Source organism: Podarcis liolepis, assembly GCF_965112155.1.
Source record: "Podarcis liolepis genome assembly, chromosome: 10".
Lineage (NCBI taxonomy): Eukaryota > Metazoa > Chordata > Lepidosauria > Squamata > Lacertidae > Podarcis > Podarcis liolepis.
The window spans coordinates 52564534-52708712 of NC_139562.1; the positions used below are offsets into that span (position 1 = coordinate 52564534).

General features: G+C 43.1%; 4 protein-coding genes and 2 long non-coding RNA genes across 17 annotated transcripts; 2 read left to right on the top strand and 4 right to left on the bottom strand.

The window, feature by feature from the left end:
* Positions 1-4286: 4286 nt before the first annotated feature.
* On the top strand, positions 4287-26181 carry LOC310687871 (uncharacterized protein). The gene is made up of 11 exons (XM_083463731.1): positions 4287-4573; positions 6515-6604; positions 7235-7342; positions 9988-10072; positions 12285-12346; positions 14481-14663; positions 16040-16122; positions 17944-18020; positions 21968-22105; positions 23428-23460; positions 25955-26181. Exons 1-11 carry the CDS (start codon positions 4337-4339, stop codon positions 26017-26019), a joined length of 1161 nt encoding a protein of 386 aa, XP_083319857.1. The 5' UTR covers positions 4287-4336; the 3' UTR covers positions 26020-26181.
* An 18165-nt stretch (positions 26182-44346) lies between these two features.
* On the bottom strand, positions 44347-57994 carry TMEM168 (transmembrane protein 168). Of its 2 annotated transcripts, XM_083463501.1 has the most exons (6): positions 56630-57151; positions 55913-56029; positions 53480-54746; positions 52606-52748; positions 50553-50827; positions 44347-47932 (listed from the first exon to the last, which is right to left on the bottom strand). In XM_083463501.1, the coding sequence occupies exons 3-6, from the start codon at positions 54614-54616 to the stop codon at positions 47385-47387; spliced, it is 2103 nt and encodes a 700-aa protein (XP_083319627.1). In that variant the 5' UTR covers positions 54617-54746; positions 55913-56029; positions 56630-57151; the 3' UTR covers positions 44347-47384. The 2 variants fall into 2 exon arrangements, with proteins under 2 accessions (XP_083319627.1, XP_083319628.1); XM_083463502.1 differs by lacking the exon at positions 55913-56029 and having other exon boundaries at positions 56630-57994.
* A 1208-nt stretch (positions 57995-59202) lies between these two features.
* On the top strand, positions 59203-63464 carry LOC310687952. Its single transcript, XR_014516673.1, has 2 exons — positions 59203-59329; positions 63292-63464. It is a non-coding gene; the product is annotated as an uncharacterized lncRNA (long non-coding RNA).
* On the bottom strand, positions 59383-74179 carry SAMTOR (S-adenosylmethionine sensor upstream of mTORC1). The gene is made up of 5 exons (XM_083463726.1): positions 73797-74179; positions 65231-65372; positions 64184-64345; positions 63284-63398; positions 59383-61621 (listed from the first exon to the last, which is right to left on the bottom strand). The coding sequence occupies exons 1-5, from the start codon at positions 73954-73956 to the stop codon at positions 60992-60994; spliced, it is 1209 nt and encodes a 402-aa protein (XP_083319852.1). The 5' UTR covers positions 73957-74179; the 3' UTR covers positions 59383-60991.
* LOC310687969 lies at positions 67976-73577 on the bottom strand. The gene is made up of 2 exons (XR_014516694.1): positions 68690-73577; positions 67976-68278 (listed from the first exon to the last, which is right to left on the bottom strand). It is a non-coding gene; the product is annotated as an uncharacterized lncRNA (long non-coding RNA).
* A 61669-nt stretch (positions 74180-135848) lies between the features above and the next one.
* Positions 135849-140998, bottom strand: GPR85 (G protein-coupled receptor 85). 11 transcript variants are annotated; one of them, XM_083462509.1, is made up of 3 exons: positions 140485-140916; positions 140001-140148; positions 136013-138874 (listed from the first exon to the last, which is right to left on the bottom strand). In XM_083462509.1, the coding sequence occupies exon 3, from the start codon at positions 138688-138690 to the stop codon at positions 137578-137580; it is 1113 nt and encodes a 370-aa protein (XP_083318635.1). In that variant the 5' UTR covers positions 138691-138874; positions 140001-140148; positions 140485-140916; the 3' UTR covers positions 136013-137577. The 11 variants fall into 11 exon arrangements, 10 of the variants coding, with proteins under 10 accessions (XP_083318635.1, XP_083318634.1, XP_083318636.1 ...); XM_083462508.1 differs by having other exon boundaries at positions 140417-140916; XM_083462510.1 differs by lacking the exon at positions 140485-140916 and adding an exon at positions 139033-139163 and having other exon boundaries at positions 140001-140192.
* Positions 140999-144179: the final 3181 nt, after the last annotated feature.

A 144179-nucleotide genomic window follows, 5' to 3' on the forward strand; every position in this document is an offset into this window, starting at 1 on the left:
TTCATTTGCTTTCCCTCACCCCAGGAAACTCTGAGCACTGATATTTTGATTTGGGCCTTTGTTCCAAGTATACTCAGAAAAATATGCCGAACATACCATCCCACCAATCAGGCAGATTGAGGCAGCCGCCTCGGGTGGCAAAATTCCAAGGGGTGGCGCCACAAGGGCGCTCAGCCCACCTCTGCCACCACCAGAGAAGTGAAAAGCGGTGGTGGCTTCTGGTAAGATATCATGAAATATCACAGTTCTCATGAGAGCTCGCCACCGCTTCTCCATACTTATCTGGCGCCGCCATGGATGCCACCCACCCCCTTATACTGCCACCACCAAAGAAGTAAGGAAAAGCTGTTGTGGCTTCTGGCAAGACCTTGCAGACCTTTTGCGGGAGCCTGGAAGCCACACACCTGTGACCCCGTAAGCAAGACTTCACTGAGGGGGTGGCAAGAGATGGAGGCGGGGAAGAGAAAGTACCTTGTTTTGCCTCTAGTGACAAAATGGGACAGGCCATCCATTTTAAAGTGCCTAACATTGTACAGGAAGTGTTTTGCTGTCAACTTGGTGTTTGAAGGTTGTGAATGTCCTGTATCTAGTTTCTGTTAAAAGCAAAACCACTATGCAAAGTTTTTTTTTCCTGGTGGCAAACCTGTAATGTGAGGCAATATTGCTGAATATATTGTATTGTGCACTTTAAGGGAAGAAGGACCCCTGGTGGTCATGAGTTATTTAAAAGCAAGGACACAAACATTTAGGGCGTTTTCACATGTGATTTTTTTTTAAATTTAATTGAGATGCATAGTTTATAAATGTTAACATTGGGTGGAATCCAAGGAGCGACTTCAGGCATATAAAGAAGCTTGGCAATGCCCAATGGAACTGTATTTTTTTCCTATTTTGCTTGTGTAAAAAAAAAATTGAACAGCAGGCTGCTTTGCCATATAAGCAGCAGCTTTGGACTATATCCTGTTTCAAAACCAAATTGTTATGTTGTGTTTGTTGCTGGTTGCTTTTCAGGAAGAAGACCAGGTGCCCCTTAAGTGTCTGAAACTACTGTATTTTTTGCCCTATAGGACGCACCGGCCCATAGGATGCACCTAGTTTTTTGGGGGGGAAATAAAGGGGGGAATTACCCCCCCCCAGGTGCGGGGCTGGGGCGGGGGATGCCCGAGCTTCCTCTGACCCCAGCCCCCAGAACAGGCTGCTATCCGCAAGCCTAGGGAGCCCGGCGGGAAGTCCCGCCGGTCTCCCCAGGCTTGCGGATATCTGTCCCCCGAGCCTATGGGGCTGGCAGCCTCCAAACCAGGTCGGGGAACAGCGGGAAGGCGCGCTGCATGGAATCTATGAAAAAAATAAACAGAAAATAAATGCCTCCCAGTGCCATATATTTTGAAGGGTAAAAGTAGCAATTTATGCACATGTATGCCCAGTAGGGGGACGCGGGTGGCGCTGTGGGTAAAACCGCAGCGCCTAGGACTTGCCGATCGTATGGTCGGCGGTTCGAATCCCCGCGGCGGGGTGAGCTCCCGTCGTTCGGTCCCAGCTCCTGCCCACCTAGCAGTTCGAAAGCACTCTTAAGTGCAAGTAGATAAATAGGGACCGCTTTATAGCGGGAAGGTAAACGGCGTTTCCGTGTGCTGCGCTGGTGCTGGCTCGCCAGCTGCAGCTTCGTCACGCTGGCCACATGACCCGGAAGTGTCTTCGGACGGCGCCGGCTCATGGCCTCTAGAGCGAGATGAGCACGCAACCCCAGAGTCGGACACGACTGGCCCGTACGGGCAGGGGTACCTTTACCTTTACGCCCAGTAGACATTGTTTGCATTCTGCACTTGATTACCAAAGTAGCATGAAAAGGTGCTCTTTAACTCTCTCCTAATGCTCTGATATTAACCTGAGCTCAACACAAATGCTTCTACTTTTAGTGTTGACTTTACAAGCTATTCAAGTTAATGGCTTTCCTTGCAGTCACTCACTGTATGGAAGTGGCTCTTCCTATTCTCATACTGGAAAATTTGCATGAGCAGAGTCACATGAGGACATTTACCAGCTGGTCTCCAGAAAACTGAATGGGTGCCTGAACTGTCAAGGTTTGGGGGAGGGACCTATGTGCAACAAATTAAAAACGAAAGCAAAGAAACACAAACAGGACTCTTTGCAGTTTGGAAAGTGATGGAAAAATCCATTGAAACAGATGAGAATTGAGAAGATGTGTAAACTCCTTGTAAGTAAACCAGGATGAATGCTCATTGTCATACCACCTGGTAAACCAGGCATAGGCAAACTCTGGCCCTCCAGATGTTTGGGACTACAGTTCCCATCATCCCTGACCACTGGTCCTGTTAGCTAGGGATGATGGGAATTGTAGTCCCAAACATCTGGAGGGGTCAGAGTTTGCCTATGCCTGTGGTAAACAAATGAGAACTAACGTTCAGACTACTGCTATGTACACATTAGCACCTTAAAATGCAGATCTCATCCTTTTGATGTGTTTCAAGTCACACCTGCATGTTTTGTACACATCAGAGAAGGGATGGGATTTGGTTTTAACCGTGCAACCCCCTCCGCCTGAACCTCCTATTCCTGAAGCTGTCTTCTGCATATAATGCACAACACCTGTTTCAAATGTATGAACCTCAACTTGACTGTGAAGTGAATGTGACTTAAGTTATTTATTTAGAGGCTGATTATTGGGGAAACTTATCTAGCAGCAGTATTTCTCCAGAAATCACAGGCTAGCTGTGGCTTGTGGCTAATATTGTGCATGCACAGCTTCAAAACCCAGTGGCGAAAGCGCAATGGCTGCAGAGTGATATGTAAACAGTCAACCGCTGCATAAATCAGAATGAATGCTGAACAAACAGGTCTGCAGAAAACCCAGTTTGCACGGAATTCCAGTGGAGAGCATACAGTTCACCCACTAGGTGGCAGAAATCTGCCATCAGCAGAGAAATGGGGCGGGGGGGGGATCACTTTTATTACAAAGGGCAGTCTGAATAAATATAGTTGGAATAACAACTTAGTATGTATCGATTAAAATCAGTTACTTTATTGGAAGAGAGAACGTCAGAGTGAATTATTCCTAAGCCTGCCTTGCGATGCAAAGGCAAAAACATCACTTAAAAGGTTTCTCATTGTTTCAGAAAAGGATAATTTGAATTAAATGAATTCCCCCGGCCTCTTCATTGGTAACTCTGCAGTTGCGGTCCTCGAGAGACAACATGGAATTATCATCCACCGAGGAGCAGCGTGGCCTTGGGCGCATTTACTCAGAAATAAGGCACACAAAAGTTGTAAGACACGCAGTCAGACAGGCGGCAGAAATTAAAAGAATATTAATGCGTTACATCTGCGCGTTTCCCCCTCCCATAGAGGCGTAGCTGCGCCCAAGTCGCCTGCCCCAACGGCGGCAACAGGGACGTCAGAAGCAGGCTGAAACATTCTCGGAGTCGAGTGGATTTCATGCTCTTTATTCAGCTCATAGTAGTGAGTAATGGAAGTTCCCCCATTAAGTCTGCTTTATATACATTATTTACACAATGGGCCCCACGTGATTGGCTAATTCTGGGATTCTCCTGTAGGCCAATCAGGTTGTGGATTCACTTCCACCTGGAGCTGGATTGGGTGGCTCCTGTGGACCAATCAGACTGCTGCATTCTGGGTCCTATTGTTCTAGGACCAATCAGACTGCTGCATTCTGAATCCTATTGTTCTAGGACCAATCAGACTGCTGCATTCTGGACCCTATTGTTCTAGGACCAATCAGACTGCTGCATTCTGAATCCTATTGTTCTAGGACAAAACAGACTGCTGCATTCTGAATCCTATTGTTCTAGGACCAATCATACTGCTGCATTCTGGACCCTATTGTTCTAGGACCAATCATACTGCTGCATTCTGAATCCTATTGTTCTAAGACCAATCAGACTGCTGCCTTTTGGATCCTATTCAACTCAGTACATAACACAGGCAGTTGCAAGACATTCCCCCACGTGCAAAACACGTCCATCTGCGTTGCAGCAAAGGCAAAAGTATTCCCATTGTTTTAATTTTTTTAAAAATTGCATTGCCTGCTAAGCGGGCCAAACTCTCCCTACTGAATGCAGACGTCTGGTGGAGACGCCATGAGGATTTTTACAGGGTTCTTTCAATTCCTGACGGTGCAAAACGAAGACACCCCCCCCATCAAACATGAACCCCAGAAAGTGGGCTGGGGTGTCGTGTGTTACTCCGGCCCCTTTCCCGCCCGTTTCCATGGCTGCGGCTCCGAAGCGCGTGGGGGGGAGGCTGCCATGGCGACCGCGCCGCGCCGGGCTCGCCTGTTTCGCGCGCCTCGCCCACCGCAATGGAGCAAGGGCGCCTCTCTCGGCAAAGCCGGCGGCAAAGCGGGAGCCCGGCGCCTCCCTCGGCCGGCACGAAGCCCGCCGCCTTCGCCAAGAGCGCCGGGGCGGAGGACGTGGCCGAGGCCGACCTCGAAGCCGCCGTCTCCAAGCTCGTCTGCAGAGTGGGGCGCGTCCAGACGGAGGCGCGCACGTATCTGCACTCGGCCATAGGCTGCGAGCGGGCCAAGCGCTGGCGGGAGGTAACGGGCGCCTCTGCCTCCTCCCTGCTCGCTAGGGCGGCTGCCCGGGGGGCGCGAGAGCGCGCGTGCCTCTCAAAGCTGCACGTAATGGCGCGCATCTCAAAGCTGCGCGTGGTGAATCCTTCGGGCTCCACCGCTCGAATGTGGCTGTGGAAACCTTCGGGGGGATTTATGTTCTGGATATAATCATCTGGCTTGACCCCCTCGAAGAAGTTTCACCCTAGTTTCCATGCTGGATGGGCTGCACGTTCGTTTGTGTGTGACGTAGGGTTCCAACGTCATTTCTCCATTTTAAAGAGGGACGTCCTAATCTTTATCATTTATTGAATTTATATACTGCCCTATACCCGGAGGTCTCAGGGCGGCTTGCAGAATAAAATCAAAATATAAAACCACAAAATACATAACCAAAGTAAAAACAACACGAAGACCCCCTCCCCCCCCCAAAAAAATAAACCCGACACCCCACATTTTAAAAGGGCATAAGTAAGAATACATCTTTCCACACTGGTTAACTGATGCCTATTTTGAACTTTTTAGTACGTTTTTACTGCATGTTTCTACCTTTTTCTGTTGTGAACCGCTTTTAATCTATTAAAGGTAAAGGTACCCCTGCCCATACAGGCCAGTCATGTCCAACTCTAGGGTTGTGTGCTCATCTCACTTAAGAGGCTGGGGGCCAGCGCTGTCCGAAGACACTTCCAGGTCACGTGGCCAGCGTGACGAAGCTGCTCTGGCGAGCCAGCACCAGCGCAGCATACGGAAACGCCGTTTACCTTCCCGCTATAAAGCGGTATCTATTTATCTACTTGCACTTAGGGGTGCTTTCGAACTGCTAGGTGGGCAGGAGCTGGGACCGAACGACGGGAGCTCACCTCGCCGCGGGGATTCGAACCGCCGACCATACGATCGGCAAGTCCTAGGCACTGAGGTTTTACCCACAGCGCCACCCACGTCCCATTTAATCTATTATTATTATTATTATTATTATTATTATTATTATTATTATTATTATTATTATTATTACCTCACACACCTGACTGGGTTGCCTGGCCACTCCGGGCAGCTTCCAACATATATTTAAAAAAAAAACACACCATAATAAAATGTTAAACATTAAAAAAAAAAAATCCCTGTAGATGGCAGTCTTCAGATGGCTCTGCGGTCGCACAACTCCTAAATCTGATGAAAACGGACAACAACAACCCTATGAGGTTGGTTAGGCTGAGAGATTGTGACTGGCCCAAGGTCACCACCAGTGAGCTTCATGGCTGAGCAGGGATTTGAACCCTGGTCTCCCAGGTCCTAGTTCAACACCAACCACCACACCATTCTGAGACACTAAACTTTTGCATTCCTTTTAGAATTACAGTCATTTGTTTTCTTCCTTTGACACAATGGTGTGGCCAGTGGCGAAGCTGCATGCTCAGCTACCAGGGGCAGAGAGCAGGCGGGGGTGCGGCTGTCACCCCCCGGGAGCATGGCATGCATCCGGGGGGGGCACGCCGCCCACGGGGGCATGGCACACCCATGGGCGTGGTGTGAGTTCTGGGGGCGTGGCGCCCAGCGCCCGGGGGGGGGAGTGCACAGCGCGTGTCTGGTGGGGCCGCTGTGATGGCTCTCTCCGCACCCCCGTTCCTCCGCCAATGCTTGAGAGAGCTTGAGAGAAATCAGATTTTCCTTTCCTTTTCTAATAGTACTCTTTTTAAATGAGTGCTTTATACATGAGTCATATTGGATACAAATACACACTGTTGTGTGTATACGTATGCATACATATACACAAATATACACACAATTATATTTCATCCGTATGAATCTTGCAACAACAAAAAGGAGCAACTGCTCTGACCTGCTTTTTGTTTTTGAAACAGAAATTTTGTCACTTGGACGTTTTCACCCCAGCTTGAGGTCCTTATGCTATTTTTATTTTGTTTTCAGGCAATTGAATACTATAGAAAGCTGCTATCTTCCTTGAACAAAATGAAGTTTCCTGCAGAATATGTTCCTGGTCATAGCTGTATACGGCTGGTAATTTCAGTTTAGCATTTAAAAGAAAATAGGACCAAAGCACACACTGTTAAGCACACACTTGTGGGTTTGGCTGTAAAGCATGGCTTGGTTTTTGATTGACTGATATTTTTATAATTAGTATGGTACCAAAGCTTCCTATGGCTGTTCTGGCGGTTGTTTTGTCTTTACGGTATCCAGGCAGCCCCCAGCTTACATGTGTTCAATATGTGAGCGACCGTGTATATGTGCATTGCGATGAACCTGGAAGTGACCCAGAAACGTCATAAGGATGTCACTGAAACATCACTAAAAGTATGGAACGGGGTGAAGCAGAACGGTGTTTGCAGGCTTTTTCAATGGGTTTCAATTATACGTGATTTCACCAACATGAAACGTTCACCACCTTGAAATGTAACCCCCGTGTAAATGGGTGTGTGTGCCTGTAATCTATTTAAATTGTCTTTTAAACATTGGGGGAATAGTCATTCTTGATTATTAGTCCCAATAGTCCTGGTTGCATTCTTATTTCATAGCACAAAATCTTCTTATAGTGGGTATTACTCGTTATTTTGAACTTCTGGGGCTGTTCTAATCATACCAGTACTAAAATATTACAAATAATGTGCTATCCTGGTTCTTTTATTTTAGGTGTTTGAAACATATTATCATCTAGGTGTTGCTCTCCAAAAATTAGATTTGCACCGTGATGCTGTGGAAGCGTTTACTAATGCAATAGAAGCTGCAAATGTCCCCAAGGTATGGAACTTCCATAACATTTGTATTATGTGTACAATTTGTACAGCGGTTCTGTATTGTAGGGAGAGAAACATATTGTTTTCATTTAATTGTTACCTTTTGAGAAGTTTAAAGGAATCAAAGGAATGCATTTTTAGATGTATTGTTCACATACTTAATTTTTAAATAGCATACTATTCACCCCATGATTAAGAGGAATTAGGTTAACAAGCTACTGTTGTGGTAACATTTAACAATTACTGTCCATCACATGAGAACTAACACCTAAATGAGTATTTTGGCATTGGCGACTCTTAGCAAGAACTAATTTCTCAAAATATTTGGATATTTTATGCCGTAGTTATTCCCAAACTCCCCCCCCCACTGACAAATCAAAAATTGCTCAGAGTCTTGGCAAATTGCTTAATTTTATCTGCTTGTTGTACCAATTGTAATGTGCTATGCTAGAAACTATATGAATTGTAATTGTATCTTTATTGCTTCTTTTATTTAGTATATATTTTATCATATTTCAATTTGAATTCCATAGAATACAAATTGTAGTGCAACAAAACACAATATAACACCATTGTGTGAGCACATTTTTATTTTGAAAGCATGGTACAGAGAAAAAAAGTTTGAGAACCACTGCTGTAGAGTCACTTAAGTAGTGTTGATAATGTTATTTAGTATGTTGATTAGACATTATGTAGGCATTGGGGCTTTAGTTTTTTTGGGTTTTTTAAAGTAAATGTCTAGCTGTCCTAGAAAGAAAGTTATGCAGCAAAATGTGCAGATACCCTTCTAAGCAATTTCTGTGAAATGAGCCATTCTGGCTACTCCCACCTGTCAGTGTTTCTAGCCAATGAGTGATGTGAGAGCTGTGATTGATAAGTGAACACCAGGCAATAGAAATCCTTATTGTTTTCTCCTCCCCTTTAGTGCCCTTCTCCTTCTTCTGTCTTATTTTCCAGGCCATGATAGTTTGCCTTCCCTGTCCCTCTAGCAACCAAAATGCATCTTAATCTGAGATCAGGTGGTCCATAGAAGTTATCTTCTGCAGATATTACACAGAAAGTGTGGGTGGATGTCTAGAAATCCTCTTCCTTCAAAAAGGAAAATGTGCAAACTTTGCAAAGAGCTTAGGCATGTTTCCTGCTGTGCCAAAGACCAGGCTTTCATTAAGAATTCATTTCATAATTAACTCACAGTACAATGGTATATACATGCCCACTTAGAAGTAAGTCTCTTTGTGTTTAATGGGGCTTCGCTCCCAACTAATCGGATGCATGATAGCAGCCTAGGCTTTGGTTTAGAGATGGCATTGTGGGAATTTTTTTTATTGTGACTTTAACAGCTGTATGGTGGAAACTCAACAAGGTAATCTTTTTCTAGAGATGCAGTGATAGGGGAAGCTTCCTCACAAATGGCAGCTATTCCCCCACAAGATCCTTTTTTTAAAAAAATGTGCTACATTGGCCACTCTCCAGTTCTCAGGTACAAAGGGAAGTAATCAGAATGAATTACAGATTTTGTTAGAAGATCAGCAGTTTCACATGTGAGTTCTTTAAGAACTCTTGGATGGATAACAGCGGAACGTGATCATTTGTTTATATTGAATTTGTCAGTGATACCTAAAACTTCATTTTTTCACCACTATTTGCTTCAGTTCTTCAGACTTGCTCAGGGATCTTCTGTACGTCTTCTTTAGTCAAGACAAAGGCAAATAATTAATTCAGCTTCTCTGCAATCTCATTTTCCTCCTTTAGCACCCCTTTAACTCTCTTATTGTCCAAAGGCTGTACAGTGGTACTGCTGGTTACAAACTTAATTCGCTCCGGAGATCCGTTCTTAACCTGAAACCGTTCTTAACCTGAGGTACCACTTTAGCTAATGGGGCCTGCCGTGCGATTTCTGTTCTCATCCTGAGATAAAGTTCTTAACCCAAGGTACTACTTTCGGGTTAGCGGAGGTTGTAACCCAAAGTGTTTGTAACCTGAGGTGTTTGTAACCCGAGGTACCACTGTAGTCCTGTTCATACTTATCTGGAGGTAAGTCCCATTGCATTAAGCGGAACACCCAGGTAACTACTGTTGAACTTAATATACTCTCAGACATGCTTCTGCATCTAGCATTGCACTTTTAGTTATGGAAAAATGAGAGTGTGTATTGTTTTGCCTTCAAATTTTATTTCTGTGATCTATTTATACTTCAGATTAAACATAAGTTATTATAAGTGTTGTTGGTGCCTTTGTAGTTCCCATACAATCTCATTAAATTCTGTCTCCGTTCCTTTTTCTCTGCAAGGGAATAAATTGATTTATATGAGCATGCTGCTAATGTTATAGTTCCTTGTCTAGCCCCTTGGGTTCTAATGTTTTTTAAACTCAGTACAATTATGGGAAACACTGCACTGGAATGATGACATAAATCATCCCCATAGGAGTCTGAACAGTCTGGGGAGTAATCTCATAGAACCCTGCTGAGGTAAATAAGACCAGTAATTTGAAATAAATAAAAGAGCAATGGAGCTAATGTGAATGGCTCAAGAATTCCATTAGATTCACAATGGCAGTGTTTATGTGGCATAGCTGTGTAGATCACATTGCAGGGCTGTATTAAATATAATAATATTGCAGCTCACAAGAGTATCCTCTTTTCTCCAGAGTGTCTGTCATGTTGGCTGTGTTTCTGGATCTTACTACCAGACACCTGCGTTTGCGAGGAGAGCTTATGCATATGTAAAATGCGGTAAGACATATTGCTTCTGTAGCCAAGCCCAATAAACATACTTGTGTAGGAAAAGTAATAAGTCAAATTGAAATATATTCTACCCGCCTTGGCATCACTATGGAACAGCGTGATAAGATCTGAGCTTAGATTCTACAGTGTTATGAGTCTGTCTTACGTGCCAAAGGCAGATGTTCTTCTAAATTCAGTGAAAATCAACAGGTAGTGTGCGGATTCGGATCACACCAACTGTGACCCTACCTCCCCTAGGCTGTATACATTCATCTGAAGGTCTTCACAGAGTTGCATACATGTTCTGTATCTTGCTATGTTGCATCCTGTGTTCTGTTGTGAATCGTCAGTGTTCCTAGTGTCTCTGGGATTTGACATCTGTGCACTGAATCCTGGGCAGATACTTTGGGTTTTGTTTCTGAAATCAATCAATCAATCTGAAATCAATCAATTCAAATCAATCCTCTTTTTTTCAATTGCCAACTTACCTCAACCGGCTGATATTTTTGTAATGTAAGTTCAGAATCATTAAGGAGGTGGGATCCCTCTCTCTCTAAAAAAACCCTCTACCTGGCTATTTCAACCACTTATTTCAGAGTTGAAGCTTGCTTTGCAATTAGTCCGAAACCAATCCAGCTCTGTTAAGATGCCATATTTTACAGATCTTGGATTCCCTTGAAAATGAGGCTTCACTTTCACCCTTTTGCCAAACTTAAGTTAAACTGTGCCCAGTTCAACCTAGTCATAGAGAAAAACATTCTTGCCTGTTTAAGTTAAAGCAAATGCCTGTAGGCCAGTGTGGTGTAGCGGTTAAGAGCAGTGGACTCGTAATCTGGTGAACCAGGTTCGATTCCCCGTTCCTCCACATGCAGCTGCTGGGTGACCTTGTTGCTAGTCACACTTCTCTGAAGTCCCTCAGCCCCACTCACCTCACAGAGTGTTTGTTGTGGGGGAGGAAGGGAAAGGAGAATGTTAGCCGCTTTGAGACTCCTTCGGGTAGTGATAAAGCGGGATATCAAATCCAAAACTAAGACATGTTTGTATTTATTTAGGAAAATAAGTTGAAAATCTTTCCTTCAGCACCACCTGTTGACTAGATTACTGTGCACGGAAATCCAATTATGTGCCCATTTAGGCATGTAATTGATAGTTTACCTGAGCAGCAATAAAGCAAGATGGCAGGTTTCCTGCATTTTTTGCTTGCTTCAAACAACCCAATGAAAGAACCAAAACATCTAGCAGCGTTGATAGAATTTGCATTGGAATGGTTTACATGGAGACAGACAACAGAGGCAGATTTACACATGTGCATTCTTAAATGGATCAAGTAACTGCATTATCAACATTTTGATAGATTTATGCAGGTACATTTACAAGTAAGTGGGAAGCCTTTGTTGTGCTTTGCAAAAGATGCTGAATTATGGCTCAGAAAAGTGGTATACAAATATAATAATAATAATAATAATAATAATAATAATAATAATAATAATAATAATAATAAATTCTAAATAATAATGAAGTCATTCTCTTTGCAGGAGGAAGATAGGTAGGTGAGACAAAGGTTTTGTTGGGCTTGTTCCAGCTTGTTTACATAGCACTAAACCATTGATTTTAGCATTACAGTACATGCCAACCAGGTGGATGGGAACTCAACATTTTCTGGCCCTACAGGTAGCCTTGTCTTGGGTTTAATAACAAAATGTAGTTTGCAATGATAGAGATTGGTTGCTTGCTAACGTTATCAGTTGGCCTTCATGCTGAGTTACATTAGTAAGGCTGTGGCCTGTTTCACATGCCACATTAAACAGTAGTTAAAAACAAACCATAATTTAATGCAAATGTACAGGATTCTTGTGCATGCTGCCGAAAAGTTCGCACTCTGCTCCTCGTTCATGGTTTGTTTCTTTCCAAACAAACTACTAGTGGTAACTCAGGTTGATTCTTGGCTTATTGCTTATGGTTTGTTTGGAAAGAAACAAACCTTGAACCAGGTTCAGATGTGGCAGCTTAGCAGGAGCAGAGGAAGAAGGAAGGAAGAGCTTTTCACCAGCATGCCCAAGTACATAGTGCATTCATACTAAACTATAGCTTGTTCTTAATTATAATTAAATGTGATGTGCAAACCAGGCCTGTATGTGCACTAATGAAAAGCAGCAAGCCTGATATAATATTTTGTGGTGGTTGCTAGTCATAGAAGAAACTCTCTCTGCTCTGTTCCTAGGCAAAATCAAAAAAGCAATATGTGATGCTACAAGAGCTGTGGATTTAGACCCCATGAATCCTGTAAGTAGTAATGCTGTGGTTCATGTAACTATAGGATTCACTGTATGTACACTTTATACTCTTGTAGAATTTTAAGATTTTTGGTCGGGGAAATTGTGCCATATTTTTAAGAGGTAAGCCCAAATAAATACACGAATTTCTTTGCAGACTCATGAAGAGTTGAAGCAAGCATCCATGTCCAAGGGCTCAGTTGCACAAAGCCATTTCACGATTTGATAAAAATTAGACTGCTGCACCATAAAACTGAGTATATAAACACAAGCTGAATCTAGTAGAACTTGCTGTTACTTGAGCACAAACATATAGTTGCACTCTCCCTGTTTATCTTGAGTGATGAAAAATTCCAGGGCTCAGCACGTAGCTGAATTTGGTTTCCTTTGGAAGAAGGACACTGGATGCTTACAGTGTTTTGTAATGTTTTAGTTTATTTAAAGATATACAGGTTGGGTATAGGAGGAGGTACATCTTTAACATTCCGATCAGCCAACCAAATCTACCACCCTTCATCTGATCTCGAGAGAAGCAGATCTGAATCTCCTGATGCTGTTAGCTTATAAAGGAATTACAAACTCCTCTTTCTCTGTGTATGTTTCTCTGTCTGTCTTAGTCAAATCTGAAGCTTCTTTTGTTTCTTTTCACACTGAGGCCTACAATACATCATTCTTGACTGTTAACACTCCTTTATTACCTTCAGGATTCTGGCGCGGAGTTGCCTTAATCCACATGGATTGCCCTGTTCTCAGAAATCTAACAGCAAGATGCATAACAATGTAAAACCATATGCAGTGCTTACACTGGATTAATAATACTTCCTAAATCTGTGGTTCCCAAACTCCTCGCCCCCCTGCAGACCACTTGGAAATTCCTGAGGCTCTTGGTGAACCTCTTAATAATTTTTTGGGTGTTCTACTTATCAAAGCACATACATAATTCATATTTTAATAACCGCTTGCCTTTTTAGTGCAATGGATGAATAATCCCCCCATGCTGGCATCGCCATAGACCTGAGGCCAAGCTGCTGAGAAGCGCCCTTTCAACTGGTGATTTTTTAAAGGAAAAAGTAGCAGTCTGTACCAGCACCATATTACAGAAATCAATAAAGACTGGGGAGTCTTTGCCCTGTGTGATGATTTGCCCCTTGTCAAAGCACTCTCTATTGCTATTATTGCAATTGGTCCATGCCAGGATGAAGTCTTGATATTCTTGGTAGTTATGCAGCCTTAACGTGGATCATCTGGAGCTCACAGACCACAGTTTGAGAAAGGTTTGAAATGCAATGCTGTGGCTTCAGTCATAATCTCACCACAGTTTGCATCCACACTGGCTCTCATTTAGTTTCTGGGTACATTCCAAAGTGCTAGTTTTAACCTCTAACACTCTTCAGTTGGCTGCGTCTTAGCTATCAAAAATATTGGACCTGCTCATCACCTTAAATCAGTGGCAGAGGCTCTTCTCTGTTTCCTCCACTATTTGGAGGTGAGGAATGTAGAGAAGCATAGAGGACCATTTCTGCGGCCATGGGATGCCTGGAGAACATCTTCTCTAGGTATGTCTTCCTACTGTGACGGGTGCTGGTAGAAGGAAGGCTGCTGTTCTCTTGTGCCTTTCATTGAAGTGTTCCTTTAAAGTAGACCAGTTCAGCTGTTTTCTCTGTTTATTTCTTATCTTAATCATTGTGTGATTTGTGTTTGTAGAACTTATATATAAATAATTGTTTTATTGTAAGCTGTTTCGAACTGTACAGTTTGGAGTAATGCTGCCCTTGTAGCCTGTCTGTGATCTACGCAGTTCTCTTAGCCATTTCATCTTTGTGGGAGGCCTGTGAAGTAAGTTAGGAGCTGAAAAGTAGTGACTTCTGGTGAGGGGCAGTAGTAATATGCTGAAGATCCCAGGTTGAATCCCAGGTAGAGTTGGGCATTCCCCCTGAAAACCTAGATACTCAATACTGAGCTAGACAGACCAATGATCTGACTGATTATAAGACAGCTTCCTGTGTTGACTTTCCTAAGGTGAGCTCCATCCCTGAGTGGGGATTTGAACCTGGTAGTTTAAGCTTCCTGTGGATTTAAGCTGTGATTTAGGCAAAACACCTTTTTTCCAGTTTTTGCTGACTGCTACACTTTTTATTTCCTAGGATGTGTACTGTATCAGAGCTCTTGCATGGAGCTCAGCAAAAGAAAAAATGAGAGCCCTTACTGATTTGAACTTTAGTTTCAAACTGAATTCATCTCATATTTGCACTATGATCTTAAGGGGAGCTATTTTAAACTCCCTTGGGAAACTGCCTCCTCCGAAGAAAAATAAAGATCATGAAAAGGTAAATGGCATTCTCCTGGAACTTATGGTTTTCATTGGTTTGCCTCATAATTGCCTCCGAAGGGGCTACCAGATTTTATCCAATTCTGAAAAAAGGTCTAGCGCAAAAAAACAAACCACTGGACCTATTAGTATGTAATTTGACAGACTTTAGCTACTTGCTAGGGTCTATTCAGCTATAGATCTCACTCATTACTGTCAGTAAGCTGGGGAAATTATAGTCCTATTAAAATAATAATTATAATAATGATAATAGTGAATTGGAGGGCCACAAAGCTTTGTTTTTCTGAATTGGGATTTGTTTTGTGACCCTGAGCCAAATTGGAGACTCAAAAATTGGTTTCTACTATCTCAGGCTGTTTTTTTCAGAATGTTGAGTGGGAGTCGGAACCAAATCTCGTGCTCGGCGCACACCTCTTGTTTCCATCCCTATCAATTTCATATTCTTCACCACACAGCTCCTCATTGATGGTGAAGAAACAAGCACTGTTTGTGATTATGTATGATTACTGTGACATGGCAGACTAGTAAGGCTATAGCCAGCAGTAGCAATTTAATACATTCAGGTTATCATGTGATAACTGTATTTACTGTGGATAGAATGTTATGTAGCCTGGTTCTGTTTCCTTGTCAGATATTGAAAATCTTTTCTCTCTGTGTGTAATATTAATAAGACAATGGCTGTGAAATCTATGCATTATTACTGGAACCCACTCATGTTTCTTCTCAGGATTTCAGTGGTTCACACGATTGTTAAAGAAGCCATCTCTTGACTTCTACAGATATTATTACATTTCTAGTATTTCTGTTCTGATTAACTCTGAAATTCTTAAGGAAGTGTGACATCACCCACCCACTTGCATGATTTTTAATTAAGTCCAATGTTATCCTCTGACATAGGAAAGTCGAATGCAGACTTTTCCCCACGATGACATGATTTGAACAGCATTTTTATATTCTTTACAAAAGCATTATCCTCTATATCTAGCGCTACAATAGATACACCCCCACTTTTAAATGACTCTATATGTCTACAGTATATGTTACATCCTTGAAGGAAAGCCTCCATTGTGTTTGCCCAACTGCCCAACTGTAGAATGGCTAGTAGCGCTGGCACTGCAATACTAAAAAGGACCAAATCATCTGCTATAGGCACAGCCTAAAATAGTCTTTCCACTTATTTTCATCCCTAACAATGAAAACGAAAACCAAGATCCTTTGCTCCAGTATCAAATTCTGAGTTATCCAGATTCCAAATAAATAAGTCAATTTAGAAATCCTTCAACCCTTATATTCAAATGTCTAGTAGTACTGATTTTTCTGAACACACCGGTACCTGTCTCTGAAGATTATTTAATTGTTTTTGTTTCCCAATAGGCATCTGATATTTCCTGGGAAAGCAGGAATTTCTTTGACGTGGAAGATTTTTATAGTCCAAAAATTCCTTCATTCTATGATAAGTGAGTAGGAATGCAAGCAGCTGCTGCATGCAGTATAAAATTGCATGATAGCAAATGCAAACCATTGGAGGGGGCGCTGTGCTTTTGAAAAGGGCTTGAAGTAGCGAAGTAATCTCTTTGCACTTATTCCATTTCAGTTTGTATCTTCCACTGTAGTTGCAGCAGCACTGTACTTCACTGAGAAGCTGGATTTCTCCTTCAGGGCAATTAAAAACAACAACAACCAGGAAAAGCCATTTGGGGAAGGGGTGACTTGAAGTGTTGCTGGGATATATTTAACCATTCTGCATTCCAAATCCCTTTGCTGGCAACATTCATCCCCACTGACATGGGATTTTCAAATAACTTGGGAGATAATTTGGAGTGAGGAAATAACAACGGGTTCCCAATTGCCCTCTCCTGAAGTGGCTTTTCTTGCTATACACAAAGGATGATTGGTGTGTGTTTGTGTATTAAGAGCAGTTCCAGGATTTCACAACATACTCATGTGAAGTTTATTAAGTGTGTGCATCCACAGTGATATAGGGTCAGAATGAATCAACTGCAGAATCATTCCTTCACTACCAGAAATGCACAGAATGAATGTACTTTTAAATAACATATACAGTTGATTAAAGGTAAAGGTAAAGGGACAGTTAAGTCCAGTCACAAACAGCTCTGGGGTTGCGGTGCACATCTTGCTTTACTGGCTGAGGGAGCCGACGTTTGTCCGCAGACAGATTTTCCAGGTCACGTGGCCAGCATGACTAAACCGCTTCTGGCGAAACCAGAGCAGCGCACGGAAATGCCGTTTACCTTCCCACCAGAGTGGTACCTATTTATCTACTTGCACTTTGACGTGCTTTTGAACTGCTAGGTGGGCAGGAGCTAGGACCAAACAACGGGAGCTCACTCCGTCACGGGGATTCAAACCGTGACCTTCCGATCGACAAGCCCTAGGCTCAGTGGTTTAGACCACAGTGCCACCTGTGTTCTTAGGGAATAAATAATACACAGACACATCATCATCATCATCATTTATTAACATGTAATTTGGATTTTTAAAATTCCTGCTATAATATTCTTTTTTCTTTTTTAAAAAAGCATGTTTGAAAATTAAATCTGACCTTTTATATATAACCTTCATAAAAATGAATGAATAGCCGTCTTTTGAAATGCTGTTTTCAAGAAAGAATTGTGGGGCACATCACCACAGGTGTTATCCTCCAATCTATCTTATTGACATTTGAATCCTATTTGATGCCCGGAAATTAACTGATCGCTGCAATTTGCTCAGTTAGTACTCCAGTTATCAAACAATGTGGTTACCTTAAGCAATTAGCGTGCACTTCATTTTAGGAAATATTTAAATAAGTAACTAGATCTTTAAATAATTTGATTAATGATTTCAGATTCCTTTCTTGATGATTTAAATCAATCCATCCTAGACATACCTTGATTTTTTTTTAAAAAAAAATCTGCATCTGGGCAGAAAGGCTTCTAAAATTATATATTAGCAGAGCTATCTTAGACATGTCTATTCAGAAGTAAGTCTGAAGGAGCTCAATGGGACTTTACTCCCAGGTAAATCAGGCACAGGATTACAGCATGAGGGAAGTATACTCATGCATGAAACCTCAGAGAGCTTCATTCAGCCATTGTAGACTGTATTAATCCCGGCCAGCCAATGGCCTGTCTCAGTATAAAGCAGTTTCCTTTGTTCTTACGTTTTGTGATGTTGAATAAACCATGAAATGAAGGTAATAGTGCATAAATATATTACAATGCATAAATGTTAATAAAACCAAGTTCCTTATCTTCTGATGATTTTTTTATTTATAGATACCTCTGGTCTCTAAATGTTTTTCATACCGTGACTGAAATAGACCTGTTTGATGGAGCTAGATTCCTCTCCAACTGTAAGAGCCAGTAAATGTACTTGAAATGATTATGCTACAAATGCCTGCTTTGCCTTGCCTTTCAGTTAGTTGGATTCCTCGAAAATGTCCTTTGGTTACAGAGACCTACATGAGCACCTCCCTCAGTGGGGTGACCCTCAGCTATGTCTTCCTGGCAGCAGTGTCACTGCTACTTTACTAAGAGGGAGGGGGCAAGGCCATGGCTGCATGGCTGCTCTGGTGGAGACGCCAGAATAGCTCCACTGGTGCGTCAAGGATCCCCAACCTCACCTGCCACCTTTCCCCTCCCCTTCCGTGTATGTAGCAGTGATGCTTCTGCCGGGAGGCTGTTGCTGCCTGTAGGCTTAGATATATTAGGAAAGTCATTTAACAACCCACAGACGCAGATCCATTGACGTTAATGGACACAGCTCATTTAGGTTCATTAATTTCCATGGACTTAGTTGCATACGAGCCCATTTCACTATATCAGGCATAGGCAAACTCCGGCCCTCCAGATGTTTGGGACTACAATTCCCATCATCCCTAGCTAACAGGACCAGTGGTCAGGGATGATGGGAGTTGTAGTCCCAAACCTCTGGAGGGCTGGAGTTTGCCTATGCCTGCACTATATTGTCCAGCAGAAAAAACAGCCTCTTCTTCAGCTGCCACCAATTTTCCTGCATGATGGAATGCTCTCTGAAGTGCTGGTGCAAGATGCCTGAAGCAGAACCCCAATGTCACCCTGCTAGGGCCAATAATAGGTTAAAAGCCTTGCAGCACCATTCAGGCTCCCAGTTCCTGCCTTCAGCTATTCTGGTGCTGCCTGAAAGCTGCTCTGTCCTGCTGCGTGGCAGGAATCTGGTTGTCTAGAATCGTTGCAAGTAGATTGTTCAGGATACTTAATTTTGTTTGTTTGTTTACCCCATACATCAGAACTCTAGAGTAACTTAAACATTTTAAAGTTTTGGTTCTTCCCCCACCCCCCAAAAAAGCAGATGGTGACAGGCTGCTAATTTGTAAAGTGTCTTCACCCTTAGATCAGTCGGTAGAGCATGAGACTCTTAATCTCCAGGTTGTGGGTTCGAGCTCTACGCTGGGTGAAAGATTTCTGCATTGCAGGGAATTGGACTAGGACGGTGATCATTGTCACCCCTTACACTCTTCAATTCTATGATTCTATGTGACCATAAATCCAGCAGCAGCAGCAGCACCAACAACAACAACAACTGTAGAGTAAGATACATTAACTAAACAGTACTTTATGGGAATTTCATAGTTAACTTATTCCTTGAGCAGAGATGAGTGGAGAATCCATTCGGTGCTTATTAGCATGGCTGGAGAGCCTGTGCAAGCCACACAGTCTGCTTTGCATTGTTCTAAGGAATGCTTCTTTCCTCTCCAGTTGTCATCCTGCAGAAAATTCCAAGTAAAAAGGCACTTTCCCCCATGCTCCCCCTCCCCAGAACACTTCCTGCCCTTGGGCTATACACCTACAGAATCCTCTCACATCTGGCTTTCACCTGCAAAGAGTTGTGGGTCTATTTTTGTATTTCTCTGTGTGGTATTTAAGAAGCCTGTCAAATACCTGTCTCCTTTGCCTACCAAGCTTTCAGAAAATCTTGCGCAAAGGTCCCGTTCAAGAAAATGCACTCAAGGGCCAAGCTGCTCAGTTAAGAGTCTTGCATAGTGTGTCTGTTATTCAACACAGTGTTTCATGGCACTGATTCTCGAACAGTGGAGGTGGGCCTCAGTGCCACAACCTGTCCTGTCTCTCATCATTTGCTTGCCCTGTCATCTGGGCCCTGCCGTAGCCTTTCGATTGTGCTGTCAGCAGAAGGTCCTTGCATTCTGAGCAGGAGTGGGTGGGAGACAGATGTTTGGTGGGTGTTTGGAGGGAGGGAAGGAAGGAAGGAAGGTCTCCCTCCTCTGAGGAGAAAGGGCCAAAAGAGATGTTGAAGGGAATTGGAAAGCAAAATGAAGGGTTAAAATTTTATTATTATTAATAAATAAACTGGAAGTAGAAAAGAAGGGGGTGAGAGGGAAAAGAGGTTGCAGGAAAAGTGAATGTAGAATGACCAGGAAACAGGGATGAAAGAAACTGGGAGTTTGGAGGGGAGAAAAAGGTACAAGCCAGTGTGGCGTAATAGTTAGAGTGTTGGACTAGGACTTGGGAGAGCAGGGTTCAAATCCCCACGCAGCTGTGAAGCTCACTGGGTGACTTTGGGCCAGTCGACATTTTTTCACCTCACAGGGATGTTGTGAGGATGAAATGGGGAGGAGGAGAACCATGAACACCACCTTGAGCTCCTTGGATGATAAAGTTGGCATATAAATGTGATAGATAGATAGATAGATAGATAGATAGATAGATAGATAGATAAAAATGTGATAAATATAAACAAATAAATACAAGCTGATTGTGAAAATAGGATTGGAGAAGAAATTACAGGAGATGAGTAAAAATACTTTGAGAGTCATGCTTGGGTTGGAAGGAAAATATTTAAAAGCATATCTAGAGTCTCTAGATCAGTAAATTTTAGCTTCCGGAAAGCTGAGCAATGCAAGTCCCCGCCACAAGGAAAACACCGTGGCAAAGAATGCAGTGATAGCAACAGAACATGATGTCTGCTGCCTTTATCTGCCACCATTTTGTGGAAGCCTCTGCCACTGCAACACTGTTCTGTGGCCAGTGAGCCTCAGTAATTTTCAACCCATCTCAAGCAGATCCTAGGGGAAGAAATTTTTTAAGCAGGTTTTATGGGAAAGATGAACCGTTATGCCAGTTTTTCCATTTTGTTGTTGCTGAGTGCTCCCCATGTTTTACTGGAAAGACTAAAGGCTGTTTTCGGTGCTGTGCAAGCAGCATTCCACTTGAGCAACAGGACTTCTTCTTCTCTTCTCCCTTCATGCCCCTGAAATTGCTCTCGAGGGTCCTCTAGCCCAGCGTTTCCCAACCGCTGTTCCGCGGCACAGTAGTGTGCCGTGGAACTTTGCCTTGTGTTCCGCGTGGAGGCGGCCAAGTCGGGCGGTGAGAGGCGGGGCGGCGGCAGCGAGCACATGCAGGGCTGCGAGCGAGCGAGCTCCCACCATCGCCGCTCGCTACCGGGCCTGCGCATCCGCTCGCTAGTGAGCGGGGAATCCCATCCGCCCCCACGTGAGGGGGAATCCCATCCCAGCCCCCGCGAGAGCAGGGGAATCCCATCCGGCCACGCCTCCTGGCCAGCCAATCGGCTGGCTGGAGGGGGCGTGGCTTACCCTTTTTAGGGCCGGAGCAGAGGGGGCTCGCCCTCTCTTCTCCGGCTAGCCCCATCGCCGCTCGCTATTGCCCGGCAACCGCGCCGCCACCCCTGGCTCCCCGCGGCGGGTGATCGTGCAGGCTTCGACGGGCGAGCTGCTCCGCTGCCTGGGGGACTTCGTGTGCCGCCGCTGCTACCACATCCCATCGCCGCTCAGCCTGCGCGTGCGCGATCGCTGCGCGCTGACGTCATGGGGCGGGGCTTTAATGGTGGTGTGCCGCGAGATTTTTTTTTTGTAAACAGGTGTGCCGTTGCCCAAAAAAGTTTGGGAAACACTGCTCTAGCCTTCATCAGCAGATTTGGAGGGTGTGGGACTGCAGGCGGAAGAAGGGAGAAGTTCCACTCCTTAGAAGAAATCTGTTGGACAAGTGGAACAGAAATGTTGCATACAACACACGACTTTGCTACGTGTGCCTTAAATTGGGTTTTATTACGTAGAAAAATATGCCTCCTCAAGTCAGCAGAATTCTTAAAGCGACTGCTATTCTAGCAGTGAAAGCTGTACATATGATACTTGTTTACTTACATTCTGATTTCTGTTCTGCCTTAGCTAAATATTTCGTGGCTTTTTTTGTTTTAGAGTTCGTTTTAATCCTTTAATTCAGAAAAAACTTTTTCTTATGAATATATATATATTGCATAACATAATTTCTCATGTTTTTGAATTAGCCATTAGCAAAAACAAAGAACAAAACTTGGGGAGACCATTTAAATGTGGCTCTCTGACAACGTATTCCGACAACATTTCCTTATTAAGGCGAAAGATGTACTCACGGCAAAGCATGGCATCAGTCACAGGAATTAATGGTAATAATTAAATAGATACTTAAAAGATACTTAAACATAAAAAATAATAGGATGCTTTCTTGCTTCAAGCTTGGAAATGTAGTTATGATTGTTAAGGTGCTTGCATTTGCACAGACTGAATCTTGCACACACAAACATATGCATGTACCTAGGGATGTCTGAGTATTTTGATGAAAACAGGAGTAGAAATTGCTGGTGTTTGCTTATCAATCCAGTGAATATAATTGCTATTCACTGTTATTGCTTTGAGTCCAGGATTGATACGTAATTGATTAGGTTTCTCTCTCCCCCCCCCCACATTTGCATCAAAATGAATGGGGTGGAATAAGGCAATGGCCACATAATTCACATTATTGATCTTGTAAACGGTGTAAATTATATAATTTTATCACAGCAGGCAGCAAGACAGTGTTTTGGGTGGAGGATAAACTGGGGCAGAACAGAATAGCTCAGCTGGTTTAAAGCAGCCTTCCTCAACCTCGCCCCTCCAGATGTTTTTGGCCTACAACTCTCATGATCCCTAGCTAGCAGGACCAGTGGTCAAGGATGATGGGAATTGTAGTCTCAAAACATCTGGAGGGCCGAGGTTGAGGAAGCCTGGTTTAGAGCGTGGCGCTCATAACGCCAAGGCTGCAGGTTCGATCCCCGTAAGGGCAGCTGCACACTCCCTTCCAACTCATATGATTCTGTGCTCAAGAAACAGTGTTGCATATTCCCCCTTCCACCCTTATAAACAGCCCTTCTGCTATGTGAGGGTGATTCAAGGAAGCTGAAGAATAGGAATAAAGTCCTTAAAACAATATAGGTAAAGGTGCCCCCTGAACATAAGGTCCACTCACAGATGACTCTGGGGTTGCGGCGCTCATTTCGCTTTACAGGCCGAGGGAGCCGGCGTACAGCTTCTAGGTCATGTGGCCAGCATGACTAAGCTGCTTCTGGTGAACCAGAGCAGTGCACAGAAACGCCATTTACCTTCCCGCACACAGCGGTACCTATTTATCTACTTGCACTTTGACGTGCTTTCAAACTGCTAGCTTGGCAGGAGCAGGGACCGAGCAACGGGAGCTCACCCCGTCGCAGGGATTCGAACCGCCGACCTTCTGATTGGCAAGCCCTAGGCTCCGTATATTAAAACCTGTGAAAAGAGAAGTCCACAGTAATTTCCTTAAATAGTCACAAAATCAACCAAATACTACACTGCAGATTTATATATAATTTATAGTATATTTGCTGTTAGGTGTGTGCAGTTGCTTTTTAAATACATCCTAACATTTGCTTTTCTATATTATTATTATGCTTGAATACTGGATTGGTGCTCTCAGGGAAGAATCGCTCCAGTTTATCATCAGCATCTGGTAATCATTTTATTTTTTTCATATTGTTAGAATTTGTACCAGAATTGTTTTTATATAAACACTTTCGAAATATTAAAGTGCTCATCAAGCCCTGGAAGCTTCAACAGAAGATTCAGAAAGAAAACCTGAAAACATGATCAACTTTGTATATTATAATACAGGCAATGTAATCCATCTTATCCCCTGGCAGGAATCTATGTTCCAAGCAGCTGGAGCCACATATATTTAAAGCCATATTGGCTTGTGAGTTGTGTGGTTTCCCCTGCTGCCATACTCTACCTTTCTCTTAGATCAGTCTGTAGTAATATAATCAACCTGCCACAAAATAAATCAACCGGCTTCTGCAGACTGGTGGTATAAAATATTACAGGATTTCAGGCAGGAAGCTGATTAGAAATGAAGCTGTGTAAAAGCCCACAGCCTTTGCAGGTGCAAACAGTATTTAAAGCAGAATCACATGTGACTTCCCCGATAGCAGCATAAGCACAAATCATCAGGAATGCACAATAAAAATGATGTCTGCAGAGTCCCGAAGACTACACTGGATTTATACAATGCCTTTTCAGGGGGAAAATACTTCTTGTTATATTTACTATTGCTCTCCTAATAAATTTTATCATTTGTGCCCCCCCCCCTTTTTTAAACTGTGCCTGACTACTGAATTGGTGTTCTTATTGAAGAAAGACTCACATTTGCCAGCTACACAGGAATCTGGCAATTAGTTTTCCTTACCATGATCATTGCTTTCCATCTCAAAAAGGTTGCATTTGAAGGTGTTAAAACGTTCAACAGAAGCTGCAGAAAGGAAACCTGAGAATATGATGCACTTTGTACATTGCGGGGAACGCAGTGCAACCTCAGCACATGGCAGGAATCCTTTCGCCAAGCAACTGAACCATCTCTTCCCACCCCCCAATGCGGCATGCCTGCCATTAGCCAGAATACTACCTGTGAGATGCAGGGCCATAGGGCCAGCAATTCGTGGAAACTTGAAACCCCCTGCTGTCTTCTGAACTTCTCTAGGCCTTGGCCATTTCAATGAATAAGGCAGCTTGGTTTTCTGTGGTTTACTGGGCCTGGATGTTTCCTCAGAAGGAATACCTAGAGACAGGTAACTCTCAAGTCCACCACCATACAGAGGCTGCAGTTGCACCCTGCACTGGTAGCGCAGAAAAATAAATCCTACAAATCTAGATAAACTCCACCTTCACCTAGCGATAAGGAATGACACAAGGCTGTTTGCTGAGCACCTTTGGGTCAAGATTAGATGCACTCTTGGCCCCAGAATCCTAATCTGCCTGGGAGTATTTCTCATAGTGCACAAGTATGACTTCCTAGAAGCATGAACAGTAGAGGGGCTACGGAGTGTCTTGCCTAGATTATTATGCCCAGGCTCACTGCCTCCCCAGCAATGGTATAGGAGCCCTTTCTCTGCATGGAGCAGCTTTCTTGGGCCAGTAACCTTCACCAGTAACCTTCCATAGGATAGTCAGGAGGTCCACCCTCCACCTTCATGTGACATTCAAAGATCATTACGTTTGCTTCTTAAGAATCCTGCAATGGCTCGTGCAATTAGTACAATAAAGCTTTTTCCTCCCACCATGTTCTAGAGATATTGCTCTTTTCAATGCCCTTGTTCTCTATTCTGCAACCCTATTGACTGACAACTTAAAGTTGGACTTACCATGATTTAGGTATGGGGGAGAAATTCAATTCAGTTTGCATTTAAAGGTGAACCTGCATAGTTTGCACTTTCCCAAGCAATATGCAAACTGAAACATTTCCTAAAAAATTTGCACCTTTCTGAATTTTGTAGTGCCAAATAATGTGTATCCCCCTACCTGTTTAAGTCTTATGCGTTCAGTTTATCCGTATGTTTTATCTTATGCTGGTTTGTGACAGAAATAAAATTTGATACTGTGTATGAAAATGCATATGCTAGGGTCAAGTTTGCATTGAAACACACCTATAGGTGCAAATAACCTACAAAAACACATTATAGTAAGGAAATGTGTTTTAGAAAAAGCTTGTGTATTAGGTAAAATTGCATACAAAAGTTTGTATAAAGAGAAATTCACACTAAAGCACTGATGAATTTTCATGAGGATTTGTAAAAACAACAACAACCCAAAATTGTTGTGGAGAACTGAACTTAAGATTGAAAAATCAGAAACAGATAAACTTGACAGATTCACCATGGCTACTGTGAAGTACTCTTCTAGTAAGCAAGGAGTGAATCAGACTAGCTCACACACACAATAGGGGAACAACCAGATCATTGAGAGTGGTTTGCATGTTTCCGCTGCACAATTTACCATGGCAGTTTCTTAGTTAAGGACGCTGCTGTAGTCTAACTTTCCCTAAACAATGGCTTTTTGTTTGTAAGAAATATTATATGAATTAGGCTGGAGTCCATTTGAAAATTGGTGATGGTTACACTAATGCAAAAATATAGATGAGAGAATACAGTAACCCTCCCCTCCCTGTTCCTTAGGCAGTGAAAATTTAAAGAAAACTGTGGCAAAAAGATCAAGTTCATTTACAGGCTGGAATGCATGAAGAAATCAGCTTTCAGCAGGATCCTGGTGGCATGGTACATGGCAAGGTATCAAGTGATGTTTTGACACTGGAGCTTAAAATATGCTATATTTTAAAACTGGCATTCTTTAAAATGTATTCCGTTCCTTAGTAAAGGGCTTTATTAATATATGCATATCTTGAGTGTGTTTGTATTGTACCTCCTTGGTGACGCTCTCAGGATCCTCAGTTGTTTGTGGGTGGCATGCCAAAACCTACACCGGCCCCAAATCTATTTGCATTGTGCATTTACACAAGTCATAAAGATAAAACACAGCTTGATATTATAACTGGAGAGGGCCCATAAGATTTTTCAAAATAAACGTGAGTGACTTTAACTTGCCCATTGACCACATTATGCAGTGCTAGAACATTACTCATTTATATCAATTCAGAACACTGTGCATAAAATTGTTTCTGAAGAGGAAGGGAAATACCTGTGCTCTTAGTGTTACCACGCACACCTCACTTTTTGTCCCCTTGACGTGCCCAAAAGGCATCTAACAAAAGTTTCAAAACAATATTCTGCCTAAATAGCATAACATGAAAGCAAGTGGAGCAAAGTTTTCTCAGGCTTGGAAACTTTCTGGGCTGGGTTATTATGCCTATGAGCATAATAACTGTTCCTCGGTCTTTCTGTTTATTACCAAGAATAGTAGTGTAGTTCTAGTCTTGAATACACCTCTGGGATTTTGCTAATGTGAGTATGCCTTGCTCTGCTTTAGCCAAGGTGATTGAATCATGCCATAAATTTCGCATGAACATCTAGGTTTTTTTCTACATTCCTTGGTATTCCTAGTTAAAGTACAAACATGTACATAAAATCAAAAAGAGCAAATCCAATAAAACTTTTACTTCTATTACTGAAAGGATTTATTTGTTTATTTATTTGCCAGCTGGTGTGTAGCACGCTTAGGATTTTGTGCAGTGCTCTTTCACAGTGCAATGACAACTTCATATTGAAGTCAGAAATTCACAGAGGCATAAACACAGCTGCTGATACCCATAAAACAACTTGTTTACAGGGGGAGGCATAATCAGTACTATCAAGTGTTTTGTCAATTACATTAAAAACAGAAACAGAAAACAATATGTATTTGACAGGAGATCATTTTAAGACATTATATTTGCATAATGCACACCTTTTTACGTTGTGCGAAGCAACGAGACACAGAAAGAATGGTATCCATTATTCATGAACTGAAATAAAGCATCGCATGGAAACGCAGGGCTGAGACTCTTCTGATATTTGCAGGCTTGTTTCTTTCTTGCTTGGGAAATTAGTGGCAATTATTGTTGTTTTGCTGTTTAACTACATCTTGTTCCTTGAATGGATGACATCCCTTTCATACGGTCTTCTAGTTAGCGCAGATCAGCACCAATGCTTTTGACATCTCACGATGACATCTCAGGGAAGACATGCTCCTGGCAGATCCGCTCAGCCAACGAGCTACTTTAAGCAATAGCCGTTTGGATTGGCGACAATCCGTGAGGCTTCCAAAGCAATAACAGGCCTGCTTAGTAGAAGAGCTTCTGATTTGCCTGCAGAAGGTCCTAGGTTCAATCCTTGGCGTCTTCAGGTAGGACCGGGAGAGAGCCCTGCCTGTCCGTGTGGACAGTACAAAACTGTTCATGAACCAGTGGTCTGACTCAGTCTAAGGCAGCTCACCATGTTCATGTTTTCTCTCTAACTATTGTGCCCCACTATGACCTGTTCAGACATGAACAAGGCTGCAGTCATACAGACATTTGGTTTGGGAGTAACCCTCAACAATAGGACTTACTTATATGTGAACGTACATAAGATTGGGCTGTAAAAGGTAATTTGAACGTGAATGGGGATAATTTAGTAGTTAATGCCCCTGTAAACTGCTCAGGTGGCCCAGTGCAAGTGCAGCAGTGCTTTTTCAGGCATTGGGCATGCCTGTGTGTATTACAAAGCTTCCCTGACTGTGAAAGGGATTAAATCCGTCCACTAGTGTCCTCTTTGCGAAACGTGCCCCTAAAACATGCCCCTATATCTAGAGAGACCTGTGCTGTGCAGTTTGCATGACACTTAATGATTTCTAAGCTGTCACTCAGACAATATAGGGTTCATTCCTGAATATTTGGACACGCACCAATATTTATATACACTTAAAGGTAAAGGTAAAGGGACCCCTGACCATTAGGTCCAGTCGTGACCAACTCTGGGGTTGTGGCGCTCATCTCGCTTTATTGGCCGAAGGAGCCAGTGTACAGCCTCTGGGTCATGTGGCCAGCATGACTAAGCCGCTTCTGGCAAACCAGAGTATACACACAGAAAGGCCGTTTACCTTCCCACCGGAGCGGTACCTATTTATTTACTTGCACTTTGATGTGTTTTCGAACTGCTACGTTGGCAGGAGCAGGGACCGAGCAACGGGAGCTCACCCCGTCGCGGGGATTCGAACCACCGACCTTCTGATCGGCAAGTCCTAGGCTCTGTGGTTTAACCCCCAGCGCCACCCGCCTCCCTTATATACACTTACACAGGAACAAATATGAGACCAAGCTTAGGATCCTCCTAGTAAAAGGAAAATATACCAGTAATGCAGAACAAAGAATATAGGACCCTGTCAGCACTACACATTTAGCACACTTATTGTGCAAGCCAGAAGGACTAGGAATGAAAAGTTAACTACTCTGGGGCTGTGAGTTCACTCAAAAAATAGAGATGTGGTCAGGACTGCCAACTTGGCCCTGCGACTGTGGGTGGCTGGGGCCATGGGTGCCACGCAGCGTGCATGGCCCTGGCACTGAAATTTGTGGGTGCTCAGGCACCCAGGGCCCCAGGGAGTTAGCACCTATGGGTGGGGTTTGATGATCATATGTTTCAGATTCATAGGACTCTGCACATTAATTAATGAATGCTTTTACCCTTCCCAGATCCTAATTGTTATTTAAAATAATTGTTGCCCATCTTTAGCCCAAATACTGCTGTCTGGCTCATAATTTATGTGGGTCTGGGTGCAACTTCCATTTGTACATGCTCATTTTGAGCTAGAACATTAATAAACAGTATTTTCAAGTTTAATTTATAATTGATCCCTTAATCTGCCCCTTCCTTCTGCAGTTGCTTTTGAGTATCAGCTCAGAGTTTACTGAAAACATTTTTGAAACATTTTATCAAAGAAAAAGAAAGTGATGTGCAAGATAAGTAGCTTTCAGCTTTACTGCTAATATATGCCAGTGTGTGCCTTTGTGATTCAGTTTGTTTCCTGGTGCTGAACCCTTATGTAGTCATGCTCCAATCTTAATACAGCAAGTTCATCTTGATCAGTGATCTGAAGGACTCATAAGCAAAAGGCAAAGTTAATAATGACCGAGATTTCATTATTTTCTTTTCCCTACCGCACTCAGGAAACTAAATTATCTTTTAGGAGGCAGAACAGATGTATCATAATGTGAATTTTAGAAAACATTTTGGAAGATTAATTCACTAAAATGGGGGGGAAACATGTTTCAAGAAGTCAGGTGTGAAGCAAAGCAGAAGTATGAATACTTGGATTTATTAAAAGGATTGAAATGTGAATTTTATCTGCCCTTATACGTTTCAGCTGAGAATCTGAAATGCTACTATATGGTGTGTACTGTATGTTCCTTGCCATCTGCTGGCAGAAATGTACTGCTTCATGTCCTTAAAATACAGTGTTCCTTTGTCTTTTTATGTGGCACTGACAAATACTACTTCCATAAGGAGGTTAGAGTCAAAGCCAAGCCACCCATGCGTATTTTAAGAATATTAATACATTGTAACACATTTTGTTTTGTAGCTGTCACTGAGCTGATGTGTAAAGGTAATATTTCCAGTGCTGCTTAAATACATGAATCCCCTTTCCATGCACTGATAAGGGCTAATTCAGGTGTAAAAGGTAAAGGGACCCCTGACCATTAGGTCCAGTCGTGGCCGACTCTGGGGTTGCAGCACTCATCTCGCTTTATTGGCCGAGGGAGCTGGCGTACAGCTTCCAGGTCATGTGGCCAGCATGACTAAGCCACTTCTGGCGAAAACAGAGCAGCGCACAGAAACGCCATTTACCTTCCCTCCGGAGCGGTACCTACTTATCTACTTGCAGTTTGATGTGCTTTCGAATTGCTAGGTTGGCAGGAGCTGGGACCGAGCAACGGGAGCTCACCCCGTCATGGGGATTCAAACCGCCGACCTTTTGATCAGCAAGCCCTAGGCTCTGTGGTTTAACCCACAGTGCCACCCATGTCCCTAATTCAGGTGTACCTGAAGCTATTTACTGGGGCTAATTTATATAATAGAAAGGTTGGGCTAGTGGTCTTACAATCTCAGGCTCCATCTGCACTATACGTTTGAAGCAGTGGCAAGGCACCTTAAACAGTGTTGCTTCCCCCAAAGAATCTTGGGAGAATGGCTACTTCTTGATGTGGTCTCCGCTGTTAATCATAATGTCAGGGGTTTAGGAGCAGAGGCACGGGCAAGGGAGGAAACAGAGAGCGAAGGGGAGGAGGCAGAAGAAAAGATGAGTGATGACGACGACCCGAGATCTCCTAGTCTTTCCAGTGAATCAGAGGATTCACAGAAAGGAGCACCAGTGGCCAGGGCAAGGGGGGAGTCTAGGGGGGCACCCCAGGAAGATAGAGCCAGAGGGGACTCAGGGGGGAGCAGCTGGAAATCGGGACCAGCGTCACCGCCAGGAAGCAGGGAAGAGGAAGGGAGCCAGGGGGGAAGCGCTGGCAGCTCACCACAGGAGGGAGGGCATGAGTCAGGAGTGGCCACACCTCCATCGGGGAGCGAAGAAACGGTTAAGAGGAAAGTGGAAGGTTGGGCGCGCGCGCCAAGTTCAAATGCAGAGGAAGGCGGCGCAGTAAGCAGCCCCGAAAGGGAACCAGGTCCTAAAGCCCGGCGCAAGGAGGCAGGAGGGTCCGGGTCAGCGTCAGAAGAATCCCGGAAGGAAGAAGCCCCGGGGGGTAGAGGGACCCAGAGGAGGACAGTCAGGCGGAAAAGGTGGAGCAAGGCTAGGATATTAAGTTGGTGCACACGGGGCGGAGACTCAGACGGAGCTTCGCCGATCTAGCTACTAGACGTAGAGTTGCGCGCAGCAGCGTGAGAATGGAAACTGTAATTCAATAAAGACTTTTACTTAATGATCGCTGGCTAGCGTGATCCTCTGTGAGCTAGGATCTTCAAGCAGCTCTGACAGTAAGCTCCGTCTCACGATTGTGGGCATCTACAGCCTCGAGGAGGGGAGAGAAACAGGTGCCTACTAGCGAGCTCACGAACGGCAGACGACATGACGGCTGAGCAGCAGATAGAGGAACTCAGAAAAGCAGTGGCACAACTGAATGCCGAGGCTCTCGCATCCAGGAAGAGAGAGGAGGAGGCAGCTGCCGCCTGCAGGGATCTCCAGGTCAGGTTAGACGTGCTGACAAAGCAGACACCCCGGCAGGAGGGAATTGGGTTGGCGAGACGGACAGGCGGGCTGGTCTCTCACTTCGATGGGAACCTGCAACAGTATCCCAACTTTAGAGCCGACGTACTGTGCGCACTGCAACTGCTGCATAAAGACTTTAGAGATGAGCAGGAGAGAGTGGGATTCATCATGTCCCATTTGCATGGGGATGCTAAAGCATGGCTACGCAATTTATGGAGAGATAAGGATCCGGCGCTCCAGAATGCAGATGCCTTTATTAAAGCGATGGATGGGTGTTTTTTATCAAGTATTGACGTGGATCTTGCACGGAAGGAGGTGCATGGGCTGAGACAAGGGAGGGCCAGCGTCAGGCAGTATCATGCCCGCTTTTTCGCCTTGGTCAGTGCCCTGGAATGGGACAGAGATTCGGCTCCTGTAAGAGACCTCTTTTGGGAGGGGCTGCACAACTCGATTAAAGATGAGATCGCGAGGGGGGAGAGACCCCGAACCACCCAGGAGGTCGTTCAGAGGGCACTGGCAGTGGGGGTGAGGCTGGAAGAACGTCCGTGGAGCAGGGACGAAGGGCGTGGAGGGCGCGAACCAGCCAGGGGCCCCTCCTTCCTTCCCAGAGAAGCAGCGCGGGCGCAATCCACGCCTCCGCCAGGAGGAGGAGCCGAACCTATGGAGGTTGGAGGTGCAAGGGCTCAGTCAGCAACCAGAGCCCTAGCACCGGCAGCAGTGAAAGCGAAGCCTCCTAGAGGGAACAGGAAGTGTTACGTCTGTGAGGAGCCAGGGCATATGGCAAAAGAGTGTCCCCAGAGGCTCCACAAGCTTACTGCAGCCTCGGCAATGGTGACTGCAGCAACGCAGCAAGGGGGACCACAGCAGGGAAACGACGCAGTCTGGCTGGAGGAAGAGGCCCTGGGGCCCAGCCAGACGTGTTAGTGACGCAGTCCCCAGAGGTTTTACAGCCCGTGAACCCCCTCCCGCCCAAACCAGTGGTGAGGCTCACCGCATCTCTCCAGCTGCCCAATGGAATCACCACTGACGTGCCCATCACAGTTGACTCGGGCAGCAACGCGGACTTTATAGGGCAGGACTTTGTCGACAAGCACACTATACAGTTGCTGCCGGCCACACTGCCCCTGCAGGTTGTCACGGTGGATGGCAGGGAGTTGCTAGGGGGGCAAGTGGTGAAGCAGACGCCGCCCATGGCGATGCGACTTGGAAATCACAAAGAAATCATCAGCTTCAATGTCACTCAACTATCGGATACGCCCATTGTATTGGGAATGAGTTGGCTAGACAAGCACAGCCCAACGCTGGCTTGGTACCAGAGGCAGCTGATCTTCGGCTCTTCCTTTTGTGCTGAACACTGCATCGTGCCCCGGCAGGAAGGAGAGGAAGAGGAGTCACAGCTGCTGCTAGGCACGCTGCAAGCGATTCCCCACAAGTACGCAGAATTTTTGGAAGTTTTCTGCGAGAAGGAGGCAGACAGGCTACCCCCTCACAGACCATATGACTGCAAGATTGACCTGCTGCCGGGGGTGGCGCTGCCTAAGGGGAAACTGTATTCCATGTCAGAGGACGAGCTGCAGGAACTCAAACAGTTCATAGATCATAATTTGGAGCGCGGTTTCATCCGAGAGTCCAAGGCAGCGGGGGGCAGTCCAGTATTCTTTGTTAAAAAGCGAGACACGCCCCAAAAAAGACTGGTCGTGGACTATCGCATTTTAAACAATGGGACCAAGCCGTCGGACTTCCCCATGCCCCGAATCGACGACCTCCTGGCGAAGGTGCGGAAGGGGAAAGTGTTCACCAAGTTAGACCTGCGAGGGGCGTACAACCTCATTCGTATGCGGGAGGGAGATGAGTGGAAGACGGCCATGTTCACGCCACTGGGTACCTACGAATACAGAGTTATGCCTTTTGGATTGCAAAATGGCTCCCACGTTTTTCAAGCTTTCATGCATCACGTATTGGCGGGACTTCTCTACAAGACGTGCGTCTGTTTCTTAGATGACATCCTGATCTTTTCGGAATCGCAGCAGGAGCATGACAGACACGTCAAGGAAGTGCTGACCAGACTAAAGCAACATAGGCTCTACGCCAAGCTGGAGAAGTGCCAATTTGACGTGACGGAGGTGGATTTTCTGGGCTACAAGTTGTCTGACAAGGGGCTCGCCATGGACAGCGCCAAGGTTCGCGCGGTATTGGATTGGAAGAGTCCACGCAACCGGAAGGAGGTCCAGAGGTTTGTCGGCTTTGCGAACTTCTATCGCAAGTTTATCAAGGGCTTCGCTATGCAGACAGCGGCCATCACAGACACGCTTAGCTCCAAGAAAAAGAAGTTCGTTTGGACAGAGGAGGCGGAGCAGTCCTTTCAGGCACTCAAGCGTCTCTTCGCGTCGGAAGAGCAGCTGCTTCACGTCAACCCCAGCAGGCCGATGAGGGTGGAGACAGACGCCTCGGACAGAGCCGTGGGGGCGGTCCTGCTGCAAAAGGACCAGCAGGGGGTGTGGCGACCGGCAGCGTTTTACTCCAGGAAGCTCAGCAAGTCCGAGCAGAACTACACCATCTGGGACAGGGAGTTGCTGGCCATTCATGCAGCGTTCAAAGCGTGGAGGCACTTCCTGATCGGCGCCAAGCACACGGTGCAGGTTTGCACGGACCACAAGAATCTGGAGCACTGGCGCACGGCACAGTTCCTAAACCAGAGGCACATACGTTGGGCTGAGTTTTTTGCGAACTTCGACTTCCGCATAGAGTATGTCCCGGGGGACACTAACATCATGGCGGACGCCCTCTCCCGTAAGCCACAGTATCTGGAGGACGCAACGCCAGCGGCCGCCATGCACATCTTCGCACCAACAGTATGGGCGTGCGCCGCGGCCACCGTGGACCTGGAGGTGGTGCGACGAGCGTTGCAGGATGACTCCTTCGCGCAAGCAAAGATGGCAGAGGTGCAAAGGGGCACGGCTGCGGCCGACGGTTTCCAGCTACGAGATGGATTGCTCATCCGTAAAGGGGCCATCTACGTGCCGGGAGACGACCTTCGCGCCAAGGTGCTGCAGCAGCTGCACGACGCGCCCACGGCCGGGCACTTTGGCAAGGAGAAGACGGTGGAATTAGTAGCCAGGGATTTCTGGTGGCCTGGAATGAGAGGGGAGGTCGCAGACTACGTGGCGAGGTGTGACACCTGCCAGAGGGCCAAACCAGTGCACAGACCGCCGGCCGGACTGTTGGAACCGCTGCAAACTCCGGTCGAACCTTGGGAAAGGGTGGCCCTGGACTTTGTCACGGATCTGCCCAGCTCGAGGGGCAAGACGGCAGTGCTGGTGGTGGTGGACCTGTTTTCCAAGATGGCGCATTTCATTCCGTGTGCTAAGGTGGCCACGGCGGAGCAAACCGCCAAACTGTTCATAGACCACGTGTTCAAGGTTCACGGTCTGCCACGGTCTATTCTGTCCGACCGGGGGCGGCAGTTCATCTCGAATTTCTGGCAGAAGCTGATGGGCTTCCTGAACGTCAAGATCAACCTGGCGTCGGCGAGACACCCGCAGACCAACGGGCAAGCGGAGCGGGTCAATGCCATCATGCAGCAGTACCTGAGATGTTATGCAAATCAACAGCCTGCGACGTGGGTGGATTACCTGCCGCTTGCCGAGTTCGCCTACAACAACACGAAGCACGTGTCCACGGGGGTCACGCCGTTCTTCGCCAACAACGGGAGGCACCCCAGAACCTTCCCGGGACTGGAAAGAATGGGGGAGGGGGAGCCGCAGACAGCAGATGCGTTCGCGTCGGAGCTGCAGGAAGTCCACGATCAGCTGAGGCGCCACCTGGAGCTGGCCAAGCACGCATACAAGGTACAAGCGGACAAGCACAGAAGGGTTGGCGAAGAGCTCCACGTGGGAGACTGGGTTTGGTTAGCAGCCCACGCAGTGCCGGCCAGGTCGTTGGCCAAGAAGAAACTAGGGCATAAACAACTGGGGCCCTACCAAGTCGAAGAGCAGGTCAACCCGGTAGCTTTCAGACTGGCACTTCCGGAGGGTTCCAGAATGCATCCGGTATTCCACAGATCGGTGCTCACTCCCTACAAGGCACCGCACAGGTTCCAGGAACCCGGAACGGCGCCGAGTCCGGTCAGAGACAGAACAGGGCACGCGGGAGTGGCACAGAAGGAGCGCATCAACGAAGTCACGGAGATTTTGGACTCCAGATGGGGGGAAGAGGGGGTAGAATACTTTCTCGCCAAGGAGGGCACCCCGGCCAGTGCGAACAGCTGGGTGCCGGGCTACGCCTTGGACGAACCTCTCCTCAAAGACGAGTTTCATGCCCTCTTCCCCCATAGACCTATGCCAGCAGACTTTTTCGACGACTGGCTTTTCACGCCCACGCTTTCGGCCAGCACTTTCCGGGGCTTCGACTCGGACGAGGACCCGACACAAGACGTCCGTTCCCCGGAGGGGTCACCCTCGGGATCTGCATCAGAACCCTCGTATTGGTGGGACGATAGACCAGAGGAGCAGTTCCGCAGACGGTGGCTGGAAGGCCCAGGACGAGCAACACCGCCAGGAGGAAGTGAGGGAGAGACGGACATGGACGTTTTCGGGGACGACCCTGGTTTCGAGCACGGCGGCACAGAGATGGAAGCGGAGGTGACCGTTGTCGACGAGAGCAGGGAGGAAGACCCGCGAGACTTCAGATGGAGGCCCGCCACGGGAAGCGACCGATATCCGACGTTCGTCCCTTTGCAACAGCAGCCCCCAGCTCCAGCACCGGAAGGAGGGGAGGGGGGAATGGGGGGCTTCGAGGGGGGGATGGATGTCAGGGGTTTAGGAGCAGAGGCACGGGCAAGGGAGGAAACAGAGAGCGAAGGGGAGGAGGCAGAAGAAAAGATGAGTGATGACGACGACCCGAGATCTCCTAGTCTTTCCAGTGAATCAGAGGATTCACAGAAAGGAGCACCAGTGGCCAGGGCAAGGGGGGAGTCTAGGGGGGCACCCCAGGAAGATAGAGCCAGAGGGGACTCAGGGGGGAGCAGCTGGAAATCGGGACCAGCGTCACCGCCAGGAAGCAGGGAAGAGGAAGGGAGCCAGGGGGGAAGCGCTGGCAGCTCACCACAGGAGGGAGGGCATGAGTCAGGAGTGGCCACACCTCCATCGGGGAGCGAAGAAACGGTTAAGAGGAAAGTGGAAGGTTGGGCGCGCGCGCCAAGTTCAAATGCAGAGGAAGGCGGCGCAGTAAGCAGCCCCGAAAGGGAACCAGGTCCTAAAGCCCGGCGCAAGGAGGCAGGAGGGTCCGGGTCAGCGTCAGAAGAATCCCGGAAGGAAGAAGCCCCGGGGGGTAGAGGGACCCAGAGGAGGACAGTCAGGCGGAAAAGGTGGAGCAAGGCTAGGATATTAAGTTGGTGCACACGGGGCGGAGACTCAGACGGAGCTTCGCCGATCTAGCTACTAGACGTAGAGTTGCGCGCAGCAGCGTGAGAATGGAAACTGTAATTCAATAAAGACTTTTACTTAATGATCGCTGGCTAGCGTGATCCTCTGTGAGCTAGGATCTTCAAGCAGCTCTGACACATAAGCTCCACTCCTCATGTTACAGGTTCAAGGTAACTGGGAACTTTTAACTTCTCCGCCCTCAGATAAGGAATGTGTCATTCTACACCTATGCAAAGGAATTTTACTATCATGATATCTGAGCCTCAGGGTATAGTGGGTTAAACCCATAACCCCCGATGGATAAACAGGTGAAACTATGCATCCCATACATAACTGTCAACTTTTCGCTTTTCTTGCGAGGAATCCTATTCGGAATAAGGGAATTTCCCTTAAAAAAAGGGAAACGTTTACAGCTGTGATCCCATATAACATGCACAAGTCCATGCAAACAGCCCATCTAAACAAAGCCTAGAAAGATAGGTATTTCAATGCAAGCCAAATGCAGCAGTTCATGACATTAGGCTTTCACAGTTGGTCTTAGCAAAATACTTGCAACAACTTAAGGAATGCCGTTGATTGATTGAATTTCCATCCTGCATAGCCCCAGGGCGTGTGGGTGTGTGCGCATGCGCAAACATAGCCACATTAAAAAGTTACAGTTAAAAACATTCTAAAAGCAGTTACTATGGAACCAATATATTTCAGCCCGTGATGTCAAGAGTTGCCAGGAAATTTATTCTTCATCCACCAAATGCCTGGGCAAACAGGTGCATTCTTGAATTCCTCCTGAAAGTTAAGAAGGATGGAGACACATGCACCTCATTAGGGAAGGCATTCCACAGATGGGGGACAACCACTGAAAAGGCCCTGTCAAAGTATAGCACCAATAAGGCAGTCCCACCAGCAGCACAATCCTATTTTTACCTATTTACCAGAAGCAAGCCTTGTGGAATTCAAGGTGATTGTATGTAGGACTGCCCTCTAAAGGTATGTTGTGCTGCATTTTAATAGCAGCGGGGAAAGAGGGGGCTTTGGGGTTGGCATTCTGAAAAAGACCAGTCGTACCGATTTAGAGGTGCCATGGAGTCATGCGTGCTTCTAGTAGCAGAATAGGAAGAAGCTACATTAAATTATGGATGCAGAAGCTGGGACGCTTCCATTCCCTTAAAATTAAGCAGCCTTGCTGATGCAACATTTTATTACGGTTAGCTGCATTTACTTTGCATCATGTCAAGGGAATCTGTGACCCATTTTTAAGATTGTTGGCACGAATATTTCCGGGGAGGGGGGGCTTCCATCAGTGTATCTGTGCCACGTCCCTTGCCTTGATTTCTTCGAAGGCAGATGTTCCTGAAATTGTTGAAGTCCTGAAATTCTAAAGAGCGGAAGTAATTCAGCAGTGAGTCACCAGCCACACACCTATGCATGCCTTTTCTCTCAAAAGACCATCACGCATACATCCCCTTTCACTTCCCTGCCCTCCTCCTGCCCTTCTCCACCCACTCTCCCACCCCCCAGCACCCCATAACTCCCTGATGTCCTCCATCACCCCTCCAATTTACCAGGTGACGCTCCAGCCAGCCACTGTGTTCATTTCGTAAAAATGCCTCTCTGCTTCACACGGGACCCAGAGGCATTCTGGGGCGAATAAAGAAGTGCTGGTGACACCAGGTTCCAGTAATAATATAATAATAATTTATTATTTATACCCTGCCCATCTGGCTGGGCTTCCCCAGCCACTCTGGGCGGCTTCCAATAAAATATTAAAATACAGTAATGCATCAAACTTTAAAAGCTTCCCTAAACAGGGCTGCCTTCAGATGTCTTCTAAAAGTCTGGTACTTGTTGTTCTCTTTTACATCTGGTGGGAGGGCGTTCCACAGGGAGGGCGCCACTACCGAGAAGGCCCTCTGCCTGTTTCCCTGTAACTTGGCTTCTCACAGCGAGGGAACCGCCAGAAGGCCCTCGGCACTGGACCTCAGTGTCTGGGTAGAACGATGGGTGTGGATACGCTCCTTCAGGTAATCCAGGTTCCAGGTAATCATAATGTGCAGGTAGATGTAAAAATGTAGTTAAATAACCCCCTATGCACTGGTTTAATCCCGCATTACAGATTCATCCGGTGCATACGTACTTACCAGACTTTCTAAATGAAACCTCTGCATTTTGAAAATACTTATATTGTAACTACAGGAAAGCCACTTATGAAGCAGCATCTGCAGGGTCAATTACTTCATGCAACAGCTGTGGAGTGGAGGCAGCAATGCTGGGTGCGAGGCTTCAGGCACAAAGAAGAGTCAGATGGTGTCTGGATCACCAGTCATCTCCTGGGAAGCTGCAGCCAGCATTCCAGTAGGTCTTGGCCTATTCATGGGTTTTCCTTTCGTGATGCCTGCCTTTTCTTCCTGCTGGATGGCTTGAAAGCCCCAGATCACTCAAGGTCAGCCAAACCAACCTGTAGCTTATCCATTCATTTATCGCCTGTTTAGCCCCATGGCGATATTTTAAAGTAAAGTTATTGGGCATGAGGTAGCCAAAAATAAAGTTGGAAGTTCCACTGATTGCAGCAAAAGAGTTAAGCACCCCAATAAAACTATGCGGCTTCACTCAGCCATATTATATTTATATATTATATTATATTTTGAGTATCAAATGACAAGCCACATGGCTGCCCCCGAATCCTTGATCTAAAAGACGTTTCCTCTCATTTCAGTGCACAGCCAAGATGCTCTATGAGTTGTCAGACACAAAACAGTAATGTGTGCAGTTTAAATGCATAGGCGGTAGATGGTGCAAGGGGTGAGAGCCAGTCACTTGAAATTACCAGCATCAAATTTAAGGGGTGCAGAAAACAGAAGCCTCTGCAGAAGCTATTCTGCTCAAAAGAGCTGCCATTTATTATCCACATAGCAATTCCAGCATAAGGGTATTCTTCTAAAAGAAAAGACGCTTCATGAGACTATGCAACTTTATTTTTAAAAAACTGTATAACCATGGTAGGCACAATCTAGGAATGCTCTATTTTGTGTCTGATAAATGATCATCTAGTGACAGTATTTGGGGACACTGATCAGGGTTAGGCTCATCACTGAAAGGGAGTTACCGTATTTTTCGCCCTATAGGATGCACTTTCCCCCCTCCAAAAATGAAGGGGAAATGTGTGTGTGTCCTATGGGGCGAATGCAGGCTTCAGGAAGCTATCCGTAAGCCTTGGGAGCCTGGCGCAACTGAATAAAAGTTTGCTGAATAAAAAACACACACTAAGAGGAGATTTGAATGAGTCAACACTAGTAACTTAGTAGAATTTTAACAATGGCCTTTTACTCATCATTCCCAGCCATTTTATCATATTCATTTTTAGCCAACCTGCAAGTAAATTCAGGGAAACATTTTCTCTATCCTTGTCTTAAAAACCTGGGAAATGCATGTTTTTGTGCACCACAGTGGGTTTCTTTGTCCCCTCCTCCACAGCTGCCACACGCTGCAGTGCCTAAATTCCTGTTCTTGTATACTCAAAACAAAACTCAGTGTTTTTTCTTCTTTTACTACCAATATTCCCTGTTCAGACCTAAGAAGATTTGGCAGTCAACCCCGCCTAAATTTCTTTAGAATTTTTAAATAAAGGAGTGGCCCACAATAGGTCCTAAGAGTGCAAACCATAGTAGCCACAAGTTTCACTTGTCTGAATATTTGCATCAGAAATTCAGAAACTCTCCACATTACAAATAATTTATTGCATTTTCAGTTGGTGCTCTCTTGAGCCTTCACACTGTTGTTTTTTTGTTGTTACTGTTCAACACACTGCATTCTAGTGTTTTATTTTCAGTTTCGGGGAGGGGGGTTGTCGAAGATGATTGAATGTGTTGAACAAAGATGTGTTCATTGAAATTATTTAACTTCCCAAGTTGTTTATGTTGGACTATTCATGGGAACATAATATGCCAAATATGCAGGTTTAATTCTGTTCATTGTGCACTTAGTGAATATGATCATGGCTGAATAAAGTTTGTGTTGCAAAATCCCACTAATGTTGCCAAGAGAATTTGGTTCCTAATCAACAGCTGGCTTATTGCTTCTAGTAGAAACATTTTTCCAATTAAATTCTTTCAGAAGACATTTCTTGGCACATTAGCATGCTGTTTATGCTGTGGTACTTTTCACAAGGCATTATGCAAAAGATGTGCATATGAAACACTGAGAGATGACAGGCTGCTTTAGGACTATGCCACAAGAAATGGCTTACATTAACTATTTCCTACCATAAACCTATTTTTCTTCACCTCAAATGTGCTAACTGCATATATGTATTAACACAGAGCAATATTTATGTCCACATAATATCCAAATGGAAGGAGGCACCTGCAACAGCACAGACCTGCTTTTTCCTGTTTAGATCAGAGTCTCCCAACACCTTAAATATGAATGAGGCATCCCATTTAAGAAAAGTGGCTAACAATGCAATCTGATGAAGGCCTGCTAAGAGAAGCACCATAAAATGCACAGTGTTGAACACTAGAACAAGTTAATCACATGCCGCAAGCAGGCATCCCTTCACTAAGGCAGGGGAGGGCAACATGTAGCCCAGGCATAGGCAAACTCGGTCCTCCAGATGTTTTGGTACTACAACTCCCATCATCCCTAGCTAACAGGACCAGTGGTCAGGGATGATGGGAGTGGTAGTCCCAAAACACCTGGAGGGCCGAGTTTGCCTATGTCTGATGTAGCCCTTGGCCTAATATAATGTGGGAGGGCGAGGGGTGGCTGAAAGAAAAGGATGCATTGTCCACTTTCTGCTCTGGCCTGCCCACTCCTGGCATGCAGCCCCCAAGGGGAAAAGGGTCTTAACAAAGGGAAAAAAGAAAAGGTTCCCCCACCCTTGCCTTAGGGGCATTACTGGGCCCTCGGCCCAGTATACCTGAAGGAGTGTCTGCACCCCCATCATTTAGCCCGGACACTGAAGTCCAGCTCCGAGGGCCTTCTTGTGGAACGCCCTCCCATCAGATGTCACGGAAAAACAACGATCTGATTTTTAGAAGACACCTGAGAGCAGCCCTGTTTAGGGAAGTTTTTAACGTTTGATATTTTATTGTGTTTTTAATATTTTGTTGGGAACCGCCCAGAGTGGCTAGGGAAACCCAGCCAGATGGGCAGAGTATGTATGTATGTATGTATGTTTGTATGTATGTATGTATGTATGTATCTATCTATCTATCTATCTATCTATCTATCTATCTATCTATCTATGACTACATACATACATACATACATACATACATACATACATACTAAAGTCAATAGTGTGGGTATGGGGCAATTTTTATCAGGACTGCCAAGTGGAGAAAAAGGTTAAATACCCCTGCAAACAAGGTGCTGCCCTAATTCTGGCAAGCCCCTGCCCCTTAAAATATGTAAATATACCTTTAACGTACCATGTGCTTTGGTCCCCTAATAAATGAATACTGAAGGTGCAGAGGTTTTAGATGTCTCGGAAAACTAGTATTAACTATCAAATGATAGTCACAGACTTCTAAGCAAAGATCCCTTTACCCTGTGCAGTCAATATAGCTTGACCGGAATACTGTACAGAAGCTTTCAAGCAGCCTTTGCATCTGGTGGCTGTAATGCAAGCAGGTTGCTATTCCCACACAGAACAAAAAAACTTGAGTAGTCCAAGTAGTGCAGCATTTCTTAAATGCTGCTCTGTCTTAATATCCACTTAAGACGAATCATACAGAATCCGTATTTATTATTAGGCTATCAAACATTTGCAGAGGAAAGACAATGGTACTGGAAGCAAATGCAGCTTATTTCACTAAACTTGAGTAAACTAAGCTGATGGATCTTAAGCCGGGGTCAGCAAACTTTTTCAGCAGGGGGCCGGTCCACTGTCCCTCAGACCTTGTGGGGGGCCGGACTATATTTTGGAAAAGAAAATGAACGAATTCCTATGGCCCACAAATGACCCAGAGATGGATTTTAAATAAAAGCACACATTCTACTCATGTAAAAACACGCTGATTTCCGGACCATCCGCAGGCTGGATTTAGAAGGTGATTGGGCCAGATTTGACCCCTGGGCCTTAGTTTGCCTACCCATGATCTTAAGCAGAGTATTATTTTCATAGATGATGGTCAATTGCCCCCAGCTTACAAAATGTCCTTGCTGCAAGGTGCAGCTAGTATAACACCGTGTTGCGGAACCATACAGAACGGCAGCTACTCCTTTAAGGTTTGGTGCAAGAGTGTTGCATGCATGGCTGCCACAGCATTGCAGTGTACGATGCAAAGCTGCATTATGGACTGCATGCATAGCTTTATCTGCTGAAAGATGTTGCTTGAAATAGAAGGAAGCAATCTTTGAAGCACTCCTTCTAACTGGTCACATGGGTTTCCTTTCTATGAAAACATGCTAATAATATGAAAGAACAGTAGATCTTAAGGTGTGACATCTGAAGAGCTGAGCGCCTAATGCACTAAAGATCAGGTATGAGAGGCAGCAACCTGTTTTGGCATCTGTTAAATACTTAATGATTTAAGTATGCTTCTGCTGATCTTAATACCTTGGTTTTAGTGATACACTGATTTGATACTTTTTCTATTGTGGATTTCCACATTTATGATTTGAATACAGTGGTGCCCCGCAAGACGAATGCCTCGCAAGACGGAAAACTCGCTAGACGAAAGAGTTTTCCGTTTTGGAGGTGCTTCGCAAAACGAATTTCCTATGGGCTTACTTCGCAAGACGACAATGTCTTGCGAGTTCCTGCTGGTTCCCCCCCCTTTTCTAAGCCGCTAAGCCGCTAATCAGCTGATCCGATCAGCAGATAAGCCGCTAAAAGCCGCTAATAGTGCTAATCCGCTAATCCGTCAATGGGCTTGCTTCGCAAGACGAAAAAACCGCTAGACGAAGAGAATCACAGAATGGATTCTTTTCGTCTTGCGAGGCACCACTGTATAGTATTTTGACATTTTTGTAAGCTGCCGTGGAATTTAATCATGAAGGGTGGTATATCAACATTTTCACCTGCACCTGCTGAAATGAGATTCACATTAGGTCCCCCCCCCCTCCTGTGTACTAGGATTTAGTTTCATTTTCAAAGGATCCTGGTTTGTCATATACAAACCAGGGATTGTGTGATTTAAAACTTAACTCTGGTCAGTTTCTAAGCAAACCGACTTCAAACAAAGCTAGCTTGTTTAATTAGCCGGTGCTTATTTTAAACCAGTTTACAAACAAGGATTCCTTGAAAGTGAAACTAAATGCTAGCAAAGTCCATGAGCTAGGCAGGGTTTCCTAAACTTGGGTCTCCAGCTGTTTTTGGATTACAAATCCCATCATCCCTAGCTAGCAGATCAGTCGTGCACATAATGCAAAACCACGGTTTTAGCAGTAAGTGCAAACCAGCCTTTTTTCTAGCTGTCTCATTCCCAGGTAGAAAATAAAGGTAAGGTCATTCATGAATGTTACTTTCAGTCAATCTTATTGTGGTTTTTATTTTGAATATAACAAATAATAAAACAAACAAAAAGACCATGAAACTGAATACCTGAAAAGGTAACTGAATGTAGAACTTGAGAAATCAAAATTTAAAAAGAAGCATACAAAAAAGCCACATATATTTAAACGATCCCTTTATAGAACAAATTCAATAAAAAGAAACTGAGTGGTAACAATGGGGAAAAAATAAGAGTAATGTTATCCATTTGCTGCCAATAAACTCCTTTAACACTCTGGTTTAGCTCAATGTTAGTGAGATTAATCCAAAGGAAGCACAATGTATCCAACAGAAATGTTTCATTTTCAATGTTGAGAAAGTTTCAAAGCACTGCTAAAGAAATTAGAACAGATGAAAGTGCAATTGTATGAGAAAGGAAATGGCTTCCTCCTTTTGCCGAGATCATTTATCTGCTTTTCAATTAGATGAAAACTATTTGGAGACATGAACATTTACACGTTCTAGGAAATGTGAAGTATAAAAAGGAAGCAAAATGAAATGTAAAGAGCCAAGCTAATCTCTGCACAGAACCATGTCATTCTCAAACAATATCAAAAGAATCACACAAAATGTTGGGTGTCAGTAAATCATTTACTTTCTAGTTTGTTCACTCCATTCAGCATAATGTGATGTAGGTTGTTGGAAACTATTAATCTGGAATCAAATATGACATTTCAGCTGAACCTGCACTTGAAAATAGAAACCCAGTAACACACTGTCAGGGTAGGAATATTCTCCTTGAATTCATCTGGGCCTGCTTACATGTCTAATAAACGTCATATATTGGTGACAAGTCATTCAACTTGTTCAATGTCTTCCTTTGCCTCAAATTCTGACATCCCTCAGTTAACTGTGCACACGTTTCATTTCATTTTGGAATAAACAGCACTCCCTGACTTTTGATCATACTTCCATCCCAGAATAATAGTCGTGGGAGAAGGGGGCCCTGATATTTGTTACTATTTGTGCCGGACAAACCTACAGTTGATCCCACCAGCATCTCTTCATTATCTCTCTGTGCAAACATCTAGTTTAGGAACACAAGTATCTGCAGGTTATTACTGCCATTGGGATAGGCTATGCAAGAGAAGAAATTGCTACCAATAAATTCAGGAATCTGTAATACCATGATCTATGTGAGAGAAAGGTTTGTTTAGTGCAGAAGTATTATTAAATGGCTGTTTTCAGCAAATGTTCTATGGCAAATTGCCTGGATATGTGAATTGCTCTTAATGCATTAAATAGTGAATACTTGTTTTGCAGTGCTTGACAGGTAGCTAAAAATAATATAACTTTCCCTTAAAAATGTTAATGTAAGAATTTGGGCTGCATATACGCTATACCTTTAAAGCACATTTGAAGCACATTTCCCCCCTCAAAGATTCTAGGCACTGTAGTTTGTTAATGGTTGCTTGAAATTGTAACTCTGTGAGAACTAAACTATGGCGGCCTATAATTCTTTGAAGTGGAACATGTGTTTCAAATGTGCTTTCAAGGCACCGTGTGTCTCAGTATGTGTTCTTTCATGAAGCAGAGTTTTGATATAATTTGATAGATGACAGAGAAACCTGACACTTGAACTTCCACATGGAAAGTAAACGTGTGGGGGTGTGATACTAGTTTACAGGGATTTTAGTTTTAAGATCTGGCAGTTCTAGCGAAGTGATAAAATTATTTGTGGATGATAGCTTTTATTTAAATGAATAGAATGAGCCAAAATCCAACAGCTGGAAATATTCAAAAGGGAGTTACAGTACTCATATCATCTCTCTCATATGAGCACCTTTTTCAACCCCTTCCAGTTTTGCAATTTAAAATGATTAAGGCCAGATTTTGAAGCCTCAAAGAGGCAAGAACATATATTCTTTTCCACAAACAGCCTTTTGTGTTCCCTTACATAAAGAAAGATAATGTGCTTCAGTCTGAGGAGAGAAATATATTTCAGGAGATCGTTACCACCTGATTAATATAAGTGAAGACAACAAAGCTGGTCTGATACCAAGCCAACTTTGTTGAATTCGACAATAGTGAATTCAAGGCCCTGCCAATCTTTGTATCATTTTTAAGTGAGGCCATTACAAACTCTGATGAAGATATTAACTATGATATCCAAGATGAAACATGATGGCTTGGATCCAGATTTTGTTACTGCAGAAGTGGAGTTCTACAGGGGGTGTTCCACTGGTAGAAAGTGGGGAATATTTTTGCTGAGCTTCCTTTTCCTGTAGCCCTTTGCATCCTCAAAAAACCTGTGCCAGAGCATTGGAAGGAGTTCTAAATCTGTAATACCATGATCTATTGGAGAGAACAGCCTCTGAACTGGATCAAAAGCCTTCCACTGATGGAAGGAGTCTTTCTGCTTATGGATGGCTAAGATTTGGGTTCAACCTCATGCCTTGCCATCGAAGAATACTGCTGACATCAATGAAAGTTGTTTCCATATATGCATCTTGTAAGGTTGCTGTTCTAAGTACATGGAATTCCAATAAAAAAGGCTATCAAACTTACATTCACTTAAGCATTCCTGGACTGCTACTAGCTTCCTGACATAGTTCTTTGCTTTGTTTTAATTTCAGTTCATTGTTATTTCTGGAAGCCTGGAATTTATCAAAGCAACGTATGATCATAATTACTTCCTTTTATATATGAGTGCCAAGTGGTGTGCTGAGAACACATCAGGAATTTAACAGTAAAAAGCATGGAAACTGTGCCAATTTAAATCAATTTGTGCAAGTGTGCAGACAAACCAGTCTCTCAAGGACATGGTCATGTTTCATAACTTTCATGGAATTCAGATTCAGCTCAATAACAATTAACATTTTTGCTGCTTTTTGTTTTATAATGAGGTTTCTAAACCCTTTGCAAATACTTTAGTTGCTCGGGACAATGAGCAAAGGGAATACAGCTACAAAAGTAGCAAAGTTTCTTCAAACAGTAAACTGTTAAAAATAAAAATCAGTCATATTTTCTATGAGTTCCCAGTTCTTATCATCTTTGGTTCTTAAATTAAGATCTGACGAGTTTGAAGCCTTGTCCTGTGTCCAAAACTGTGGGAAGAAACCAATTCATCTTAAATCTTTTCAAACACCTAAAGCAAGCTTTGCAAACCCAAAAGATATTAAGACCACAGAACCAGTTTGCCAGATGAATCAGTGGGTAAGTGATGCGTGGGAAATATATCATCCAGTGTTTGGCAACATCACTTTCACTTGGCAAGTGCAATGTGTAGTCACTCCACCGCTTTGACACGCCATACATGGCTTTCACAGTACGCCCTTTTTCAAACCAGCTGATGTCGTTGTCAGGATTACAGTTGTATTCAACCCATTCTCTAGTAAAATCACCAAGGTGCGGGAGGTCTGACTCTTCTGTGTCTACCACTTTGGCCAGTTCTGCTCCTTGAACTGCAACATACTGGTCGCTGACTTTTCTTACTTCTTTAACCCACGGCTGAGAGTTCTCACAGTCCAACAGTATAATAAGCCGCGAACAAAAAGAGCCATTCTTTTCTCGCCACCATTCTATAAGTGTGTTGAGCCGTAATGCATCACCACCTGTAGGGAAACCAGAAATATAATTGTTACTGAAAATGAAACATTCACATGGCAGCTTAGCTTCTAACACAGCAGGTTAGGATGTAAAATACTTGCGGAACACATTTCCACAATGTTCTCCTATTCAGATCAATTTCTAGACTGATTGCATATGAAAAGGGTGCTGTGCACACTGGATTGAAGCTGTGAATGCTAGTGAATAGAGGACCCAAGCTATCAACTGTGACAAAAATAATAATTAAAATAATAATTACCTGTTTGGGCCCAGAAACTGAAAATATCCCTCCAAACCTTGCACCTATGGTTAATTCTGATCATAGCTGAGAAATTCATGCTTTTGGCACTAACTTAGTAAAGGCATTCAGGAACCACTTAAAAACTCACTTCTGCTTAGCTTTTTAATCCCTTGCAAATGTCTAAAAACTGTGACCCTTCACTAAAAGTCCATGCATCTAAAATGAGCAAGATGCCTTCGGCATGACCAGGTTTCCATGCTCTTGCTAGGAATTTCCATTTTGATCCTAAAAGCAGCAGCATGATATATAACCAGAAGTAACTGGAGCAGCCACCCTAACTCTTAAGTAGCAGAAGTGCCACTCGTGGGAGCAGCTGACTTTTAATTAGGAGAGATGTTGCCCTAGGGCTTTCATCAGTTCTTTTAGGAACGGTGATAAAAGAAGAAAAACAAAACAAAACTCTGAACTCCTCGGTTGCGCTAGCCTAGAAAAATGGTCAGCTTCCAGTATAATTTTCTTATTTAATTAATTCACAAAGTGCTACCACATTGTTTAAGAAACAATACATGTACTTTTGTAAACCAAGAAAATATGTAATAAAAATTATTTTTTTTTAAAAAAAGGATTCCAGTAATTCATTTGTAATGAACAAAATAAATGGCAAATCTCCCTTTGTTTGTGCATTTCGGGAACTGACTGAATGCTATCGAGTAATATTGCTAAAATAGAGATGTTCTGGGGTCTCTCCAATAATAGCTTCAAAATCCAGAAAGAACACTGCTGATTATATTCAGTAGAGTTTCTGGGCCTAAGTAAGGAAACACTACTTGAAAAGCACGTATGTCCCCCCTCCCCTAAAATCACGTGCTGTGATCAGAATCTTTAAATAAAACAAACTGTCCACATACTTCTCTTAACACAATATAGCTACTTCCTGCTTTCTCTATTTGCTCCATACAAATGCTGTAATTCTAAGCAGAATACATGCACATTTGAAGAGGTGGCAGTTAAGCAGGCAGTTCCAGTAATACAGACAAAGCTTTACTGCCCAAACCTTGACACTGCGTTCAGTCAGTGAACTCAACTTTCCAAGCTGTTTTGCTGCTCATGGTTTATTTATGACTACTTAGCAGTTTATTTTACACACCACTGTTAAACTTCCAAGCCTCCAACAATGAAATAACATCATTAGACAAGCCCAATACAGTAAACCTTCCTTAAAGATGTCATTAGAGTCCTAAGTCTATGCTGCTCTGCTACACAGAGTTATTCCTCAGAGGATCCTGTTCATATTTGAATACTAACTGGATGTTTAGATTTTCATTCTCACCAATTTTTTTTTAATCTTCTCCAGAGGTAGGAGACTCAATACACTGTCTTGAATCCAAAGAACTGGGCATGAGCTGAAATTCTCTTACCTCCCCTCTCCTGCAGGATACATGCCATTAATGACTGCATGTTCTACCTAGCACAGGATATCAAGGACTGATAAAAGTGGCACACAATATCAGCCACACTTCAGTTCTGAATTCTGGTTGTATTCAAAAAGCAGGGATAGGCTGTATGCTATGGTTTTCACTGTGAGAGCTAAGTAAACTGATCAAAATCAATCTGTCACTAGTGCCCCTTTCCTCCTTCTGATTATGCCATATTTTCTTTAATGCAAATTTTGTGAAGTGCCTAAATACAAGCTTCACATATGACTGTCAAGGAACTTCTTCCTGTTCCTCCGTTACCACTTTTTCTTGACATTTTGTTTATAACTGCTCCCAACTTTGTGTTAAGCCTCTTCAGATAACAGCAGCAGCATGGAGTGCTTTTAGTCAGCTACAACTAACTGAAATTGAGGCAATAATCTTGCACTCCTTTGCAATTTCCAGTTTTGACTAGTGTATAACAGACACTAGCTTAGATTCTTCAGTTATACTACTGCAGTCCCATTTCCATTAATGCATCTGCAAAGGTGGAATAGTATAAAATTGGGGAAAACCCAGAAATAATACAACATGAAAGAAGAGCAAATAACATCTCACTCCAAGCTGTTTGTGCTGGTTTTGTAGTCTGGAAACTCTTCGAAGAAACTAATAAGGGCAAAATTCAAAATATTGTGGTGTTTTGAATGAATATGCACCTTCCACGGCAACTTTTGAAAAGGTGTAATAATTAGTTAAGATTGCATATGAAAATTTCTAACACTTTATAAATCAAATGCACAAATGAGATTTTAAAACCCTTTTCTACTCCCTCTCCCTTTGACCTACTCATAGTATTTATGATTCAAATGGATTATTAATTTCATAAATATCAGGTTATCTAATCTTAAAACTTAAATATTCTTAAAGACAAAGAAATCAGAATTATGAAAAGCTTCAAACGTAGAATACCTGCAAGTGCCCATTCTCCAGTGCTGTGAGAATGGCCACTGTAATATAACACATAGGTATCATGTCTGGGTCCATCAGGGGTCCGAAGTTCAAGAAAAGATTTTAACTTAGAATGAAGGCTGTCAAAAGAAATTCCACTTGTTGAATAATCACAGCCGTAAGTCTCTATCATATGATATGCAAAGAACCTTTGGATGGCATTAAGCATGCCAGTGGATCTCAAATTTAGCTCTTGTACATGCTCAGGTGGAAGCAGTGTTGCTTGGCCATCAGGACTAGAAGAAACAGAGGGGAGAGAAGAAGAAAAAGGGAGAAATTAGCTTTTGTCATTAATGGAGGTAGTCCTTATGTTGCAATAATGGAAGTTACAGTGGTGCCTCGCAAGACGAAATTAATCCGTTCCGTGAGTCTCTTCGTCTAGCGGTTTTTTCGTCTTGCGAAGCAACTAATAAGCGGCTTAGCGCTATTAAATTAAATATTATTAAATATTTTAATTTTAATTTTATTTAAATTTATTTAATTTAATTTTAATTTTATTAAATATTATTAAATATTAAATAAGCGGCTTAGCGCTATTAAAGGCTTAGCGGATTAGCAGCTAAAAGGCTATTAGCGGCTTAGCGGCTTAGAAAAAGGGGGGGAGTGAAAAAAAATCAGAACACTCGCAAGACGTTTTCGTCTTGCAAAGCAAGCCCATAGGGAAAATCGTCTTGCGAAGCAGCTCAAAAACGGAAAACCCTTTCGTCTAGCGGGTTTTCCGTCTTGCGAGGCATTTGTCTTGCGGGGCACCACTGTACTCCTGTGTTACGTTGTTCACTACCCACAGCTGAGCTTTGAACCACTTCACCACTGCGCGGACTTACTTAGTTTAATTTAGAATGTTCAGTTACAAGTGTCTTAAAACAGGTCTCTAAATCACTGAGAAGATCTGTACTACTTAAAAAGTTCTCGTTTAGGTGGTAAATAATCCTCTATTACCACCTACCAATTTAATTAGCTGTCTGATACATTCTTAACTAGCTTAACTGGTCTTATAAACAGAGTTTGGGAGGTGATCACCCACCCTGTGTTCCACAACCATGATGAGCTTTACCCATCCTCTTCTTCCACATGTTCACTCCAACAGCAACCCCCATTCCACAAAGATGAGGTTGCACAGCACAGCGCACACAGATGGAGGCAGCTTTATCCTTCTGTCTCCCCTACAAATGCAGAACTGAAGTCCCTCAGCAGGGTCTCCAGGACAGAGCATGGCCTCGTCATTTGCCCGGGGGCGTTACACCATTTATTCTTCCCCCTGCCCTACAAAAAACCCTCTCTCTTTGTTCTCATAATGTTTAGTGCATTTTCTTATTAACAAATGTTAAGGAGGAAAGGCAGACAAATCATTACATCCACACACATAGTGGCTTGGCTCCTAACTATACTCCTGCCAGCAAGCATGAGGAACCCTATGTTTCCCCATGCCCTCTGGAAATCTGCTCCTATGCACTCTGAAAATTTGCTCCAGAGGGTTGGGTGAACTTCCAGAACATGATGGGGGTACATGCAAAAAATTCCTTCCGCCAGTGGACCCTCCAGTGGATTTAAATCGCTTCTTTTCACAGAGGGCACCTGAGGAGCCAAGTCAAAATATTTAACTTTTCAGAGTACCATTAGGACAAAAGACGTGTGTGTGTGTGTGTGAAGTTAATCCAAATTTAAGTCAACAAATTAGTATTTAGTACAGTGGTACCTCTGGTTACGTACTTAATTCGTTCTGGAGGTCCGTTCTTAACCTGAAACTGTTCTTAACCTGAAGCACCACTTTAGCTAATGGGGCCTCCCACTGCGCCACCGTTGTGCGATTTCTGTTCTCATCCTGAAGCAAAGTTCTTAACCCGAGGTACTATTTCTGGGTTGGCGGAGTCTGTAACCTGAAGCATATGTAACCTGAAGTGTATGTAACCTGAGGTACCACTGTATTTAGTTGGTGAGGGAGAGACTGAAGTTGGTCTAATAACTTCACCTAATAAGATGCCTGCATTAACTGTTGACTTGTAAGGCATAATACCTGCAGAAATTGGTAGGAATCACAACTGCATAGCCAACACATGTTCCTCCCAAACAGTTGCCCAGTTCATGAAATAGTCCATGAGCCATGGATTCTAGTGGCAAGACAATCAGAAACACACTCATGAAGATTCCATTGAATTTCTAAAATAAAAACAAATGCAATCATTAGCTATATTATAGCAATTAGCACATATAAATGAAAAATCTGTAATTCACAAATTTTCCTCAGCAACCCTACTGTAAATAGTTCAGTATATAAACTGTAGTGCTAACAAGATTACTGTGTGGAAGTATATAATGGATTGCATGAGGCAACATGAAAACAGCCTTGAAAATAGCAAAATATATTGATTTATTGTTGCTTATTAGAAAACTTACATGCTACCTTTCCAGTTCTAAAATGAAATATTCATGGTAGCAAAAAAGGTAGCATTGCAAAATTATTGTGGGATAGTTAAGAATGAACATATTTAACTTCCCCCACCAAGGCTGCAATTAATTTCTATATGGAGAAATGAAGGGCTCTTGTGTATGCACTCTAAAATAAAACTAGCTTCCAAACTATCATACAAATTGTCATTCATTTTATGTTGAGCATAAAGTAACATCATCTGGTGTCTTCATTCCATTGCTGTAAACTGGCCACATTTTGCAGTTCATCTAAGCCACTGTGGAACAAAATAATGATGATGATGATGATGATAGTAATTGTGTTATTTATATGCCACCCATCTGATTTAGTTGCTTGTTTGGTATGTTCAGGGACTCTACTACACATCAGATGCAGTAACTTGCTACATGCCATGAATTTTGATACAAAATCCCCCCATTCTAAGAGCAACAGAAGAGGATGTAAAACCATTATAACATACCTGCCAACATACAGTACCCAAAACTGCTGTTGAAAGAAGGCTAAAAAATACAAGTTGCTCTGAAATTAAACAAAAATGACGCATTCCTTTTGATGCCATAACTCTGTCCAGGCTGTTGTTCTCTGTCCTGTGTGTATAATATATTTTGTGGCAGTCATTTAATTTTGTATGAAATCCCCAGAGAGTTATAAGAAATATGATGTGGCAGACCATCCAGAAAATTCCAAAAATGGAAAAGCCAGGTATCACAAAATACCAGACATCCAAATCGCCTAGTTTCAGGGCTGAAAGAATGAAATAAATAAGTTCGATAAGGCCAACAAAAATGACTGAAAATCTCCGGCATACTCTACCACGATACAAATAGGGTTTCCAACGTTCTGTAACTGAAAGTCCACTGAAGTAAATGTCAAGAAGTGGATCCGTTATGAGACAGCTGAAAAAGCATCCCAAGGCGAATGGGTTCGTTGGTATGAGTAGGGATGGAAAAAATAACCAAGAGGAAAGGACTCCAAAGATTACCAAATTTGGAATTGCCAGGAAAGACTTCATCCGTAAGTCAATAATCAGCATTGCCAAAGCCACCACCAACAAGATAATACTCATGGATTTTTTGACCAGCATGGTTGTGCTGGCAATTGCAAATCCAACCAGCTCAAGAAATTCAACTGTTGTCAGCAAAGTTGGTCGATGATGAATACAGCCACATATCCTCTGCACGAAAGCAAACAATATTCTTATGATTATGGAAGACAGCAGCAAATATTTGGTTGCCGCTTCTTTCACATCATTTTTAAAAGAATCATTATCAAGAAAACAGAGAAGGCCAAGTAAAAATCCAAACCAAAGATTAGAGAGACTTAAACTTGCTGCTTCCATTGAAAAATAGTAATAAAGTATACTGGCAATTCCAAGAACAAAAAGTCCCAGGATAAAAATTACAAGTATTAATGCATCTGCTGTCTGCTCCCACCTGACATAAAGGCCCATACATATTGCAACCAATAAATTAATTCTGGCTAAATAGCCCAGATACCGGACAGATGAGTGCATGTTCACTTCTCGGTTCGCCTCATCTAGTCTTGTCATTGCTGCATAGAGACAGTGGCTAACACAGTAACGCAATGATCTACACATGTAAGCTGACTCGTAGTGATTGCATCCAGTTCACAGGAAATAACTGTTTGAATTTCCTCCAATAAACGTGAAGCAAAAGCAGCCTCCTGTAGCGTTGCTTCATCAATAACTGCTAGGGATTACTGACATACTGAACTGAAAGAAAAAGAAAAAACCACATTAACTTCAAGTTACACATTTTAAACAAGTTTACAGATAAAGCAAATAGGCATGTTTATATAGTTATTATCAGCATTCAAATACTTAATATTCTAATTTCGGTATGATACATTAACAGTAGTGCAGATCATATGTAAATCTTGTTTAAAAATATGTGCTCACAAGTGAATATACAAAATTCCATGTTTTAAACATTACAGGAATATAAAGTTGAACAGCCTAGTTGGTCTGAATGAACCAACGAGTCTTTTGCCAGAAACTGAAGCCTCTTTCAGTCTGATGGGCTTTTAATGTTTTACACCTAATTTTAATGTTGAGTGCAACACACACACACAAAACCCTTCCTGCTATTAGGTTTATGTGTTTGTTTTATTTATCAGATTTCACCATAAGATCCTAGGGCAAGTTACAACAATATACAATATACATTTATTATAAAAATGAACAAAACCATCACAATAAAAATAAGTAAAACCATTCCAAATGAACTCTTTGAAGTTAAGATATACACTATGGTGGAAACACCTCTTTTGCTGAAAGCATATGCTTTCAGCAAAAGAGGTGGTTCCACCATACAATATATCTTAACTTCAAAGAGGTGCATCTCCAGCATGCAGTGAAAGCAGTATCATGAAGATGCTAGACTCACCTTTGTGGTGAGATTTATATTGATTTCCCCTCCTTTTGTTTGCCTTTGAATTTTTAAATGCATGGATCACTCAAGAGCTCAACTGGGCGGCAGATATTTTTTTAAAAAAGGTAAATAATGTAAATCTGCGTAACTCCCCTTTTACTGTTAAAAGTGCACACCTTGGCAGGCATGGGGCAAACTTCGGTTCTCCAGATGTTTTCGCTTACAACTCCCATCACCCCTCGCTAACAGGACCAGTGGTCTTTGGAGGTCTTTAAGCAGAGGCTTGACAACCATATGTCAGGAATGCTCTGATGGTGTTTCCTGCTTGGCAGGGGGTTGGACTCGATGGCCCTTGTGGTCTCTTCCAACTCTATGATTCTATGATGGGAACAGTAGTCCAAAACATCCGGAGGGCCGAAGTTTGCCTATGCCTGCCTTGGAGTTTTGATATCATGCCAAACACGCCCCCCCCCCCATTCCTCTTTCTTCGTTGAACACCGAACCTGAGAAAGAATTCCGAAGACTTCGACAGCTCCATTTTTGGAAATTTTCTAGAGGGAGCTTCGCTATTGTTGCTTCCTGAGTTCTAAAAGACCTGGAGAAGAGCCCCCGTTTCAAACCTTTTAAAAAGAGGGGAATACTTCCTTCCTGAGGTTTTTTCTTTTTTTTTAGTGACGTCGCGCCAGGTGCGCTGGGATGCAGGGCAACCTGGGCGCGGCTGCGCGGCGTCTGATTGGCTCCCTGGCTGCCCCGGAGGAGCAAGGCGAGTTCCTCCCTATTCACCCAACTTTCTTTCCCTTCCATGCCTTGCAGGCCTCTTTCCAAAAGTCTGCGCTAGTTCAGGAACCGCTTGTGGGGCGGGGGGCGGACCTTGGGGGGAGAAACCTATCACAAGGCCCGGACTGGATAGATAGATAGATAGACAGACAGACAGACAGACAAGAGGAGCGCCTTCCTTTCAGCAAACGGCCGGGGGGGGGGGGGGAGAGAGAAGAACCGCCCCCCCACCTGCCCAACCGCCACTTGTAGCCGAGGCTGGCAAAGGCGCCGCTCACTTCTGAGGGGACGCCCCCCCCCCTCCCCACCAAAGTCTGAGGGAGGGGAGGCCGAAACCTCTTGTCTTTGCCCATGACACCCTACTCCGCCTCGCCTCCTCGAGCCCCATTTACAACCGGGTGCCCCCCACCCCTCCCCGGCTGCCCCTTCACAGCTTAACTCACCAGCCGCCGCCGCTCACTCCGAAAAGTTCTCCTCCCGCCGCCATTTTGACGCTTCCTCCCCTGGCTGCCGCGGGTACGGGGAGCGCGAGGGCTCAAAAAGGCGACGCGTCCGGAGGGCGTTCGGGCGGGCGAGGCTGCTGACAGAGAAGGAATCCCGGACGCCAGAGTAGCTTGAGCTGAGCGGCGTCGCTTTCCCACCCGCAGCCAACGGAGGAGTTCGCCTCTGTGGGCCCCTTTTCCAGACGTCGCTTACAAGCCCTCGGGAAGATTGCATGGGGGGAGACACGCCCTGGCTGTGTTTGCTTTTTCACAGGCGTCTCCCGCTGCAAAGGGAGGCGTCGTTGTCCTGGGCTGGCAGCGGGCGGAGTGGCTCCCCCAGCACGGTCCCCAACCTGATCAAAAAGGGGCTTTCGGCAAGACGTCGTTGGCCTCTGGGCATGGGCAGAGTGGCTTCCAACTTGCTGAGGTGCTGCAAAGCTCAGAAGGTTGCCGTCAAAGGAAGAGAAGGGCTTCTTAAGGCAGGTACACCCCAGTTCATCTGGAGAAGGGTTTCCCAAACTGGGATCTCCAGCTGATTTCGTACTACAGTTCCCATCATCCATGACCGCTGGTCCTGCTGGATAGGGATGGTGAGAATTGTAGTCCGGAAGCAGCTGGAGACCCGAGTCTGGGAAACCGTGATCTAGAGGCTATACAGGTGGGCAGGCTGGCCCAAGACATTTTGAAGCCAAGGGTGGATATTGCTTGAATGTAACTTAACTGAGCACCAAGAGCCTTGGGCCACTTGGTCTGCACACCCTGGTGGAAAAGAGGCCACCTCTCACACAATCCAAACGAAATAATCTATGGCATGTTCCAGCCAACCAAAACGGTATTATCACATGTACACACATTCTATCTTAACAGCTCTCCCTTGAGAACAAGTTTGCTGCTGTCATAACAATGGCCAATGCTGGGCATAGGCAGTATAAATGCTTAAAAACTCAACTAATTTTGGAAAAGATGATTTATTTACATTGGGTGCGAACAATATTTATAGGTGAGATATCTGAAGAACACCTCTGTTTAATTCTATACCTTTGCAAAGTGGTAGCGGCCTTAATTTGGTGCATCAAAGACCAATGGGCTTTAGTAAAATTGGTGCCGGAAGTTGCTTTGTTGTTTGATATCTGTTGTTGCTATTTAAGTTGCACAAGTTACAGGCTAGTAATTGCAAGCTTTAAAAAGGGGAAATGATTAAGACTGTGAAAGTGGCAAGTTAAAACAATTCTCAAAATATTTCATTCTAAACAATTCATTGTAAATAGGAACGCAAACTCAGTGGTAAGCGTCAGTGATGAATTCATATGTTCTATTACTTTTTTTTGGAAATAAATGAATGCACAAAGAGTGCTAAATATTTTTATCTGCTATATATGAACCAAAATATATTAGAAGTGGATAATATGGGTAATATACATGTTATTTTAATTCTAAACTAAAAATTATAAAGTTTCCTACAGTTGGTGTTTAAACATTATTTAAATCAGGTATATTAAAAATAAATTGGTGGGACCAGAGCAAGGCATTATTGGATTGATGAAGTAGGCCCTTTTCCCCAGTTCTGAATACCTCTAAAACATTTCTGAAGATTATGTATAAAATCTGGTATAAATATACGGATTATTATGGTTTGTGATAAAATGCTGCACTCACACTGTATACTTTGCAACAAGTTAATCATTGCAGTAGTGTCATACATAACCAAGAGCAAACTGGGCAATATAGCACACACCAAGCAATACTCAAAAGCTGTTTGCGTACCTTCTTTTAATGTGTTCACAAAAAAACTTAAATGAAATGAAAACACAAATGCAATTTTTTTGTGCTACACATTCTTCCTTGCGTTGACCTGGATTCCTTTATTATTGTTAACCCTAAAACTCCCCAGATTTACACAGCTTTCTCTGTGAATCTTTCTAGTGAGATTCCAGTAACAAGTCCATTTAAAATAAAATGTGCCTGCAAATATTACTTGGGGGTGGTTAATTGCTCCAAAAGATTTGTTCACATTAGGGCAATTGGGAAAATAATAAAGTGATTCCTCTACTGAAGGATCCACAACACATTCACCAAGCCATCAGACAATACTGGCCAACTTCTACCATTAAAAGTTTTAAACCATTTCACTTACATACATCATGACTTGAATTTCAGGATCTGAATGAATGAGAAAACATTAACATGCACTATATAACAGAAATGCACCTATGCTTAGGAAGTCCTAGGGACCTTCTGCTAATATTAAACTGCACAACTTGCACATCTGAGAAGTATATATTTGGAATGAGAGAAAAGGTAGCACCAGCATGGCAGCTTTACCTACTCCCAACACACACCAAAAACACCCTAGGAAGCTTTTAAATAAATGAAAAGGAACATTTAGCATTAGATGTAGGAAACCTCTACCTGCCTATGCAGCAACTGTTCTTGGTTCAATGGATAATCAAACTAACTGGGGCATGTTGCTTCTGAGTGCCAACTGCCACTCTACAAGATAGCAGTTATGACAAGCAGGATGACAGGCAATCACCCTGTTGTCACAGATGCAGCCCATCCATACCCTACTTTTGCCTGTGGGATTAAGTGATGGCCGGCCAAATCTGGGCCTGAGGCTGTGCCACAAAGCCTTCAGAGGGATCACAATGCCCTTTTCAGAAGGTATCAGGTTTTCTTTTAAACATAAATTCCCTATGGTTACTTGCAGTCAAATCTGAACATTCATAGGTTGTTTTTTTTAAATTTTACATGCAAGAGGTAAAAAAAGCAAAAACATGTTTACAAAGCAACACCACGCTGTATGAAAGTTGTGTATAAAAACTACATAACAGTATGCAAAAAGCAAGTCGAGATGTCAGTTTTGTGAAACATTAGTGTGACATTTTGGTGGGAGTGTAAAACTTGTACACATTTTTAAACACACAGAAATCCCTTTCAAGCTGTGTAGTGGCACTCCTAAAATGGCAGCTGATTGCTTAACACCAGGCCAACATTTATTAAAACTGCCATTTTATTTATTTTTAAATATATTTTATTGATTTTTGTTTTATGAAACTACAAAAACTACTGGGTCTTTTGGCTGTTGGTTTATATATTTCAACTTGTATCAGCTTGAACCCACATTCGGACATGTGAATACAAATGCCTTTAATCTGATATGGAAGCTAGATATAGGAGTCCAAAAATTCTGGTGCAGTTTAAAAAATGTTGGTGCAGTTAATAAAACAGATTTTGTTTAAAAGGAAACAGTTCCACCCAGGATTAGATTTGTGAAAACAAGTTATACTTCATTTTTCTATCTGACACCAAAGAAACCAGTTTCTTAGCTTGTGAACTTCAGAATTTTTAAAAAAGATTTATTATGCAGATTAGTTATCCAGCCCTCCAAAACACTAGAGTGCCTTTATTTGTTTTCATTCATAGCTGTGGGAAAAAACTTACAAATTACATTAATAAAAATATGTAGGATTATAATGAGGCTCAATTCAATACTTTGCTGATTTCATGCATCAGAGACTTCTGGAAGGGACTGTTATGCAGCTTTGTACTCAACTACTTCAATGCAAAATACTTTGTAACACAAAATACAAAGAAAAACTGTAGTGTGGGCAATGATGTTAGTGTAATTAAAAAATGGCAAGGATATTGTACCTTGGAAGTTAACAAAAAAAAACAAAAAACAATAATCCCATATTTTTAATCTACCATTATATATGTGTGTGTTATATATCATTCCAACAGCATCAGGGGCAAGAGAATCTAATCTCTTGCTGAAATGTTCTAATTGCAGTATTAAAGACAAGTAAAACCAATCTGCAGAGATTTTCATTTTACCCTATCAAGATTGACTCAACCCAAACTTTGTTCTAGGTCCATTTTTTGTTCAAGTCAAACACTAACAGTGCATACTATAAACGTTCTGCGCCAAACCTCTTAAGAAATGCTAGCATGAACCTCAAAAATCCTATCTTGAGATTTAAAAATATCACACCAAGAAACATTAGCATATTTGCAAAATCACAGTTCACAGCACTGGAGGGCGGAGGGGAAATTGTACCTTTCCGGAGTATTTTACCGATACAAATATTAAAGTAAACCCTGTTTATGCTATGGACATGAGCCATTCTGCATAAAACATGCACTTCAACTTTTCAATACAAGAATAAATTTTAAAATTCGTAAGTAGAAAAAAGTGATGGCTCCCAAAAACCTTTCGAATTTCCTTTTTGTAAATGCTTTCATGTGCAGAGCAGATGTCTGTATAGCAAAATTAGTTTTACAGTAAAGGGAGTTTGAACTTCATCGCATACTTTAATTGTTACATTAACTTAGAAGCAATATAGGATCTTCTAGCTCATAAAAAGGAATAGAGCTGGTCTGGCTTTCCCCAGAGTCAGAGTCATAAGGAGCATCTGGAAGCTCCATGAAGCTGTATGCCAGTTGTTCATCTTCTGCATCAGATCGGATGTAGCAGGAGTTATTAGAAAATTCCTCTTCTTCTATACTATTGAAATCCTGGGGGATGTATAACATCCCTGGGTAGTTCCTACTCACCAAGTCACTTGTTGTTTTAAGTGAGATCTTCCTAAATGCCATCAGGTGCATATGAGAAAATTTTGAGTACTTGAAACGTTTAAAGCCCAAGGATTCTATAGCAATTTTCCAGCTTTTCATCATCATAGCATGGCGATTCTGATGGGAAGAGTCAGGAGTGATAATAAGCAGCAATCCGTTCAATACAAGAAGTTCGTGGGCCTTTTTGCAACATATCCATCGTTGATAAGGGGAAGGGAAGTAAGATAGAAGGAGGGAGAAGACCACAATGTGGAACAATTCTCCAGGCAGGGAATCAATAGGATTTTTTAGCTGTTTCAAAAAAGCATCTATGGCATCTTGTGCAAGCTGAAGAGGTTGCTGAATCTGAAGGTTCAAGAAGTCACATTTATAGACGCTCTGCGGAAAGAAACACAGATGCAGCAATATACTTGGATGGTGCAAACCAGGTACATTAAAACTATGCATTTGAAGCATGGCTACACCATGAACAGATAAATCTTTTGAGCTTCAGTATTTTAATCTAAATACTGCACAGCATTTTCCATCAAGAAAAAGAATTGCAAAGCATTTTCCAAAACAAAAACAGAATGTAAGAAATTGAAATAGATATAATAAACAATTCCGTAGCAGCCAAACATCACAAAGCCCACTGAGTTGGATGGCATATATATATATATATATATATATATATATATATATATATATATAAAACAATCCCGCAGATCACAGCAGTTAGCCACCTCCACCATCATCTTGGGTGAATAAAAAGGTATTGTAGCTGGTGATGAAGTTTCAAAGGTGTAACTGTCTGCCCTACTAGAGAAAGATAGTTTTATCATTACCAAGAAGGCTCTATCTCACATACCCCACAGTTAAGCAACATTCCCCAGAGGGGAGACACAACAAGCAGAACTTCCTCCACTGATATCAAGGCAGAGGTAGGTTGGTATCAACAGAAGTGTTCTCTCAAATACCTAGCTACCAAGTTGTTCATGGCTTTCTATGTCAACAAGAGCACCTTAAATTGGGCCCAGGAACATATAGGCAGCCACTGCCCATCCTCCAAGACAGAAGTCTCATGAGACCACATGCCAAAAGTGATAGCACTCTAGCAGTAGTATTCTGCCCTAATCACAATTTCTGTATTGTGCAAGGGCAACCCCCTGCATAGGGCGTTACAGAAGTCAATTAACTGATAAATTAAATAGGTATATGTGTAAAGCATTTTTTAAAAAAAGCAAACAGCATAGTTTGTTCTTAGATAATGTACTTGTTCCATAGAGGGTATCATTTTATAAGAGACATTCCCTTCTATGGAAGAGAGAAAGTGGAAATGACATAAGACGGTGCTTGCCATCTGCTGTTTTTCTAGGCATTTGCACCAATACTAAATATTACTAATTATTTTTAACAAGAAATCTGTTGGATGATCGTAGGCGCTCTCCCCCCCCCCCCCAAATTAAGTAGTCTAACCACTACAGTCCTGATTCTGAAGCACAAAGGAATTGAATTATACTTCTGATGTAACACTGAACTATGGAATTTAAGGGAATATTGCAAAATTCATAGTGATTATTCAATGCATGAATAAATACACATAAAAATAAAGAACACCCTGGCAGCTGTCTTTCATACAAAACATTGGTTTTAAAACAATTCAGGAAGTAAAATATGTTTTGACATTTCCCCCACTGATTTTTACCTGAATTTTACAGCATGTAATCAAGGGGTTCAGCAGTGCTCAACTTTGGATAGATCATGTTCTTAGTGAAAAATCCAACGACCATTGCACTTGCTCCATTAAAAGTTTTACTTTTTATGACACATTGATTTGTGCATAGAATGCTTAAACAAACCCAAACATATATGACTGTATCTGACGAAAGTCATGATTAGAGCCACTGAAATCAATGGACTTTAGTCAATGGGTCTGCTTTGAGTGTGGCTTAGCTGGATACAAGCCAAGTGCATGCTGCTAGTATCCAACTGAATAATTTTTTGCATGTTAAGGATTTAATAATCTTCTCTTGATTATCTGTACTGACAAATGTTTCATACCTCAACAGCTGGGACAATGTCAATGCCAACCGTCAAAAATTCTTCAAACTTCAAAAATGGATTAAAACAGCTGCCAACATCAAGTAATCTGATCTTTCCTGAAGGATGTAGCAATCTAAATAGAAGGGGATTCAAATTGTGAAATAACCTTTAAAGAAATAAAATCCGAATCTTTTAGAAATTGCATTGCAATCTTTTAGAACAGGAAACATACAGCTGCAGTTATATAACTGGCGAATGGTGACATGTCCTGGTCATACTTGGTTGGAAATAAGCCAAGGCATTTCCCAAGAAACCTTGTCTGTCTCCATACGCCCACAACTCCCCACATATGCAATTCCTAACACTCTTCCTAATCCCCTCCAAACTGTACTTCAATGTACTTCAGCTACTGAGAGAGGAAAGGAGGTCCTTGTTCTGAACCCATTTCTGAAGGGTTTTTTTTCTTTTGGAGAGAGGGAAGGAGACTTCATATGGGTCCAAAAAGCAACATAATAATAAATTTATTTAGTGAAAGATAAATGGGCCCTGTTGTCTCTTGGGGAAATAGAGGTTTCCTGCTTCTGCTGAACTTTGCTTATAACACACAATAAGTTTAGTAATTGCACATCTCTTACAGTTTTTTTGGTAAAGAAATTAAGTTTCTATTGTTTAGACAATACACTTCAGGGTTCCTCTGGTGTTCTTCGGCAATACAGTTCTTGTTTGGCATGATTAGGCCAAATATAAGCTTCTGTTAAGTCCCACTGATCTTAACAGAAGCATTAGATCACATACATAACCCCCTTCAGTAAAATAAATAGGACTCTAAAATGCCTACTTAGTCTAGCATGCTAAATTCACAAAACACACACAAATGAACTTCCACCACCACCACATCTGCCCTCTGATAACACTTACTCATCCATTATACTGTGATTTGAATTTTCAGAAGAATCCTCTATTTTGGAAGCTGGGTTAATACTCATGGTTTGAATACTTTGAGTAGCAAGAACTGCTCTTTTCTCATCTTTTTCCAGTGCTTTTCGTTTTCCACCATTTTGAAAATATTCCCGTGACACACTTGGGGAGAAAGAAAAGAGGGGGAAAGGCAATTCAAAATAGTTTTCACTATCATTTTCTAAAGGCACTTTCTTATCTATATAGTTCAAAGAACAGAATATAATTATTCCTTATCTAGGTAGAATGATTTGAAGTGATTGTACACATAAAATTAAACAAATGGGTTTGCACCAAATGTTAATTAAAGTAATGTGATATAGTATCCCAAACTATCTGTTCAAGACCATGCAGTTTATTCAGGATCACAAGCAATTAAAGTTTCTTTCCTTCTTTCTTCTTCTGAATCTTTTGTCTTATTAGAAGTGTTTTCCACACCAAGCTGGTGTTTATATATCTACAGGGCTTCCCTTCAGCTGTATCCCACACCCCATTTCAACCAGAACAAGCAACTAAAACTGTTAATCTGAAAACTAAGTGCTTTCATTTGACTACATGGGTAGAGTCCAAGGAACTGCCATTTCTACACTACAGGTGGGTCTTCACATTCCAGTAGTACTGGGTAAATCTATTCTAGAAACTGGAACGAACAACTAAAATCCCTTTTAATCTCCACCTGTCTAGTTATGCAGTCTTAATCTATCAATTTAGTACTAGGCATGTGGTTTGAAAACAAAGCTTGGCAGAAGAAAACATCATGAAACATTGGGTTTGGGAAAGAAGGTCTCCATTTGTATACATTTGATAGAAAGACGTTTTCCATTCATTATTTGTTAAATACAAAGACTGCTACAAATATAGAGAAAACAAAAACAGAACCCTGAAAGCAATTATATACAGAAACATATATTCTGTGGAAATGTATTTTTGCAATCTGTTCTCCTGTAGAAATCCTGCAAGCTTATGACCAAAAACAACTTTCTCAATAGTTTGCATTAGACCACTTACCTGCAACACCATTCAATGCGGCCCTCTCCTTCACAGGTTTTAGTCCAATGGTTATCTGCCAGATTTTTCATTGCCTCAGCGTATTCACAGAGTGTTTCTTCATCTTCACAATGTTCACGCCAGATTTTATCAAAGTCCCCCACTAAAAACACACCAAAAAAAGAGACCGGTGAGAATAATGGACGAGTGTTCATCAAACCCAGAGTCCGGCTTATTGTGGAAACATTGCAATGAGGGGAAGAGATAAACCTAATTGTGCAAACTTAATAAACAGAAATAGCAGAAACCAACTAGCAACTTCGTTTTCTGTTTGGGTATAAAAATACAGTTTGGCTCTTCAGTCATATAGGAAAAAAAAGTATGAAATATTTCCCTCAAACCCATTTGAGGATTGCATCAAGTTTGTTGAATTGGAAAGGAAACAGCCGTATGGAGCAAAAGAGATATTCTATTGCCCCATCTCCCAACTACCCACAGAAAGGATTACTCATTATTCAGAACAGAAAATTGGATTACAATTACCACGCCAATGCAAAAGATATTTTCAAAAGTAGCTCAAGAGCCTTGCCTACAATGTTTTTGAAGCTGTTTTGTTGAAAATATATACCTGGCATATTTAGTTTGACTTCGTTAAGGAAGTTACTCATACGACTAGATTACAACACTTCAGGTTTTCTCCCTTGTTTACTCTGCACAGTAACCTATCCTTTGCTATCCTACTTCCCTTTCAAGCTCATATTGGAGAAGCCACACAAACATTGATTGTGCTGCAGCGAAGAGATCTAGGGAGAAAAGTCATTCCTCCTTTCCCTCCCCTCTCTTCCAGGTCCCATGAAGGGCCTTCACTACCCTAATGGAAAATTTTGCTTGTTTTTCTGGCTCAGCAGACAAACTACAATATCAGATTACTAATAAGACAAACTGTTTACCATCCAAGATTGAATTTACTCTAACCACCATTTCCTGAACCTTCTAAACTATGCTGATGTAACCGACACTGGAAAGCTGTATAATCTCTTCTAAATAACTGACTGATGTTCTCTGTTCAGTTCACAACTAGTAACCAATTCAGTGTTGCACCAAATGGAAAGCTACCACTCTGTAGTATATTGGCAGGGAAAGCCTATTTTTATGTTACAAAGAGACATTAGATTCTAGGAGACTTTCAGCTTGTATTCAAGTCACCATTTTAAATATATTCCCAACTCTCAGCTATTGCCCAATGTTTTTTTGCTTGTACTCCCTTAACCTGTTCATCACAGTAGGTACAGCATCATTTTGTTCACCCTTCAGGGACACCAGGATAGGTTACTTGAAAAGTTGACCCAGACAATGCCAAAATACAGTGGTACCTCAAGTTACATACGCTTCAGGTTAGAGACTCCGCTAACCCAGAAATAGTACCTCGGGTTAAGAACTTTGCTTCAGGATGAGAATAGAAATCGTGCTCTGGCAGCACGGCGGCAGCGGGAGGCCCCATTAGCTAAAGTGGTGCTTCAGGTTAAGAACAGTTTCAGGTTAAGAACAGACCTCCAGAACGAACTAATTTCTTAACCCAAGGTATCACTGTACTCAAGTAAAATGTTATCCTCTGTAAGCCAAGTGGTCAAAAGGTAATTAGACTGAATGCTCAAAAAGCTACTATCAGGTGGTGGTTGTTGTTAGAACTTGGAATGAAAGGCATTGACATGCTTGATTCTTGCACTTCCTTGTACACACCCAAAAAGCTCGTTTGTAGATAACTGAAAATTAGCAGCATGCCATAAATCAAAATAAAATGGGTGCTAATAGATTTTACCCTCTCGCTCACTATGCTCTTTCAAAAGCAAAATTTGAATTCCAAAATATTTTACGAAACACTTAAGAAAAGACTAGGAAGCAACATTGCATACAACTTCCTAATAATTATTTTAAACAGCTGTTATTCACCACTTGGATGCTTCAAATTATACCTTCCTTCATGTAAACAACCTGGGATTGGCATGCAGCTGCAATCTCATCATGGTATTACTGTGAACCGGGGTGGGTTGGCTATTGGTTTGTTTTTGTTCTTGTTTTTATTATGTATTTTGTGTCTATTTATCTCATATTTTTATGTTGTGGATCACCCTAAGATCTATGGATGAAGGGGTGCTATACAAATTTAGTAAATAATAGAAATAAATAATACACATGTATCTAGTTATACACAAATGCCTCAGTAGCTGTAACCAACTGCAAGGCCACACCATCACCTCTGTGATGTAAGATTAAATCTCTCATAATCTGTGCAGCGATTCATGCTTTATATCTGTGCCCCCACCTTAATATAGTTAATAAATCATGTACTGTACACATACTGGGTATCAGGATGACATAATGGTTAAAGGAGAGCTGAGCTGACAGGTAGCTTAGATTGCTTTGAATTGAATTATAAAGTTATTCATATTTTCATAAGTATAATGAATATGTCAGGAAAAAGCTTCAACATAATGAAAGGATGCAAAGGGTCAAAGACTTCTGTGCATGCAGACACCCTTGAGTGTTGGGGTATTCTGTGGAGAGGAATCTGATACTGTGTGAATAAGTGAAAGATTGTCCAATCAAGTCCTGTCCCCCACCACCACAGGAAAGCCTCATAGCAAGCCTAGGGACCAGGTTAGGCTCAGATCTGGTGTCCCAAACATGTGTTCAATGGGTATCAGGCAAATACATTAGTTAGCTTGGAACCATATTCATGTATTTCTGTTTATTGGAATATGTATAGATTGCACTTCATAAAAATACAGCAAGGTGTTCTCTACCAATATACAGATGTATATTACTTGAATCACATTTGTATATTGGTAGAGAACAGTGGCACAGTTCAAAAGCAGTGACTGGACATTCATACTCCTTTCCCTCCCCCCACCTGCATACAGTACATTCATTTCCCCCCCTTACAATATAAATAACTTAAGGAACCATACGTCATTGAATTGTCACATGTAAAGATACATAAAAGATTCCAACTAGAAAGCTTTGCATCTCACATTCCAATTAAACTGTGCACCTTATTACATATTTAACCTCCAAAACAAATATTTCAGTTCAACTAATTTTATTTTATTTTATTTAAAAAAGATGTTTATTGCTATTTTAAACAATAAAAGAAACCTTCACACACAAAATAAAACAGAAAAATACATTAAAATACATTAAAAAGGAAAAAAAGAAAAAACCCAGAAAATATAAGAAAAAAAAGAAAAAAGAAAAAGATAAGAAAAAAGACATAAAAATCCAATTTTTACTTGTTATTTTCATAACCCTTCTTCCTGACTTCCTCACATCTCCCTTTTTTGTGTTCCTTTTTACACAACCATATTCAGCAAGTATCTTACCCTCTTTCGAATCTTAATCTATATTATAATTTTCAACCCAATGTGTCTCCAATTATTCCTTTTATATCTTTTCATTTATATCCTTTAGTTTACATTTGACCTCCAAAACAAATATTTCAGTTCAACTAATTTTGACTACTAGAAAAACTGTTCAACTATTTTTACTTCAATATTTGCTTGAGTATGTTTTAGGTGTGGGTCACATATTAACAGTCCATAACAACCTTACTACACAACTGAAGCACATCCAATTCAATGTAGATGTGAACTGATAAAATAAGACAAAACTATGGAGAAAGACTTGTGCAGAACTCAGCTTTGTTAAGTGTTGAACTTGTAACTTGCATTTTAAGTAAGTTGTCAACCTAAAAGGTCCATAAAGCCAATCATTAGGAGTGACTACAAAGGGCAACCACCCCCTCGTCTAGTAATCACATCTCCCCTTACAAGTTAATACTGAGATCCTAGTTCCCTAAATTCTGATGCAGAAATATTGGGAGGAGCCCTTCACCTCTCAACGTTTGGAGAAAGGACAAAGCTGTGAGAATATTTATAAGTTCCAATGGCTAAACTAAGATACAAAGATCCTTCTCACCCCCTAAGTCCTCATAACAGAGCACTTGGGGAGGAATAGTGCTGGCATGGCAAGTGAAACTAGTTGGTGACGAAATCATGCTAAAATGTGCATACCCCAGCACAACTATATTGGCTCTCATTCGTGCCTGTGTTTGAAAACTATATCTTATCCACAAATCAGGGCTACAAGCACTGCACATTTCAAGAAAAGAAAGTCTTCTACAAGAATCAAAGTTTGTTCATTCAAGATTCAACAGTGGTAATGCTTTTATGAGGGTGGGAGGAACTTTCCAACAGTATGCCTGGAAAATACCACAACATGTAACACTGCCACAACACTAACGTAATTGCGATAATTCCAGAAAGTATGCCACATATACTAAGGATTAGGGTTCAAAGTTGGATCACCAACATTTCCTTTCACTACCGTCTTTCAAAGTGACAGAAGGAGCACATCCATTAAAATGGCTTCTTCACAGTACATTCTTTGGAAAACCTACATCAGCTTATTAACTTCAAGACACAGCTGACACGATGGAAAATTGAAACTTAAGCCTCTGTGAAAACTATATACTCATCCCATTTAACAAATGGGAGACAACTGATGGGTTTTATGTGTATATAAAGTGCTTGTTTTCTTCTGATGCGTGCATTTTTACTCCAAGGAGGTAACAGTAAATGTACTTTGTCTATTGCTTTTTTGCACCTATTACGCAAACAAGTAAATTAAAGGCAGATCTGTAGTTTTACTCCTTAAATCTTTCCATTACAAGAAGGTCCTACCTTCAGCAACTATGGGCTGAAAATTTCCATTTTTTGGTTCTGCCTCAGGCTAGCAGAGTCGAGCCCGGTCAGCATATGCAACCATGGAATCTCTTAGATATAGGTTCTCCCACCAGTTTTCTATGATGAAGCATATGGGAGACCATTAGCAACTGCTGATCCTGGAGCTCTAAAGAAGAGTGGATATACTTAAGAGATATACTAGCAGCGATGGACTGATTTCAAGTACTTGCTTTCTTTGATCTTCTGCAAGAAAACCCTGAAATACCACAAGATTGCATTTATTTCATTCAAAATAGGTGAAATGGTTTAACTGGAAATGCTACCGTACACCCACTTTGCTCCTTGTGTGCCAAGATTTCAGCTAGAAGAGGTCATAGACAATCTAGAAGCAAGGATGACAGGAACATGCCACAACATATGTAGAAACTACCATATCAGGAATGGCATTTCCTTCATCCACAGCAGTTATTAAGGTAATCAAGCCAAGTCCACAGGATAATCTTGCAACCTCTGGGAGGAAGTAATTGCCATTAAGGAAATGGCTCATACCTTATTTAAATAGCTGATGATAATATACAAGTAAAATTATTGTTGTGTAGCATCAATATACATGGTACCATCGTGTTATACACGGCAATTGAGATAGGTCCCTGCCTAAATTTTTAGATGGGCAGTAGGAAGATACAACCCAGAGGGGCAAGGGTCACAGTGCATGGTTACAAGAAAGTGCAGTTACACGTACATTTGCTTCCTTCAGTTGTAAATGAGGAGACACAAAAAGCTTAATTACCAGAGTTGTTCTGCATCACAGAAAATGGTTATGAACATTTTAGTCAAACTAGCTACTCAGTATGAAATTTACATTTCCACCTCTTTGACATGCAAAGAGGACTTGGGATATCTGTACCACATTCAAACAATACTTTTATTTAAGGGTCAGCAGTAAAATTCCAGGACTAAATCTACCAAAGAGGCAACAAAATGCACCAGGATGCCATTTCATTATTATATTAGATCCCATACACAATGGGATCTTGTGAACCCATCCAAAATCTTTTGATGAAGGGTGGTATATAAATCTAAACAAACAACAAACAAACAATGATACTAGCGGAGTGGTTAAGGCCATTTCAAGACCAAGGCTGCCTTATAATCCTTTTTCTATCAGCAGGGTTTCTCATAGTACAAATACATGTCTTTTCTACAGATGTGGTACAGATACATCTTACTAAAACGTGTCTTACTAGGATAAGAAAACCTATGCTATAAATATAGCTATAGTACAAAGCATATAACAGTTGCATGAATTTTGGCTGACAAGTTAGGTTGCACTTGTGCTTAAGACATATTAATCATACTAAATATATTAAGGGCTCCTGTTTACTTACAGCAGGGGGCCAGTCCACTGTCCCTCAGACCTTGTGGGGGGGGGGAGACTATATTTTTTTTGGGGGGGGGAACAAATTCCTATGCCCCACAAATAAAAGGACACATTCTATTCATGTAAAAACACGCTGATTCCCAGACTGTCTGCGGGCCGGATTTAAAAGGCGATTGGGCGGGATCTGGACCCCAGGTCTTAGTTTGCCTACCCATGGCTTACAGATTATGTTACAGATTCCACCAAAATGCAAACAAAACAAAAAAAACACCCCCACACATATTATCCCTAGTCACCCAAAACATGCCAGACAAATTAGAATACAAGACAATGAAAGAAGATAACTCAAGGTATGCTAGAAACAACAAAGGTTTGAGTTGCAAAGACTTTCAAAGGGCAGCTGAATAAATCTCATCAAGAGGATGAGCTAAAACAATCCTGCATGTTATCCAATATCCTTATCAGACAGCTTGTTTTGCAAGTTTGTTAAACCTATTCGATAACATGCAAGATTGTTTTAGCTGACCCCTTGATGAGATTTATTCAGTTGCCCTTGGATAAGAGCCCCAAGACCAGGGGTTGGCAACATGTGGCCCATGGGCTGGATGCGGCCTACGAAGACAATTTTACTGGCCCATGAGCCACCCCTGAACCAAGCTGCCCACTCGGTGAGTCCCCCGCCGCGCTGTGCTAAACCAGTGCATCGACTCGCCGAGCGGCGCCAGAAATCATGTCTGCGCATGCGCAGATACCGCAAATCGCATCTGCGCATGACCAGACGCCCAAAATTGTTTCTGCTCAGGCACGATTTCCGACGTCTAGGCATGCGCAGAAGCGATTTCCAGCACCGTGGACATGCACAGATGCGATTTCCAGCATCGTGCTGCGCCAGTCCGGCCCACGGACAATCTCTGTGGGAGTGATCTGGCCCATGGCCAGTAAACCTTGCCAACCCCTGCCCAAGACCTTAAGTATCTAGGGCCTGAGTATGTCACTTCTACTGCACTCTGTGCACTTCAGCAAACAGCTTACACTAGGCCTCAATTCTCTCTCAGTAAACTCATATATTAGATATTGGATATGTGACATGCAAAGTGATGACAAGAGCTGGAAGGAGAGGTCTGAATTTGTTTCTTGCCTGGAATTTTCATATTGCCAAGAAGAGTGGTGGGGGACTGGTTACTAGGATTAATTACTCCATTGACATGATTTCATGCAAGTCCACAAAAAGTTAAACTAGCTGTTGCCATATTTGCCAATCTCAACATACATTCCAAACTGAATGTCTTTCTAAAGGATGCAATGTATCAACAGGATGAAGGCTGGAGATAGAGAAGCCTTGCAAGGTGAGATGCCTAAGAAATACAGACGTATGCAAGAGTCCGTTTAACAAGCGGAATACCGAAATGGATAGCTTCAAAATTCCCAGTAGTCAAGATTCCAAATTCGTCCCTCTCCAATTGCAGCCAAGTAACTTCATACCTCATAGGCCTTAAAATATGGGTTTGTACACCTGTTTTTAAGCAACAGAAATGTGGAAAACAGCCCTGAGAGTCCAGGAAAGGCCCACATCCTTTTCACTGCCCACAAAGCCAGGAAAGGAATATGGTAGCATTTCCCCCATCTGCCTTTCGCAACTCTTTCACATCATTCCTGGACTTGCCAGGCGAAATCAGGAAAATAATCTGGAGCAGCAAGGCTGGAACACCCCCAAGTAAAAGCAACACCCATTATGCTGTACAGCTTCATAACATTCTGGAACAAAATGGCAGCATTCAAAACAGGGGCTGTGGAAACACTGCGAAGCACTGGGACCATGATCACAGCAGAACACATCGCTTCGTGGCCTCCCAACCAATCTCTGCCACGGTGCTTCCCAGCAAGTAGCTGAAATAAAGAGGATTGAAACTCTGGATTCATGGCCAATAATATTCTGAATTATAAAGGATATTGTGTTTTGGGGGTTTATGTCACGCCCTCTTAAACCTTTGCGAGCCACCGCTTCACATCGTTCCTGTGGCCACTTTTCTGGCTCTTGATATTTTGGGGGGGCGTGGGGGGTAAGAGAAAGAGAGAGAAGAAAGAAAGAAAGAAAGAAAGAAAGAAAGAAAGAAGCCATCGGATCCCATTTTGGCACAACGATGAAGATGGAACAACAACCGTTTCTTGAATGAAAGGAAGCCCCAAGGCGGCCGCCCTCTCCCCTCAGAGGCCCGAGACCCCAGTCCCCCACAGCCGCCCTCCTGCCTTGCTCCTCGCTCGGCGGGTCCAGAGGCCTACAGGGCAGGCGGGGAAAGGGGGTGGGGCCCAGGCTCAGCTTCCCTGCCAGGCCTCGGGCCAAGGCCTCGCTTCCCCCGGGCGACAGAGGGACCCCCGTGCGGGTGGGACCCCCCGCTTCCTCCGCCCGGTCCCTTGGCTCCGCGGGAAGAGGGGCAGAGGCGCGGCGGGGCTTCTCCCGCCTTACCTTCGCGGTACTTCTTGCGCAGCCGCCGGTGGACGCTCTTCACTACCCCGGAGAGCTTCTCCTGCTGCAGCTTCCGCTCTTGCTCCCGGGGCGGCGGCGGCGGCGGGGGGAACGGGAAGGAGGCGGAGGCGCCCGAGGGGGGCCCCAGCTCCGGCTCCATAGCTGTGGTAGCGGCAGCAGGGCGCCTGCGCTCCGCCTCGCTCCCTCCGCGGAAAGGGGGCGGCGGCCGTCGCCAGACTCTTCTGCGCCTCACGGCAAGCCAGGCAGGCAGAATTAAAAGTCTGGCGAAGGTCACGTGGCCCGGCTCGTCTCCCGTGGCTTGCTGGGTAGTGTAGTCTCGCGCTTTTCTTTCCTCTCAGGCGCAGCCGCCGGAAGCGCTGCCCGTTTCCGGATGCTTCGTTGTTGTTTTTCCCACCACCACCCCGCTCCCCGTGGCTTGATGGGAAATGTAGTCCTTAGGCCTTTGGAATGTTGCTAGCGCTTCTGCTGCCAGGGGCAGCTCTAGGAAGCAAGCATATGCACCAGCGGCGATGCCTAAGCGTAAAGGGGAGGCAGGTTCTCAGAACTGTGGATTATAAACCACCTAATGCGGTCCAAGTGACATGAAGATCCACCTCCTGCTCGTAACATGATGCAAGGAAGACAAATTATCCAGTTTTTACATCCCCCACTCATAGGAGCCAACTCCTAGGGGCCACGGGGGCTTTGCCTAACAACAACAACAATTTATTCTTTATACCCCGCCCACTCATAAAATATTTGAGGGGACCACACAAACCCCAAGTTGATGGGCATTGTCATTCAAATGCTGTCTCTGCATTGCATCATGTGATCAATTATGCAAAGCTGGGCTTACTTGCCCTCCCACCCAATATTTTATTCACGTTGCCCCCCCCTGCCCTCCCTTCTTTGTAATAAGAGATGCTTGTAGGGCTTGGTTTGGTCAGCACTAGTAATGTAATACATTTGTTTAAAAATACATTAAAAACAAACTTGTAAAAAAAACCTAACAAAACCACTCAATCCAGGGACAAGGGAGATTGGCAAGGTTTGGGATTATCCTGCTGTGTCCCCCAGTTCACCTCAAGGGCAAATCCATTGGCTTCGTTTTTATCCTTTCTGCTTTCTCTCTTGCTAGTCATTCGTTTGCTCTTGATTTTGTACAGATTAGTCAATTTTTTTAATCATTTGAAGGAGCCTGAACTTTTCCGCACTTGTTTATAGTGTTATTCAACCTGTCCACATTTCCTAAATGCCAATTTCAACCCCTGCCAACCTCTGAATTTGGGCATTCGTCTAGAGCATGGGTAGGCAAACTAAGGCCCAGGGGCCGGATCCGGCCCAATCACCTTCTCAATCCGGCCCGAGGACGGTCCAGGAATCAGCGTGTTTTTACATGAGTAGAATGTGCGCTTTTATTTAAAATGCATCTCTGGATTTTTGGGGGGCCTGCCTGGTGTTTTTACATGAGTAGAATGTGTGCTTTTATTTAAAATGCATCTCGGTTATTTGTTGGGCATAGGAATTTGTTCATTTTCCCCCTTCAAAATATAGTCCGGCTCCCCACAAGGTCTGAGGGACAGTGGACCGGCCCCCTTCAGAAAAAGTTTGCTGAGCCCTGCGTTACTAAGTGTTCAACTCCTATTCATATCTTGCAGTGCATGCATCAAATCAACCTCTTGTGCCAAATTCCTTCTACCTGTCTATCTTTAACCGGTACCATACTATTTCATATTTAACTTCAAGCATGTAGCTTTTTTTAATGAGAGAAACTACATAGATATATTTTTTGAAAAGTTGCAAAACAAAGGCCATGTTGTTCATAGGATGGGAAACCAATACTAAAATGTCATAAACAGAATTGTGATATAGGGTCACAGTGAAAAATTGAAACTACAGTTCAAATATAAAAGAAGTCTCATATTTTATTCTGAACTTGAAGAGTTGCTAGATAATCAGAAAGATAACCGGGCTGGCCTGCTCCTATGACTTTAAGAGCAGCTTGATGTACAGACATCAGCAGATGAAGCCAGGCCACTTTGATAAACATTATAGCCTGCTAATGTCTGCACATCAGGGTATTCTTAAAGGAGTGGTTATTTGAAAATTACTTAACCCTAGGTGCCAACCACCCCAACCTACTTATCTAGGGTTATTATCCCTTTTCTGTCAAGAGAGCTGACAAAAGTTAAAAAGGTCATTATTTCTTGGTGGTAGTTTTGGTTAACATAAGCAATATACAGAAGCAGACACACATACACACACACACACACACACACACACACACACGTACAGTATGTGTATATGTACATATATAAGGATCTGCATTCAGAGCCACTTTCAATTGCATATTTTGAAGTTATCAAAGGTAACTTCTTGTTTTTATTCCTTATTCCAAGGGGGTTGGACTAGATGAGGTGCCTTCCAACTGCACAGTTCTATGATTTCACCTATGTTCTTTTGGCATGTCTAACGCAACACGAGCATTATTAATTTTAAGCAAACAGGTGGGAGCCAGACTAAGTCTGCCATCCTAGGTATGCTTACGAGGAAGTAATTTTGATTAAACCCAACAAGTTACTCCTGAACAGACAAAGAATTGCACTGTAAGTTGCATTTAGTTCCCAGTGAAATAAATGAGACCCAAGTCATCACTAACTTTTTCAAGTTTTTTAAAAATGGGCCCCGTGTAACAGTGCAATCCTCTGCACATTTACTCGGAGACAAATCCCACTCAGTTAAATGGAGCTACTTACAGGTGAACATGCCTAGGATTGCAGCCTTTGTCTTGATTCAATCCAAAGGCTGGGTGCACCACAGAAATTATGTTTCAAACATCTGTTCTTAAAGCTGTAGGGAGCTGTAAGTACTTCTTAATATTCTCCATCATGCTAAAATGATATACTAAGCACAACAGGAACATGGGGACATGTTAAAATATAATATACAAGACGCTTGGATGATTTCTAGGAGACAAACTTCAGGTTACTCTTTCAAAACCAGGCCTATCTTGAGGGTATATTGTACTGGATAAGGAAGGACACTAACAAAATCACATCTAGGCACTTGCACACCTAGATAGATGCCCGTTCAGGATTATCAACAACTCTGTGCTATCAAGAACAATAAGCGACCTTTCCACACAATGGTGCCAAAGCAGCTAACAACAAACAAGATAAAAGGCAAGAGAAACAGTCCTGAGAAACACAATGCATAGAATAAGAAGGTAAGAATCCCCAGCCAGGTGAGTAGGACCCTGGTAGAGACACATGCCTAACTGGAATGTTCTCTCCCTCCTGGTCGTTCCTTCGGGAGCTTCAAAAGCTTTCTTCAGCCTGAATATCACATTGAACGATGCCAACAGACACAGGCACACTTAGGGATCCACAGAGTCTTCGCAGCTTGCATAACAGACCTCAGCAACTCAGCATTTTGGCTAATCTACTTTATTTACATATAAGCACACACGGAACACTGCAAGATGGCTCCCTCTCTCTCTAGCATCAGACAGCAAAGAGAAAGAACAAAGGACAATAGTCCCACTTCACGGAACACAGTAACACAAATATCCTGTCTCCATCACTTCCCACTCGGTGGAGTCAAAACATACACCATCATGTGATAGACAACAATCCCATGACTGCAATCACAGAGCAGGAATTCTAACAGAGAAGACACGCACAGTAAGTGAGCTTTTTCCTTACTACTGTGTTCAGCACTAAGGAAGCGAATATAAGGCCTATGTGTTTTGGTTCTCATCCTTTCCTCTTATTTAAAGCACCCCTACCCATATAAACCTCCCTAAACAATGAGGTACATCCTCTTCAGAGGCCCTTTGTGACTCACCTACTAACAGGCAAGTGGACAAGGACTAGGGTTCCCCCCCCCCAGGCCACACACCCACAACCTGTTCTGCTTTTTCAGCATGGGGCAAAACCCATTTTATGCACCCAGGTTTTTAAGTACAATTTTCATTTGTGATTCAGGTTCCACATTTTAATCCTGATTTCTGTCAATTTGTGTGACTGATTACTGTAAGCCACACAGGAAAACTCAAAGCAGGCCCAAAAGTGAGTAAAAAGAAAATGCATTCATACTTACTCCTGCTGCTCTCGCCTGATGCATTGCTTCCCCTTATCATTATGTTAAACAAGGTAAGGCTAGAAGGGCATGAAGTGTGCTTTCTTGATGTGTGTAGCACAGCCGCTGTGCTCAAGCCCCTAGGTACCCTATACACTTACAGCAATCCTCTCAAACATGACACCTGTGCCAAATAATCCCTTTACCCAATTGGTGGGCTGGCCAGATATCTGATAGCCAGATAATTAGATGGTGGGGTGGACCTGAAAATGATCTGCTAAGAATACTGCAGAATCTAAATGTGCACTTTTCTTTTTTTTTACCTTAATCTTTGTTATATTCATTCATATATGACATAAGTTGGTAGAATAGGTGGCTCAAGGAAAGAATAACGCCATTACTATTAGATTATCCCCCATCCATCCCATGGTCTCTGCACCTTGTCTCTATTCTGTTCCTTCCACAGCATTCTGCTGTACAGAAATGTGGGGCCTTTTCTGGTATGCTGATCATTAAATAATGCTAAAAGCTTCCCATATTGCTAGATAGTTAAGTCACACCCTCTCTCCTCCAGAGAGGAAGTGAAGTTTCTTTCCTCTTCCTTCCTCTCTCTCCCTCTCTGCATTATGTAGCCAACAAAGACGGATGTGTATAAGCTAGTTCAGAACTTAGAGCACATGTCTGAAGCTATCTTGCTGTATTTTCTACTGAAGAGCATTTTGATTGTTTTATCCTTGCTGTTGCATGGAACAATGCATGACGGAGTCCTTGAATCTGTAAGTATAGCATTTTAAACTTACTTAACAGTGTGTGGTCTGCTCGTTGCAAGAGAGGGTAGAAAGAGGTTAGCTGCTGTGTGTAGCTGAAGCTGGATAAAAAGGTTTAACAGCCTATATTCATGATGATTCACTGTGCTGTTTATTTTGTGAATTTAATACCCTGCAGCTGGAGATCTCTGTGTGCTAGCCCCATGTTTTGAATTCAGGCACCCAGCCATTTCTTTTTGTTGTTTACCCACACATGGATTCATATATTTAATTCCCCACACTTCATGCTCACAAATGGATCTGAAGGATTTTATATACAGTGTCCCTGCTCATATCTTCATATCTTCATTTATTTTAGCAAGCCTCCCTGTTGAAATCTTTTGCTGAGTCATTCACAGCAATAGCTAGATTCTATGAGTGTATATGTTTACACCCCCTATTGCAGTCAGTATGAATACACCAGTGTAGTAGGCTTCTGAATTTCCTCCATGGGATAATAATCTAAGCATTTGCTACGTGTTTAGCAGGACTTATCCAGCCCTCAGCAATGACCCCTGTGTCCTGTTGACTATTTCCCCCCTTCCCTTTCTTCTTACAGTTCCTGTCTGCCATGAGCTATTACTGATTTTCAAGCTGCTTCTTTTGTGTCAACCTTTTTGTTGGCACACAAGTTTCTTTCTTTCTTTTCTTCTTTAGCAAATGTTGTCAAAACAGTCAGCCAGTCCAACAGGCTCTCCTGTCTTGATGTCACTCAGAATGGCCTGTGTCTTTTGCATGGATTCATGATTTTGTCAGCACTTGCTATGTATAATCTTGCTTACTAGTCAGTTCATGTGCAGTGTGCTGAGGACAGTACACTGATGTCAGGAAATGACAGGACAGAGGAGGAGATGTTAGTTGGGCTAATCTAAAGAGGCTGGCGATATCATAAATATTTAAAAACTGGAATATTTGTGTCTACTGAAGCCAGGGCAAGACTCAAGAAAACAGAGACTACCGAAACAGCATCCAAAGAACTCGTGTAATACTAATTAGTACTAAATTAAGCTTGTATATATATTTTTCCCAACTGTGTACCTTTAAGACATTCTTTTCAGCACAACCCTAACCCTATCTACTCAGAATTAAGTCCCATTATATTTTGTGGGTCTTACTCCCAGGTAAGTATGATTAGGACTGCAGTCTTAGTATGAAGTAGCAGATGTTAAGAGAATATATAAAAAAATGTTAGGGTGGAGTAGGAGACAGACAGAGAGAGAAATTTAGTAATGTAACATAACACTTAGGTATTGTTCTGACCATTGGACTGTTTGTCTCTTTTGTTAAGCAGGTTGCTAGCCAATGGCCCAGAATAGCTAGTAGGTATTTTTTTAATGGGAGCTAATGGCAACCTAGCAGTTCGAAAGCACATCAAAGTGCAAGTAGATAAATAGGTACCGCTCCAGCGGGAAGGTAAATGGCGCTTCCGTGCGCTGCTCTGGTTCACCAGAAGCAGCTTAGTCATGCTGGCCACATGACCCAGAAGCTGTCTGCCAGCTCCCTCGGCCAATAAAGCAAGATGAGTGCCGCAACCCCAGAGTCGGTCACGACTGGACCTAATGGTCAGAGGTCCCTTTACCTTTACCTTTACTGGCTGGCAAATGTACAGAGATCATATCTGGAATCCTTGGGATGTAAGCAGAGGCTACGGCAGGACCCCCAACATTTTTGGACCCCAGGGGGGCACTATTGGTAACTCTAAAAAACTGTTGTGGACATCACAAAATACCCACTTTAAAGAAGGAAAAACTGGTGTTACTCAGAACCAACAGGGAAGGGCAGGGGCTTTGTGGGGCACCAAGGGGCAGGTATCAAAGCACCTACAAGTGCCATTTTGGGGATGCCATGTGATACGAAAGAATTCATTTTCTCCTCCACAGGCCATCCCAGTGAAAGGGAAGAGGTTACGATAGGTATGTGTAGAGAAACCTGCGGTTTGGAAAAGCAAGGCACAGTGAAACACATGGAGATTGCTGAGAGCTATCTGTCAGCTCTGAAGATGCATTGAGGTGTAGAATTGAGGGCCGATTCAGCACTTGACTTGCTGGAATGTCGATCTGTAATGCAAGGCAAAAGCAAGTTAATGCTATGGGTGAAGAACCTCATGACTGCTCTTAAAAATATTGTGCCTTCTTTAACCTACCGGATAATGATGGTGTTGATAATGATTATAGTCATTACAATCATTCTGCCATTATATTTTTAATGTGTTTTTTCCCAAAGGGCTTGCACTTTTCTCCCTGTAGCACTAGTGAACACAGCTACTGTCTTTTTAAAAAAGCGAGCAGCTTTCCACTTGGTTTGCAAGACTACTTTCATTGCAGAAGGATCCATTCTTTATGCTAAGCTGAAAGAGTGGTCACGCTATCGTCAGAGTTGAACTAGCATCACGGTTTCTCGGCTGCTGAGCTGAAGGTGCTCCCTTTGTTGTCTGTGCAATTCTTTATTCTGTTGTCCCTTCACTGGTTCAAACTGTGTACAGTGGTACCTCAGGTTAAGTACTTAATTCATTCTGGAGGTCCGTTCTTAACCTGAAACTGTTCTTAACCTGAAGCACCACTTTAGCTAATGGGGCCTCCCGCTGCACAATTTCTGTTCTCATCCTGAAGCAAAGTTCTTAACCCGAGGTACTATTTCTGGGTTAGCGGAGTCTGTAACCTCTGCACTCTATACTCACTCCAGTGATGTCACTGGAACTGTCTGGAGGAAGCAGTCTTGTATTATTGATTCATTCATTGAACTACTCTATTCATTTCAGTTTGGTGCCTAGAAATCTGTAGTAATCTTGCATTCTGTTCTGAAATCCTTGCAAGTTACCTTATCGGCCATTTATGTACTTGTGTGGTTCTAGGATTGCTCAGGGCTCTAGCTCTTCTGGTGAGTCAAGCCAACAGGCCATTTGCAGATGTTTTAAGATGTATGTAATCTTGGCTCTTAAGATGCTTGCTGTTGCTGAATCCACATACATGTACTAGGTCCCAGAGATGAGTGTCCACAAGTGTCCACAATCTATGACAGTGACTGCTGATCCATGCTAAATATGAGCAGTTTTCACAGCTCAACGGTTTAAGGTCTATTACAAAGTTAATTGCGGTGCTATTGCTATATGCACACAACTTTTGACTTAATTCTGGTACAGTTCCGAAACCAAAAATACAATCAATATAAGGAATATTTTGGGCAGGGAAGGCTATTTGCAAATGTTCTTCCAGTTTATAGATTCAAATGTCATGCTCCATTTCACGTGGCTGTGCTGAAAATAAGGCTAGTTCAGCTCTTTGTGCCATAAGGACCTAATTGTAATTCAGCGAGGAGAACAGGGGTCTCCTAAGAACTATCAACACATTTAACAAGCTTCCATTCCCAGGGTTCTTTGGGGGAAGCCACAAGTCTTAAGGTAGTATAGGCGCTGTAAATATATGGTGTGGGTCTGGGTATTATCTACCCTTTCCACAAACAAATCAGAGTGAATGCTCCTTAAATAGCCCATGCCATCTGATCTTCCTACAAACAAATCAGGATGAATGCTCAGTAAACAGGTCTTCTGGAACCATACCGAGAGGGCAAAACAGAAGTTCAGGACCTGGACAGCTCCAAATCACACTGGGACAGAATTTAATGGCTCCAGGATTCCAAGAGCTAGCGTGTTGCTCCAGTAAAGTCTGGAGCTAATTGAAGATTTAAATTGTCTGCAGATAAATCAGAGAAGAAAGGCTCTGGAGATAAATCCTGTCTTTTAAAATCTGGCAAGATTTACCTTGGAAATGGTCTCCGACCATTGTTTTCTTGCAGAGGAGCTATTTTACCTCTGTTCCTTTAAAATGACTTAAAAACACATTTTCTATCTCACCTATTAAAGTAATCAAGGTGGCTAACAGCAAAAAACAGTCCACAATTCAACAAAAATATAAAAATGATAGTCACAATGTAAAAGCATGGCAACAGGTAAAACCAGATGGTTATTTCTTAAGCAGCGAAACTGGTATAAAATGATATATATCTGTAGTACAGATAGGACTTCCATTCCGTCACCCTTGATGAAACTGATTCCTTCTGTGGTTTTGGATGATATAGATCCTGGGGCCAAAATAGTCATAAAGTCCTGCCATTCCTGTGTACAGACAGCACCCAATAGTTGTGTTATTTGCATTGTATCAAGAGAAAGAAATTACAACATCACAGTGTAAGACTCCTAAAATTGGAAGGGACTAAAAGGCTCTTGTTGTGAGGCATTGCCATTTGCAAGCCATACTTTTAGCAATGCATTTTGCATTTTGCTTTGTTAGAAATAAAAGCAATTTTCAGAGTAAGTGCTTTTGCAAATGCAAGCTGCATATGCCTATAAGGAAATAAAAATATATCTTTAGAGCTAAGCCTAGCTATTTTGTCGCAATACTTACCCTGGGGAAGGAAATCCAGTTGGTCTCGCAGCTGGTTTTGTAGCTGATGTCATTTTTTGATACTCATTCCCTTCAGGTATAAGAGCATTTGAAAAGAAAGGAGTCATTTAAGTGAGGAAGCGGGAGTACCAAATTATGTTACTTGAACCATTCCTGTGCTTTTTATCCATGCCTGCAGGTCGTGTTAATTGTCGTTCTTACTTTTTTTTTAATATTCCAAATTATCCTTTATAAGCAAAATGCAATATAGCAAGTATGCACCATCTGCAGCGCTCAAATGAAACTTTCAGGGAGCAGTTTCTCTTGCAAGCCTGACTTTCCCAATTGAAAGTGTATGATTACAATTCCTGCTTGTATATATAATAGAAAAATGGATAGACGGAGAAGGTGTAAAGGTGCTCAGCCCAAATTAGTGCAGGTGATCTCTATTGTGTAAACTGGTCTTCTGCATCTGTATCACGTATTGGTTTAGGAACTGTGGGGTGTAAATTAGATGCACATCTCAATGTACACATGAAGGAGCACCTTCATATACACCCTCTGGGCTAGCCAGTTGCCCTCAGGTATGGTGGAGGATGCCCTGTCATCAGTACTGAGGTAGGATTCAATTCTCAGTCCAGTTGGCCACTTTACCTGGCATTGGGTGAGGGACACCATCTTGTCCTTTGCCTCAGGCAGCAAAATGTCTTGAGGTGGCTCTGTGCTACACACCCCTAGCCACAGAAAAATGTTTTTATGCATTATTGTAGATGGACTTGAGCAGCTTAACTTCTCCCTCAAAAAGTAAACACCACCGTAGCTGGTCTACATTTTGTGATAGGTGCAAATATGTTCTTAAGATGCTTGTCCGTTTAGTATTTAGGTGTGCAATGCTGCATTCTGGAGGAGGTTATGTGATACAGGAAAGCAGAGTAAGTGAAGCAGTAGAACCTGGGAAAGTAAGATGGGAGAAAGGATGGGTTTTGTTCTCCCCGCCACACTCTGTTTAGTTATAAAATTAAACCCACCCTCAGTTTTATCTGTAATAGAAAGTCCGCACTGTGGATCATGATACAGTTTGAAGTAGAAACTTCTCTTTCATGACTGAAGAGACTGAATGGATGAAATTATAGTATGTGCTTGGGAGGGAGCCTGTCTACTGACTCTCCCCAGAAAATTATAGGGGCCTGCATGAGTAGAATGTGTGCTTTTATTTAAAATGCATCTCTGGGTTATTTGTGGGGAATAGGAATTCATTCATTTCCACCCCAATATAGTCCGGCCCCCCACAAGGTCTGAGAGACAGTGGACCAGCCCCCTGCTGAAAAAGTTTGCTGATCCCTGATCTATACATTTTTATTGAACTTGTGCCCATTACTGTATAGATCTTTAATTCCAGTCAGTTCTGTCTGCAAGGGCAGTTCTTTATTCTGGTTGTAGTTTATACATAACTGATTCTGGTACCTGTTCCCAACTTGTTAACTTTTATGAAGATTACCCGCTCTGAGACCCCACAGCTAATTCTCCCCTGGTCTCCTCGCTGGCCCAAGTAGGACTAATTCAGCCAGCTAGCCCTGGTGATTATCTAATGCTTATTAGATGGATTTCCCCTAAATTGATTTCTGAACTTTGAATTTTATTGTTATTCATGTTTTTATACTGTATTTTATGCTGCTTTTACAATTAAGTGTTTTAGATTTGTTGTTAGCCGCCCTGAGCCTGGTTTTTGAACCAGGAAGGGCGGTGTATAAATAAAAATTTATTATTATTTATTATTATTGTGGGCCTCTACGTGGAGGCTCTTTTAAATTGCTCTGTGTAACAGGTGGTGTCGCTTTGTAAATAGTGTGGGTGAGTCTGTGTTTATTGTGTGAGTTGCGTGCTTTTTAGTACACCGCTGCAAACATCGTAAAACAAAAGTTCCAGTAGCAGGGTCAAAGGTAACCCATTCCATGTGATAAGGAGTTTATTGTGGGGTGACAGATGCTTTGTGGCAAAGTTTATTTTAGAGCAGCTTCTACACGGAAAGAGCTGCCTGAATTTGGTTCTGTTGTCTGCTGCAGAACAGCTCTGGAATCATTAGTTGAAGATGGTGGTCAAACATATGGTGGCCTCATCACCTATAGGAACTTGTGGAGCTGCCGACAAGCTTATCATTTCTTTGAAGAGCTCCCATTTGTTCAATGGAAAAATATGCCATTGGATTATATTCTCATTGAAATAATATACACATGGTTGACTAAAATAGGAAGACTAGGGCAGTCAACACCAGTTCAGAATCTGTGGGTCTCAGTAAATATTCCCTCAAAAGTATTCCCTCAGAAATACTCCCTCAAAAATAAAGCACAAGAAATTACTCTCTGGTTCATGCTCAGTTCCTGTTTGCACTGGCTTGGCTTCTCCTACATTGAACGTATCCTCTTAAATATACCCACTGGACACCAGGATTGGAGAACAACTGTTTCATTCTGAACAGAAGAGAGGTGCAAAGAGCTTCTCTCTGGGAGCAAGTGTAGCAGTGATTGACATAGGTGTGTTTTCCCCCTATGGATGGGCCGGCACGTCTGCACCATTGTGCATCCCTTTCTCTTTTCCAACAGGCATTTTGTGATATGCAACTGCCCTGTCACAGCCATTTTGTGGTATGTCACAAATACCCTGCACCCATTTTGTGGCCGGCACCCACAGCACCATCTCAAAATTCCAAATGCACTTGTGGTTCCTGAACTAGGGGGAAATATTCCAATATTTCTTTCTTTAAGAAGCAAAGCAGTTTCAATCTGCCTTTATATACTACCCTGTGAATTGCTCGATTGTTTATCTCTTTTGAGGCAGCATGTCCAAAACTTCATTGCTGTGAAACAGTGATTCAATCTGTATTAGACAATACATTATCCAAGCCACTTTTTATATATTGCACTGTGTACAGTGAAAAATGCTCTATAAACAATCTTATAAAACCAACTGAGCAGCCTAACTGTATAGCCTCAGTGTATACTTTATCTCTTCGTTTATATAGACTGCAATAAGCAAATGCTTGTAGTGTCCTATGGGGACTGCAAATTAAATTGAAAATTGTTTTGACTTATGTGCAATGTACTGTACAGTATAAAAAACCTTCCCAAATAAACTGTAATAGCTGAGGGGGAAGATGAATTACAGCACAGAGGATAAAGTAAAAGAAGCATTGGCAATGTGTGGACCATTTTTGGCGCTTGAGGGAAAAGAAGGCATGAGACAATGTGCATCAGATTAGAAATTAGGGCTCAGTGCCAGATGTAAGATGCAGTTTTATATATGCTTACCTGGGAGTAAGTCTCCTTGAATTAGAGAGTGTGTACTTTTGAGCAGATATGTATGATGCATTCCTACATGTACTTACCCAGGAGGAAGTGGTCATTGATTTCAATGGGAGAAAATTAAGCACATGGTTAATTCTCTCAATGGAAGAAACAGACAAATTTATATAATAGAATGTCTCTATTACAGTCTTTTGATAAAGAAATTCCTAAGGTGGCATGCATATATATGAAATACCCTGCAAAGTCTATGAAATACCCTGCAAAGTCTGCCCAGCCACGTACATTGGACAAACAAACAGACGAATAAATGCACGTATCGCAGAACACAAGAATGCCGTCAAAAAAGAAGAAAAAACTTCCTCTCTTTTCCAACACATGAAAGAAACAGGACACGAAATTAATTTTGCAGATTCCAAATTGCTCTTTAACATGGAACATCACCACAAGAGAATAATCATGGAAGCCATCGAGATAGAGAAACACCCTCACAACATGAACAAGCGTGACGACACGTCCCGCCTGCCAGACATCTGGAAATTAGCCCTCCCCACAAAAACCGACACCAGAACCAGAGGCACACAGAACGCCATCACCAATCAACCACACCAGACCCAAACCCAGACCCTCTCCACAGATAAATTACAGACACCATCCAGTAGCCAAACCATAGTGGCACCTCCGGATGCTGCACCCCCCTGCAATCCCTACACAGATCTGGCTGGCACAGGGCACAAAACCACAGCTCGCCCCTATACACGAAGCCAAGCCAGAGCACAACTAAGTGCAGTACAGCCATCTTCTCAGAAAAACTCTTCACAAGCTCAAGAGGTCAAGACACGAAAGCTTTAGCAACTAATCCACACCTAATGACCCACCTAAGTGGTACTCAGAATATCACTCAAGAAATCACTCAAGATATCCCTCAAGTAATTAAGGAACAAAAGAAGAAAAGGCACACTAACCTGGGAACTTCCTCTCTGCCCAGAACGTTGGAGGCTATACACCACACCCCCTCAACAGTATTTATAGGAACTCAAACACTGAGATCCTGCTCTGTTCCAGTAACAAGAAGCCGAAAGCACCAGCCTGAAGATGACGAGTGAGACCTCGTCGAAACGTCGCCTAGACACCCCAACTCTTACACGGGAAGACACCCGAAGACACCAAAACCTGCATTCCTGTACCCGTGAAAATCTACGAAAGCAAATATCTCACCTCTACGGGGAGGAAACCTTCCAGCTGACAAGAACCTACGAGAAACTAGAAATCCGAAGAGCCACCATCTTATGTGATCTCTTGTTCCTACGCAACTGCCGAGACAACAACTTAATTCCCACATGCTTCCAACTTAAATTCCACTCTAAAACCCCAGCTACCGAAAGGATCCTGAAACGAACTGAACTATCCCTAATCAGAAACGAAATACATAAGAAAAGATACCTACTAAACCAAACCAACAAAGATCTGCTCACTCTTCACCTCAAACTCTGTAAAAAAATCCACCCTGCACTCTGGGACAAATGCAAACAACTAGCCGTCTGGAGAGCTGAAACTGAGACCTCACATAAGACAGACAGACACACCAACAAACTCCACAAACTAGAGAAACGCCAGAAGCCCAGCCACCCTCCACAACAACCCATGAAACAAACAGTACATAACATATCAGACAGGATCCTCACCTCAACTGAAACCAAAGTACTCTCCAAAGGTTTCAACTTTGCAGTCGCCCCGAGACGCATCCCCACGGAAAACATCATATGCGGAGTCGAAGCTAGCCTAACCAAAATCAACCCAGATGAAGCCAATAAAATCAGACTTGAAGTCACCAACATCCTCTGCTCCAGCAAACCACCCAGAAGCAATTTACACAAAGAAGAACAGAAAGCACTCACCAACCTGAGGAAAGACAACAACATAATCATTCTCCCAGCAGACAAAGGTAATGCCACTGTTGTGATGAACACATCGGACTACCAAGCAAAACTATCAAATCTACTCCAAGACCCTACCTACCAACCTATAAAAACAGATCCCACCACCTATCTGGAAAAAACCACCAAATCCAAAATAAAAGCCTCTCCTATCAGTGAAGAAATCCAGCTAAGAATCATCCCCAGAGAAAAATCATCCAGATGCCCCAAACTCTACGGTCTCCCCAAGATACACAAAGAAGGAACACCACTCAGACCAATAGTCAGCTCCATAGGCTCACCTCTACAAAATCTCGCTAAATTTCTCGCTAAGCAACTTCAGCCCTATGCAGAATCCATCGCTTCACACGTTACAAACTCCTTCCAGTTCATAGAAATAATAAAGAAACAAAACCTACATCCCGATGACCTACTTGTGAGCTTCGATGTTGTATCTCTCTTCACACAAGTGCCCATTAATGAAGCCTTGACAGCCATTCAAAACAAATACAATCCCCCCGAATACATCCTGGACCTGACCAACCACTGCCTAACCAACACGTACTTCATCCACAATGGACAAAGATACAAACAGATAGAAGGAGCACCTATGGGATCACCCCTCTCACCGGTCATCGCAAATTTGTACATGGAACACTTTGAAACCAATGCTTTAGACAAGTCAGAACACAAACCCAAACTTTGGCTCAGATATGTTGACGACACCTTTGTAATTTGGCCACACGGGAAAGAAAAACTAGATAGCTTCCTCACACATCTCAACAGCCTACACCCCAAAATACAATTCACTATGGAAATAGAAGCCAACAACCAACTTCCCTTCCTTGACGTCCTAATCTACAAAAAACCTGATGGCTCCCTAGGACACACTATCTACCGGAAAAAAACACACACCAACCGCTACTTACATGCACAATCACACCACCACCCTGCACAAATAAACTCCGTAGCCAAGACTCTCATCTCCAGAACCAAACGCCTGGCTGACAAAGACCACTTGACAACTGAGTTACAGAATCTCTCAAATGTGTTAATCGCCAATGGATACCAGCAAAACAGGGTTACGAAGCTAATCCAAAAAGAAACACCCCCCAAAAACCAAGACACAGAAGAAAACAATGGCATGGCCCTCCTTCCTTATATCAAGGGCACCACAGATAAAATTAGCAAAATCCTCCATAAACACAATATCAAAACAGCCTTTTGCACCAACCAAAAAATAGCCAATATCCTCAGAAACCCCAAAGATAAAATCCAGTTGGAAAACCAAGGGGTCTATGAAATACCCTGCAAAGTCTGCCCAGCCACGTACATTGGACAAACAAACAGACGAATAAATGCACGTATCGCAGAACACAAGAATGCCGTCAAAAAAGAAGAAAAAACTTCCTCTCTTTTCCAACACATGAAAGAAACAGGACACGAAATTAATTTTGCAGATTCCAAATTGCTCTTTAACATGGAACATCACCACAAGAGAATAATCATGGAAGCCATCGAGATAGAGAAACACCCTCACAACATGAACAAGCGTGACGACACGTCCCGCCTGCCAGACATCTGGAAATTAGCCCTCCCCACAAAAACCGACACCAGAACCAGAGGCACACAGAACGCCATCACCAATCAACCACACCAGACCCAAACCCAGACCCTCTCCACAGATAAATTACAGACACCATCCAGTAGCCAAACCATAGTGGCACCTCCGGATGCTGCACCCCCCTGCAATCCCTACACAGATCTGGCTGGCACAGGGCACAAAACCACAGCTCGCCCCTATACACGAAGCCAAGCCAGAGCACAACTAAGTGCAGTACAGCCATCTTCTCAGAAAAACTCTTCACAAGCTCAAGAGGTCAAGACACGAAAGCTTTAGCAATTAATCCACACCTAATGACCCACCTAAGTGGTACTCAGAATATCACTCAAGAAATCACTCAAGATATCCCTCAAGTAATTAAGGAACAAAAGAAGAAAAGGCACACTAACCTGGGAACTTCCTCTCTGCCCAGAACGTTGGAGGCTATACACCACACCCCCTCAACAGTATTTATAGGAACTCAAACACTGAGATCCTGCTCTGTTCCAGTAACAAGAAGCCGAAAGCACCAGCCTGAAGATGACGAGTGAGACCTCGTCGAAACGTCGCCTAGACACCCCAACTCTTACACGGGAAGACACCCGAAGACACCAAAACCTGCATTCCTGTACCCGTGAAAATCTACGAAAGCATATATATATATATATATATATATATATATATATATATATATATATATTCTCTCTCTCTCTCTCTCTCTCTCTCTCTCTCTCTGTGTGTGTGTGTGTGTGTGTGTGTGTGTGTGTGTGTGTGTGTGTGTATATATATATATATATGGACAAGCCACAATATACATGAAAGCACCCATCAGACAATTAAACAGGACAAACAGTTGTAGCAAGCATAGGTAATTAAATGGCAGAAAATACAAATAATCTCAAATGGTCTCTAGAATAAAACTGCCTTTGCCTGGAACCAAAAGGCCAATAAAGATGAAAAGGATCAAACCTTGATGGGGCAGGAGTTTCACAGTCTCAGTGTCACAGCTAAGAGGCCCTTTAGCCATGTTTAAGGCTGCAATTCTGTACATGTTTCCACGAGAGTAACTTCTGTTGAATTCCATGGGACTTACTCACTTAGACAAGCGTAGGATTGTGCTGAAAGTTTGGTTGGATCATTTCGGTTGGGCATTGAATTAAACATGTCGACCAATTTATGAGTTTTATTGGTTAATTTAACCGTATAATCTGCATACAATTGCATATGGATAACAAGAATTGTTAAGCCCAAAGCACTCTTCCTTTGTTATTAGGTGATGCATGTGGGTGACTCATCTTAAAAGAAGCCACTCTCTCTGGTGTGAAATATCTGCTGCCAGTTTCATCAGGGGGTACCCTTTTAAGCAAGCACAATGTTTTTAATCGAAGTGATCGTTGAACTAAACATTGCAGCCCATATCTGTCATTTTGCATATGGCGGCCACATCAAGGGATTCCTGGTTTACCCTTTGTATACAAACCCTTACATAGACTCTGATCATTCTCACGACATCTCGCCCCTCCTGCCCTCAATGAGCAGGGACTGAAAATTGACATGATACTCATAGCTGTGGTATACATTTATTTTAATTTGTACAGCCTTTTGAACATTTCTGCTGGTTATTAATCATAGTAACATTCTGCAGCAATGTTGTATAATTGACACATTCACGAAAACGCAGTCTGACTAATTGCTGGCAGTCTTGTGAAAGTTAATGAACCAATGAATTTCAATCATTTGCTGTTTAGTCATAATTCTGCTCTCAAACTCCACACCCCGTGCATTTCACATATCACACCAATGAATGCTGGGATCGCTTCAAAGAAGAAGTAGATTGAAGCTGTAATCCTATTGCACTTACCTGGAAGTAAGTACCATTGAACTCAGTGAGACTTTCTTCTGAGCAGACAGGTGTAAGTTTGAGTAGTCTGGCTGCACTGTTAGCCAGTTAAAATGCACTCTTAAAACTGGTTCAGAAGGTTAGTAATGTAAGAAATATACAAAAACATTTAGCAAGTCAACAGGATTTCTAACTGGTGTAACACAAACTACACAATCTAATTTGGATTACAGCTTGTTATATCAACAGCAGCATTGTCAAAGATGTGGACGATTTGTCTTTTCTGCAGTTTAGCGATGCCACCCGTTCTTATGCATGTTTACTCAGAAGTAAGTCCATAGAGTTCAATGGGGGGGGGAGAGAATTATTCCCAAGTAAGTGTACACAAGATTGCAGCCTCATAGACCTCTTAAAAGACAGCAATAGGAACACTAGACAGTCGGGACAAATGTTAACATCACATTCTCCCATTGTTTTTTTTAAGTGGGATATAAATCTTTTAAAATGTGTCTTTTCCCACATCTGACTGCAGAGTTGCTGCAGTCACATTTCTTTCTTCTAAGATGCAGTATTTATTAGTGCGATAGATGACTGGCACTCTTCTTTTCCCATGCTGTTAAATTTGTATCCTATATAATATTATGCCATTTTTATTGCGCCGTACAATAAGAATAGCAACTTGGCAGGGAAGTCAGGTTGGTGTATATAGCTGTGCTCCAGTAGCAATAAAAATCTGCTCCAATTAATAGGCATTCTGTGCACATTAATTGCTTCTGCACACAGAAATGAAGAGGCAGTCCCTTGTTACCTATTCTCATCATCCTCTATTTCTGATTAATTTGCTTCTCTCCTCAGGGCTTCTTAAAGCACTGAAGAAAAAAGAGCAGTTCTTCTGCATACTTAAATATCAGCTCTATTTCCAGTATCTTTGAGGTTACTCGCAGAAAAAGGAATGCGAAAAATAAAAGCTCATTAGAGTTCCGTGTCCTACACGGCTTCTGATGGGAGACCTTTGCAAACGATCCCTGCATCTACTGTTGGAGAGTCCAGCAGTATGAATTTAGCTGATTTTCTTTATGCAAAAAATAAAATAAAAAAGTCAATGCAAATATTCATAAAACAATGGGAGAACAATTTAACTTCCCAGAACCCTCTGTGGCGGACCTTAAGGCAGGCATTTTGGAGCAAAGGAAAAGTGCATCATGGATTGCAATTTCTCAATAAATACGGTGTTATCGTTTGTGGGCTAAATCAAGACAAAGGTTTGTTTGTTTTTTAATCACCTTGTGTGTGCTAGTCAACTGAGCAATGCCAGGGTATCTGTGCTATCTGTGACTTGTTTCTTGCGAATAGTTCCTGGCTCCACTACAGAGGTTGATGCAATCATCTCCACATTGCATACCACCGATCTGCTCAGGAGTGCCAGCTTGGCCAATGACCCTGGGAGCCCGGGGCCGTGGGTGCCATGCAGCGTGCATGGCCCTGGTACCCAAATTTGTGGGTGCCCAGCCCCTTCATGGGAAATTTTGTGGGTTCTCAGGCACCCAGGGCTCCAGGGACTTGGCACCTTGAATCTGCTACTGTGTGCCTATTTAACATACATTTATGCTCTAATTTTCACTGACTGTAATTTTTTTGCATCTTCTTGCCATTCAACTTGCGCTTTAAAGTTTTCTCATTAAAATACCTGCCAGCTACGATTTCACTTCATGCATCTCACGAAATGGGCTTGAATCCTTGAAAGCTTATCATAAAAGCGGCTTACACCATATTTGTTAGTTTTTAAGGTGGCGCGTGACTCTATGCCATTTAAAGCTCTTCTTATTTTTTGCAAACGGTACCTTCAGGTCATTTCCCACCTGGTGTAAGTGGGTTTGCAACTACTTGCATGCTTGACAGAGAACAGCAGCTCATCCTGGAAGTGGGGTAGGAGAGCTAGAAAAAAATCACATCTGGCAACCAGTGCGTCCCTTTGGTTTCAGATAGTACATGGGTAGACAAGTCTAAAAAGCCCAGGACACACATTTTCATGGCCCTCTAGCAGCTATGGTGGCTCATTTACCAGAAGTAAAGTATTTAGCATTAACTCTGGAAGTGTATACTCAATTCTGATCAAACTCATACCCTCCAACATTTCTCCAGTGAAAATAGGGACATCCTATTCCATATGATTATTAATAATAATTTTATTATTTATACCTTGCCTTTCTGACTGGGTTGCCCCAGCTACTCTGGTGGCTTCTGAGATATGTAAAAACATAATAAAACAATCAACATTCAAAAACTTGTTTATACAGAGCTGCCTTCAGGTGTCTTTTAAATGTTGTACCTGTATACAGTGCTTTTTTTTCTTAAAAAAATGTTTAGGGGTACTCTCATTTTCCTACTTATATTGAAATACTGCCCCTCAATGAGGCCAAATTTGATTCACAAAATGTATAGGGGTATGCGTACCCCTGTGTACCCCCCAGAAAAAAGGCACTGGCTTTATAGCTACTTATCTCCTTGGCTCAGGGGTGTCACATAACTCAGATGAAAATAGGGATGTAACAAGGAAAAGAGGGACATTCTGGGATCAAATCAGAAACCGGGACAGCTTCTGTAAATGTGGGACTGTTTCTGGAAAATAAGGACAGGGTCTGCAAACGAAGCCCCCTGATGTATATTTTGCTGGGTGAAATGGACCTGTTCTCTGACCCGGTTTAAGGCATCTTCTCAAGTTCCACGAAAGGTTATCTCAGAAGAGGCCCCCTGTAGAGATGCTTCCAGGCATTTCAGTTTGATAGGTGACCCACCCAAAAAGTAGTGGCTGATACCAGCCCTGCACTTGCTACCCAGAAGTCAACCTTCTGCCTTTAAACAGCTATCTGTGGTTTTCTTTCAGAGTTCTGCACAGCATCCCTCCCATACATTTCTGTACATTAGAATAAAGCATTAGCGGCAAGAGGGGGAGGGGAAGAAAGCTAAATATAGTTCTGCTTCCCCTTTGGGGAGCCATTGCTTGAGCCTCATTACTACACATTTTAGTACAATCTAATTTACTCATGTGGCTGGCCCCAGGTGTTTGGAACGGCAACCAGAGAAAAATCAGATCATGCTAAAATTAGACGCTCTTGGACGGCTTCCTGTGTAGGAACTCAAAATGCACATGGCTAATTAAATAGGACACACTTATGAAAACCAATACTGGAAACTGGAGTAAGGATGATGGTTTTTGTACACTGACGTAAAGAAGCGGGTGCTCTCCCCTTCCGACTATTTCTAGCAAGGAGTCACATAAAGCAACACTGAGTGTTTAGATGGCAGGTTGTTAATAGAGATCAGGGCGGCCAGGTGTGGGGATCCTTTGGTCTTCCAAATGTTGCTGAACTACAATTCCCATCAGCCCCAGCAAGCATGGCTTAATGACCAGGGATGATAGGAGTTGTAGTTCAGCAACATCTGGCGTGCCAAAGGTTTGCCTGTATGGGGGGAGGGAGGGATGGGAAAGGGTGTGATTTCCCTGCCTTGTTTCAACACTCCAGATTGCCCCACAAGTGTCTACACAAACACATATACATACATGGCCAATGCATGTTTGCTGCCTGTCTCTGGTTACAGATATAAAGGAGTTAACATGCCAGCATATATATATATATATATATATATATATATATATATATATATATATATATATATATTTGTAGGCATCGCTGAGCAGAGGAAAAACATGACTGTTCCTTTAAAACTGGTGGGTGTTTTGTCATGGGCTTCTAAAGTGACAGGATGCGCACCTGGTATCAGAATCTGCCTGTAGTCATCCTGAGGAGCCTGTTGGAGTCGGGGTTCATTCACCCTCCATGCGTGCACCTCTCGTGTGTGCCCCACCCTAGCTGCCCACTCCACCAGCACTTGCCCCGACCCGGGTGTCAGCAACCCATGCTACACCCCTGGGTGTGATGCCAGGGTGGGTAACCTGTGGCTTTCCAGATGTTCTTTGGGTAATAGACTGGGACCAGAGAGACCCATTCAACCACAAGGTCACTTGACCTTCGCCCAGTCACTCTCTCTGCCTAAGCTACCTTGAAAGGTTGTTGTAAAGAGGGAATAACAGGAGAGGGGATAACCATGTGTACACTGTTCTGAGGAAAGGTGGGATAAAAATGAGAAAATAAATTAATGTGTTAAGGGAGCCTTGCCACTATTTCTTTTTTTCTTTTTCTTTTTTTAAAGTCTGCTCAAATTCCTTTCTAAAGGCAGTTTGGTGTGTTTGCAAAAACCGTTTTGGGATGTGAAAACATGTATACACTACATGCAGTTGAGTGGATGTCTATAGGACCTGCTATTCATTATCTCTTAGTGACAAGAGAACCTGGCAAGCAGTGTCTTGATGTGTTAAGCAGAGCTATATTAACAGTGGCCAAGATAGTTTGCTGCCATCACAAAGTTTAAGATGCCCTTCTCAAAAGCAGCTATTATGGTGGCACGTAAGAATACTTGTCTTGCCAAACACCCGGCAAAAGCAGAACTTCAAAGGAAATGTGTTTCTGGATAGGTTTTTCAGTGCATCAACAAAGTGGAGATTACATTAAATCACACAGAAATTGAACAGAGAAGAAAATTGCTGTGTCCACATACAGAAAAGCATCCGATAGTAGATGCATACTGATAACACCTCTGATTCTTTGCAGGGAAAGAGATGGACAAGGAACGCTTTGAAAAAAATGTATCGGGAAAGACAGGGGCAACACATCCTGTTTCGCCACTTGACACAAAACAGGAATGTGCCCCCAACTGCGAAGAACTTCTCTCACCTGTGTTGCACGGCTGCCCTACAAAGAAACAGCGGCGGCACTGACTTTTGGTGGGATCTCACAAGATCTTGCTGAAGTTTCGCGAGGTCTGCCTGATAGGACCGGTGCTGACAAAGAGGTTTTAATTTTAAATAGCTATCCTGCAGATTCCCAGCTGGGACCTAGTATAAAGAACCAATCCAGAGACTGTTAATTTTGTTCCTGAAATGAGATGGAAGATTAAATCAGAATGCAGAGTGGAATGCCACATTTGGAAAAGTCATCCATTTTGCATATTGGTAAGAGGTTTTAGAGCATGGGAAGGCAAACTAAGGCCCGGAGGCTGGAATCTCATATCATAGCTGTCAACTTTTCCCTTTTCTTGCGAGGAATCCTATACGGAATAAGGGAATTTCCCTTTAAAAAAGGGAAATGTTGACCAATTGTCGGCCCAATTGCCTTCTAAATCCAGCCCGTGGAATTAGTGTGTTTTTACATGAGTAGAATGTGTCCTTTTATTTAAAATGTATCTCTGGGTTATTTGTGGGGCATAGGAATTCGTTCATTCCCCCCCTTCAAAATATAGTTCGGACCCCCACAAGGTCTGAGGGACAGTGGACCAGCCCCTGCTGAAAAAGTTTGCTGACCCCTGCTTTAGAGACATATTCTTCAGCTTTCCATCTCTAGTGTATCGATGCAGTTCCTTAGAACAGCCTTCACCAACATGGCACCCTCCAGATGTTGTGAACTACAATTCCCATCCAAGGGTCAAGTGTCCAACGACATTATAGGAGGATACAAGGTTGTTGAAAGCTCTCCTATATATAATGTTGGATTGCTTTTTTTATTTTCATGGACCTTGCCAAAAAGTGGAGATAGCACATCTCTGCTTCTTAACCAGTTTATATATTTTTTCAATTATATTTTGGAATAGTCTTTTACAACATCCAGTAAACTACGCAGACTGCCAAAAACAAAACAATGCCAACCCTCCAGGAACTCTTGCCTTGTGTTCTGGAACGTTCAATTAGCCACCAGAGGGAGTCTCGTGAATGCAATACAAATGTTCTAATATTGGCATAGAAATGATATTGAGGGAGCGATCCAGCGCTTAAAACCCTACCAGTCAAGGAGCTACAGGATATGGCAGAACTGCTAAATCTCAAGGCAAGCCACTGGCACTGTGCCACTCCACTGGCAGAACACTGGCAAAGATACACACCATTCAAACAGCTGAAATGGGATGGGATTGTGGGCAGGACATAAAATCATAGAAATGCAACGAAAAAATGTTGGAGGGCATGGGAAAGTCATGGCACTAAGTAAGTCTTTCCATTGTAGAATACCAATTTGTATTCTACAGTTTATATTTGTAGTCTAGAAATTGGGCACTGCCACTGAGAAGACCCTTTGGAACCTTGAATGAATATTGTTATAGATTTGGGTAAACCCTAGAAATTAATAAATGCCAGGGTTTTGATCATTAATTGCCATATGGATTAAAGTGCAGAACTGTGCCAGACAGGGAATTCCTGGGCTATGCAAACCAGCCTGGCCAAGCCAGGGCCATTAAAGGAACAATAGAGGACACGGGTGGTGCTGTGGTCTAAACCACTGAGCCTCTTGGGCTTGCCGATCAGAAGGTTCGAATCTGTGCGACGGGGTGAGCTCCTGTTGCTCTGTCCCAGTGCCTGCCAACCTAGCAGTTTGAAAGCATGCCAGTGCAAGTAGACAAATGGGTACTGCTGTGGCGGGTAGGTAAATGGTGTTTCCGTGCACTCTGGTTTCTATCACGGTGTTCCGTTGTGCCAGTAGCGGTTTAGTCATGCTGGCCACATGACCTGGGAAGCTGCCTATGGACAAATGCCAGCTCCCTCGGCCTGAAATTGAGATGAGCGCCGCAACCCCATAGTTGCCTTTTACTGGACTTAACTGCCAGGAGTCCTTTACCTTTACCTTTTAGTGGACCATTGAGGGTCATTGCCAATGCAGGAGAACTTCCACCCTGCCCTAAGGTGTGGACAGAGAAAGGGGTTTGAAAGGTTGCCAAGATGGTGGGATGTGTTTTTGAGCAGGGGTTTTTGGGAGAGAGAAGGAGGAAGGAGAGTTGGGATCCATCTTTGAGGGAGGCAGCCTGAAGGTTGCTTGCGCTGCTGCCTCTGAAAATGTGCATGCCGTAAGATCTGGACTCCCTTCATGCAGACTGAAGGTAATAGGTGAATAAACCTGGTTTCTTAAAGCACAGCAGTCTCTGCCGTGTCTTCCATTCTCCAAAGGGACACAGACCCTGTGAGTGTGCCTGGGACCCCATGGGCTCTTTCAGCTGCTTGGCAGAGAGAGGGGCAGGCACCTGGATTTTGTAGCAATATTTTCAGGTCTGGGTAGGTATGTGTGTGAGGAAGTGATCCTTTAGGTAGCCTGGTTGCCAAGTCCCAGAGGTGAGCAATGATCCGTGGGGGGGAGATCTGTGGGGATAGGCATAGTAAGTGTAGTGTATACACAACCATGTTGTATAGGGGACCTGTGGGCCTCCGAACATCAGACTACAACTTCCAACATCCCTGACCATTGTCCATGCTAGCTGGGGATGATGGGAGTTGGAGTCCGACAACACCTGGAGGGTCATGGCCTGCACTAAATGATGTTGTTGTTTCTTCATAGCACAGAGGAACGTGTGGTTTTTCCACCTGGCAGAATGTTCTGCACAGGGAAGTTTACCTGACAATGACTTTTCAGCATCCTTATATTCCTAATTTTTTAAACCTCTGATGTGATCATTTTAATGCTGCAAATGCTCCGCTGTTTTATCCTTGTGTTGTTTTTATGGCTTGCAGACTTTATTGTTTTAATAAACAATACAATTGTCTCTTATGCTGGAAGCTGCCTTGAACAGGCTTCTATTGAAAGGTGGGGTAGAATCACAGAATCATAGAAACGGCTAAGGAAAAGAAATAAGCAAATCCACTATGCAAACTACTTTCTGCACCTTCTCACTGGCTTCCCCCACTTTAAAGGGTTATAAATGATTCAAAAATCAAATCAAATCATGGTTTACAGTCATTGCTTTCTCTCAAATATTAATTGCATGGCTCTTAGCTCAGTTCAGCTATGCTTACATTTCCACAATGCTTATGGTTTCTAGGGAGGCATCAGTCGATTCCAGCCGACCTGTTTATTGAGCATTCATCCTGATCTGTTTGCAACGAAGTTAGGTGATGCTGGCTATGGACTGAACCATCTTTCTGATCTGTTTGAAGAGAGGCTAGAGGACGTTGTCTCAAGCAAAAGTTGTCCCACATGATCCCTCAAGATTTCCGCCTCACTTCCCTTATTGCAAAAAAATGGATCTTCTGGAGAAGCAGGTTTAACGTGCAGATCAACTTTAATTGCACCACTTTGGTTTGCTGGTGAGTGATGAAATCCCACCTAGAAATAGGGAAGGTCATTGCAATTCATTTTACTGTGACATACAACATTGTAGAGTTAAGGCTACCATGGCACACACTAAAGGATAGAATTGCTCAGGTTTTCATTTCTTTGCGTTTTGAAAGTGACTTCACCTTGGACATCAAGACTCCTTGTGCTATGTCTAGATCCATAAGCATGGCTTTCTTTCTTTGTTTGCTTTGCTACAGTGCTAAGAACAGGAAAGGAATGAAAGAGTAGCGGGACCCTTGGTTATTCTGTCTCCACCAGGAAGCTATGGGCAGAGGCGGAGCAACCTGCTCTGGTACCTGGAGTGGTGCATGTTCAAGGGGGAGTGGCGTGCATCCCAAGGGGTGCACAGTGAGTCGCGCGTGCCCTGGGAGGTGCTGCCAATCGGGGGTTTGCATTTTTTCACCCTCTTTTGGAATGGCACCTGGGGCGAGCCACTCCCCCACCCCTGCCTCGGAACGCCCCTGGCTAGGGGGGATTGTGAGCAAGTGATGAAGGCAGTTTTGTCCAGCCTTTGACTTGATTCTCTTAAGTCAAGCTTTGGCAACCTGGGCTAAATCCCTGCCAACTCCAGCCAGGATGGGAATTCCCATAATCTCCAGCTTCATACAGTGGTACCTCGGGTTAAGAACTTAATTCGTTCTGGAGGTCCGTTCTTAACCTGAAATTGCTCTTAACCCGAGGTACCACTTTAGCTAATGGGGCCTCCCGCTGCCGCTGCACCTCTGCCGCACAATTTCTGTTCTCATCCTGAAGCAAAGTTCTTAACCCAAGGTACCATTTCTGGGTTATCGGAGTCGGTAACCTGAAGCGTATGTAACCCGAGGTACCACTGTATAGCGAAGCTGCAGGGCTGGATTAACCATTAAGCAAAATAAGCACATGCTTATGGCATCAACGGAAGGGAATTTTCCATTGCTGAACCAACAACAAAATAGTAATAATAAAATAGTAATAATAGAGATTAATGATATACATTAATCTTGGGAATACAACAAAATTAAAATCTGGTAACTGGTAAACAGCCACTCTGTCCCCCGAGGCTCATATAAGTGTTCTTATCTTGGTTATATTGGCAGTCCTGTTAAGTCGTCCACTGAGAGTGAGTGCAGCAGGGCTCAGTACTGTGGTATCAGATAGGGGGATGGTTTTTTCCAAATCCATAGGTTTTTAAAGGCCTTGGCAAGTATTTTGGTAATTGATGTCTCAACTTACTTACGCTAAAATTATACACGTATCACTATGAACTCATCACATCACTAATTCGGATCCCATTCGGATACCCTCCAGATCATCAAATATATGCCTGGAGAAAGGCAGTGGATTGGGAGTGGAGGAGAGGGAGAGGGATTTGCTGCAGGGTAAAAATTGGGACGGGGGGGTGGGAATCACCCCCTTCCCTTTTGCTTTGCGGCTGTACAGCGGGGTGACCCGAATTCCTGGGCCCAAACTGTCAGACTTGGCATTTGCAGAAAGATACACTGAAATTCATTCTTTGTTTGCAAGGGTCTAATAGCTGCAGAGAAGAAGAATGTTAGCTCTTCTAAACGTTCCAGTTTGTTACTTCATTTGTGCGGGTCAGAATGTAATAATTTGCTTTTCTGTTCCTTTCTTGTGTAAGCACACCAGTTTGGGGAGCTAGGCTATTATGCGAGGCTGATTAAAGCAACCTCAGATGTAAGGGAAGGAATCCATATCTCTGTTAGGAAAAGAAGAATATTAAATAGCCTTGAAGCAGCAGCCCTGCGATGTGACATTTTTACAAGGAACTCATTTGTAGGAAGATGAAGCGCAGACACTCAGAAGAGATCGCAAAGAATTAAGCTATTGTGCTTCCCTATGATTTGAAAAGCTGACAATTTGTTACTCTTATCTACAGAAAAATATCCTTCAATAAAACCAAATCCTAGCAAAATAGGGAGGCTAGATATATTGTGATAGGTCTGTCTCCTTAATTCTTCTCCCATTATTTTAAGTAACATTTATTGTTCCTGCTGCTCCTTGCTAATCTCCTTGGAAAATTACCCACGGAGTCTAGCTGCATTTAAAAAAGAAAAGAAGAAAGAAGAGCAAGAGACACAGAGGCAGAGCGAAGCACCCTGAAGAGGAGATAGCAATGATATGCTCAATTTTGCATGCAGAGGAACAGATTCTCAGAAGAGAGGGTGGAGCATCGGCAGTGAAAGCCTATGCTTGTTTACTCAGAAGTAAGTCCCGTTGTATTCAGTGGGGCTTGCTCACAGGTAAGTGTGCATATGATTGCACCCCCAAGGGGGGAGGGGGAGAGAAGGGACCACCTCACTGCTTGTTCCATGAACAGAGTTCTTGTTGCGATGACAGCTAATTCAGTCATCTTACAAGAACATCAACTGGGGAAATTTAGGGTGTTGACAATTCAAAGCCACAGGTTTAGAGGCCTCATCCTGTGAGGCATTGAGGGAGCACAGCAGCTGAGGTGCTGGGGGTCCTGCCATTAGTGCAAGGGCAAAAGTGGGCTGCAAAACACTGTAAACAGAAGACAGTTTTTTTAAAGACTTAGAAGCAGTGGAGATTTGAATGGTTGAGGTCTCGGTTTTGCCCATAGCATACAAGTCTAGCCATAGACTTGAGGAAACTGGTTTAGGCAGAAGACTGTTTGATTTCTTTTTTTTGTTGTGCCCTCAAGAGTTCTGGGAAATGTCAGAACTAACACCCAGCAGAGCAAGCAGCATTGATACAATATTATACCTTAGAGGTAAAGGTAAAGGGACCCCTGACCATTAGGTCCAGTTGCGGACGACTCTGGGGTTGCAGCGCTCATCTCGCTTTATTGGCCGAGGGAGCCGGCGTACAGCTTCCGGGTCATGTGGCCAGCATGACTAAGCCGCTTCTGGCAAACCAGAGCAGCGCACGGAAACGCCGTTTACCTTCTTGCTGGAGCAGTACCTACCGTATTTTTCGCTCTATAAGATGCACCAGACCACAAGACGCACCTAGTTTTTGGAGGAGGAAAACAAAAAAAACAAAAAAAATCTGAATCTCAGAAGCCAGAACAGCAAGAGGGATCGCTGTGCAGTGAAAGCAGCAATCCCTCTTGCTGTTCTGGCTTCTGGGATAGCTGCGCAGCCTGCATTCGCTCCATAAGATGCACACACATTTCCCCTTACTTTTTAGGAGGGGAAAAGTGAGTCTTATAGAGCAAAAAATACGGTATTTATCTACTTGCACTTTGACATGCTTTCGAACTGCTAGGTTGGCAGGAGCAGGGACTGAGCAATGGGAGCTCACCCCGTCGCGGGGATTCGAATATTATACCTTAGTGTATTTCAAAAGTATATACTGAGTTATTTCCCCAACTCTTAAGATGTTTTCATTATGTGCTGCTATATTTTTGCATTGGGGGGGGATTTTCTCTGTTATTGAAGCATTTTTTTAAAAAAAGTTTTGTTGTTTTAATATACACACATTTATATTGAATTATTATTCCTTGTAAATTGCTGAGAGACTGTTCAGGCATTAAGCAGTATAGAAATATATGAAATGAGATCAATAAACTGCGAGTCAGACATATCCTGCCATTCAAGTACATTTTTAAAACAAAGTTTATATTGAGGATGAAATTGATCCCATTTCTCCATTCCATTGTCTTCTGTGGAACTAGGTGAAACAATTGGAAATAGGATAGAAATTAATAGGTCTTTTCTCCCTGCAGTGAGGCTCGCTCACTAACTTATTACATGTGTCCAGTTTGGGACTGATGCTGTGCTGATGCGATAAGATAATTTGCTCCTGCCACTGTTCAGAAATGGTCATCTGCACAGGGTTTAGCCTTGGAGTCCTTTTTGGTCATGGCATTGAGACCAGACTCCTGGTGCTGCCTTGTCATGTCTTAGGTAAAGGTAAAGGTAAAGGTAAAGGACCCCTGGATGGTTAAGTCCAGTCAAAGGCAACTATGGTAAGGTTACCAGGCATCTCCGTTTCCTGGGGACAGTCCCCAGATTTACAAATCAGTCCCCATACAAAATCCATTGAAGTTGAAAAGTGTCCTCGGATTCATTGAAAAAAATCTGGTAACCTTCGACTATGGGGTTGCGGCGCTCATCTTGCTTTCAGGCTGAGGGAGCCACCATTTGTCCACAGACAGCTTTCTGGGTCATGTGACCAGCATGACTGGTGCAATGGAACACCATGACGGAAACCAGAGTGCATGGAAACACTGTTTGCCTTCCCGCCTCCAGTGGTACCTATTTATCTACTTGCACTGGCATGCTTTTGAATTGCTAGGTTGGCAGGAGCTGGGACAGAACAATGGGAGCTCACACTGTCGCAGGGATTTGAACCACTGACCTTCTGATCGGCAAGCCCAAGAGGCTCAGTGGCTTAGACCACAGCGCCACCCGCATCCCTCAGGTCTTAGGACCAACCTATTACACCTTCAGTCTGCATGAAGGGAGTCCAGATCTTACGGCATGCACATTTTCAGAGGCAGCAGCGCAAGCAACCTTCAGGCTGCCTCCCTCAAGGATGGATCCCAACTCTCCTTCCTCCTTCTCTCTCCCAAAAACCCCTGCTCAAAACCACATCCCACCACCTTGGCAACCTTTCAAACCCCTTTCTCTGTCCACACCTTAGGGCAGGGTGGAAGTTCTCCTGCATTGGCAATGGCCCTCAATGGTCCACTAAAAGGTAAAGGTAAAGGACTCCTGACAGTTAAGTCCAGTAAAAGGCAACTATGGGGTTGCGGCGCTCATCTCAATTTCAGGCCGAGGGAGCTGGCATTTGTCCACAGGCAGCTTTCCAGGTCATGTGGCCAGCATGACTAAACCGCTACTGGCACAACGAAACACCGTGATAGAAACCAGAGTGCACGGAAACACCATTTACCTACCCACCACAGCAGTACCTATTTGTTTACTTGCACTGGCATGCTTTCAAACTGCTAGGGTGGCAGGCACTGGGACAGAGCAACAGGAGCTCACCCCGTCGCAGGGATTTGAACCACTGACCTTCTGATCGGCAAGCCCAAGAGGCTCAGTGGCTTAGACCACAGCGCCACCCACATCCCTCAGGTCTTAGGACCAACCTATATGACACTTTTCCATTCCAGATAAATATGATTAGCTGTATAAAGAAAGAGCTAGGAGGAAATCTGACCTGAGTGTTAAGATTATGCTGCATTTGAATGCTTGTGTCGGTTCTGATTTGTAATATTTGTATTTTACTTGTTTTTCTATTTTCTTTTATATAAATTGCTTCAGGAATTCTGTACTGAAGGGAAGTATGAAATATTTATGATACATAAGCAGGTACATAATTAATACATTAAACAGTTTGCATTTTTAAAATTTAATAGCGTCTATATTTTCAGTCTAATTATTATACATTCCTTTTTTAAAAAGTTACAGGATGTTTGTGGATAATATGCAGAACATTTACACAGGCTCAGATGTGTACCTAATTCAGATGAAGCTCACAGCGCAATCCTATAGACCTACTCAAAACTAAACTCCACTGCATTCAGTGGAAGTTACTTCCAGGTCAAGGTGGATAGGATTGCTGTCTTAGGTTCATCAGCAATCCAAAGGATGGCTTTCATATGAAACAACAAGGATGTTTGGAACACACTAATCTATGAGTCATGGATGCAGAATCTTCCAGAAATTGCACATCTGTGGTGGGTGGAGAAATCCTGCCAAGGTGAGCAGTGCAGCGGATGTAAATTGGATTAAAGTCTAGGTAAACTCAAGAAATTAGGAAATAAGGGAATATGGCATCATGCAGACATATCTTGCCAAGGGCACCAGGTTTTATTAAACCACAGACACTGAAAGTGTAAGGAATCAAAGTGATCTATCACGCCTTGTGTTCTTGTAATTAGACTGCCATCCAATTCAAGAAACCTTAGCCAATTAATTTTCTGAGTTTGTTAATGAATTGCCTAATCAATTGATGAATTATGCATGTGAATAAAACAGTATTTCTGAAGGCACACTTTCTTTGTTTTTCGACACATACCTGCCGAGCCTCCCAGCCTGCTCTCCTTGCTGGCTCTTTCCTTAGCAGGAAGAAACTCCCTGAAAATGCCAAGGGAGGCGCTGGAGAATTTTAAGTCGCGTACAACACCCCAATATTCCCCACCTCTGAAAACAGCCATTTAATGGTTAACAATGACTTCAAATTTGAGCTGAACTGGTCTATTTTATTTATATGTGTTTCATAATCATTTGTAGCTTTTGTTACCAAAGGTGGGAAGTGATAAACCTTTCCTCTTGAAACAAAGATCTTGTCTATCATTATGTTCTTTGCACTGAAAAAGGCCCAGTCCTGCCAAGTAGTGGGCAATTAGTCATGATAAGACAAAGGAAGTTTATAGGTTATGGCATTACCTACTTAAAGTAATTTAGAAATTCAGCCTCATAGGTACTTAGCTGTCAAGATGGCAGCCAAATGACAAGATTAGAAAAGTCACACACCCGATTCACCCAAGATACTTCTAAAATTATTTCCAGTAGTTCAAAATGTATTTTATCATGCATGAAACAGACATTTCCAGACCCCCCTTATCCATATATATCTATAATAGATATAGATAAGATGGCGACCTTTTTATTATATCAGTCCAATTGTCTTCATTACCCACTGCATTGACAAGCTGCAACAGAGCCCCTAAAAGAGAAGCCTTGGACTTTCTTTGTTGTCCATCCAAAAATGGCCAAAATAAGAAAGCTCTGCTAAGATGAAAGAGAGAACACTGGTCTTCTGATAGAAATGAGCTTTGTTTACTAAGATACACACCCCAAGGCCAATTTGCTCAACTGTTAGTTGTCAGGCCTGCTTAGTGCTCATACATTGTCTCCAGCTGGCTTCCTGCATGAACTAACACCCCTCACTTATGTTGCCAGGAATTCTGAAACACAGAAAGTTGCCTTGTTTTGTCCATGTAGCCTAGTACTGTCTTCTCTGATGCAGTGGTGCACTACACTCACCACAGGCAGAACATCCTAACGTCAGCCCCCTGATCCCGTTAACTGGAGATCCTAGAAAGTCAACTTTGAGCTTTCTGGCTGCAACAGCTATCATCCCTCTGGGTGATCAGGGTGAATCTAGGCTTATAAAAGTCTCCACACCAACCAAACAGAGGCAGACAAAGAGAAGTTGCTGGGGAAAGTGATTCCCCTCCCCCCTTTTGCCAAATGTAATGAGTTTGGAGTATAAAGTCTTCATCAGGTACAACTCCTTTTCCATTTCTGAGGTTTGCTTGTTTAGTGCTGCCTCTTTCCCCCCTCTGCTTGTACAATGTTTCCAACTATGGGCCGTCTCTTCACAGAAACTGGAAAAATCATTTGTGAATCCAGAGAGGATTTGGGGAGCACTCAATTCATCTTATCCATCTCTGCTCAGGTAGGCAAAAGATGCAAACCAGTCTTGATCATTGTGCAAAACCCAAGGCATTATAACTGCTGTTTATTGTGATTATTTTTAATAAACAATTCACATCCTTTGTGCTATATTAATAACCACTTCCTATATTTAGCGGGCTGCATTTTTCGCACCTTCCAGCTGAGTGTTAAAGCCCTTTGCAAATATTAAAACATATTTATAATATTGGTACAATACTGCATCCAATTAAAACCAAGAGAGGGGAAGCGGGCTTAAGGTATTTAATCTAGTTAGACCTCCCTCGTTAGTAAAGCAGCAGTAAAAGGTAGGTTCCTAACTCTCATCCCCCTGCACAACGCATGTGGCAAAGGACCTGGTTTCCACATGAACGATGGAACCTTAATGGCATGCTCAGATACTGACACTACATCAGGCTGCAGTAGAGGAGGGTAGGGAAGAGATGCAGGTCCCATCAACACTGCTGAGAAGCTATGCTCCCTCCTTCATCAATTACCCCGCAGTAAACAGTGATGTATGGAAGTGAGAGCTGGACCATAAAGAAGGCTGATCGCCGAAGAATTGATGCTTTTGAATTATGGTGCTGGAGGAGACTTGAGAGTCCCATGGACTGCAAGAAGATCAAACCTATCCATTCTTATGGAAATCAGCCCTGAGTGCTCACTGGAAGGACAGATCCTGAAGCTGAGGCTCCAACACTTTGGCCACTTCATGAGAAGAGAAGACTCCCTGGAAAAGACCCTGATGTTGGGAAAGATGGAGGGCACAAGAAGAAGGGGACAACAGAGGACGAGATGGTTGGATAGTGTTCTCAAAGCTACCAGCATGAGTTTGACCAAACTGCAGGAGGCAGTGGAAGACAGGAGTGCCTGGCGTGCTCTGGTCCATGGGGTCACGGAGAGTCAGACACGACTAAACGACTAAACAACCACCACCATTCCATTAGGCTGCCTATGAGACACCAGCAATCCAGCAATGTCTACTACTTCCTCTCCTTCCACTTCTCCACCCCTAGTTGGTCAGAAGAACAACTTGCAACTAAGAACTTGTACCTGAGTTTCCTTACTTCCTCATCCCACCCCACCCCCTGGTCGATTTTCTTTCTGTGCTATGTATTCTTAGATAGAAAGCCTGAGGGCAGCGACTGTCTCCCCCCCCCCCTTTTAAAGCAATCTCTAAGACCCTCTGGGAGACTTTTTTGGTTAAATATTGGAATAAATATATATATAACTAAATAGTGGCGCCTCTTAGTTTCTTTTGTGTGTGTCTAATTTTGTATTAAATTTCACAATTTGACTTCAAATCACATAATTACGTTACAGTATTTCATAAATGGACTTCCCACTCACACCTCCACAGTGTTTTTGTTCAAGCCCTTTTCTACTGTGTTATATATCAAACTCTATTATGGAAACCCCTCTAATTCAATTGCTTTATCATTTTTCTTCCGCTGCTCCTATCTCAAATCCTGCCCGCAATTTCATTTGATTATAATACTTTTTTTCAAATACAGTGGTACCTTGGTTCTCCAACGCCTTGGTAGTCAAACAACTTGGAACCCAAACACTGCAAACCCGGAAGTAAGTGTTCTGGGTTGCAAACATTTTTTGGAAGCTGAACGTGCTCCATTTTGAGTGCCACACTTCCATTTTGAGTGTTACACTGAGATCTGTCTGTTTTTGCTATTTATTTTGCGTTTTTGTGACTCTCTTTTTGTGTGTGCCTGTGTAGAACCCAGTTCAGCTACTGATTGATTGATTGATTGATTGATTGGTTGGTTGCTTGACTGCAGTACGTTGTTTATTGCTTTCATTTTATGGATCAATGGTCTCCTTAGATAGAAAAATTCATGTTAAATTGCTGTTTTAGGGGTTGTTTTTAAAAGTCTGGAACGGATTAATCCATTTTGCATTATTTTCCATAGGAAAGCGTGCCATGGTTTGGAACGTTTTGGTTTTGGAACGGACTTCCAGAACGGATTAAGTTTGAGAACCAAGGTACAGTGTGGTGTAGTGGTTAAGAGCGGTAGTCTCATAATCTGGGGAACCGGGTTCGCATCTCCGCTCCTCCACATGCAGCTGCTGGGTGACCTTGGGCCAGTCACACTTCTTTGAAGTCTCTCAGCCTCACTCACCTCACAGAGTGTTTGTTGTGGGGGAGGAAGGGAAAGGAGAATTTTAGCCGCTTTGAGACTCCTTCGGGTTGTGATAAAGTGGGATATCAAATCCAAACTCTTCTTCTTCTACTGTAGTCCAACAAAGACCTCCATTCTTCTTTAAAAAGTTCATCCTTTCGATCTCTTAATACTGCTGTCAGCTTCGCCATTTCCACATAGTCCATTACTCGTGCCTCTTAGTTTCTCATACTATATTTTATCGTTACCATACTCAGTTTGAAAAATTTCAAATGTAGCATCTCCCTGATATGCATGGAGATGTAGCGGCAGATCTTGCAGGAACTCATTTTCAGCATGTGCATTATCACCCCAGTCCAGCGAGAGAGTGTATGCATGGAAGCACACTTATACTTCCATATCCTAGCTAGATGTGAACAAAAAGTCCGCTGTACATGCTATTCTTGGTTTGATCCAACAGCGGCTGGGCTGTTTTAACAAGAGATTTATTTTCTGACGCTGTCAAATGACAGAAAATAGGTTAACTATGAACTGGGAAAGGGGGGGCATCTTAAATGCTAGTAGTTAAGCAGCCATTAATAATTTGCTGTCCTGATGTACGAGCTAGGTGGATGTTATTTATCGTATTGCCCAAATAACCGCCTTCCCCCATGCTCACTCGTCCTTTGTGAAGTCCTGCCCCCTCCCTCCACCTTTGTCTCATCTGTGCAATACATTCTAGGCTGGGCTGATGAGCTTTTGACTAATGCTTGAAGGACTGTCAGTCACCTCGATTCTGTTTGCTTCATTTCTCACTCAGGAGAAGCATTCCATTAGTAGGCTCCTAATAAATCAACATGGTGGTGATATTGCTTTCAGAAAGGACACTACTATTTTTCATGGTTCTCAGTATCGTCTACACTGAACTGCAATGGGTCTCCAGGGTTTGGAGGAGCAGGTTTTCCCAGCTCTACCTGCAGGTGCCAAGGATTGTAACCCATTGGACTGCAAAGTCTATGTTCTTCCACAGATCAACAGCCCTCCTTCCACAGATCAACAGCAAAGTAGCGTTTATTAATAGGAACATTGCAAACATACAACATATTGCTAAACAGGCGCCAACTCTTACAGGTCACCAACTTATTGCTTGTGTGGAATAGTAGCAAAATGATCCCTTCTATTATCTTCCTAATAGTTTAGACGGGTCCCAAAGCATTAAATAATTGATGCAGTTCATATTCTGCTAATTCATTAAATGTAGCATCCCTTATTCACTGGTCTCTTGCAGTTGCAAAGGTTCCAATGTAGGATTGATGTGCCCCCGGGACGCTGCATAAGGGCAAGATTATGAAGATGGATTTCAGCCAGGTTTTAATTAGAGGTTGTAAGCCCTTGCCTGTCCAATTCTGAATGATCTATGCCTATCCTCTGAGACCGGTGTTGGGCCAGGCAATTCTATCATCCCCTATTGTCCCCCCCAGTGAACCATTCGGTTTGGATCCTATGCTCTCAAGTTCAGCTCTCCAATCCTAAATTAGGGGTGCAACACCCGGTGCTGCCTCAATACAGCTACACGCTTCCATCACTGGGCTCCATTGAAAATGGCTTCTCCATGCGAACCAGGAAGTGACCTCTCCAGACAACGGAACAACTTTCCCCCCTTATGTCTGTGGCTGAGTGACCTCTCCTGGGTGATGCAGATGCCGTTAGGCAGTTGAATGTGCATGCGTACTCCATCTGTTTCCCTCCCTCCCACCACCACCCTTCCAGGTGGCCCCGGGTACTGGCAATCCATACTACTCCACTGTCTTTCAGTATCTTTCAGCCCTTGAGTGAACAAGAGAGTTTTAAAATGCCACCTAATAATGAGGATGGCACACCTCCTCAGGCAAGGCATTGTATTTGCTACCTAAGGAGTCCCAGTCTTGTGTGGCAGAAGTCCACACAGGGACACCTGTAAAAGTATTGCAATGACTAACCATGAGATTGCTGAAGGTGGAAACACTCCCATTTAGAAATTGTATGCCTTTTGCAACAGCTATCCTATCAAGCCACACCACGCCCTTGCTCATTTGCATGATTGGCTGAGCTTCCTGCTTATTGCATCAGCAGACCTTTTCAACCACGCCCCTCCTCTCAACCATTGGCTGCCTCCTTCATTCTAGCCACAGTGATGGTGCTGCCTGTGATCTCCTTTACCTTTGCTGGACTTTAGTGATCAGAAGGTGGAGATTCTGCCATCCCCGAGCCCTCGTAGCAGGAAGTCCCAGAGCCCTGCTCCCAGCCAGAGTTCTACCCCGAGGCCAGCTAAAGCGATGAAGAAACAGGGGATTCCTACCTGCAACCCCACCTGGCAAAGAAACAACAGCTGCCACAAAACCAGAGCTTTTATTGAACAGCATCACAGCTCAGGCAGGTTCTGGAAGAAGAAAAAAGGAAGAAGATATGAACGGAGCTGCAAACCTTCCTGGTCTCCTATGCCTGAGTAGGTATTCACCTGTTACGCAACTGTCTAGCAAGATGCCCTCAAAGCTACAGTAGCTGGCTTAAGAAGGTTGGAGCAAAGGACCAGGAATCTGGCATCTGCTGGCTTTGCTGTAGACCTCACTAGGAGTCTGACTGAGAAAAGTCCTGCCTTCCAACCCAGCTGGAATGCTGCCTGTGGAAATCCAAGGAAGACAGGAGAAGTGTAATGGTCAACTGCTACAAATGCATAAGCTCTGGATCTGGAGCACCAGTAAACTCCCCCCCTCCCAGAATTAAGGGAGAGAGTATAGTCACTAATTGGACGCTTTCTCTATCCATAGCTGTCAACTTACAGATTTGAAAATAAGGGACCAGCAGCCTCAAAAATAAGGGATCAGCAGCCAAAATAAGGGATTTTCCAGGAACAGGTATGTTCAGCTTCTGGGCCCCTCTGAGCCAAAGGCAGAAAGCCCAGCCAGCAGCCAAACGAAGCCTCATCTATAAGGGACAGCAGCGGGACATGGCGCTGGGATAAGGGACTGTCCCACCAAATAAGGGACGCTTGACAGCTATGTCTCTGTCTTGTATGGATTTGCCGCAGAATTCTGTGAAGCACCAGTCTGTTCTGCAGAGATATGTTTTGTGTATTTGTGGGTAGATTTTAAAGGAAAATCCACCAGTTTTTCACACATAAACACACACACACACACGTCTGAGGATTGTCTCTTTCTTTAACATTTTACAGCCTCTAATGCTTCCTCTGAATAGAGTAGAACAAAAATCGGCTATAAAATGTTCCGAGGAAGTGATGGTACAATCGTAAGGTGCAGTCCCTTCCTGGGAAAGTTGTACATGCTTCCTTGTATAATAGGGAAGGCATTTCTGCCTGTGCCCCCGCCCCCAGTACAATGTCCTTGTAAGGCTACTGTGGGTGGGGAGGGGGGAAAGGCTGCCCCCATAGGTACACAGGGACAGCCATCCTTTTCTCTGTACAATTCCCCGGAAAGACTTTAATGTCACGATGTACAGTTGCTTCCTGGGAGCATTTCAAAGTAGCTGTTTTACTGCACAGCCACGGAAGAAGTGTTATCTTTTCTAAGCCGGTGGGAAATGTTAAGGAAAGAAAAAGGCAGCCTTTGGATCATCTTGTAGCTACGGAATGAACCCATCCGCACATTGAATAATCAGACATGGGGCTTAATCTGCAGATTTATGTTCCGATCTGTGCCTGGGTCTGAGGGGCCAAGCTCGGTAAGTTTGCTCCAAAATGTGGAGTGAATTAGACTCCTTGTACACCATAGCAAAGACATAGTTTCCATTGCTCGCATGAGATTATGGATAAATGGCATGCATTTTTCAGCTATTTTAGTACTCTGATACACAGACTCCGGCCTCCTTTTGCTTACCTGTGTGTGGTGCTTGTCCTTCCACCCCCAACTGAAGGAGTTGCTGTTTGTGTTCGGAGCCCTGAGGCCATGTACCTGTAGGAGTTCTGAGAAGAGAAGTGTTAGCAATGCCCTCTTTTTCTGTTCCGTTCATGCAAAAGTGTCCTTTCGCCATGTTGCCCACCACCAAGTTCCCCCTTGTGTGCACGCAACATGACTGATACAGCCTCATGCTGCCAGTCTTATCTTCTGACTCGCAGTCTCTTTAGCAGCAGGGCTGTCCCTACCATTAGGCAAAGTGAGGTGGCTGCCTCAGACAGCTGGTTCTGGTTGTCAGGAAATGGCAGCAAATTGTGTGTGGTTTGTTTTTGTTTTTAAAAAATATGGTTATAGTTTCACTCCCAGGGAAAGGCTGCTGTGGGATTTTATGTCTCAGATGCCAAAATACTTTGGCCAGCTGTGGAAAACATGCACCTTGATTTGGGCAGGAGGTGGTGCCCTTTGCTGTTCTGTCTTGGGCAGCAAAATGCCTTGGGCCAACCCTGTCTATCGGGGTGGCTATAGCACTGGTAATGAGCAATGATGAGATGCAGAGATAAGCCTCCTTCACCCATTGTAATTGCATGGGCCTCCCTTCCCGGTCCCACCCAGCAAAGCCTTAAAGTGCTTGGGAGCACAGATCAGGAACCTAAAAGGGAAGCAGGCGGAGGCTTGCAAAAGCCTTTGTGAGTCTCCCTTGCTCCCCCTTTATGATCAGACCACAAGGGATTTGGACAGGTGGACACCTGGAAATTTTGGCCTGCAAGGCAGAAGCTGATAAGGATCTGACGCATGGGACCAAAAGGTTTTCCCATCTCAGTTCTACTACAACAATATTGATGTACTGTAACAGTTAAGACTTTAGAGTTCTCAGAGTGCTTCCCAGCAAGCTTCTTGATTAACCTTTGACCGAGGCCTGACTTTTGATGGAGCTGTTGCCAAAAGGATCTCCACTGTTGGTTGAACCTTGCCTCATACCCTCCAACATTTCTCCAATGAAAACAGAGACGTCCTAAGGTAGTGATGGTGAACCTTTTAGAGACCGAGTGCCCAAACCGCAACCCAAAACCCACTTATTGATCACAAAGTGCCAACACAGCAATTTAACCTGAATACTGACACAGTCGTCTGACTCAGTCGAGGGGCACAGAATGGAGCGGGAGCAGCTGGGCTGGGCAGAGGTGATGTGAGAAATGTCCTCAGGCGCACGTGGAGAGGGGGAGGGGAGCAGCCTGGCCCTGCATTCCTCTAGCTTTCTAGTAACGAACTCTGGCAAACTCTGTGCTGGGTCAATGGCGCGCGTGTCCACAGAGAGGGTTCTGAGTGCCCTCTCTGGCATACGTGCCATAGGTTCACCACCACTGTCCTGAGGAAAAGCAGGGACATTCTGGGATTAAATCAGAAACCAGGACAGCTTCTCTAAGTCCGAGAATGTCCCTGGAAAATAGGGACACTTGGAGGGGATGTTGGCTTCTGGTGGCAGTGACAAACCGCCATCTTAAATTTCTCACAGTGCCTCCAGCAGTGTCTCTCTGGAGCATTGTAGGAAATCAAAATGGTGGTCCTGGTGCTAAGTCATGGTGATTAGGGTGGGGATTAAAATAGTAACTCATAAATTCAGATGCCTGAGCCATAGGGTTGCCACATGTCAAAAAGTAAAATTCCTGACACCTGCAAAGTTGTTGAGGTTTTTAAAAGAATTGTTGAGCTTTTTTTGGGGGGGGGGGACACAAACCCAAATTGTCCAGCTTCTTTGGGGAAAGAACCCCAAAATAGTGATTTTAAGCTTTTTGAGCGATTTTCACTGCTTTTTCCATCGTGTTGCTATACATCTGGGTTTTCAATTACATTTTGCCACTTTGTGCGAAATTATCCTCTGATGCCATTTTTACATCTGAAAACCAGGACATGTCAGGAATGTTCCCGATGTATGGCAAACCTACCTGCAGTTACCTGATGGTACCAGGTTCTGGTGAGCGGCCTGTCTTTTTCCTTTAACAATTGGCAGATCCACACCATACCTTTTAAAGTACATTCAAAGCACAACCCCCCCCATCAAGAATCCTGGGAATAGTAGTTTGTTAAGGGTTTTGGGAACCGTAGCTCTGTGAGGGGGAACTGGGAACCGTAGCTCCTAGATGGCTGTTACCTGAATGGCTGTTAGCTGCTTGAGGGAGGGTTACTCATGTCTTGCTCAAGTGCCCTTTATAACCTGTAGCTGACCCTGTTTATGGATTGCTGTTGCTGAAAAGGGGTTATGTCAAATAATAATAGAGTGCTTCTAGAACTAGTCGTTACAAAGGACATTTTCCAGCTTGTTGTTAATTTGCTGGATAAGGAATTATAATAAGATGCACTTAAAATGATTGTCTTTGGGAATGATAAATATAAACAATGCCTTGAAAACCATGTCCCCCAGGCTAGTTATTACTGTCATAATCTATTTCTCTTCAGAAGTGTGTATGTTTTAAAAAAATATTTTGCAGCTGCAGGGACTTAAAGCAAGATGTGTTCAACCCCAGCACAGCTGCAGCTTGAATATTTAAATATTCTATTTACCCAGTAGACATTCCCAGGTTACTTACACAGATATTTAAAATATAAACACTTTCAAATGGGAATAGGGGGAGGGAAACAATGAGTTTAGGAAGAGGCAATTCAAAACATGTGAGTTTCACTGCAGCATAGAATCTAGTAAAGACAAGAAAGAAAATAAATTATGAGCCTTATGAGGGTGGCTGATGCTTTGAAGGGGAGTGTCAAGTGCCCCTAACCCACAGGTTCGGCTGCAAGATCCAATTGCTGCCAGTCTATGTGAACTAGCTAGGATAAAGGTGAGCTATTTTCAATCAAAAACAGCAACAATAGCTGTAACTCCCAAGCTTGAAATGGGAACATAGTAATATGCCTTATACCAACCCAGACTGGTCCATCCACGTTGATTGGCAGGAGAGAGTTGGGACAAAGCATTTAGCTACATCCCTTAGCCATCACTCCCTGCTGCCGTTTCCTGTTTGTTCATCATTGTTGCAGCTAGGTAATTTTCAGCCCTGGACTTGGTGGATTTAATAGGTGTGCTAGTGTGCTTCAGATGGCCATGTGCATTACTTTGGATGTGAAACACACAATTAAAATTTCTCTCTCACATCACCACCCTGGTCAACCTCCACTTCAAGCAACAAACAGGGAAACGAAAAGCTGGGTGTCAACAGAAGCGGATTTAGAGTAGTGTGACTTCCCTATGCAGGGCTGCCTTCAGATGTCTTCTAAAGGTTGTATAGTTACTTATCTCCTTGGCCCAGGGGTCGCATAACTCCTGACCCTCCAACATTGAAAATAGGGACATCCTAAGGACCATTGGGACATTACAGGATCAAATGAGAAACCGGGACGGCTTCTGTAAGTCCGGGACTGTCCCTGGAAAATAGGCACACTTGGAGGGTCTGACCTTATAGTACAGATACCCCAGTGCAATTGTAAGAAGTGAAAAGTCATCTCCACTTATGCAAACCATCACTTTTCACATCTACAATCGCTGGTTTCTTCAGTGTAAGTAAACTGCATATTTGCTTAGACAGCTGCCATTAGAGCTTCAATAGCCTTTCAATCAAAGCCAAATTCTGGTGTCAGTTATTCAGTATCAGCAAAACTGATTTGTATCAGAGTTCCCCAAAGCATAATGGCGCGCTTTCAAATTTATACATGTATAGCCTGTAACACACAAATATATAAGAAGATTAGTATGTAGGTTAGATGCACTAGAAGTATCTCATGGTAGTAAATCATGATTTCATTGCAAGATGCTTCTTGGCAATAAATATACTTATATTTCTATACTGTTGTGCTGCAGGTAAATGGCTTCTGAAATCATTTGGGATTATAGGAAATATGTAAGAATCAAGCATTTCACTGTGACACAAAAAAAGAAGAAAGAAAAAGAAAAAAATACCAGAAAAATGTAACAACATTGAAATATGTCCAAGCAATAATCAGTAGAAACAAACTCATACACCTAATCATAAATAACATACTTATCCCAATCCTTTAGGTAACTAATACAACATTCTCCAGGTGTTTGGGACTACAACTCCTATCAGCCCCAGCCAGCATGGCCAATGGTGAAGGATGATGGGAGATGTAGTTCATGGCATCATAAGACCTCCATGTTGGCTATCCCTGTTTTAATTGATGAGCGTATTTCATGAAGTTTTGGTACTAGTTTATGCAAGCATATAATGAGTTGTTCCATTTACCTTGAATATACCATATAGCCACTTAATTGCTCCCCCCTATACCTTGGAATCCATTTAAAACAATGAGTTGAGGAGAAAGCTTTCCATCTGCTATTATATTTGCGGTTATCAAAGAGCAGATATCATAGCTGGAGATGAAAATCCATGAGCTAGTGTGGAAAGTGGATAGTTAAGGTCTCCTGGGACTGATGTAAATTGCTGGGCTGGGGGTGATGGGAAATGTAGTCCAAAACATATGGAAGGCACTAGGTATAAGGGGAAAGGATCTGAGCAACTCCAGCCCCCATTCAGGCACAATTACCGTCTGTCCCTGCCCCGCTCCAGATGTTCTACAGAATTCCATGAAACATGAGATACAATAATAATGTGCCCTACAATATTTTCTGTCTCAGGTGGTGCCAGAATAACTTGACCAGCCATATGCACCTTGAATCCAGGCACTGGGTGGGACATTTGCTGCTCTGCTCCAGGTAGAAAACTACCTAGGACATAGGCGCCGACTCCATGGGGCTTGAGGGGGCCCGAGCCCCCTCAAAAATTCGTTTGGGGGGGCTCTGCCCCCGCAATAATCTCCGGCGCCCCTCCAGCAGAGCGCCATCGCCACCCCTCCCCCAGCCCAAAATGCACAGGGTCGGGCTGCATGCCTCCTGCCCTCCCTCCCGAGCAAAAGCTCCACCCAATTTCCGCTCCGGAGCTGATTAATAGGCGCAGCACGCTCTCCCCTATTCGCTCACGAGGAGGCGGCGCCACTTTATTTGCATATTCATGAGCTTATTTATTATTCATGAGCTTTCCCGGGCCCCCCCAATATTTTTTATAAGTCCGCGTCCCTGACCTAGGATGTAGGTGAGCCGGCTGAAATGCTTTTGTTAATTAGACTTTCATCTGGTTTTCTTTGCTTTGGACCAGGGGAAATCCGGGAAATATTAACTCTGTAGGGAAAATGCCCCTGCATCCCCAACACTGCCCCCCTGCAGATCCTGGCCGCCTCCTTGCCCCCTCCATTGCCCCCATGCTGCTGGCAGTTCTACAGAAGGCGCAAGGTTGCTGCAGTGGCAGCAGTGGTGCTATGGTGGAAGTGAGGAGTTGAGCCACATCTGCCACTTGAATCTTGTTGCTTCGCCATGCCCCATGGAAGCACTGGCTTTGCTTTGACTGCCAAAAAGTGGTGGTGTAGGAAGGGGGGAGCGGTGGGTGCGGGCCGCCCTGGGTGTCATCACTGGGGGGGGGGGAGATGGACGCCTGAGCCACACATCTCTCCTGGGGAGTGATGCGGTGGCTCGGGTACCTGCAAGCCCCGCGCTGCCTGAAACAGCAACATGGGGCTTGCGGACTGTGGAGGTTACACAGAGTGTGCTCTGCCCCGGCTTGCCCTGCCCCCAGGTTCAGGGCATTTGTGCTGCCCCGGGCATCCGAGCAGCTGGCTACGCCACTGCCAAAAAGACAGATTACTATCTTAATATACTGATGTATTTTTATGAATAGCCCTTTTCTATGAAAAAGACTTTTCTGGAGGGTTTTCTATAAGAGATAGAAAATGATTATAATATCTGTAGGATAGTGATTATACGAGCAACTCAGAACTATAAGATTCATACATATCATTATCCATAACGCACCCCAAATCTAATATTTTCCTCTAGAAAGCCAATTAAACAGGCCCCGAAAGTTACAAAAAAGAACAAGAAAAATAATAAACTTGGTTGTAATACTGAATAACACAGGGTGGTGACCCCAAAATGGGCATTTTCTGTTGTTGCCCCTGTGCTCTGGAATGTTCTTTTCTCTGCCACCCAGGAAGCAGCATCCGTCAGTTGCTTCAGATGTCTTGCAAAGATGTATCTTTCTTTGCCAGGCTTTCCTTAATCCATAAATCTGGACCTGTTTTACTGAATTTCTGTGTTTTCCTGTTTTTTACAGCAATACTTCACTAGTTATGTTTTTATGATACTGTTTTGCTGTATGAATGTTGTGCTTTTGTATGCTGCTTACAGATTTTTAAATAGCAAGGGATTTCGAAAGGCTTTTGAATAAAGAAAGAAAACCTCCATTAAAAACTTTGATGCATGCATATCTACAGCTATTTAAAAACACAATTACTCATATATATTTGCACAGATATCTGGAAAATACTGTTTTCATTTACTCAAATGCAGTAACAGCTGTGTGTGGGTTTAAAAAAACCAACAAAAACCACCAGAAGAACATTTCTTGCCCCCCCCCTTTTATGAGATACCTAAACATTTATCAGCATCTTGAAACATCGTCTCTCTTTCGCGTGGTTCATTTAGTAGATGTTTCCTGGCGGTTTTTTCTTTTCATTTTATTTGATTTGGACTCATAATCCCTAAAGGGAAAAATGATTTTATAAGCAGAAGGGGTGCACATAGCCAATCCTGAAATGAAATGAAGCGTATCAGAGGAATTTTGGGCTTCTCAGAGGTAAAACACAATCTGTATGAGGTGGCAGAGTCAAAGCCATAATCTCTGGGGTGCTTCATGGTGCCTCAGTGAACCAGATGTAAAACAAAACACCACAACAAAAATGCAGACAAAAGAGAAACCAAACATCTCTAAGATTATGATGTAAGAGAAATACCACAGTGGGGTGATAGAAGAAGGGAGATAGAAGACCAATGTGGGGGGAGGGAGTTTTGAGTGACAGGTCAAGTTTATAATCAGAGGGAATATTTTATCAGGAAAGCTAATCCCTTTCAGTTATTCTCCCCACCTAATCAACTTCAAAGGTGCCTATCCTAAACATCTCTAGACTTATTTGTCTGCAATTTGGCAATTTTCTTACCCAGGAGCACCTCTCTATGCCTAAAAAAAAAATCAAGGAAGATTAGGTCATTCCTTTTCCCACCACCCCAAAACTCTAATGACTGCCTTTGCCAAAAAACCACAGCAGACACCCTTCTGAAATTTGGCAGGAGTCGTGCCCTCAAAGTTCAACGTGGCCTACAAATTCCACCCACTTCTGCAGCAAAAGAAAAAGGTCCCTTAAAAAAATATCAAACATTAAAGGTGCTGAGCACCAAATCTCTGATTTATTTGCCTGTAATTTAGCAGTCTCTGTCTACTCTGGAGGGGCCAATATGCCTATAAATTTCATCTGCCTTTTGAAAAGAAGAAAATTATAGCCTTTTAACAAACATTCTTAACAGGGCAGTGAAAGAGAGGACATGAAGTCAACTTAGATGAACCCTGAGCTGAATCTGCCAGTTTCCAAAGTGCTTTGGGCCAAGGTGGACTGAATTGAGGTTCAAACCCAATCTTATAATCAATAGTAAAGGTAAAGGTAAAGGTAAAGGGACCCCTTATTATTAGGTCCAGTCGTGACCGACTCTGGGGTTGCGGCGCTCATCTCACTTTATTGGCTGAGGGAGCTGGCAAACAGATTCTGGGTCATGTGGCCAGCATGACTAAGCTGCTTCTGGCGAAACCAGAGCAGCACACAAAAATGCCTTTTACCTTCCCGCCAGTGTGGTACCTATTTATCTACTTGCACTTTGACGTGCTTTTGAACTGCTAGGTTGGCAGGAGCAGGGACAGAGCAACGGGCGCTCACCCTGTCGCGGGGATTCGAATATTATACCTTAGTGTATTTCAAAAGTATATACTGAGTTATTTCCCTAACTCTTGAGATGTTTTCATTATGTGCTGCTATATTTTTGCATTGGGGGGATTTTATCTGTTATTGAAGCATTTTTTTTAAAAAAAGTTTTGTTGTTTTAATATACACACATTTATATTGAATTATTAGCAGGGACAGAGCAACGGGCGCTCACCCTGTCGTGGGGATTCGAACCACCGACCTTCTGATCAGCAAGTCCTAGGCTGTGTGGTTTAACACCCCTAAAAAATAGTCTCCTCCTGAAAATTCTCACTTTCACTGTGTATTCCATTTAAATTAAAAATGTTCCTGGTATCTTTGGCTTGAAAAAAAATACTTTAAAAAAATTATATACTGTAGTTCTGTTGGTTTTTGTTGCATTACTCATCTCAATCTGCCATTCATCTCAACAACCCAGGTCAAGGCCTTTGCCTGCATTCTCTCTTTTATTTTATTTTTTGTTTCAAATGTGGACAAAGTGATTCAGGGTGCTCGAGAGGACAGTTTTGTGCTGAGAGCTTTTAGTTTGGTGGGGCCTTCATTTGAAATCCTTGGGGATCTAGAGCCCTGAATGCAATTTGCTAATACCCAGACCTGCAGAAACAACCAGGATGGCCTTGGATGTTGATACTCTGGGAACAAATAAAAACCAGCTTGCTTATGCACATGAAATGTTCTTCTGTTGTTTGTAAAAACATTGCGACAGCATAAAAATTATTACAATATGAAAAGAAAGACCTGCAGCCATTAAAAAAAAAAAAAGATATGGCTGCTTCATCCAGTGGACACAATGTGGGTTGTCTGGTAGCAGCATGAACAATGAGTGCTTTGTTGTAGGATGTTTCGTGTTGTTGATCATGGAGTGGACAGTTTCCATGGCAAATGAGGCTTGTTGGAAGGGCAGAGGTACTGTGGTCACATCCTGCATTGAGCAGGGGGCTGGAATCCAAGGTCCTGTCAAACTCCATGGTTCTATATTCCAACAGAGAGGACATGAACCGCTACTTTTAAGTTTGTTTCACCTTGGAGAGGGATGCAGGGTCACAGTCTCTCTCTCCCTCACCCGATTTCTGCAGAATCCTTTATGAAACTCACGGTCCTATTCAAAGACCTATTCCAGTGGGCCTGTTGCGGCTGAATAGGCAAAAAAGAACACAATGAATGACTCAATGCAATGCCTATTCATTTTCACCAGACAAGTATCGCAAGGAGGATGACGGAAGTCTTCAGGCTGCTTCCACATGGGGCACACACTGTGGAATAGACATGAGTTGTTCACCCACTTTTTACGAGGCACGTACATGATGTTGTGAGCTAAACACCAGCCTCCCATGTTACCCTCCTTCAGCTTCTCCCCCCACCCCACCCCAGAGTTCAGAAGATCTGACTTTTAAAAAACACAATGAAACCACAACACAATTTCCCCATCCCAGATAAGACATTGCACAGCTGCTGAATAACTTGGGGGGCAAGTTATGGCCTGTAAAGATTGCTCTAGGAAAGATTGCTTTCCTTCTACATCTTTGCCTCCCAAAGGCTTGCAAGAGCTGTTAGTTGAAGCAGCCCTGGCTACAAGCTCTCCAGGCAAAGGGTGGCTCTGGGGCTGGCCAGGGGGTGGTGGTTGCCAGGAGCTGAGGCAGCCTCAGAGTAAGCAAGCAAGCAAGCAAACGGGGTGAGGGAGCCCAGCCAGCCAGTCCACCGGCCCTTGCTATTGGGAAAGGACAGACAAATGGGAGGCCAGGCAGGCTGGCGCTGCACTGGCCTTTCTTGTGCTTCCTATGTGCAAGGCCTGCCTGGGAACTGAGTGCTTTTCCACCATGCAGGGCTGGAAGCATCCATTGCTATCACTGCTGCTTCCCAAGGTAAGGTGCTAGCCTCACATTCACCTTTGCCCAGTCTCCATTGGGCCACTAAGGCTGGAGGCATCCTTTTCCCAGGCTCCTGTAAGCAGTGGCGTAGCGTGGGTTGTCAGCACCCGGGGCAAGACAAGTAATTTGCGCCCCCTAACCCGTGGATTTGCGCCCCCTAACCCATGGATTTGCGCCCCCTAACCCTAACCCCCAGATGTTGCGCCCGGTGCGGCCGGCCCCCCCTGCACCCCCCACGCTACGCCACTGCCTGTAAGGCAATGTGAGGAGGTACCTCTCTTTTGGGTGGAGTGGGGCAGCTCAGCAGCTGCCCAGAGGACTCCCAAGGAGGCTGAGGAAACAGCCCACAATGGCTGCCAGCTTGGCAGGCAAAGGGTGACACAAATGGGCTCCTGAGCCCCACAGGGGTGCCGCAGAAGGAATGTAGCTGGTCAAGGAAGCTGTGGACTGAAAAAGGTTGAAATTTTCTGTCATATACAGATTTAAATATGTGAGGGTGTGGATTACTCTGGTTTAATTTGAATAGGGAGAAAGTTGCTTAACAGCTAAATAATAAGGACAGGGCCATAGCTTTATAATGTAACAGCAGCTGGCTTTTTATTCAAATATTGAAAAAGGTTGCTACCCTTAAATGAAATAAACGGGAAAGCGTGACCAAGGGGTCACCTTTAAACTCGATCTGCATATTATTTAGGATGTGTGGGTAAAAGCTACTATTTGAAGTTTCCAAATACATCTGTTATTATCTTCCAGATAGACATCTGCCTAAAACATACATTTTTTTCTATTAGAAAACACAACATGCAAATAAAACAGAAGTAGGGCACGGACATGCTAATGAAATATAATGACCTGTTTGCGTTAAAACAACAAAGGAAATGAAATGTAGCACTTAAATGAACCTGATCCCGAGTTTCTTCCATTTCAAAAGCTGTCAATTAACTAAAACTGTACATGTCCAGAAATGCTCATGCTAAGATGATATTAAAAATACAGTGGTGCCTCTCAAGACGAAAAGAATCCGTTCTGTGATTCTCTTCGTCTAGCGGTTTTTTCGTCTTGCGAAGCAAGCCCATTGACGGATTAGCGCTATTAGCGGCTTTTAGCGGCTTATCTGCTGATCGGATCAGCTGATAAGCGGCTTAGCGACTTAGAAAAAGGGGGGAGGGGAAAAAACCAGCAGGAACTCGCAAGACATTGTCGTCTTGCGAAGCAAGCCCATAGGAAATTCGTTTTGCGAAGCACCTCCAAAACGGAAAACTCTTTCGTCTAGCGAGTTTTTCGTCTTGCGAGGCATTCGTCTTGCGGGGCACCACTGTATGGACATGGGGCAATTGGGGGCTTGGAGGTAGGGTGGACACATATCACCAAAAATGTTTTGAGCCTCTCTCTTGAGGGAAATCAAGCAGTTCCCTTCTTTATCTGCATTCAGGAAACGTGGAAACACTTTACTTAGTTTATCCAGGCTTTTATGAAGTTTTTTATTCTGTTGGTTTTAACTGCTCTCCGCAATACGTTATAAATTGTGTTGAATTGTGTTGTGCTGCTTTTATTCTTGTAAGCCCCTCTGTGCTCCTTTTGGGGAAGAAGGGTGTGTTATACATTTGAAATTAATTTAAAGAAAACATAAAAAGGACACCAGCTGATAAAAATGTGCACACGACTATTTATATGTATAGTTACAAATTTAGAAATAAATACTCTAAATTAAATAGAGATGCAGCACATCTCAACATAGTAGGAAAGACTTTGACCAGGTGACCTATGTTTCTGCCTGCTTATTCTATTGCCCTGGCTCTAACTTCTGATGGGTTCCCCAGATGCACTCCACCTTTTTGTGGTTCTCTAACCTTAAACTGCATTTGGACCACACAGCCCTTTGATGTGGGACTCATTCAAACAGAAGGCAGCCTTTCAAATAGAGGATTTTCCTCTGAAAAGTAGGTAAAGAAGCCAAATTACTCAACAGCTAGTCATCATCAGCATCTACAACTGTCAAGGAATGACCTGCCCTTCCCTACCAAAGATGACAAACCAAACGCTGACTCAAAAACTGAAAGAAACAAGGCAAAATCCGTGGTTTTCTGCTCAGATAATCATCTCAGCACCACTTTCAGATAATCCGCTGTAATATTAAATGCACACCCACTCTGGCCCATCCACTGGCTCTGCCGCTCAGGATGAAGTAAAAAATCGTTAGTGCCAGAAATCTGTGAATAATCAATCTTTCAGAATGGTTTGGCACTCCTTGTATATTAACATTAAACAGGCACCTTCATTAATACAATTTTAAGTGCCTGCTAAAACCTCACCAGACCAGTCTGGACATATAATACAGTCATGAATACTTGTTTTAAATTTCTGTTCATTTAATCTGCATGCTATCGATAAATATTTTACGAATTTATGTACACTGCTTAGTGTTTTTATTATTATTAAGTGGTTTATAAATTTAATTGTGTGTAAGAGCATGTGCACTAAAATCACGCTGCAGCAAAAAACAATGAGCCTCATTTTTTTCACATTTCCCAACCCTGCTGATGGGGTACAGGAGGAGGCTGAAGAGAAACCCATAATTTACTCTCGTCTTCCTGAACAGAACCAAAGTCTGCAGGCAGGAAGTCTGCCATATTCTCCCCTCGGACTGCACAAAATGGAAGGCCTTCGCTGCTTCCAATTTCTTTATGCTTTATGATTATTCCAGCCTGCCTCCCAGGGCTTGGAATGTGACAGGGCTCCTATAGTGCCTCATGTTATTCCTGCATAAATGTACTCCAGACAGTATTCTGTTGGATGGGAATTTCTGATGGGAATTTCTGGGGGACTTACAGCTCCACCCTGCCTTTAAACCACAGGTTTGCAGACAAAGGTGGAAAGTGGCTCATATAGGCAGAAGGCCATACAAATGACTTCACTAACAATGACATGAAAACTGTTGGTTCTGCTATTTTGTGTGGACTGGGACTGCAAGAAAGACAAATGAGTAGACTTGCAGGATTACCTTTGGACTCCAACAAATACAGTTTTCCTGTATTCTCAGTGACCTCCCTAGAAACACTTGAAGCCAATATGGTTTAAAACAGAGCATGTTATTATTATTGTTTATTATTTATTGCACTTATTAGTCACTCAAAGCGACTCACAGTATAATAAAATAATAAAACTAAAGCTAAAACATTGACACGCGTTAAAAAGTAGTCTAACACATCCCACCCCACTAAAAGCGGCAACAAAAGTATGAATGAAAATAATTTTGCTTTGTTTGGATGACAGAAGGCTTTAATGAGTTTTAATTGCACAAACCTAAATCTGTAGGTATGCAATTGAATCTCTCATGCAAAATATTGACAGCCTCAAGATGCCCAAGAAGTATTGTGGCACCTTAAAAGGTGCTACAAAAGGAAAATATTTGATGCATATCCCTGCCATGGTTATTACTATTTTCTGGAAAAATTGAGAGAAGGGAAAACTGGAAATGTTGGTTTTCTTTAAAAAAAAAAACTGTTGCAAAAAGTGCAGTAATCAGTTTTTAGAAATAAGTTCATAAACATATATAAGCAATTTATACAGATGCTGTATAATGTGTGTGTGTGTGTGTGTGTGTGCGTGCGTGCCCCAGCTAGCATCCAGTCTACCAGGAATAAAGTCTAATGTACTGAAGACGCTATAGAATATTAGCTTTATTTCCACTGTTGTTAACTTGACTTACAAATAATGGCCTCCTTTGAGCTTTACGCTAATAAAATATTTAGCAGTTGGCATCTATCTTTAGACGGCATGGATCAAGAGGTGTCAATATTAGGCAGAGTGTCCCTACTGGCTGTCTCATCATCTCTGGAATGAAACGACTTAGAAGAAAAGACAGAATGAATTGTTTTAAGCATTTGAAGCGGAAAGCAAAATCTGCTTAGAATAACCGGATCCGTGTTTACATCCAGCGAAAACAAATTAAACAACTCTGTGTGCTACTGTGCTCTTAATCATTACCATGTTTAGCAGACAGACCCCACCAATCTATTGGGTTTCCTTCCTATTGCGTTTCCTGCTAAATAACTTGCTGTTGTGATTGTGATGTGAGTGAACTGTGAAGAATGGCTGAAGAGTTGTACATAAAAGTCAGAAGAAGAAGAAGAAGAAGAAGAAGAAGAAGAAGAAGAAGAAGGAGGAGGAGGAGGAGGAGGAGGAGGAGGAGGAGGAGGAGGAGGAGGAGGAGGAGGAGAAGGGTTTGAATCTACAAAGGAAGATGGTTCAATTTTTGCCCTAATGCTTTGTGGTGTTTTGTGAGAAGCTGCCAAGGAACTGAGAACCATTATGCCAAAGCTGAACACATTGTGCATGAAGCCACACAACCCACACCAGACACTTCCAGTTGGTGATATTTCCATGGACTGATAGGTGTTGATAGAAGCAAGGTGATATGTTTTTCTGTCTGAACGGTGGGTTGGAGCCCTACTCGGTAGAATGGAAAGGGGAGTAAAGACTTGGCATCTCTTTGAGGTGCCATTCTGCCTGACATGCTGAAATCCAGTACTGATCATCTGAATCATCACTGGGGCCTTAACTACCCATGTTTGATATTCTGTTGCAGGTCGTATGCCTCAGAATACTGGTTGTTGGGTATTGCAAGTGGGGAAGGGTGCTGTTGCACAGGTCCTACTTGTGAACCCCTGTGAGAATAGGATGTACTAGAAATGTGACTCTGCTTTGGCCTATAACTGCCCTTCCTTTCACAAAGCCTGCACCCTTCTCTGCTCCCATTTTGTGTGTCTCTGCACGTTTCAAAATGTAGACATGAGCTCTGCATTTGATAATGTTGTTGGTTTCCTTTTTTGATTTCCCCCCTCTATTCTGCAAAATATCCACTTTCCCCATAGCATCTCTCTCCTCCCTCACAACATTCATGCATTATTTGCCCACATTCTGTTCACTGTACTCCCCCCCCCCCCAAATTGGCTGTATTCCCTCTTCTTGCACCTGCACAGAGCCTTCAATTGCCATTATTCATCTAACTGGGTATCTGCAATCTGACAATTTCCCACGCTGTTTACTTTATTTAACAGTGCAGGCCTTCTCTCTCTTTCCCCTCCTTTCTTTCTGCCTTTTAAACAAGGTAGGGGGCTCCTTCAGCTGGGACCCAATACTGCCCTCTCCCAAAGCCTGTTTGGATTCCCAGCACATATACATGTGAAACACTCACTTTGCTATTAAGAGGAATGACTATTAATGCAGGTACGCAAATCAATGCACACCAACTTTAAGAGCATAAAAGCAGAGAGCGCTTTTCAAGAAAACGCTTTGATCCAATGCACACAAGTTTAAAATTATTGGATTGGTGTTTATAGAAGCTTCATGTGTATCTCTCTGTCTGAGAGATGGATCTTAAGAAACTTCAGTCTAAGAGACTGAACTGCTGGCATTTCTCTCTCTCTCTCTTGGAAACATCGTGAGATGGTATGACAGCTCTGCAGAAGGATGAGTCTATTGTGATTAAGCCCACTGATAGAAGGTATGATTGTCATTTTAGATCCCAAGGATTATGTGTCAAAAGTTGAAAGAAAAGTATAAGACAGGAGTGACTGTATCCCTATTGACAAAGATCCTATTCAATTATTACAGATGGCAAAGAAACAAAAAACCCCCAGTACTATATTATTGTCCATTCTTACTGTGAGTGATCCTTTTGGGAAAATATGGATAAGGATCACTTTCCCTTCCTTGTTTGAAGTCTCTCAAGATGTTGCATATTCAGGATTGATAACTTACTGCTATTAAAGAACATTTTTGTGCATTGTAATTCACTTTAAAAATAATTAAATCTGCTCATTTTACTCATGTGTAATCATCAGCTGCTCCAGCAATGGGTTCATAATATAAATAGAAATGAACTTCTGCAGGGAAAGGCAGACAATAGACAAGTGAACAAACATAATGTTCTTAAAGGATAGAGCCAGTGAGCAAGGATTCAATGAACTTCAATGCCCCTAAGGCCTAAAGGTCGGTTGAATGCTGTTTTGTAACAGTATTTTGTAGCTCTGCAGAATACATTGCTTTCATTCGCTAAGTGGTGAAAGATTCTCCACCAGTCCACATGCCAGCACAGATCCACTGGGAGCCAGCAAAGCTATGCCAATTTACACCACAGAAAAAGAAAAAGAAAAAATGAAAGAGAAAGAAATCAAGAGAAAACCGTTTAAGCCCAAATATGTCTACTCAGAAGTCAGTCCCACTCTCAATATTATTTATTATCATTTTTTAAAATAGACTTCCTCGGGACTGAGGAACCTGTGCCCTCTTGTCGCCTTTTTCAGATCATGCCTTTTTGCCCAACCTAACCACCGAAACCAGTGAGATTTAGGATATATTTGTTTCCAAGCCCATAGCCAGAAATTTTGCCAAGGTAGGAGAGGCAAATAGCCTACATTGCAAGTATCTGTATAATAGCAAAAACCTAAATGCAAGCAATCCATTATGTTTTAAATAATTTATTGTAATTAAAATGTATTTGTTATTAAAAATATCTGTTTAAAAACAATAGCACACGAGTGCCCGCCACTTTATTCCAAAGTTAGAGAGGAAAAACTAAGTACCAAATACCCACAAAGCTACACACAAGCGAAAATAAATGAATAATGTCATGTACCCAATCTGTTCCCAAGTCAGGAAAATCAATGTCAATCCTTGCAACCAGAAAAATTAATGCAGCCACGGCCAAATGGAGAAAAACAACTGCCATAATTGACAAGGAAGAGAAGTTCAGAAATCCTCCCCACCTCTCCTGCTTCATTGCCCTGTACAAGCAGCAGAAGGAAATGAAGCTGGACTTCATTGCTTTCCTGGCTTGTCAATCAGGTTCTGAGCATTTGGAAAGAATGCTGCCTGCACATTTCCCCTGCTCTGCACAAGTTAAGTGCTTGTAAATCTCAGAAATTCCAGTGAAGGCTCTGGATTTTGGCAAGTCCCCTTCGGCAACCTTCCTATCAGGTTTCTCTCTCTCTCTCTCTGCATGTGTCTCAGTACAAAAACGAGGTGGATACTATGTCTACCTTTGACTTCCCCAGCGTTACCCATGGAGTCCTGTTGCAGCAAAGCAATGCCAGACCAAATAAGCCCCATGCTCATCAGGAACATAGAAAGCTTCTGTGAAGATAAGGCTCCATGAAGAGTCAGGGTGGAAGGAATAAGGAGGTGAAGGAATATGGCTCCAGAGAGGCAGTGGAAGTGCACAAGCATCCAAGATGGAAATCTCTCGTATTGGAACACAATTAAAATGTTGTTTTCTAGTTCTGTTCCATAATACAGCGAACAACACATGGCCCCAGGAGGTGGTATCCACAAGGTGATATCGAAGACTGGAAGGGTGAGAAAGAAGGTAAATGGAACATCTCTTCCAGACATGTTAGATCTTTCAAACCATGCTCCAGTTGAGTTAAGCAGCAGTTTGGCCTGTTCATGGAAGCCAGTGGAGCTGTGGCTAAGGCAGATAAAAAGGAAGGTAGCTATTTAATTGAATCGTGCAGGGACCCAAGCCACTGATTTGTTTAACACTTTAACTGCAGAAGGAAAGTCTAATATTGCAGATATTGCGGGTAAGAAGTTTTGAGGGATGCAGTGCACCAAGAAGGAATAGACTTTTGAGATGTTTTTCATACAAGAAAACAACACGATGAAGAATCGTCGCAGCATTTGTTGCTGATCTGAAAGGGCCTGTATCAGCTTGAACCAAAGTTGTCACATATATGTTTGCATATGCAGGAAATAGTATGTGCTGGTTGTAGACTATTTTTCTCACCATCCAGAAATTGTCTACTAACTTATACCACAGGTTCTCAGGTGACTGAACAAATCCAAGTTCATATTTGGGGGGCATAGGATTTCTGAGGTGGTTTGGCTAGCTAATGGCCCTCAGTTTGCTTGCCATGTGTTTAAGAACTTTTCAAAAGTATATGGGTTTCTCCATATCGTTTCAAGGCTCAGATAATCTCAGTCAAATGTCCTTGTTGAAAATGGAGTACAAATTGCCAAGAAATTGCGAAGGAAAGTACAAGAGGCAGGCACTGACCGAAACCTGGCATTGGTGAATAATAGGGCATTTCCACTAGAACATGGAAAGGCACCTGGAGTGCTTCTGTTTGGAAGGATTAGTTGAACAATATTGCCCAACTTATTAGAGGTTGTGGAAATGGCGTAGTTTGAAATACACTTCCAAAAAGGCTCTATGAAATTTAAAGAAAAGGCGTACTACGACAATGACTTGCAGAATATTGTAAAATATTGTAGCCAGCTGCACATTTATGATGGCTCCACACGGAAACTGACTGCAAAGGTTACTAAGGAAGAGGCTCCATGCTCATACATTGTCTCCACATCAGATGGGCAGTCATAAAGGAGGAATACACAGCATCGTTATTATCAGAAAGGGGGAGAAGTGAGAGCAAGGCTCCATTAAGAGATGGGGTGGAAGGAATAAAGAATGATTGGAAAGACCAAGGAGTGAAATAAGAAAAAGAGTGGAAGAGCAGAAGCCAAAGGGTCATCTGAGGTGGAGAATTCAGTAAAACATTTGTTGTTAGCTCACAGCAGTTTCTAGCTTTGATCCATAATACAAGGAACAACCCAGAGCTCTGCCTTTTACTAAGCCACCTCAGTATTGTCTACACATTCTCTCAGTATTGTCTACACCAATTAGCAGCAAATTCTCTAGGGTCATAGGTAGGGAACTGGACTTTTTCAGCCCTATCTGGAAGTGCTGGGGATTGAACCTGAGGCCTTCTGTGTTCGAAACCTGTGCTCTACCACTAAGCTATGGTTGCTCCCCATGAGCTAAGGTTCTTCCCTGGGGCTGTATTCTATGCTCTAATCACTTGTCACCCTGTCTCATATGGGTTTGCAGGTCAGCCAAGTACAGAACACCATATATCATGGTATATGCATAGGTTGCAAAGTTTAATCAGTGCTTAACCAGTAAATTAATCAACTGCAGCTTTAGTACCAAAAGGGGGGGAAAGAAATCCCTCTGTTAATCACTAGGCCATAGAGCAAGAAAAAAACCTTTTGAGCTTTAATTCACTACTGGGCAGGCCACAGATATATTCACACAGAGATAAACACTGTAGGGAGTTTGACATGTAAGGAAAATTGCCTGCCCTTCATTATTCTAAGAAAAAAAGGAGGGAGGGTCATCACAGAGGTTTTACAATGTTTAAGCATTTAAAAGGTTAAACTCAGGGCTTTTGTTGAAACTCAGTTCAAGCACCTCTCATGTGGGCGTCATTGCCATTATAAGAGAACAAGGTTCATGGTGAATTCCAGTATACCTTCTTTTCTAGTAAAATAGCACTGGTTCAACTAACTGTATTTCAGAAATCATAGAACAAGATGTCAATGGAATGATACACACTACACAATTATTGTGCATATAGTGCTTGATCAACATGTTGTGGTTTTAGTAGGTACACATTAGAAAATGGGCTTGGGCGTGTTTGGCCAGTCTAGCGAGACAATGTCACACAATGCCTTTCAAAACTGCAACCCAGTCATCATAGTGGAACATACCAAAAGTAGCTGTCATGACTCCTAAATTTAATAAAGGTAGGGCAAGTATGGAAGGGGTAACTTTATGGGGGAAAGGAGCAGATTGAGAGACATTGTTACTTCAGTAGGTTTTCACTGCCTAGTTAGAGATATTATTACAACTGCTGAAGTCACTGAAATCAAACTGCACATTCAGAAATACCATGGAGTACTGTATGCATTCCATGCACATTGACAGGCATTTTAATATGTGACCCCTCCTCACCAAAGTCTGAAGTAGTACAGTCCAACGGGAACTGTACCATGTGGTACTTCTAAATGCAAAGCTTAACTCCGATATTGGGTTATATGGGGGGGGGGGAGAGATAAATGCTGACATCAAGAAAATAAAATTAAATATGAAACTCGAGTAAAGCGTGTCATTGCTTTGTCTGTCAGTGGCCTACATCCCAACGTTTAGAAGGAAATAAAGTACTCGCATTGTAAGAAGCCAGCTTTGCAACAACACAGGCATAATTTTCTTCTTGATCTCTACCCGTTCATTCGCTGAACAATACGCTACCCAAAATTATAACAGCTGTCCCCACACACCATTTTAATCCATGTAAGCATATAATCCTTTTAGGAGCTGTATTAAGACATTTGCCTGAATAATTTTGTGTCACAGAGTATTTTGCAAAGTAAGTAACTATATGCTAAAATATTTCATGTGTTGCCTTTTAATTTCATTTGGTACACCTCTGCTCTTCTTGTTGAAGCAAAATAAAAGGAAAACCTGTCCAAAAACATGCAAAAGAAAAAATGAAAAAACACCAAGCCTGAATATTTTAAACATTTAAACTGTTTTTCCATTGATTTTTTTTTATAATGTACTATTTGCAAAACTGTAAACTGATTAATGGGGAACAATGCCCACTTTATATTCCCAAACTATACAATATATAGGTTATCGTTGTCTATGATATTATTTATTTAGAATGCTTATAATCTGCTTTATTGCTCTGAGAGGCCCTTCAAGCATCTTGCATCTTACAAACAATTCTCAGAATAAAAATCCATTGCAAAACTCAATTGAGAAGAGTGTTTGAAAGTTTCTGGCCTTTGAGACATCAACATCTGCATAACTGCTATAAGAATTGCAGTTTTATTGATGTTTTTAAAATATGTGATCATAAGTGCATGTTATGAAAGTACAGTGGTGCCCCGCAAGACGAATGCCTCGCAAGACGGAAAACTCGCTAGACGAAAGAGTTTTCCGTTTTGGAGGTGCTTCGCAAAACGAATTTCCTATGGGCTTGCTTCGCAAGACGACAATGTCTTGCGAGTTCCTGCTGGTTTTTTCCCCTTACCCCCCTCTTTTTCTAAGCCGCTAAGCCGCTTATCAGCTGATCCGATCAGCAGATAAGCCACTAAAAGCCGCTAATAGCGCTAATCCGCTAATCCTTCAATGGGCTTGCTTCGCAAGACGAAAAAACCGCTAGACGAAGAGAATCACAGAATGGATTCTTTTCGTCTTGTGAGGTACCACTGTAACTATTGTATAGAAGTAAGATACCAATGCATCCTAATGGTCTTAGTAGAATATCTTTTATTCTAAATACTTCCTATATATGAAACTAAACATTGTTTTGCTATCCTATAGTTGGGAGTTCGGCTTGAGTATGTGGTCAAGGTGGGTCTAGGGATGGGAAGGAAAATCAATTTTCATTTGCAGTTTAAGGAGAAACTGCCTAATTCATACTTCTTGAACCAATATGCAAAACAAAACACAGTTATCTTTAGAAATTCAAAATCTGAATTTTGCGATGCAGTTCCCTGACCAAGCAATGTATACCTAGAAGATGCATGTATCAGGGATAAGTGTGCCTAAGAATGCATACGTTAGTGAAATAACATGCATGTCTGCATGACATTACGGAAAATTGGTTGCAAAGGTGTGTGTGTGTTAGTCAGAACTGCATACAAAAATGTGTCCTTAGGAGAAGTTCACACTAAAGCGCTGATGAATTTTTCATTAGGATTTCATGTTGAGAACTGCATTTAAGATTGGGGAAATGAGGAACTGAGATACAGTGAAATTGTTGCATTTGTCCATCCCTACTTAGGCCTCTCTTTTTCTAGTTAGATATTCTGAAAACATCCTATGGATCACTCTTCACACATGGGTGTTTTTCCTGTTATGCTGTAGAACACCACCCCACAGGCCAACACACAGAACATCACCTGTGCTGTCATGGACATGTTTCTGTTTTATCATGCGGAGGCCTTGAAAATGCGCAACACGTATCCTCAAGACAGTGTGGGCACATGCGTGATCCTTACATGCATGGGAATAAACCTAGGATTTTCATACAGCTGTGCAAGGGGAGGGACGAAGGCCCTAGCTGTCTAGGAATTATGACGTGGGACTAAATCAGACACATAGCCAAGTACTACAGTTGTTCTATAGCTTGTGGATCAGGAACCAATGCAGGTCCCTGGAACTTTAAATTCATTTCAAGCCTCTTGGGGATGGTGACCTGAAATGCTTTTGCATTCATGAAGATTGATTATTGCAGTGCTTCCAACACCACATGCTAAATGTAATCTTTGAACCCATCAACATTAGCATGAAGTACATGAGGGTTAAATTAAGAAGCTTGCCGTGAACACCAGTGGAATCAAGATGCCACTTCCCCTCCCAAAATTCTTCAACCCATTTAAAAAAATCTATTAGTATGCAGAAACAATACTACTTCTGTTGTTAATAAGAATATCTATATATGCTTACAGCAGTTTAGCTGTCAGTGAAATCTAGTTGGTGCCACTACATTGACCAAAGGTGAATAGGGAGGCAGGTATTCCTCCTTCTTCCTGCAGAGCCATAAAATCTACTCCAAAAGGTCTCTCTGCCTTGTGGAATATATATTTTTGTTTGGGTGTGTGCGCGCAAAGGGCTGTAAATGGGAAGAGGAAACTTGAAAACAGCCTCTGTCAACTCATACTTTCTGTCTATGGAGAAACACAAACTGAATTCTACTCTTGTGTATTTTGGGATGGATTGCTCTAGAGCTATAGTGAAATGTAGAGCACAGCATTAATTTGGAGCAAGTCCTTCTTTGAAGTTAAGGTTTCCCTTGTCAGACTCAGGATGGTGTTCTTCAGCTATACACTGTGTGAAAAATTGCCCTGGGCCATGGATCTCAAAAATCATGATCCCCAAATTAACAGTACCTCTCAGCAGAACTGACAAATAGGTATCAGGGTAATTATGATAAACTACACAACAGTGCTATTGTCGAGAATATCATTTATCAATCCTGTGGTCCCCATCATTCATGCATTTTACAGTTTGGGAATACAGTGACTTCAAAGAATAATAATCCATAATGGCTACATTCTCAAAAAGTCATGCTCACTAAACAAAATAATAGTAATAATAATAATCATAATAAAAGGTTTGTTGTATAACTGGAAAAATGTAAAATTTTATTCCAAGAAAATTAACAGGCTACACAGGTAAATTTTGGCAAATGCAACTTTATATTGAAATCCACACATCTGTATCTAAAAGAAGGAAAGACTCACAGACTCTAATGTATTTTCTAAAATACTAGAAATCATATTATATGCTTTCACAAGTTAAAATTGAAATAATTTGAAACAACCAATACACCAAAATGTGCAGAAAGTATAAACAAGACTGTGCCTTCAGTAGAATAGATGCTTCACAAATTGTGCAATATATCTTACTAAGGCTGCGGTCTCCCCATGACAGTTGTCTTAAAAATATAAACATACATTGTCTGCCTGTGTTTCTCAGAACAAACTAGAATGGGCAACATACCTTAGGGCGGGGGAATATAATCCTAGTGATGAGCATACTGATTTGGGGAATCATGAGAATAAAAAAAGGAAAGAAGGGATTTTAAGTGATCTTTCATGCACTCCCAAATGGCAGACTGGAGTTAACCGATTCACTTTCTTTGCTTATTTCTAAAATGCTAAACAAAATGGAAGATACTAGATAACCCTTTAAGGCAACATGTGGTTTATTCTGCGTAATGATTACTCCTTTGTCATGATTGGATAATCTCATTGATGTTGCCTAACAGACTGATATCTAGCTTTCGAAAATATAAAATGCATCCAATAAAAATTATAGCAAATCGTGATTTTTTTTAAAAAAAAGAAACAAAAATCAAATGAGACATAGAACACAATTATATGCCAGTAATACTTCAGCCTGGAAACAAACAAACAAACCAGTATTTCGTTTCGTGGGGGATGGGGGCGAATGGCAGCAGGTGGGTGGGTGAAAGACGAAGAATGTATTTAGAGAAAAATAAAACCTAAGTTAAAAAAACAACAAGGGGAAAACCTCCCCAGCAACAACCCAAAAACACAAAACTGCTTTGTAATGCTCCCCAGAACTCACAAGGCAAATGTGGGGTGATAATCCAATACTAAATGGCACATCTCCCATTGGTTACAGGACTTAACACAGTCCCCAGATTTTTGTATTTGAAAAACAATAATTGTATGAAATGATCTAAAGGTCATCCAGTGTCTTAAATAGTTTCATCAACACATTAACCTCATGTCAAACTTAACTGATTCAGATGTCCAATTTTAATCTTTTTGTGATGGTCTTACTTTTATGTAGTGATATATACAGCATTGAGCGCTGATATATTTAGCACCTGCTACTTTCTGAATCACGATCTAGGTTTTCCACCACATCAAAGCATTTCAGGGCAGTGGCTCAGTCCTTTACTCTTAATTTACAAACCTTCGCGAGTGGCCAGCAGAAACAAGTTTAGGTTTCGAAATAGGATTAGAGATGAGCTATTGCAAAGATTGCAGGACGTCGTTGCCCAAATCCTTACAACCGCTGACAGCCCCTGTTTGATTTCCCCCTCCCCCCTTTTTTCCTTTTCTTCTTCAGACATGGCAACAGGCCACAATTGCTTAGCAGAGAAGGGTAGTGTTTTCACAAGGCTAAAGATTTTACAGATGCTCCCTCATATAACACAGTAAGGTTCCCTTGGTAACCTGGATTTTCTGCAGTAAAGAAGGGTTGTGCTGAAACAGCGCCTCAGCTCCCTGTTGGAGAAAATGCAGACAAAAGGATTGATTCCAGCTTGGGCAAAACTCATCCAAACAGCAGCCGTTAGAAATCCACCTGGAACCACAGGCCCTCTCGCGAAAACTCTCCAGTAACAGGCGACCAGATACGGGCCCCACAAGGTTAGGAAGAGGAATGTCATGATATAGAACATTCTGCTGATTCGTTTTTCCATTTTGAACTCGTCCAAGACGAGCAGCCTTCTTCTCCCTGTGGTGTTGGCATTTTGCCTGATCCCCAGCAAGGTTGGTGGCGTGGGACCCCTTCCGAATCCAGCCAGCCAATTTGCAGCTGCTTGACCACTGGCTCCTGGACCATGAAACGTCCAGTTCTGGCTCACTGCTGCAACAAACTGAACTGGCTTCATTTTCCTGCGATCGTGAACGAAAAAGATCAGCTTGAGGTAGACAAGCTGTGTGGCTAGAAGGATAAGGGCGAGAAGCAGCATAAATCCCAGAGAATCATTGGCTCTGAAGGAGCGATGCTGAAAGGTACACTGGTCCTCCTCCCTAATGAACGAATAGGTGCCCACATCCAACACCGGAGGGAAAGCCATAGCGACGGAGAGGGTCCACACCATACAAATAACAGCCAAACAAGTCCAGAAGGTCAGCCTTTTTGTATAAAAGCGGTGGTGGGCGATAGCTAAGTATCTGGTAACGCTTATGCAGAACAGCATGAAAGCAGTGTGGAAACACGACAGGACCCCCAAGAAGGCAATCACTTTGCAAGTGAGAGTCCCGTACGTCCATGATGAGCCATTTTTCACGGAAGTGAAAACAAATGGGAAGCAAATTGCAGATCTGAGGATGTCTGAGCAGCAAAGATCCAACAGGAAGTAATACGGAGCTCTGTGCAAGGTCTTGTCTTTGACTAGCAAAATGGAGATCAGAAGGTTACCCACCACACTGACTCCTATGATGAAACCCAGTGAAGTCAATTTCAAAAACGCTGTTAGAGGGGAGAGATTTTGTAAAATGTTGTCAGCTGCATGGCTGTAGTTCGCCATAGATGGACGAATGATTTGAATATTGCCTCAGTCAAGTCTCATGATCTAGATAGATGTATAAGGAAAAAATAGATCCATACATCTTACTGAGAATATATTCCAAAAGCAGATCTGATCTGGTGTCTGTCTAGTCACATAGTACATCCTCTTTTCCGCTTCCTGATTTATCATGCCATCAAAATATCTGGAAAAAAAATAATCAAGCTATCAGTCCTTAAGTTAACATACAAATGGTGTTGGGAGGTGCTAACGAATATGTTAATTTATGGAGAGCCAAAGGAAGTTGCAAGTTGGAGTACTATTATTTGTTTGAGGGAAATTCAGTGAGAACTGCACACTTACTATGCATTGCTTCAGTTTATTCCTTCTTGTTTACAATCAATTTTTTTTGGCAGAGTATAGAACTGTACAGTTCCTGTCTCTGAAGCTTCAGAGGCAACCCAATTCCTACATCATCATTCCGGTACTGGCAGCTTAAAAAATAAATAAAAAATACCAAGGAAGAATGGTTGCCCATAAATGCCCACCTTTCCTGTTGATATTGTGTGTGTTTCAGAGGCAGATGCCGTGTTGATATGGAACACATCCAAAAGAAACCCTGCAGAATGTATGTTTTTAACCAACTCGCCAAAGCATATTAATCTAGTTCATGCACACTGAAAGGAGACAACAGGAATCCTGGTTTTGCAATGAACCAGAGCTCCCCTCCCCCACTAGACTTTTAAATAAATACCTAAGCTAAAGAATTGCCATATGGGCATATATATATTCTTTCCCCCCCCCCCACTTCATTGCAGTGGGGTGTGTGTCACCACCCAGCTATGTATTTACATAGCTAAATATGAAACGCACCCCTGGAAGAACGTCCGCCTGCTCCGGTTTGATTCGGGTTGTATTTTTGACCAGCACGGAATGCGAGGATCTGCGTCTGGCTAGTCAGAATTCCAGGATTTATCCTAATGCCGCCTGTCAAAATGTAATTAACAAAGACCCACTCTGCTGCTTGCAGGGCTCTAGCAGCCACTCCACGGCGGCGGCGGAGTCAGGCAGCCTTGCTCGCCTATCCCCATGGATGGTTCCTCCTATGCTGTCTCTTCTGAGCACTACACACAGAGAGAGCATCTTCACAATAGATTCCACCATTCTCAGCTTTGAGGAACTACCTGCCTGCCTGCCTCCCTGCTTGCTTGCTGCGTAAACAAGAGCCTTGATCAGATCATGAGTGCATTGTTACACACGCAGGCAACACACACACACACACACACCATGAAACCAGCTTCTCCCACACCCCGATACATGCACATACATACGCGAGGCAGAAAAGAGGGCTGCTTGCTTGGCTGCCTGACTTCTTTCTTCCCCAGCCCAGATGCTCAGACTTGCCCAGGGGCGCCAGATCTCCGAGCCAGCCCCGCCGTGCAGGCATCGTTGTCTGCCCTACGCTTCCGTTATGCAGCCCTGTGATAAAAAAATTTAAGACAACAACACCACCACACACAAACACATACACACTCACGGAGCCAGCCTCCTTCCAGCCGCCAATTCCCTTCTCCCCACATCCCATCCAGCCCTGCCCAGGAGATGATGCACACACACACAAATACACACACAAACACACAAAGCCCCCCTCCCCCCGCAATACCTGTTGGTGCTGGTGTGTGTGTGTGTGTGTGTGTGGGAGAGAGAGAGAGCCCAGACCTCCCCACCCCCACCCCCTCTCCCTCACCAGATCTCCTTTCTATTTGCTGGTATTTTCATGCCTGGCTTTTATTTCTTCCTTTTCCAGCAGGGTACCTTGGCGGAGGCGCTGGAGCCAGCGGGTCCGGGCGGCGCATGCTCAGTGCGCTCCCTCCAGCTCCTTGCCTCGTCTTCCCCTGTCGCAGCGGCACAATCTCGCTCTCGCACTAACGCAGCAGCAGCAGCAGCCGACGCCGCCGGCTCAATGAGGGCAAGGCAGCCTCGGCAAGCGGTAGTAGCAGCTCCGGCGGTGGCACGCTGCCGCCGCCGCAGCAGCAGCCGAGTCTGGCGTTGGCCGTCGGAGCGGGGCGCGGGGTTTGGGACCAGCCAGCCAGCCGCCTTTGAACCCGCCCGCTTTCGAGGGAGGGGGCGGAGGAGCAGCTCCCCGCGCACCCCCTCCCCTAATCTCTCTCTCTCTCTCTCTCTCTCTCTCTCTCTCTCTCTCTCTCTCTCTCTCTCTCTCTCTCTCTCTCTCTCTCTCTCCTGATGATGAGTGCATTGTTATTGCACTTGGCAGACGAGGGGAGGGAGGAGGGATAGGCATTCTTGGAGTCTCCCTCCTGCTCCTCCTGAACTCGGTATGCCGTCGGTTCTCCCCTTGGCAAAGGGAGCACGGCTGTTTGGTTTAATTGCAAAAAAAACCCCCCACAAAATTATCCTTTGATTTCTTCCCTTTCCCTCTCCCCCCCCCCTAAAAAGGCTGCAAGACCTTCTGTGCCACGCTGCTGGTTGTAGCTAATCAATTAATGGGTGGTCAGCCTGGACCTCATTATCTCTCTCTCTCCCCCCCCCCCACACACTTCTTTTTGTGGTAGTTCTGAAACCATTTCCAGAAAATGAAGCAAGTCTTAGAAATGTATACAGTACATTTATCTGGTAGAAGTCCCAACTTCTGGTGGTTGTGTATGTGTCTGTGTGTATACAGCCATACCTTGGGATAAATGTGCTTCAAGTTAAGTATTTTCGGGTTGCGCTCCGCGGCGATCCAGAGGTAACAGAGCTTGTTACTTCCGGGTTTTGTTGCACGCACATGTGCAGACGGTAAAAAATGACGTCACACGCATGCGCGGAAGCGGTGAAATGTGACGGAATGGATCCTGTTCGCATCCCGAGGTACCACTGTGTGTGTGTGTGTGTGTGTGTGTGTGTGTGTGTGTATATATATATATATATATATATATACACACACACACAGTGGTACCTCTGGTTACGTACTTAATTCGTTCCGGATGTCTGTTCTTAACCTGAAACTGTTCTTAACCTGTGGTACCACTTTAGCTAATGGGGCCTCCCACTGCCGCCGCGCCGCCGGAGCCCTATTTCTGTTCTTATCCTGAAGCAAATATACAGTGGTACATCTGGTTGTGAACAGGATCCGTTCCGGAGGCCGGTTCGCAACATGAAAGGAACGCAACCCGCAGCGGCACTTGGGTTACGATTCATCGCTTCTGCGCATGACGTCATTTTGCGTGTCTGCGCATGCGCGAGCAGTGAAACCCAAAGGTAACCCTTTCCGGTACTTCCAGGTCGTTGCGGGATGCAACCTGAAAAAACATAACATGAAGCAAATATAACATGAGGTATGACTGTATATATTTATACCCAGACAGGGAATAACAACAACAACAACAATTCCCTGCCCATCGGGCTGGGTATAAATATTATTTCTTCTTCTTCTTCTTCTTCTTCTTATTATTATTATTATTATTATTATTATTATTATTATTATTTAGGGTACAGAAGGGGAAAGATGCATTTCTTGGGAAAGCAGGGAGCTTTGTCCCACACTAGAATTTTGAAAAAGAAACAATGGCATAGTTTGCACAACACTCTCACCCCAAGAATATTTTCTCCATTGAATTCAATGAAGCAAACTTTCAAGTAAGCATTTGAAGTAGCAATTAAAATTCATTATATGTTTTTAGATACAGTTTGAATGTGAAAAGCAATTTGCTATGTGTGGGGCGTGTGTGTGTGTGTGCTTTTTAGGAAACCACGCATGTCCCTTTCTGGTGCCTCCCATGCTGTCATTCTTTACGCAGCATTTCTCTCCACTTAGGTCTTGAATTTAGGAATTCTAAACGTTCTCATTTGGGGAGGTGAAAGAGCATGGCCTGCCTTCGCCAGTTCCTGACAGTGTGAAAATAAGTGAGGGTTTTGTGTGGAGCACAGGGGAGATGTGCATTTCAAAGCTATGAGTTTCCAAGCTTCTTTTAATAGGTGTGGGAATGGATCTATACTTCTTGTTCAGCTTTGATGTTGCACTATCAATTAATTATGGTCTATTTAGGACCATACATCTGAGGGTTATTTTTTAAATCTGACAAGGAACATATATTTGTGTTATGGGATTACAATACGGGCGAGTAGATTTTAGGCTTCACTCCCCGCCCCCCACCTCCTCTCCACAAGATCTGCAAAGCAGAACCAGGTGTAGAAGACAAAAGAGTGAAAGAACAAGGTGTCTCTGAGCCCACACTGAGTGTAGGAATTCATTTGCAGCACCAGAGGACACAGTTCTTTCCCACAAAATTCCACTCTTTGCTAGCCTTCTTCACTGCAGCAGCCTGTTTTTATTTAATTATTGCATTGATAATCTTCCCTTTTTTTTCCTCCAAGGAGGCATACATGGTTCTGCCACTCCTCATTTAATTCTCTACAACCACCCTGTGAGGTAGGTTAAGCTGAGAGGCAGCGAATGGCCCAAGGTCCCCCCTTGAGCTTCATGGCTGAGTGGAGATTTGAACCTTGGTCTCCCAGGTCCTCGACTGATTCTCTAACAACTGCACCACACTGGGTGGGAAAAGCTGGAATTGTTTTGTTAAACATTTGGGAGTCAGAAATCTTTGCCAGCCAACTGCAGATAACCCAGAGATCTTCCACTACAACTCAGTCTGCCCACCTCTCACCTAGAACAAGAGAGTGGGGGTATGTGTCCAAAATTGCCAACACATTCCCCGCCAATGATAAATAAATTTATCAAGTTACTAATTTACCGTAGTGTGCATTTAAGCAGTTGCCAAGATGGTCCTCAATAACACAGCAGGTGGGAGAAGAGCTCTATCACTTCCCTAACACTCCATTTTCAAATTAGAAGTGGAACTTTGACCAATGCTTGTATCCAAAACTCAGAGTTGACCCATGAAAACTAATGGACCTAAGTAAAGAAAAGGTAAAGGGACCCCTGACCATTAGGTCCAGTCGTGGCCGACTCTGGGGTTGCAGCGCTCATCTCGCTTTATTGGCCAAGGGAGCCGGCGTACAGCTTCCGGGTCATGTGGCCAGCAGGACTAAGCCGCTTCTGGCGAACCAGAGCAGCGCACGGAAACGCTGTTTACCTTCCCGCCAGAGCGGTACCTATTTATCTACTTGCACTTTGATGTGCTTTCGAACTGCTAGGTTGGCAGCAGCAGGGACCTAGCAACGGGAGCTCACCCCGTCGCGGGGATTCGAACCGCCAACCTTCTGATTGGCAAGTCCTAGGCTCTGTGGTTTAACCCACAACGCCACCCGCGTCCCCAATGGACCTAAGTAGGGCATGCTTATTCATTTCAATGGGGCTACTCTTGAGTAGAATTGACATTGGATACAACCCCAGAGTCTCAGTGTTGCTAAGAAGGTTACCTATGTGCTGTAGGAAGTTGTCGTAAATGTACACCTGTTTTCATCCTAACAGGATTGCACGTGTGGGATTGTAATATTCCGATGTTCTTTCTTCTCTGGCCTTTTTAGATGAAAGTAAAGTGAGGAGG

Coding starts and splice junctions, on each gene's coding strand:
- LOC310687871 (XM_083463731.1), top strand. CDS start 4,337: ATGGAGCAAGGGCGCCTCTCTCGGCAAAGCCGGCGGCAAAGCGGGAGC. Junction 6,605..7,234: donor GTCATAGCTGTATACGGCTG/GTAATTTCAGTT, acceptor CTTTTATTTTAG/GTGTTTGAAACATATTATCA. Junction 22,106..23,427: donor ATCAGTCACAGGAATTAATG/GTAATAATTAAA, acceptor TGGTGCTCTCAG/GGAAGAATCGCTCCAGTTTA.
- TMEM168 (XM_083463502.1), bottom strand. CDS start 54,616: ATGTGTAGATCATTGCGTTACTGTGTTAGCCACTGTCTCTATGCAGCA. Junction 50,828..52,605: donor ATTCCTACCAATTTCTGCAG/GTATTATGCCTT, acceptor TGTTTCTTCTAG/TCCTGATGGCCAAGCAACAC. Junction 47,933..50,552: donor TGGAGAATGGGCACTTGCAG/GTATTCTACGTT, acceptor GTTTCCCTACAG/GTGGTGATGCATTACGGCTC.
- SAMTOR (XM_083463726.1), bottom strand. CDS start 73,956: ATGGAGCCGGAGCTGGGGCCCCCCTCGGGCGCCTCCGCCTCCTTCCCG. Junction 65,373..73,796: donor GCGCAAGAAGTACCGCGAAG/GTAAGGCGGGAG, acceptor GTGTGTTTTTAG/TGGGGGACTTTGATAAAATC. Junction 61,622..63,283: donor ACATTGTCCCAGCTGTTGAG/GTATGAAACATT, acceptor TTCTTTCCGCAG/AGCGTCTATAAATGTGACTT.
- GPR85 (XM_083462509.1), bottom strand. CDS start 138,690: ATGGCGAACTACAGCCATGCAGCTGACAACATTTTACAAAATCTCTCC.